Source organism: Bos javanicus, chromosome 4 (assembly GCF_032452875.1).
Source record: "Bos javanicus breed banteng chromosome 4, ARS-OSU_banteng_1.0, whole genome shotgun sequence".
NCBI classification, from domain to species: domain Eukaryota; kingdom Metazoa; phylum Chordata; class Mammalia; order Artiodactyla; family Bovidae; genus Bos; species Bos javanicus.
Window position 1 is genome coordinate 114,533,301 of NC_083871.1, and position 104,246 is coordinate 114,637,546.

Sequence of the window (104,246 nt, forward strand, 5' to 3'; positions counted from 1 at the left end):
AAGGTGATAGTACTTGATGCCACAGATCCTTACACTTAAAAAAGTTAAGATGGTAAATTTTCTTTTCTTTTTTTTTACCACAAGTAAAAGAAAAATTAATGCTGCTAGGCAGCAAGAAAGACGTGTTTCCTTGCCCTCCCCACATTCCCAGCTCTGGATCAGGTGTTTGTTCTTTCCAGCCCTCCTGTAGGACAGACATTAGTATTTGTGTTTATAGAAGATAAAGCACGAAGCTCCGGGAGGTCAAAGGATGTGTCCGAGGCCATGTAGCTCCTACGTGGCAGAGCTGGGATTCAAATCCACCTCCGGCTTCTTCCCACGCCCTGCAGGAAGCCCTGGGGAAGGGAGTAGCGGGGTACATTCACAGACGAGGGGGTGTTGGTGCTGAGTTTTGAGAAGCTGAGCACTGCCGGCCCCCCATTTGTGCCGGAGCAGGTGAAGATCCGTGTCCAGGGCAGGGTGTCTGCGGTGCTTGCTCAGGAGTTTGGGCTTTGTCAGGACAGGGAAAGTACAAAGCTTCCAGAAATTTCTCTGAGATTTGATCGGATTTTTTTCTGATTTAGTGTTGTTCTTTTCTTAAAGACTTCTCCCTCAATTGTATAAACTTCAGGCCCCAGGAAACCTGGCTGAGCCCATATAGCAAACTGTGAATGTTCCTCTTTTCCTGGGTACCTTTTATTTTCTCTAGAGTTCATACTTAGCTTAAGCCTGCTTTATTTTTTTAGAGCTTTTTTTTTTTTTTTTAAATTTTGGTCACACCACGTGGCTTGCGGGATCAAACCCCAGGCCTTCAGTAGTTAGAGCGAAAAGTCCTAATCACTGGACTGCCAAGGAATACCCTAGGGCAATTTTAGATTCTCAGCAAAATAGAGCAGAAAGTACGGGCAGTTTCCGTATACTCCCTCCCCCGCCCCACCTGACACACAGCCTCCCTTGTAACCAGCATCTCCCACCAGAGCGGTTAAACCTGTTACTACTGATGAACACACACACACTGACACGTCTCAATCACCCAAAGCCCATGGGTGACCACAGGGGTCACTCTGGCTGGTGCACTTTCTCTGGGTTTGGATAAATGTATAACAACAGCATGTGTCCAGCATCACAGTATCATCCAGGATAGTTTCACTGCCTAAGAATCCTCTGTGCTCCATCCCTTCATCTTTCCCTCTCCTAACCTAACCTCTGGCAACCACTGATCTACCGTTTCCCTCAGTTCAGTTCAGTCGCTCAGTCGTGTCTGACTCTCTGCCACCCCATGGTCTGCAGCCCGCCAGGCCTCCCTGCTCCAACTCCTGGAGCTTGCCCAAACTCATGTCCATCGAGTCGGTGATGCCATCCAACCAGCTCATCCTCTGTCGTCCCCTTCTCCTCCTGCCTTCAATCTTTCCGAGCATCAGGGTCCTTTCCAAGGAGTCAGTTCTTCGTATCAGGTGGCGTCAGTCCTTCCACTGAATATTCAAGACTGATTTCCTTTAGGATTAACTGGTTGGATCTCCTTGCAGTCCTAGGGACTCTCAAGAGTCTTCTCCAACACCACAGTTCAAAAGCATCAATTCTTCATTGCTCAGCCTTCTTTATGGTCTAACTCTCACATCTATACATGACTACTGGAAAAACCATAGCTTTGACTAAACAAACCTTTGTTGGCAAAGTAATGTCTCTGCTTTTTAATACACTGTCTAGGTTGGTCATAGCTTTTCTTCCAAGCAGCAGCTGTCTTTTAATATCTTGTCTTCAGTCACCATCTGCAGTGATTTTGGAGCCCAAAACAATAAAGTCTGTCACTGTTTCCATTGTTTCCCCCATCTATTTGCCATGAAGTGATGGGACCATGATCTTAGTTTTTTTAATGTGGAGTTTTAAGCCAGCTTTTTCACTCTCCTCTTTCACTTTCATCAAGAGGCTCTTTAGTTCTTCTTCACTTTCTGCCATAAGGGTGGTGTCATCTACATATCTGAGGTTATTGATATTTCTCCCTGCAGTCTTGATTCCAGCTTGTGCTTCATCCAGCCCAGCATTTTGCATGATTAAATAAATGGGGTGACAATGTACAGCCTTGACATACTCCTTTCCCAATCTGGAACCAGTCTGTTGTTCCATGTCCAGTTCTAACTGTTGCTTCTTGACCTGCATACAGGTTTCTCTGGAGGCAGGTAAGGTGATCTGGTACTCCCATCTCTTTAAGAATTTCCCACAGTTTATTGTGATCCACACACTCAAAGGCTTTGGCATAGTCAATAAAGCAGAAGTAGATGTTTTTCTGGAACTCTCTTGCTTTTTCAATGATCCAGCAGATGTTGGCAATTTGATCTCTGGTTCCTCTGCCTTTTCTAAATCCAGCTTGAACATCTGGAAGTTCATGGTTCACGTACTGTTGAAGCCTGGCTTGGAGAATTTTGAGATTACTTTGTTAGTGTGTGAGATGAGTGCAATTGTGCAATAGTTTGAACATTGTTTGGCATTGCCTTTCTTTGAGATTGGAATGAAAACTGACCTTTTCTAGTCCTGTGGCCACTGCTGAGTTTTCCAAATTTGCTGGCATATTGAGTGCAACACTTTCACAGCATCATCTTTTAAGATTTGAATAGCTCAACTGGAATTCCATCACCTCTACTAGCTTTGTTCATAGTGATGCTTCCTAAGGCCCACTTAACTTTGCACTCCAGGATGTCTGGCTCTAGGTGAGTGATCACACCATCATGGTTATCTTGGTCATTAGGATCTTTCCATAGCTTTGTCTTTTTCAGAGTGTCATACAGTTAGATTCATGCTAATTAGCATCATACTAATAGAATGTCATATAGTTAGAATGTAACCTTTTCAGATTGGATGCTTTCACTTAGTCATATGCATTTAAGCCTTCTCTTTTTATGTCTTCTTATGGCTTATAAGCTCATTTCTTTTTAGAATAATACTCCATTGTGTGGACGTACCACAATAATAATTACCTTTTCTAAAAAAATGCTTGTTTGCTTAGTTTTCTACATGCTGCTGCTAAGTCACTTCAGTCATGTCCGACTGTGTGCGACCCCAGAGACGGCAGCCCACCAGGCTCCCCCGTCCCTGGGATTCTCCAGGCAAGAACACTGGAGTGGGTTGCCATTTCCTTCTCCAATGCAGGAAAGTGAAAAGTGAAAGTGAAGTTGCTCAGTCGTGTCCGACTCTTCACGACACCATGGACTGCAGCCCACTAGGCTCCTCCGTCCATGGGATTTTCCAGGCAAGAGTACTGGAGTAGGGTGCCATTGCCTTCTCCAAGTTTTCTACATACTTATCATCAAATCAGGAAGATCCCCTGGAGAAAGGAGTGGCTGCCCACTCCAGTACTCTTGCCTGGAGAATTCCATGGACAGAGAAGCCCACTGGGCTACAGTCCATGGGGCCACAAAGAGTTGGACACAACTGAACAACACACATCATCATCACCAAATCAACCCCAACGCTCTGCAGACTATCTAAAATTCTCAGGGCATTCAGACTCTGCAGGCTCTTCTGGGGCTTTCTGACTGGTTCTACATGGACTGGCTGCCCACAGCTGGACTCTCCCTTCACCTTAATCTTGGCAATTCTCTACATCTCTGTATTGTTTTTTCATTCATTCAACAAATAGATAACGAGAGCTCACTGCATGCCTGGCATTGTTTGGGGGACTAGGATACAGCAGTGAATAAAATGAACCAAAAAGTTTCTTTCCATTTGGAACTAGCCTTCAGATAAGATAGACAACAGGTAAGAAAAATATGTGAGATGCTTATTCCAGGCATGCAAATTTGCTTCTATCCAGAAGAATCCATCAATGCAACCTACCACATTAACAGGCTAAAGAAAAATCACATGCATGTCAGTCAATGCAGAGAAAGCATTTGATAAAATTCAACACCCATTCATGATTAAAAAGAAAAACTCTCAGAAAACTTAGAGTAGAGGGGCCTTCCCCAGCTTGATAAAGAGCGTTACAGCACACCTTGAGCTAACAGCACCCTTAATGATGAAAGACGGCTTGCTTTTTCCCTAAGATCCAGGACAAGGCAAAAATGTCCACTCTTGTTACTTTTATTCAGCATGCTGCTAGAAGTTCTAGCCAGAACAAGAAGGCAAAAAAAAAAAAGAAAAGACATAGAGATTATAAAGAAGACATAAAAGTATCCCTATTTTAAGATGACATGATTGTCTGTACAGAGAATCCCATAAATATTTAAAAAAAAATCCACAAGCAAACCAACCTCCTGGAACTAATAAGTGAGTTTTGCAAGACCACAGATTATAAGATGACTTAAAAAACTCAATAGCATTTCTGCGTACTGGCAATGACCATGTGGACATTGAAATTAAAAATACAATACCATTTATGATTACTCAAAGGTGAAAATATTTAGTGTAAATATAACAAAACATGTGCAGGATGTATATGCTGAAAACTATCCAACGAAGAAGAAAGAAGTCAGAGAAAACAAATCAGTGGACAGACAGCATGTGGATGGTTTGGAAGATTCAGCATAGCCAAGGCATCAGTTCTTTCAAAAATAACTGATATTTAGGTTAACTCAATTCCTATCAAAATCCCAGCAGGAGTTTTGGTTGACAGAGAGAAGATTATTTTAAAATTTATGTAGCAGGGCAAAGGAACTAGAATACCTAACACACTTTTGGAAAAGAAAAATAAGGTGGAGAATCACTCTCCCCCATGCTGAGCTATAGTAATCAAGACTGCATGATACCAACAGAGGGATACGTAGGTAGATCAATAAAACAGAACAGAGGACCCGGAAATAAACTCACACTAATAGGCTCCAGTGAGTTTTTAAATTTTATGTATTTATTTTTGGCTGTGCTGGGTCTTTGCTGCTGCGTGCAGGCTCTCTCTGGTTTCGGGTGCAGGGGCTTCTCTTGCTGCGAAGCGCAGGCTATAGGGCTCGGGCTTCAGTAGCTGCAGCTCCCGAGCTCCAGAGCATGGGCCCCGTAGCTGTGTCCCGTGAGCTTAGTTGCCCCACGGCATGTGGAATCTTCCCGGACCAGGTATTGAACCCGTGTTTCCTGCAGTGGCAGGTGGATTCTTATCTACGAGCCACCAGGGGAGCCCTGCTCAACTGATTTATAACAGAAGTGTGAAAGCTATTCAGTGGATAAAAAATAACCTTTCACCAAATGGCGTTGGAACAACTGGACATTCAAAGGCAAAAAAAAAAAAAGAATTCCATTTAACTCTCACACCTTAAACAACATTAACTCAAAATGGATTACAGATTTAAATGTAAAAGATAAAACTATAAAACTCTGGACTTCTCTGGTGGTCCAGTGGCTAAGACTCCATTCTCCCAATGCAGGGGGCCTGCGGTTCAATCCCTAGTTAGGGAACTAGATCCCACATGCCTCAACTAAGACTTGGAGTGGCTAAATAAAAGAAGTGCAAGCAAGCAAACACCAGATTCAAAAATTAAAAAAAAAAAAAAAACAAACTATAAAACTCTCAGAAAAAATATCAGAGGAAATCTTTGGGGTCTAGAGCTAGGTGAAGAGCTCTTTGACTTGACACCAGAGGCACCACCCATAAAAGGAAAAATTGATAAATATTTTAAATTTTTGCTTTTGAAGGACTCTGCTAAGAGGATAATAATAAAAGCTAAAGGGTAGGAGAAAATATGTGTAAATCACTTATCAGACAAATCCCTAGTATTCAGACTACAAAGAGTACTTCAAACTGAGAGGTTTAAAAAGAAAACACCCTAACAATCCAATCAGAAAATGTGCAAAAGACATGAACAGACACTTCACCAAACAGGAAGTAAGGGTGGCAGATGAGCCTATGGAAGGCTGTTCACTGACTCTACCCGTTAAAATATACACGTATCAGAATGGCTAAAACAGAAACTAGTGACAACATCTAATGCCAGTGAAGACGTAGGGAAACTGAACGACTTGCCCATACATTACCAGTGGGAATGCAGACTAGTCCTCTGGAAAGCAGTTTGACTGTTTCTTATACATCTGAACATGCACTTAACACAGTCATTGCGCTCTTGGGCATTTATCCCAGAGAAATGAAAACTTATGTTCACCCCCAAATCTGCCTGTGAATATTCATAGCAGCTTTATTCATAATAGCCCTAATCTGAAAACCACCACAATGGCTTGGGTGGGTGAATGATGGGTTAAACAAATAGGCACAACCATACCATGAGCTCCCCCTAAGCCATGGAAAGGAATAAGCTATTGATACTCACAAAGGTCCGTCGAGTCAAAGCTATGGTTTTTCCAGTGGTCATGTGTGGATGTGAGAGTTGGACTATAAAGAAAGCTGAGCACCAAAGAATTGATGCTTTTGAACTGTGGTGTTGGAGAAGACTCTCGAGAGTCCCTTGGACTGCAAGGAGATCCAACCAGTCAATCCTAAAGGAAATCAGTTCTGAATATTCATTGGAAGGACTGAGGCTGAAACTGAAGCTCCAATACTTTGGCCACCTGATGCGAAGAACCGACTCACTGGAAACGACCCTGATGCTGGGAAAAATTGAAGGTGGGAGAAGGGGATGACACAGGATGAGATGGTTGGAGGGCATCACCGACTTGATGGACATGAGTTTGAGTGAGGACAGAGAAGCCTGGCGTGCTGCAGTCCATGGGGTTGCAGAGTTGGACACGACTGAGCAACTGAACTGAACTGAACTGATTGATACCTACAGCTGTACAGGTGACACTAAGAATAATTATGCTGAGTGAAAAAAGTCAGTTTCAAAATGTTACCGTGTAATTCCATTTATATAACATTCTTGAAATGACAAAATTACAGAGAAGGAGAAGAGATTAGTGGTTGCCAGGTGTTCAGGAGAGGGTGGGGATGAGAGGGACATAGATGTGGGCACAGAGGGCAGCTCGAGAGATTCTGAGGTGAGGGGGAGATGTCGCATTTTGACTGCTGTGCTCAGCCGGGTAACAGCTCCCAGGAACTGCAAACGCTGCCTTCTTCGGAAAAAAGGTCTTTGCAGATTTAATTAAATTAAGGATCCTGAGATCAGGAGATTATCCTGGATTATCTGTGTGGGCTTCAAATGTCATTACAAGTGTCCTTATAAGAGAAAGGCAGAAGGAGATTACACATGCGTGGGCATGTGTGGGCACACCCACGCACGCGCGCGCGCGTGCGCACACACACACACACACACACACACACACAGGAGAAGGTGATGTGAAGGCAGAGGAGAGGAGGACGCAGTGGACCAGCCGCCAGAGCTGGAAGGGTAAGGAGTAGGTTCTCCTTAGAGTCCGGGAGGGGGCAAGGCCCGGCCTACAGCCTGGCTTATAGGGCATGACTGAGCGACTGAACACAAAAAGTTTAATTAAAAAATAACAAAACAGGGAATGGAGATGAAAAGTTTGAGGCCTAAGCAGTGGGCACAGTGGGCACAGGTTGTAACCATGACGAAGCCACTGGTGAATTTGATAGTAACAGCCTTGGTGGGTCCGTGGGGCAAAGGGAAGAAGAGGAATTACGGACATAAGCACAGACAATCTGTTAGAGAAGTTTTGCAGGGAAGCAGTAGCTGGAGGGAGAATTGGGGTTGAAAAGCCTTCCTGAAATTGGGAGAATTGGGACTTTGCTGGCAGTCCAGCAATTGAGGCTCTGTGCTTCCAGTGCAAGGGACGCAGGTTCAATCCCTGGTCACGGGACCAGCATGTCTCGAGGTGCAGCCAAAGAAAAAAAAATAAATTGGGAGAGTTAGCACGTTTGTAGTGGATGAGAAAAGAGCCAGTGGAGGGAAAAGTGAATGATGCTGGGAAGGAGGGAACGATCTCTGGGACAACGTCCTCGAGTGGGCGAGGGGGAAGAGCTTGGGTCACTCATCTGCAGCAGGACTCCAACCTTCGGTGGGGGTTAGCATTGTCTGGGAGCATTTAAAGACCCCAGATCCAGGCCACACCCATAACGCATTAACTTGGGGTCTCCGGGATGACTTGGCAGAGGACGGGGATTGGGAAGGGAGAGTTTGGGAGCACGGGGGCAGGTGGATGGGCCAAGCAAGGGTGGGAGATCTCTTCTGACCACTGCTGCCTTCTCGGTGAAATGGGAGCAAACTCGTAACTGAGAGGAGAATGGAGGAAGAGAGGACCTGGCATGGGAAGACGGTGGGCATGCTGATGACCAGGTCTGGGGAAGATGGTGGAAGCCAGAGACTGAGGCAGGGTGGAGGACGGGATCAGAGCGGGAGAGGAGTTGAGAAACTGAGCTCAGGGTCCTGGAAGTAGCCTCTATATGTGGATATTCCAAGTATCAGGAATTAATGGTGGCGCAATGGTGGATAGCGTGAAGGTGAGCTGGAAGGATGCTCTCTGGACCCCAGTGCGAGTGGAACTAGGGAAGCTCTACCATTGCCTTCATGCTTCAGCAAAACTGAGCTAGCTACCTAAAGATCTCAAGTACTGTGTCAGCATTCCTGTTTCTTGTATCCCATATCATCCTCGTTTAATTCCATCTTTGGGTGGTGGTTTAATTCGTCAGTCTTTATTATTATTATTATTATTATTGCTGAGACTATTGCAGCAGTCTCCTTACTGGTGCTCCTGCTTCTAACCTTGCTTTATTCCACTTGTTCATGGACACCCCCACTTCTTCTCCACGATTCCTCCAGAATAACTTTGTGAACCACCAGATCTGACCTGGTCCCTTCCTTGCTTAAGACTAGGCCCTGACTCACCATCCCTAGCGATGCTGATGGCTTGCCGTGCTGGAGCTGCTACATTTTTCTCATGCCTTCTTTAATCTACTCCGCGCAGTCACCCCAGAGGGGTATGCTGTCAATATCCTTATTTTTATAGGGGATGAAACTGAGGCAGAGAGGTTGGAGAGCTCGTCCGGGGCGTGTAAAGCTGACCTCATCACACTGCTTGGAGCCTCTCAGGATTGATCAGCGTCCCTATGCAGCTTCATTTCTTATCCATTTCCTCCCACCTTAAACTTTATGCTTCAGTAAAATTGAATTACTTAAAGGTCCAGGATCACTCCCAGCAGGAAGGATGACACCAAGAGAAGGGTTAATTGAATAAGGTTAATGAAGAGCCTCTTTCTGAGATGTGGGCAGGGCTAAGGGAGCCAGGAATGATGATAAAGCATCCAGCCGCTAGCTCCAAGGGGGACCAAAGGGGCAAGGAGAGGCGGTGATGCTGTCAAGGCCACACAGGGTCAAGGCCAAGGAAGAGGCTTGGCCAAGAGGGGGCTGTCAGGACACGCAGCTGCTGTCAAAGTTGTGATACATCTCCTGATCTACCTGTCCTCTGGACCTCGGAGTCCACTGACCACATCCAACTAGAAGCTGGAAGGTGAGGGAGCTCGGATGATATGGTCCGTCAAGGTCAGCCTCCTGGGACACAGTGCAGGCCGGAAGACAGAGGATGGATCAGGAGGGCCAGAGAGGGTTCTTGTCCTTTGCTTCAAGGAATAAATCCCAGGGTCTGTCCCCAGCAGACACACCAAGTTCCCTCACCCATTCATCACAGCAAAGCGCTGTCAGTCAGTCATACCTCCAACAAGAACAGGGTTAGAGACCCACACTGCCCTGCACAGAAAGTAACAGGAAACAAGGAAGACCAAGAAAATCCACTTGATGCTGGTCACAGGACCTAAGCCGATGCGCTTAGCTTCCTCTCTCCACCGCCCTGTCCGTATTTCCCTTGCCTTCCGGCAGGGGTGGTCCCATCCTTCCTTCCCACATGATTCAGGTTCTCCTGGGCCTGCCTTTCTTTTTACTCTTTCTTTAAAAAGTTTATTTATTCTCGGTTGCGCTGGGTCTTTGTGGCGGCGAGGGTGTTTCTCTGGTTGCGGTGAGCAGGGGCCACTCTCTAGCTGTGCTCCTCATTGCAGTGGCTTCTCTTGCTGCGGAACAGGGGCTCTAGGTGAACAGACATCAGTAGTTGCAGCTCGTGGGCTCAGTAGCTGTGGTGCATGGGCCTAGTTGCTCTGCAGGGTGTGGGAGCTTCCCAGACCAGGGATTGAGCCGTGTCTCCTGCACTTTACCACTGAGCCACCAGGGAAGCTCAATTCCATCTTGCTTGAGTCACCAGCTCCTGCCTGGCCATCACCTGTGGACAGAGGAGATTGCGGGCACTCCAGCACACTCTCTAGTTCAGACACCATCCCCCGTGCCCTGTTCTGTCCCAGTGGGCCAATTCCCCCTGGTAACTGTGACCAGTCAGCACGACCAGAATGGTGGACTCGTTCTATGCGTGCTGGTTCACTGGAGACCTATCCCGCCTCTCTGGGGATGCCCTGTGAGAGATCAGCTTCCGAGTATTCTGGCCACGGGGGAAATAGAACCATATGAAGGTGGTGTCCCCCCGAGGAGACACTGCACCCTCGAGACAGGCACCCGGCAGGCTGCCGTCCTGCAGCGGGTGCCAAAACTGAGCCTTCGGGAGTCCATTCCCCGGTTCATCCAAACAGCTGCTGCTGAGGGTTACCGTCACGGCGCACGGCCCCGTGAATTCCTTGGGCATGAACTCAGTGCCACACGTCTTTCACTCTATAATGAGTTCCTTGCTTGGAGAGGATGTTGTGTGGGTTACCATGACAATGAATGGGGCATTCTCAAAATCTGGGGCTGGCAGAAGCTCTGCGAGCGGGGAAAACAAGGCTGTTTCTGGAACAGGACTCCATTCCTAAGGGAACAGACCACTGTGCCCTCCCATGAAGGAGCAAGACAGGCTGCTCTGCCACACTGGGGACTCAGTGCTGGTCTTTGTTAGTATTTATCAGCTGGGGCCTCAGTGGAGATGATATTCATATCGGCCGTAATGAAGAGTAGCTACTCAAAAAGCACTGGGGTGAGAGGGCAGGGAGACCGGCATTCACAGGAAAGCCTGATGAATGAATGAATGAATGAATGATGAATTCACAGATCGCTTCATCAGCCTGATTACTGAGAGCCTCCTCTGCCCCGATGGGAACTTGCATGATACCTTCGTGTCTTCACCTGGTGCTCGTTCTGGCACTTCTATCCATGTAGCTCTTTCCTGTATTTCCTGGTTGTAACCATTCAAGGCTCCCGACTAGCCAGCTAAGCTACTGCCCATCACTCATCAGTCAGTGTAGACCCACAGACCCAAGCCACCTCTCCTCCAAAGCAAAGCCAACAATCAGATTGACTGGCCAAAATGGGAATACTGGGAGGCTGTCCCTTCACCACTGTCTTTCAGGACCACCCAGGAGTGGGACTGACTGCAGTGGTTCAGGCACTTCCATTTGATGGTGGCTAACAGACTGGTTCCAAGTTGGGAAAGGAGTCCGTCAAGGCTTCTTGTCACCCTTCTTATTTAACTTAATTGCAGAGCACATCGTGCAAAATGCTGGGCTGGATGAAGCACAAGCTGGAATCAAGATTGCCAGGAGAAATATCAACAACCTCAGATATGCAGATGACACCACCCTTATGGCAGAAGGTGAAGAAGAACTAAAGAGGGACTAATGAGGATGAAAGAAGAGAGTGAAAAGCTGGCTTAAAACTCAACATTCAAAAAACCAAGATCATGGCATCTGGTCCCATCACTTCATGGCAAATAGATGGGGGGAAAAGTGGAAACAATGACAGATCTTTTCTTGGGCTCCAAAATCATTGCAGATGGTGACTGCAGCCACGAAATTAAAAGACACTTGCTCCTTGGAAGGAAAACTGTCAAACCTTGACAGTGTATTAAAAAGCAGAGCCATCACCTTGCTGATAAAGGTCTGTATAGTCAAAGATATAGTTCTTCCAGTAGTCATGTATGGATGTGAGAGTTGGACCATAAAGAAGGCTGAACACTGAAGAATTGATGCTTTTGAACTGCAGTGCTAGAGAAGACTCTTGAGAGTCCCTTGGACAGCAAGGAGATCAAACCAGTCAATCCTAAAGAAAATCAGTCCTGAATATTCAGTGGAAAGACTGATGCTGAAGCTGGAGCTCCAATACTTTGGCCACCTGATGCAAAGAGCCAATTTATTGGAAAAGACCCTGATTCTGGTAAAGGTTGAAAGCAGGAGGAGAAGGGGATGACAGAGGATGAGATGGTTGGATAGAGTCACCAACTCAGTAGACGAGAGTTTGAGCAAACTCCGGGAGACAGTGAAGGACAGGGAAGCCTGGCATGCTGCCGTCCATGGGGCTGCAAAGAGTTGCACACGACTGAATGACTGAACAACTGCACAAAGACCCCTGTGAACAATAGTGTGTTTCCCTCCTCCACTGCGTAGGCATTGAGAGCTTCTCACGAAGCTGCAGAGAGAACACTTCTCTGTTGTGAGCCACCGAGTTTACGGTGATGTTTTCAGCAGCTAGGAAACAAAATTACCTTCCTCAGCCTTGGTTTCTTCATCCACAAAATGCCTGGAGGGCCCCTATGGGTGGGAGAAGAGAAACCCCTGGGAGGCTGGGCGGAGCTCCCAGGGCCCAGGTCATCCCCTCGCCCACCCCCTCTCTCCATCCACACAGATGCAGGTCCACCCTGTGGCCTCCAGTCCCATGTGACCCAACTGGCCAGAGCTGGTCCCAGGCAGCAGACCCAAGTACTTCTGATTGACCCAGTGTCTCCCCAGGTGGCTGAGCTGCAACAAGCTTCCTGGGGCTCCCAAGGCCTCTGTTTCCCATCACATGGGCCAGAGGCTCAGGGAAGCCTGGAAGGAGAGAGCAGCTGAGACCAAGGGGAGACAGGGGCTGAGAGCAGAGGACGGGGTGCTGGGCAGGTGTCATGTTGGGTTGAACGGCCCTGAGCAGGTCAGGTGAGTCTGCCTTGGGGACAGTCCACCAGCTCGTCTCACCTGAGCAAACCCTGTTCACCCCAAAGCTGGCACCCACGTCCCCAGAGCCCCCTGACCTGCCCTCCTGTGACCTGCCCGGCCCTTAATGGTCTGGGTCTTCTTGTGAACCCCTGTTTGGCCAGGGCAGACGTGGCTCTGTCTCCTTCAAAGCAGCTCCCTGGTACCCAGCACTTAGTAGGGGCTTGTTGAGAGGACGAATGAGAGAGGCTGATTGAACGGGAACATCACCAAGGGACACAATGAGCTCAGCACTGAGGACGGTCTCCCTGGAGCTTCAGGGCGATTTGTGATACCACTGCCCCCCAGCATGGATGAAGATTTGCACCCAGGAAAGGGCAGGTCGCCTGCCCAGGGTCAGCCGGCTGGTCAGGCAGAGCTGGGCCTTGACCCTCCAGTCCGGCTTTGGAGCCCCAGGCAGTGTGACAGTGGAGATGGGGGACAAATATGACTCTTGCCACCTGTCCGTTTCCTTGGAGGGATTGGCCCTGAAACGGGGGAGACAAGGGAGGGTGGAGCACGAGGAAGGGGTAGAGCTGGCCTGTCCTCCACTGCGCTCAGAGTTGGGGAAGCGGCTCTGGGAGGGAGCCAGTAGGGGTGAAGCTTGGAGGTGACATGGTCAGTTCCTTGGGCACACGAGCAGAGAAACGGGCCCCAGATTTAAGCCTATGTTGTCGTTCAGTTGCTCAGTCGTGTCCAACTCTTTGCCACCCCATGGACTGCAGCACGCCAGGCCTCCCTGTCCATCACCAAGTCCTGGAGTTTATTCAAACTCATGTCTATCGAATCGGTGATGCCATCCAACCATCTCATCCTCTGTCGTCCCCTTTCTCCTCCCGCCTTCAATCTTTCCCAGCATCAGGGTCTTTTCCAATGAGTCGGCTCTTCGCATCAGGTGGCCGAAGTGTTGGAGCTTCAGCTTCAGCATCAGTCCTTCCAGTGAATGTTCAGGACTGATTTCCTTTAGCATGGACTGGTCAGGTCTCCTTGTTGTCCCAGGGACTCTCTAAGCCTTATGAATCGTGCTGAATTTATGGGAGCAGACAGGAGAGCCCCGGAAGGTACTCGTCGTCCGCCCTGCTCCCGCCCTATCCAGCTGACCCAGCTCTGCAGGCGTCCACACGGGGACTGGGGGGCCCTGTCCCTCCGCTTGCCCACTGCCTCATGCCCTGTGTGGAGTGCCCACTCTTTCCTCACCCAGGAGGTCCCTGCCCCCAGCCCCAAGCCTCAGATTCCTGATTCAGGACCTACGTTCGTTCAACGTTTATAGTAAGGACGTTGTGACTACGACTTTTTTTTAAAAGTGTTCTCATTTTATGGAGAGAAATTTACAGATGACATGATTGGATGTCTGGGAGTTGCCTTGAAAAATAAACTGGGTAGGGAGGCAGGGGTGGATGGGTAGGAGAAACTAGATGAGCCTTCGCTGTACGATTCCTTCTCCTTCGGGATACATTTGAAATTTTCCACTGGAACAATTTTCCCCTGAGGATGCGGAGGCTAGACTGAAGGTGTGCACTCCTGAGACCCACCTGCAACCCCCCAGCGGGGTTGGAGCTGGGCGTCCAGGGAGGTCGTGGAGGGGATGCGCGGGCTCTGGCGCCACCTGGCGGCTGTCGCGGGGTGGACACCCTGCAGCCCTTCCTGGGCCTCCAGGAGCATCCTGGCAAATTGTTGTTCAGTCTCTAAGTCCTGTCTTTGTGACCCCATGGACTGCTGCACGCCAAGCCTCCCTGTCCATCACCAACTCCCGGAGCTTGCTCAAACTCATGTCCATTGTGTCGGTGATGCCATCCAACCATCTCATCCTCTGTCATCCCCTTCTCCTCCTGCCTTCAATCTTTCCCAGCATCAGGGTCTTTTCAAATGAGTCAGCTCTTCCCATCAGGTGGTTAAAGTATTGGAACTTTAGCTTTAGCATCAGTGTTCCAATAAATATTCAGGGTTGATTTCCTTTAGAATTGACTGGTTGGATCTCCTTGTAGTGCAAGGGACTCTCAAGAGTCTTCTCCAATACCACAGTTTAAAAGCATCAATTCTTCGGCACTCAGCCTTCTTTATGGTCTAACTCTCATATCCATGCATGACTACTGGAAAAACCGCAGCTTTGACTAGACAGATGTTTGTAGGCAAACTGGTGTCTCTGCTTTTTAATATGCTGTCTAGGTTTGTCATGGATTTTAATTTTTTTCCTTTCTGCCACCTTCATTTGCTCTGGATTTATGAATTGTCTTGCTTTAGCTTTTGCTTCATGCTCCATAGGTTTATCACCATTTTATTACTAAATTCTAATCAATTTATAAGTTCTAAAAAATTCAGATACTCTATTAATTTCAGTATGTTGAAGAGTTTTTTTCTGGTTCCTTCTGCCCTGCTCTGATATAAATGAACTGGGATCATGGCCTGGTGCCCACCTAGTGTCCTGGATTTGCCCTCTTCTTGCTTGGGTGGAGGCCCATTTCCTGGATCCTCTTTCTTTCTTTTTTGTTTTAAAGAAAATATTTACTTATTTATTCTGCACTGCTGGGTCGTAACTGCTGCCTGAGGGATCTTCGACTTTTAGTTGTGATGTGTGGGACCTTTAATTGCAGCATGAGAATTTTTAATTCAGGCATGCGGGATCTGGGATGGAAGCTGGGCCCCCTGCTTAGGGAGCATAGACTTTTAGCCTCTGGATCACAGTGGAAGTTCTCAGTATCCTCTTTCTTCTCTTTATTGCTTTAACTTCCCATTTTGACTGAGCACATCCTTCAGTAGCTTTCTGAGAAAGAGCGTGTGAGAGGTAAAGTCCTGAGACCACGCACTACTCAACGTGTCTATTTCCTCCTAACCGACAGAGGATCGGATGGTTAGACAGCATCATCAACTCAATAGACATGAGTTTGAGCAAACTCTGGGAGATGATGAAGGACAGGGAAGCCTGGCGTGCTGCAGTCCACGGAGTCGAAAAGAGTTGGACATGACTCAGCGACTGAATAACAGCGATCCTTGGTGGTTGAGCTGGGTATATAAATGCTGTTTGGGAATCACTTTCCTTTAGAGTTTTGAAGGCATTGCTACTGCCGGGTGTGGATGAGAAATCCGAGGCTATTCTGATCCATGACCTCTCCTGTGAAATCTATTCTTTTTCTTCCTGGAATCTTTCAGAGTTTTCTCTTTATCCATAGCATCCTGAAAATTCATGATGATGTGCTTTTGAGGGGGTCTGATTTTACATCATATGGGGCATTTAGGGTACTCTTGCATTATGTATTTCGTGACCTTCAAGTCTGGGAATTTAGGAGAGAAAATAAAATTAGAAGATAAATCCAGAATCTCAAAATTGCAGTTTTAGAAATAGGGAACAAAAAATATAATAGGAGAGAGGTTAATTTGTAAAAGTACATGAACATTTTCCAGAACTGAGTATCGTACATCTATAGATGAAAAGTCCTTGGAAGAACTCAATCTGATGAATGAAAAAGGCCTCACAAGGCATGCTCTGGAGACATTTCTTGGCTTGTATATTAGAAGCTGCATTTAAATATTGCCTAGAAATGATCTAGACCTCCGTCTGCAGTTTAGGCACTAAGTGTTATGGCTGAGATGGGGGAGAATTGATGTTGTTGGTCTGCAGGTAGATGTATCCAGGAAGGCTTCACGGAGGAGATGAAACTTGAGCTGGGTTGTAAGGGGTGGGTGGACAGAGAGGAGCACTAGATGCTCCACATCAGGGAAGCACTGAGCTCGTACCAACCCAGCACGCTGTGCATGCATGCAGAGGTGACTATGTCCTGGGGTCAGGAGGCGGGCTGGCTGGGGTATCAAGGGAAGGGGTGGTGGGTTGCTATCACGGAGGCCAGTCTGATCTGGCTGTAGTAGAGCCCTGTCCTTATCTGAGATTTTTTTCATGGAGAGAACAAAGGCCTCGCTGTGTTCCACCCAAGTCCGGTCACACCAGAGAGGCGCCGGGCAGCAGAGGCTGATAAGCAGGTAGAGGTTCCTCCTAGAACGGAAGGGCAGTGGGTTCTGCTCATGTAAGTGACCTTGGGAGGGCTCTCCAGATCCTTCCTTCTCTCTGTGACCCTTCTCTCCCCCACGGAGTCAGAGTCTCAGCACCGGGAGGGATCTTAGAGCCCCCTACAGACACTGAGCAGAGGCCAGGAGGGCACAGGGTCTGCCCAAGGTCAGTAGAGACAGAGCTGAGCTGAGCTGAGAAGTCTCTGGACTCCCCACTCAGGGCTCTCTCCTCCCCACCTGCTCCCAGGTGCTCACAACGGGAGAGGCAACCTCTCACCTGAAGGTCACCTGCACTCAGCTGCTCAGCCTTGAGGATGTCGTGGGATGTCCCTCTGGAGAAAGAGGGGCCAGTGGGCCAGCGCGGAGGGGTTGCTGTTGGCAAAACTTGACACCAGAATCTGCATTTTAAGCTCACGTTGAGGATAGAAGTGCTAAAGGCAGTTGTGTCCACTCTGCATGTGTCCCAATATAGCATCCCGCTGCTCTGCATGTTCACTTCATATTCCCCAGGTCAGGGGGTCCTCAGGATGCTCCCCCAGCAGAGGGCCTGGAGCAGCCAGCTCCCAGGGGGACCTGGAACCAAATGAAACATTCGCTCAGTTCAGAAATGACTCAGGTGCTCAGTGTTGCATCAGAGTTGCTGTTAAGCAAGGTACGGCGGTACTTACCCTGCGAGGTTGGGGTCAGCTCCTTAGAGGCTGGGGTCTGAGGACACCGTCTTGGAATATGGGGTTTGGGGGGGGTGTCCCCTGTCCTTCCTGGTTTGTGATGTGATCTCTGACCACTTTCTTTCTCCGGGAAGGATGAGTGGTTCTTGGGCTCCCCAAGTCCCTGCTAATTTAATGTCATTTGCATCTGCAGCCTTTTAGGTTATTTCACTTGTAAATTTCCCTCAATAATTCCAGCTACTTTCAGAGTCCTGATTGCGGCATTTAAATTTTTTAGTATTCTGTGCACCTCCCTCGGAGACGTGGGGGCCCAGCCGTCATCAGGGCAGCCAGGGAGGCCTCGGGGCTCTACCAGGGTGGCTGGAACAGAGGCTCGGAGACAAACGAGCTGCAGGAAGTGGTGCTCACTGCATTGCTCACCACATCCAGGGACTGTGCCACGCCCCACCCGCTGGTGAAAACCCTCCTGGGGAAGGGCTCCCACTCCACAGCTCGTCACTTGTGAGAGGTTTTACACATCCACACTTCTCAAGTCCCAGCCCTGCAGGCTGGTTCTCCGCCCCCACACCCCAAGATTCATTCTCCACCCTTCCTGTGTGGCTGGGTCTCAGGGCTACACCCCAGGGGCTCAGAGTGTCTGGAGCCTCAGGATGTCTGCTCCTCTGGGCGTCCCCTCGCCCACTTCCAGCCCTCACTGGGCTCCACTAACACGACGGCCCAACGTCAGGCCGGGGGGTCACCGTCCCATTAGGGCACCTCTTGGGGCAGCTGGTTGCCTTCACCCTGCCCACAGCTCTGGACAAGCACTTCTAACCGGTTGTTGTAAACCCACCTCCTCAAAACTTGGTGTCATAAGAGACCTTTAGAAAAAAATAGATAGATAGATAGATTGACTGGGCTTCCCTTATAGCTCAGTTGGTAAAGCATCAGGAGACTGGGGTTCGATTCCTGGATTGGGAAGATCCCCTGGACAAGGAAATGGCAACCCACTCCAGTATTTTTGGATTCCATTCTTGCCTGGAGGTAGAGCAGCCTGGCAGTCCATGGGGTCGCAAGAGTCAGACATGACTTAGCGACTAAACCACCACCAAAGATTGATTTATTCGGCTGCACCAGGCCTTAATTACAGCACGTGGGGATCTTCACTCTTCTTTGGGGTCTAGTTCCCTGACCAGGGAGGGAACCGGAGCCCTGCATTGGGAGCCCGGAGCCTTAGCCACTGGACTAAGGGAAGGCCAATAATTGACTGTTTTGTGTGTTTTTTTTTTTAAACGCCTCTGGGTTCTGCGGGTTGGGAACCCAGACGAGGCAAAGAGAGGACCGTAGTCCCTGCTCCACCGTGTCTGGGACCTCAGTTGGCAAGCCTGGGGGACTGGGGGGACTCGAGGTCTGGGGCTGGAATCACGCGGAGGCCGCCTGGCTCCCTGCAGGTCTGAGGGCTGAGACCTGTGGTCAGCCAGAACTCCGGCACAAGCCTCCGGGTGTGGGCACCCTGCACAGCCAGCTCGAGCTTCCTCATGACATGGCGGCTGGGCTCCGGGACGGAGCATCCTACTGGAGCGCTCGGTGAAGTCCTGGGCCTTTTGTAATCTCACCTCTTCAGTAGCAAAGTGTTACCCTCCCCTTGCCCCGCCACGCCCCACCACGCCCCCGCCACACCCCCCCACGCCCTCTATCCATCCAGGCCCCGCCCCTCCCCGCCACGCCACGCCACGCCCCTCAAGGCCACGCCCTCCCCCCCTCTCCACGCCCCGCCCCCCTCTCCGCTCCGCCCCGCCCCTACCCACCCGCTTCCCCCGCACACAGACTTGAGTGAATTTGTATAGATCCTGCCTAGTTCAGGCTCTAGCTTCCCGTCTGAGACCTGGAAGGGAGGTTGCTGATCGGTGGAAACTGTTCCACGTGTTTGTCAGGAAGCTGCTGGGGAGGCTAAAAGGACGCCCAGAATTTCTGTTTCTGGAGGGCAGGGGGTGGTGATTGTCGCCTAATAAGAGGGTTTCCTTAACTACATGAATGCGTGTGTGTGCTCTATGCTCTGTTGTGTCCAACTCTTGCGACCCCATAGATTGTAGCCGGGGCTCCTCTTTCCATGGGATTCTCCAGGCAAGAATACTATAGTGCGTGGCCGTTTCCTCCTCCAGGGGATCTTCCCGACCCAGGGATCAGATCCACACATAGTTCCGTTCAGTTCAGTCGCTCAGTCGTGTCCGACTCTTTGCGACCCCATGAATCACAGCATGCCAGGCCTCCCTGTCCATCACCAACTCCCGGAGTTCACTCAAACTCACGTCCATTGAGTCGGTGATGCCATCCAGCCACCTCATCCTCTGTCGTCCCCTTCTCCTCCTGCCCCCAATCCCTCCCAGCATCAGCGTCTTTTCCAATGAATCAACTCTTCGCATGAGGTGGCCAAAGTACTGGAGTTTCAGCTTTAGCATCAGTCCTTCCAAAGAACACCCAGGGTTGATTTCCTTTAGAATGGACTGGTTGGATCTCCTTGCAGTCCAAGGGACTCTCAAGAGTCTTCTCCAGCACCACAGTTCAAAAGCATCAATTCTTCGGCGCTCAGCTTTCTTCAGAGTCCAACTCTCACATCCATATATGACCACTGGAAAAACCATAGCCTTGACTAGACAGACCTTTGTTGGCAAAGTAACGTCTCTGCTTTTTAGTATGCTACCTAGGTTGGTCATAACTTTCCTTCCAAGGAGTAAACGTCTTTTAATTTCATGGCTGCAATCACCATCTGCAGTGATTTTGGAGCCCCAAAAATAGAGTCTGACACTGTTTCCACTGTTTCCCCATCTATTTCCCATGAAGTGATGGGACCAGATGCCATAATCTTAGTTTTCTGAATGTTGTGCTTTAAGCCAACTTTTTCACTCTCCTCTTTCACTTTCTTTTTTATTATTATTATTATATTTTATTTATCTTTTTTTAAACACACAGAGCCATCTAGGCTGGGAATGCAATTAGCAAGCTTACAAACCTTCAATGAGCAGTCTCGCTTTTGTGTCTGTAGGAGCTACAGAAACGAGACACTTTAGAAATAAAGGAGAAAATGGAAGGAAGCTTCCTGATCTACTACAAACGGAACCATCAGCTATCGCATCTGTAAAGCACCCTGTACTTCCTTCAAGGGTTTTTTCTGCATTTGAGATACATCAGATTTGAAGACACAGCATAGAATGGTTCCACGCTTGCAAGGGGTAGGGGAGGAGGGATATTACCTGCCCTGACTTAGACTAGCATTCTAGTTATTTTCTCCTCAACACCACATGTTAGTTCAGATAAGCAGTTACCAGGGCTCAGGAGTGTCTGGTCTTGGACTCATGGTCTAAACAAGAAAACATGTTGTGGCATAGTTAATGTTTCCAAAAACAGTATGTGTGTGTACATATATATAAATCAACAAGACCACACAGTGATTCCAGGCGGATCATATATATATATATATGCCTGAGTTAACTCAGGCAGGTTGATAAGAAGTCCAAGCCTAAGGCCCCTTTAAGGAGGATGTAAACATTAGACAAGTAGGCCTCATGGGCAGCAGTATCTCTTGTTCAAGGACATGACTTTTTTTGAGCTTTGGATGTATGCTATGGGAGAAGTGAAGTGAAGTGAAGTCACTCAGTCGTGTCCGACTCTTTGCAATCCCATGGACTGTAGCCTACCAGGCTTCTCAGTCCATGGGATTTTCCAGGCAAGAGTACTGGAGTGGGTTGCCATTTCCTTCTCCATCCTCTTTCACTTTCATCAAGAGGCTTTTTAGTTCCTCTTCACTTTCTGCCATAAGGGTGGTGTCATCTGCATATCTGAGGTTATTGATATTTCTCCCAGCAATCTTGATTCCAGCTTGTGCTTCTTCCAGCCCAGCGTTTCTCATGATGTACTCTGCATAGAAATTAAATAAGCAGGGTGACAATATACAGCCTTGATGTACTCCTTTTCCTATTTGGAATCAGTCTGTTGATCCACACGTAGAGATACATTAAAACAGATGAAGGACTTCAGATGCTAGGGAATCACTAAATCCAGGGGAGGGAGGATTTGGTGATGCTCCCAGAGAAAACTCAAGTCCTGACCTGTCTGAAGCAGGTGTTGTTGGGACACGTCTTCAGCAGAGTTTAATTAAGCACAGTGCACCTTTTCCCCCTCTTTTGATGGCAATGGGCATGTTTGATAAAACTGGGATACCATCTTTTAACTGCAACTTCAAAAAACTCTTTTGGACCATTTTAATAAAATGAATAATAAATTATAGACTCTAGATTGTGGTTATAGGATAATTTTATTTTTTAACCATACTCCATGGCATGTGGGATCTTAGTTACCCTACACCACCTGCAGTGGAAGTGTAAAGATTTAACCACTGGACCACTAGGGAAGTCCCTAGGATACTTCCTTTTGGCATCTTTAAATTCAACTTAAAATTAGTGAACTCTAACAAAAGCAATGGAGTATTCTTACCTGGAAAATTCAGTGGACAGAGGAGCCTGGTACGCTGTAGTCCATGGGGTCACAAAGAGTCAGACATGCCTGAGCAACTGAACACAACAGAAGCAATAAAGATGAAAAAGAAATTAAATATAAATTATTCTGACACTGAGAAGCAAATTGTAGCAGTAAGCTTTCAGATTACATGAAAAGCAGTAATTGATTTAGGGGAAATAAAAATTTTGAATAGAAAATAATGAATAGATTTTTGGATTGTTTGATAATCTGATTAATTAACTGTATGAACACATTGGAAAAGAATGTGACTTTCTTGTCAATTTGACGTGAAATGTTGACCTTGATAAAGACAAAATAAAACTCGTAGATTACTACTTCAGGGTGGCCATCCATGACTTCAAAGGGTTTTGAAGATTAGCCACTGAGCAAAATAATTCAAAATGCCCTGAGTTCTTACAGCTCATATGTAAAACTTGATAGTGTGCGGGCAAAGTCGCTCCAGTTGTGTCAAACTCTTTGCAACACCATGGACTGTAGCTGGCCAGGCTCCTCTGTCCAAGGAATTGTCTAGGCAAGAAAACTGGAATGGGTTGCCATTTCCTCCTCCAGGGGATCTTCCCGAACCAGGGATCAAACCATAGTCTCTTATGTCTCCTGCATTTGCAGGTGGGTTATTTACCACTAGCACCACCTGGTAAGGCCAAAACTTGATAAAGATTTCCTTAAATGCAAAACTAATCCTTAAAATTTACACTGATTGTTACCAACAGTGGGTGGTAAAGATGTATTAGTCAGGGTCCAATCAGGAGGCAGAAACCTCATCACAACTTAAACAAGAAAGTTTAACATAAAGAATTACTTTACTAACACCATATACAAAGATCAACTCAAAATGGATTAAAGACCTAAAAGTAAGACCAGAAACCATAAAACTCCTAGAAGAAAACACAGGCAGAACACTCTTCGACATAAAACATAACAATATTTTTTTGATTTATCTCCTAAAGCAAATGAAATAAAAACAAACAAAAACAAAAAAACCCTACCTAATTAAACTTAAAAAGCTTTTGCACAGCAAAGAAAACCATCAACAAGATGAAAAGACAACCTACTGAATGGGAGGAAATATTTGCAAATAGTATGACTGATACGGGGTTAATATCCAAAGTATAGAAGCAACTTATACAACTCAACATCACAAAGAAAAAAAAAAGCAGCATGATTAAAAAGTGGGCAGAAGACCTGAATAGACATTCCTGCAAAGAAAACATACAAATGGCAAAAAGACATATGAGAAGATGCTCAACGTCGCTAATTGTCAGGGAAATGTAACCCACGATGAGATATGACCTCACCCCTGTCAGAATGGAAATCTGGGGCTGGAATACCAGAGGAACCATCCACTAGGAGATGTCAAGTTTTAGAACCTGCCCCAAAGCCACAGGAGAAAATGCCTGCAGGAAGCTGTTCCAGGTTCTGCTGTTCGAAGCAGAACCTGCCCGAGGACAGTGCCTCGGTACCAAGGGAGCTCCTGACTGCTGGGTATCAGGGGACCTGAGTGCTGCAGAAGCCACACGTACTGCTAGAAAAGTCAGACTCTGCAGAAGTCGTGTGTCTTGCAGGAGCCAGATGCTAGGGGAGCCCCTATGTTACAGGAGCCGCCACCAGGAATGCTCCTAAACCAGGAAGGGAAACCTCTTTCTCATCCAGTGTCCCTCCAGCGCCCTCTCCTGGCAAAGCTTCACGCATAGCTGCTGGCAAGCAAACATTTCCAGTTCAGTTCAGTTCAGTCGCTCAGTTGTGTCTGACTCTTTGCCACCCCATGGACTGCAGCATGCCAGGCTTCCCTGTCCATCACCGACTCCTGGAGCATACTCAAATTCATGTCCATCGAGTCAGTGATGCCATCCAACCATCTCATCCTCTGTCGTCTCCTTTTCCTCCTGCCTTCAATCTTTCCCAGCATTAGGGTCTTTTCAAATGAGTCAGTTCTTTACATCAGGTGGCCAAAGTATTGGAGTTTCAGCTTCAGCATCAGTCCTTCCAATGGATATTCAGGACTTATTTCCTTTAGGATTGACTGATTGGATCTCCTTGCAGTCCAAGGGACTCTCAAGAGTCTTCTCCAACATCACAGTTCAAAAGCATCAATTCTCCAGCACTCAGCTTTCTTTCCAGCTCTCACATCCATACACGACTATTGGAAAAACCATAGCTTTGACTAGAGGGACCTTTTTTGGCAAAGTAACGTTTTTGCTTTTTAATATGCTGGCTAGGTTGGTGATAGCTTTTCTTTCAAGGAGCAAGTGTCTTTTAATTTCATGGCTGCAGTCACCATCTGCAGGGATTTTGGAGCCCAAAAAAGTAAAGTCAGCCACTGTTTCCATTGTTTCCCTATCTATTTGCCATGAAGTGATGGGACCAGATCCCATGATCTTCGTTTTCTGAATGTTGAGTTTTAAGCCAGGTTTCTCACTCTCCTCTCTCACTTTCATCAAGAGAGAGGCTTTTTGGCTCCTCTTCACTTTTGCCATAGGGGTAGTGTCATCTGCATATCTGAGGTTATTGATATTTCTCCTGGAAATCTTGATTCTATCCTGTGCTTCATCCAGCTCGGCATTTCACATGATGTACTTTGCATACAAGTTAAATAAACAGGATGACAAATATACAGCCTTGATGTACCCCTTTCCCATTTTGGAACCAGTCCGTCATTCCATGTTCAGTTCTAACTGTTGCTTCTTGACCTGCATACAGATTTCTCAGGAGGCAGGTAAGGTGATCTGGTATTCCCACCACCCATTCTTTTAAAAGAATTCTCTTTTAAAATTTTCTTTAAGAATTTTCCATAGTTTGTTGTGATCCGCACAGTCAAAGGCTTTGGTGTAGTCAATAAAGCAGAAGTAGACGTTTTTCTGGAACTCTCTTGTTTTTTGGATGATCCAGCAGATGTTGGCAATTTAGTCTCTGGTTCCTCTGCCTTTTCTAAATCCAGCTTGAACATCTGAGAGTTCTCAGTTCACATGCCTTTGAAGCCTGGCTTGGAGAATTTTGAGCATTACTTTGCTAGTGTGTGAGATGAGTGCAATTGTGTGGCAGTTTGAACATTGTTTGGCATTTCCTTTCTTTGGGATTGGAATGAAAACTGACCTTTTCCAGTCCTGTGGCCACTGCTGAGTTTTCCAAATTTGCTGGCATATTGAGTGCAGCACTTTCACAGCATCATCTTTTAGGATGTGAAATAGCTCAACTGGAATTCTATCACCTCCACTAGCTTTGTTCATAGTGATGCTTCCTAAGGCCCACTTGACTTCACATTCTAGGATATCTGGCTTTAGTTGAGTGATCACATCATTGTGGTTACCTGGGTGATGAAGATCTTTTTTGTATATGGAACTACAGACAGAGGTTTGTGACACTGTACAGGAGGCAGTGATCAAGACCATCCCTAAGAAAAATGCAAAAAGACAAAGTGGTTGTCTGACAAGGACTTACAAATAGCTGAAAAAAGAAGAGAAGCTAAAGGCAAGTATTTCCCGGGTCCAGCTCAATAGTTTCTTCAGTAGTCATGTAGGGATGTGAGAATTGGACCATAAAGAATGCTGAGTACAGAAGGATTGATGTTTTCAAACTGTAGTGCTAGAGAAGACCCTTGAGAGTCCCTTGGACTGCAAGGGGATCAAACCAGCCCATCCTAAAGGAAATAAACCCTGAATATTCATTGGAAGGACTGATATTGAAGCTCCAACATTTTGGCCACCTGATGCGAAGAGCTGACTCATTGGAAAAGACCTTGATGCTGGGAAAGATTGAGGGCAAGAGGCAAAGTGGGCAACAGAGGGTGAGGTCGTTGGATGGCATCACCGACTCAATGGATGTGAGTTTGAGCAAGCTCCGGGAGACGGTGGAGGACCAGGAAGCCTGGTGGTCTGCAGCCCTTGGGGTTGCAAAGAATCAGACATGACTTAGCAACTGAACAACAAGCTTAATTAATTATAGGAGAACAGTGAAGGGCTACTGGGAGGTGAGACGCAATAAACTGATAACTAGCCCCAAAACTGAGGAAACTTCAACCACCATGATGGAGGCTAGGCCATCTTTCGAATTTCCCTGATAAGACTATTGTCATTTAAAGAGTTTGCCAAAGAACTTGTAGCCAACAACTAAGGAAAAAAATGTTACAAAGATGTAGCTGATAATTAATAAAGATATTTTATTTTTCTGGGTTTTATTATGTTTGCGGTCAGATCAGATCAGATCAGTCGCTCAGTCGTGTCCGACTCTTTGCGACCCCATAAATCGCAGCACACCAGGCCTCCCTGTCCAACACCAACTCCCGGAGTTCACTCAAACTCACATCCATCGAGTCGGTGATGCCATCCAGCCATCTCATCCTCTGTCATCCCCTTCTCTTCCTGCCCCCAATCCCTCCCAGCATCAGAGTCTTTCCCAATGAGTCAACTCTTCGCGTGAGGTGGCCAAAGTACTGGAGTTTCAGCTTTAGCATCATTCCTTCCAAAGAAATCCCAGGGCTGATCTCCTTCAGAATGGACTGGTTGGATCTCCTTGCAGTCCAAGGGACTCTCAAGAGTCTTCTCCAACACCACAGTTCAAAACCATCAATTCTTCCACGCTCAGCCTTCTTCACAGTCCAACTCTCACATCCATACATGACCACTGGAAAAACCATAGCCTTGACTAGACAGACCTTTGTTGGCAAAGTAATGTCTCTGCTTTTGAATATGCTATCTAGGTTGGTCATAACTTTCCTTCCAAGGAGTAAGCGTCTTTTAATTTCATGGCTGTAGTCACCTTCTGCAGTGATTTTGGAGCCCAGAAAAATTAAGTCTGACACTGTTTCCACTGTTTCCCCATCTATTTCCCATGAAGTGATGGGATCGGATGCCATGATCTTCATTCTCTGAATGTTGAGCTTTAAGCCAACTTTTTCACTCTCCACTTTCACTTTCATCAAGAGGCTTTTTAGTTCCTCTTCACTTTCTGCCATCAGGGTGGTGTCATCTGCATATCTGAGGTTATTGATATTTCTCCTGGCAATCTTGATTCCAGCTTGTGTTTCTTCCAGTCCACCGTTTCTCATGATGTACTCTGCATATAAGTTAAATAAGCAGGGTGACAATATACAGCCTTGACATACTCCTTTTCCTATTTGGAACCAGTCTGTTGTTCCATGTCCAGTTCTAACTGTTGCTTCCTGACCTGCATACAAATTTCTCAAGAGGCAGGTCAGGTGGTCTGGTATTCCCATCTCTTTCAGAATTTCCCACAGTTTATTTTTTCAACTTTAAAAAAGTTTAAAAAATATTTTTCTCATTCTGAATATTTACTTTCATTCCTAATGTTTTATTTGTAGTTGTATTATTTATCTTTATGAAAAATAATTTTAGAAAATTATATCTATTTTACAGTTCCCTGGTGGCCTAATGGTTAGGATTCCAGGCTTTCACTGCAGGGGCCTGGGTTCAATTCCTGGTTGGGGAATTGAGATCCCACAAGCCATGTGGGGCAGCCAAAAAGTTTTAAAAATTAATTAAAAATTATATATATATTTAAAATTTTATTGCCTTGCAGCGTTCAGTGTCCCCACGCATTAAGGTATATTGCCTGCCTCTTCTGTGTGTGCATGTTAAATCACGTCCGACTCTTTGCGACCCTGCAGACTGTAGCCCACCAGGCTCCTCTGTCCATGGGATTCCCCAGGCAAGAATACTGGAGTGGGTTACCATGCCCTTCTCCAGGGGATCTTCCCGACCCAGGGATCAAATCCACGTGTCTTACGGCCGCATTGGCAGGTGGATTCTTTGCCACTAGTGCCTCCTCTCCTACGTTATAAATTCCTTGAGGGCAGAAGTAGGGTTAAAGCTGGGGAACTTGGAAGGGCATTCAGTCTACCCCCCTGTGGACAGGAGGACAACTGAGGCATACGGAACCAGTCTCCTGGGTGTCAAGTTCAAGCCCTTCTCCCCAGTGTGTGGGGATGGGGTGGGGAAGGAGGCCAGGGATAGAGGTCAGGGCAGCCTGAGCCCCTGCATCTGGGTGGCAGAGTCAGCACCCCATCCCCTCTCCATTCTCCACACTAAAAAGTGTTGGGAGCAGAGCCCTAAGAGGCTGGTCTTCAAAAGTGGGCGTGGCTGGGTTTCTATGAAGGGCCAGTGGTTAGGACTCCATGCTTCCAATGCAGGGGGTGCAGGTTCAATCCCTGGTCAGGGAACAAAGATCCCACATGCCATGTGGCAGGGCCCCCCAAAATGGGGGGGGCATGGTTGGGGATGTGTAATCAAAGTCTTAGCAAAGTCCTGACAATCCCAGAAGCAGGCTGGGGCCAGGGTCATGAGGATAGTCTTAAAAGCGAAATCAACAAGTCAAAAGATATGAACTTAATTAAAAAACCTTAATAGTTTTCATTTTCCCTCAAGTTTTTGTGCCAATTTCTATTTTCACCAGCAAAGTACAAAGAAGTGCATTTCCCAGGTTGCAAAAAAGTTACTTTTAGGCAGACCTGATTGTTGTCATAGCAACACAGAATTAAAGCAGCCTCCTACGGGAGTTGGGCTTCCCTTGTGGCTCAGCTGGTAAAGAATCTGCCTGCAATGCGGCAGACCTGGGTTCCATCCCTGGGTTGGGAAGATCCCCTGGAGAAGGAAAGGCTACCCACTCCAGTATTCTGGCCTGGAGAATTCCATGGACTGTATGGTCGCAAAGAATCAGACATGACTGAGCGACTTTCACTTTCACTTTCCTATGGGGTTAAAGCGGGGGAAAGAAATGCAGGGAAAAAAACCAGTTCCCTGCCACTTGTCTCCTCCTGTGGTCTTGGGGACCTCTGGCCTCCCTAGCGAGACCTGCCTAGCCGTTAACCATTTCACATGTGTGCTCAGTCCTGTCTGACTCTGTGACGCTACAGACTGCAGCCCGCAAGGCTCCTCTGTTTACAAGATTTGCCAGGTAAGAATACTAGAGTGGATTGTTATGTCCTCCTCCAGGGGATCTTTCCAACTGCAGGGTCGATCTGCACCTCCTGCATTGGTAGGTTCTTTACCACTGAGCCACCTGGAAAGCCCAGAGAGGTTGAATGTCTTTTTAAATGTTTGGGACCATTTTAATCTTTTTTTGGGGGGGGGTGAAAACCTGTGGTTGTTAGTTACTGCTGGATTCCTCTTTTATTTGAGAACTTCTTTAAGCTTTTTAAAAGAGAAGAGGGTAGATTCTACTAGCAGATGGCGACCTGCCCTAGATCACCACGCATCATGCCTGTACATAGTAGGTACTGAATTAACATGTGGCAAATGAATGAATGATCATCAAACAGCCTGCTTGGTGAGGTGTGTAGGGTGCTTTTCTCGCTTCTATTTGATTCTGAGCTTGGGTAGAGGGGTGAAATCTTTTCCTGCTTTTGAGAGGAAGGGAGCCAAGGTGACGATGGGACATGATGGTCCGTTACCAACAGGTGAACTGAACCCCTACTGGGTTCACGATCTATACACACCGATGCCAGGAAATGAACCCAGGACGGTGTGGCTTGCCAAAAATGGCATTTTCAGAGCACGTGTCTGTCCTCGACAGACACAAATTCTGAATCTCACCACAAGAAGGATCCCTGAACTCAGGATGATTACTAAGTTTGGCAAGGTGGTCTCTTCAAAGGCACCCCTCACAGTTTTCAATTTCCCACATAGCTTATGCTTCCCTGGTGGCTCAGTGGGTACAGAATCTGCCTGCAATGTGGGAGACCTGGGTTCAATCCCTGGGTTGGGAAGATCCCCTGGAGAAGGGAAAGGCTACCCACTCCATTACTCTGGCCCAGAGAATTCCATGGACTGTATAGTCCATGGAGTCACAAAGAGTCAGACACGACTGACTGACTGTCACGCCACTTAAAAGACTCTACAGAATGCAACTCCAAATTTAGTGGAGATACTAACATATTTTAAAATGAAACTATTATGCCACTCTTGGCTTATGTATGCAATGATATCTAAATACCATAACAATTTGAGAGCAAAGTGAGTGAAAGTTACTCAGTCATGTCCGACTCTTTGTGACCCTGTGGCCTATACAGTCCATGGAATTCTCCAGGCCAGAATACTGGAGTGGGTAGCCATTCCCTTCTCTGGGGGATCTTCCCAACCCAGGAATCAAACCCAGGTCTCTCACATTGCAGGCGGATTCTTTACCAGCTGAGCCACCAGGGAAGCCCTGAAGCGACTTGAAGAGCCATGACTGAATCGACTTGGCACGCAAGCATGCACAAACATATGAAAGTGAAAGTATCAGTCACTCAGTCGTGTCCAACTCTTTGCGACCCCGTGGACTGTAGCCCGCCAGGCTCCTCTGTCCATGGGATTCTCCAGACAAGAATACTGGAGTGGGTACCCATTCCCTTCTCCAGGGAATCTTTGAGACCCAGGGATCAAACCCAGGTTTCTGGCATTGCAGGCAGATCCCTTCCTGTCTAAGCCACCAGGGAAGTCCATATATAAACACATACCTAGAAACTAAAAACACTGGCACAAGAGCCATCAAGGTCAAGATGCTATTTAAAGCCATGGGACTGGATAAAAGCCTCTGAACAATGTCATCGGAGTCCATGAATTCAGTTACATTGCCTACATGTGAAATTACATGAGGAAAAAAAAATTTAAGATCGTAGAACTTGACTTGCTCCTTTATTTTCTTTCATCTGAGTAGTCATCAAATACTGTATGTTTCCCCACCCAGAGCATTTGCATCCAGCAGTAGTCCATGAACTACTGCTATAAGCCACATCTATATCTCTTCCTACCTGAATCATTGCAATGCCCTCCAGACCCCTCTCTCTAGTCCTTCCTGCAAGTGGTCATCAGATTGACCTTATTTATGCCCCTTCTATCCTGCCACTCTTTTGCAAATGAAATAAGAAAAGCTTTCATATCTTCTAGACTATGAAGTCTAGATTTCTTTTTTAAATTTATTTTTCATTGAAGGACAGTTGAATTCACTCATTTCATTGAAGTGCAGTAAACAATTTTGTGTTATTGCTGTACAGCAAAGTGACTCAGTTATACATATATAGACATATTCTTTTCCATTATGGTTTACCATAGGATATCGAATATAGTTCCCTATGCTATACAGGAAGACTTTGTCGTTTATTCATTCTATATATACCAGTTTGCATCTGTTAATCCCAAACTCCCAGTCTGAGCCTCTCCCACCCCGTTCCCTCTTGGCAACCACAAGTCTACTCTCAGTGTCTCTGCTTCTGTTTCATACATAGGTTCATTTGTGTACTATATTAGATTCCACGAGTCAGCAATGTCATTCAGTCACTAAGTCATGTCCGACTCTTTGCAACCCTGTAGATTGCAGCATGCCAGGCTTCCCAGTCCTCCACAATCTCCCAGAGTTTGCTCGAACTCATGTCCATTAAGTCAATGATACCATCTAACCATCTCACACTCTGTCACCTGCTTCTCCTCCTGACATCAATCTTTCCCCAGCATCAGGGTCTTTCCAGTGAGTTGGCTTTTTGCATCAGGTGGCCAAAATATTGGAACTTCAGCTTCAGCATCAGTCCTTCCAGTGAATATTCAGGGTTGATGGTTTGATCTTCTTGCTGTCCAAGGGACTCTCAAGAGTCTTCTCCAGCACCACAGTCTCATAAGAATGACTAGGAGACATTTTTTTTTCTTCTAATCAGTCAAAAGTGAGAGGAAGCTAAGGGTTGGGGCTTCTGGATAAGCTATGGTTTTCCAGACAAAAATGGACAGAGTTAGTTGACATACTTTTCATTCTTAGCCTTTCCCTTTTCTTTTCATCTGGACCACTAACAATGCCTGGAGGTGCTGCTGCCATCTTTTATCATTGGCATAAAAAGTGTTAAAAAGGTAAGTTTCAGAAAAAAGTAAAATCATGACTGAATTCACATATAAAAATGAACATATGTTGAAGATTTTATTGAACTCATGAGTGAACTAAGCAGATGTTATATGGTTCCAAGAAGCACAGATTCATATGGAGGAAAGGAAAGGAATGCTGAAATGAATGGAAAATGGAGGTAAATCTGGTTTTCCACAGGGTGGGAGGCAAGACATTTGAACCTCTACCTTAAAGGGCAGAATCTGCTTAGTTATAGATTAAGAACTCTGCGTGGCTATTAGTTACCTACAGTTAGAGCTGTGAAATAGCTGTGTGCATCTGATGACGTGGAAGGTTGTGAGAGGGTAACAGGTAGGAAGGCTAGGGGTCTCCAAGCAGAGGAAATAAACTGCAAGTGGCAGACATTTTTTTTTTTAATTTCTTAATACAAAATTAAAAGGAGGCTTCTTTTAAATTCTGTGTTGTCATGACAACACCTGCTTCCGCCTGAACTTAATTTTTCTCAAACCTTGAGCTAACCAAAGCATTTTCCCTCATAGAAATGTTCTCTTAAGCTATGTTAATAAAACTATGCATTTGCTTGGAAATTTGCCTTTCTTTAAGATTCATGTCAATTGTTTTATGGCTGGGGATGACTCACCTTCTGCCAATGCTATCTCAAAGTGAATGATCCAACTCTTTCAATTTTGAGGTGATTCTTTATCATTGCAGGTGATTCTCCTGCCATGCAGGAGACCTCGGTTCGATTCCTGGGTCGGGAAGATCCCCTGGAGAAGGGATAGTCTACCCACTCCAGTATTCTTGGGCTTCCCTTGTGGCTCAGCTGGTAAAGAATCTGCCTGCAATGCGGGAGATCTGGGTTTGATCCCTGAGTTGGGAAGATCCCCTGGGGAAGGGAGAGGCTACCCACTCCAGTATTCTGGCTTGGAGAATTCCATTGACTGTGTAACTCAGAGGGTTGAAAAGAGTCAGACACAACTGAGCGACTTTCACTTTCACTTTATCTGATTAGAAACTTGCTAACAGATATATAACTCCTTGCTAAAAACTAGCAAAGGGGGCACTCTTTCTGTCCCCTTCTGATATCTATGTCAGAAGCTTCCTCTTATCCCTTTTATACTTTAATAAAACTTTATTACACAAAAACTTTGAGTAGTCAAGCCTCAACTCTGGCCCCAGACTGAAATCCTCTTCTCCGGAGGTCACAAATCCTGGCATAGCTCACAGATCGCAGCCACAACCTTTCATATTGGGGGCTCATCTGGGATCTTTAAGACAGGTAAGGATGCTTGGAGCTCTAGTTCTTTGTTCTCCTATTACACACATTTTCTGCTGTACTTTACTAACTCTACGGTGTGCCCGTCTGTGAAAGTAGCATCAAAGAGACATGGAATTGACCACAAAGCGAGCATTGAGCCCTGCTTTGCAGTTCTGTGATGCCTCGTAATGACTGAAGGCAGCCCCAAAAGGGGAGCCTTGTGGGGGTTTATACCAACCTGCCGATGCCAAGAGGCATCCAACATCCCCGCGAGGGGAGTGGCCAGAAATGGGCAAAGCATGTGGACTGAATTTTCCTTTCTCAGTCAACATTTCCTGGTCTCTTTGACCATTTCATAACTGCCTTGGAAACTGAAACTACTAACCTCATCTGTCCAATCATAAACTTTCAAGGGACTTGTGATCTATGCTGTTACTATGCACTTTGACTTAGAGCCCAAGCTTAGATTGGTAGTCAGGAAGCACCTGCTGTTGCTGCTGCCGCTGCTGCTGCTGCTGCTAAGTCGCTTCAGTCATGTCCAACTCTGTGCGACCCCATAGACGGCACCCCACCAGGCTCCCCGTCCCTGGGATCCTCCAGGCAAGAACATTGGAGTGGGTTGCCATTTCCTTCTCCAGTGCATGAGAGTGAAAAGTGAAAGTGAAGTCGCTCAGTCGTGTCTGACTCTTAGCAACCCCATGGACTGCAGCCTACCAGGCTCCTCCCTCCATGGGATTTTCCAGGCAAGAGTTCTGGAGTGGGTTGCCACTGCCTTCTCCACAGGAAGCGCCTAGCCTAGTTGAGATTTACAACAGGAGCACGTTTGGAAGGCAGGTGGAGCTCTAGCTCCAAAAGCATCTTCCAGGCTAAAAGTTACTCAGATTGGAAGTACAGCAGGCTTCTTCCTTTGGTAACCCTAGCTCTTAGGGGGCCAGAGAAGGCTCTCCAGTGGCTTTTGTCTCAACTCCTTAGATATTCTTTCTGTTGAATCTGTGGGGATGAACTGGAAGGACTGGCCCTAATAACTTGAAGACAAAAATCACCTTTTCCTCACTGGCCGGGCCTTCACCATCTCTTTTGCTGTCATTTATACAGGTATGGTGGTGCTCGGAAGGGACATCTTGGTTTTACGTTGGTCCCCTTATGATTTACCAGTCTTATTGTGGTCAGGAATAGACTCGGGACCGTGCACAGGAATCCAGGAGATGAATGTTTCTCCTGGCAGTCTTAGCTTGGGAAGCATTCTGGAAGCTTACTCTGACTGCACCTTGGGTGACTTAAGAGGCGGGCAAAGGTTTTACTGGTGAGGAATTGGACATCAGTCTGGGATACCATCAGGTCTATCCCTGATGTATCTCCACCCCACCTCGGTGGTAGAATGGGGAGGGATGGTGATGGGACAGCCGTGCTGGTAAGGGACAGGTTAACTCTGGCCAGGGAAGGACGCTGAGGTGGAAGACCTGTCTCCAGCCCCGTCTGGAGCAGGGAGGGACACTTCTGGTGGAAAAGGGCAAAGGCACTGGATGCCGCTTTTTTACCTCTTACAGACGGGAGTTAACAATTTCAGCATCACTCCTTTGAACTGTATCCTGAAAAACTGGGATAGAGTCTATCCCCAGAGCTTAAAGAAGACATGCTGATCTTCCTATGTGATACTGCATGACCATGGTATTCACTGGAGGATGGCGAACAGTGGCTGGTTGGAGGGTCTTTTAACTATAATACTGTTTTACACTTTCTAATAGGACCTGAGATCCGTCTTCCCAGCCCATGTTTCCTGAGCATCGGGGTAACTCTTTTATCGGATCTCTCCATACCTTTTTACAGCTTCTATCATTTTTAAGGATGAAGGAAATTATGTGTTCCCAATCAGATGGGAACAAAGCTCCCTGTCCACCTGCTTGTTTTCTCTGCTCCTTCCACTTTCTTTTCATCCAGCCAAGATGCTGAATAAAAAGACCACATCTCCAAATAGCAGTGAAACTGAAAACCTGCAAGACCAAAGTGTGAATCATCACTCAAATTCCCCCCAAATTCTAGTTTATAACCACTCGGAAATTTCCATTTATAAATAGAAAAAGTCAAGAATGACTTTTTTTCTTTTAAAATCCATCTTCCCAGCTATAAAAAAATTAGTTAAGTACATAATTTATCCCAATGCATGTATATTGTTCTGATCCAAACAACTATAAATAAAGCTGAACTGCCAAAACTTCCTGTTTCTTTTTGGTTTTTCTAGGAAGAACTGATAGATTTAACATTTAGTGTTAAATCTCATGGTCATGCAAAGAATGTTTAAGGATTTTCTGGTTTTATTGCATCAGAAATAAGACCAGTTATGCAGAAGTCCCCTGATTCTTTATCACCACAAAACATATAGCAACCAAAATGCAAACACAATTTAAGAAGAATTCGTCATCTCAAGAAATTGCAGTTGAAGTCACTAAATGTCAGTATGAGGAATAACAGAAAGGAGGCAGATTAGTAAAGAATAGTCAGAACAAGAAAAGTTGAATTATTGGGTCAAAGAGAATGTGGATTTTAGTTTTAATAGATATGCTGTGTGTGTGTGCTCTATGCTCAGTCCCGTCCAACTCTTGTGACCCCGTGGACTGTAGCCCGCCAGGCTCCCCTGTCCATGGGATTTTCCAGGCAAGAATACTGGAGTGGGTTGCCATTTCCTCCTCCAGGGGATCTGCCTGATACAGGAATCAAATTTGTGTCTTTTGCCTTGGTAGACAGATTCTTTACCATCTGAGCCACCAGTCTCAGCTAATGGCCCTCTTAAGAGTTGTACCAACATAACCTTCCACAAGGAAGGTATGAAGATTGCTATTTCTACATAGCCTTGTCCTCATAGCATGTTATCCATCTTTTTCTGTCTGAGAGGTAAAAAGTGAAATTTTGGTATGGTTTCTAAAAGTGTATTTATTTAAAAATTTTTTGGCTATACTGGTTCTTTGTTGCTGCATGTGGGCTTAGTTCCTCCGTGTCATGTGGGATCTTAGTTCCCTGATCAGTGATCAACCCACATTCCCTGCACTGAAGGGCAAGTTCTTAACCACTGGACCACAAGGGAAGTCCCTGGGTGTAGTTTTAATTTATATTTACTGTCTCATCATGAACGAGATGAGTAATTTTTTGCATATTTACAACGCATTTCTATTTCCTTTTCAGTGAATCATATTTTAGTAGCTTTTGCCCAGTTTTCTGCTTTGGTCTTTTTTTTTTTTTATCAAATTGTGAGAGTTCTTCAAGTATCATTTTGAAATGGAAGGCAACATTTCCCCCCATTTGGCTGTTTGTCTTTTGCCTTAACTAAGAAGTTGATTTGGCCCAAGGAGAAGAACTTTAATTTCAAAGATTTCTAAGTGTTCGTGTACTCAAAGGAGGCTGCAGAGCCACAAGACTCTTATTCAGAAAGACACAGAAATCAGCCAGCTTCCTAATAAGCACTGCTGCGCCAGAAGTTGCTCTGTGGTGTGGCCAGAGTCCTCCGTGTGGAGGCCAGGAAAACGGGCACACAGGGCCTCTTTGGGAACATGCTGTTGTTCAGTCACTCACTTATGTCCGACTCTTTGTGACCCCATGGACTGCAGCACACCAGGCTTCCCTGTCTATCATCAACTCCTGGAGTTTGCTCAAACTCACGTCCATTGAGTGGGTGATGCCACCCAACCATGTTATCCTCTGTTGCCCCTTTCTCCTCCTGCCGGAAATCTTTCTCAGCATCAGGGTCTTTTCCAATGAGTTGGTTCTTCCCATCAGGTGGCCAAAGTATTGGAACTTCAGCTTTAGCATCAGTCCTTCCAATGAATATTCAGGGTTGATTTCCTCTAGGATTGACTGGTTTGATCTCCTTGCACACATTTCTCTCCCCTAAAATGGATTTAGGCACACATCCCAACCCAAGGCTTCTTCCCCCGGGGGGCAGAAGGGCACCAGGAGGAGGGGTCGTGCTTCCCTCTCCTTGTGGAGGGTGTCAGAGAGTTTGCAAAGCGTTTTTCAGACAGTCTGCAGCTCCTGGAGTGATTCTAGACCCAACACTGTTTCAGGAAATGTCTGCGCTGGGGCAAAGGGGAGAGTGGGGCACTGATACTATCTTCCCGGGTGAGGTGGAGGCTGGGCAGCTTGCCTAGGTCCCCAGGGCTGAAGCCAATTGCCACGTGCAGGGCCCAGGACAGTGCTAGAGCAGGTCCCAGGATGGGCCTTGGATTTGGTTAACGTTCTGCCCAAGCGAGCTCGGGCCTTGGGTTTGGAATGGAAGGACCAACAGTCTCATCCGAGCGAGAAGTTTCTGGGGTCTGCCGTGGGCTCTATCTTGTTTTCCCATTCTTCGGTCCGGTCTTACCAAACATGGATCTAAGCATCTCTGGAAGCTATGCTATGACCTGTGCTCAACCAGCGGGCTCTGCGCTCCATTAGTTCTAGACACCCCTGTCTTATGTCCTCACCTAGACACCGGACCCAGGCGTCAGGCCAGAGGGTTAGATGACTGAGTACAGGGGTGGGCAGAGCGCTTTGGGAGCAGGCGGATTGCCACAGGTCCTGTCAGCAATAGCATGTGGAGACAGGGTCAGTAGGGCCAGCAAAACCAGCAGAGTACGAGGGCAAGGGGCCGGGAAGTTCACCAAAGCAGAGGCCAGGGCCGGGTGATGCACGGAGGGATGAAAAGCTGGACTTTTAGAGGGGTCATCACGTTAGGCCCAGTCCGGGGGTGGGATGGGAGTGGGAGGGCGGGGGCGGACCCAGCTGCACTTAAGTCCAGACTTTCCCGCCGTGGGGGAGAAGGGGCTTGTTGCAAGGTGCTCTGGCCTCTTTCGAGGATTCTGGAGGAATGAAGTCAAGCTCAATTTCCTCAGAAGTCAGGTAAACTGGGCCGGCCAGCGGTCCCGCCCAACACCGGCTTGGTCCTCAGGGGCACGGACCCCGGTCCCCAGGGGTGCGGGCTGAGTCTTCCCGCCAGCCCCGCCTCCAACCCCCGGCAAGTGCCCCGGGCGGTCAGCGCCCAGGGTCCTTCTCGGCCTCCCCTCCGCCCCGCCCACATCGGATCCCCCCTGCTCCCCGGCTCTAGCCCCGCCCCTCACCCCAGCCCCGCCCCATCCTTGCCCCGCCCTTCCGCCTCGCCCCCCTCGCCCCGCCCCTCGCCCCAGCTGCGCCCCATCCGTGTCCCGCTCTCCTGCCTTAGCCCCGCCCACAGCCTACCCACAACTCCGCTCGGCCCCCTCTTAGCCCCGCCCACACCCCTGCTTCTCGGCCGCGCGGGGGCGGGGCGGGGCGGCCCGGCGGCAGCGGCGGCGGCCTCGGCGGCGGGGGCGTGGCCGGCCTCACCCGGAATGAAAATAAACGGCGGCCGCAGCCGCATCCGGGCACTCGGCGGGTCGCGGCTGGCGCGGCTGTGGCGCAGGTGAGGAGTTGGCGGCCGAGCGTCTGGTCTTTGACCCGGGTGTCAGTGGAGCTGCCCGGCGCCCCAGATCCCCCTGGGCGTGACCCCGACGCCGACCCCGCCCGGGCAGCGGCGGGAGGTGGGCGTCCTGCGCGGAGGCTCGGCCGGGACCGGGGGCGGCGGGTCGGGGCTTCTGGACGCGCCGGGCCCTTCGCCCGGCCCTGGGTTTGCTCTGGACTGACGTGGGTGGTGTGTATTTAAAACCAAAGATGGAAATGTTTTTGGAGGGAGGCAGAGAAACATGTGTATATGTTAAAATTACTCACTAGCCATACAAAAAGCTTGAGTCGTAACATTGTTTTTCCAAATATGCCATTTGGGATTTATGTGCTGTCAAAGACAGATTTTCTTTGCTGTTTAATGAGAAAACGCGGTTTATTTTCTCCAGCCGTGACGATCTGATTCTGTATGTTTCTCAACGTCTTCCCACACTCTTTATTTTTTAATAGAGGATTCTTGTAATAGTCTAAGAGAAAAAGTAGTGTATTTTGAATAAGTATGTGTGTGTTTGTATATGTTTGAAAACCTCTGGATAAAGGCAGCGTAGATCGATTTATTTTAAAAATGAAAGTGAAATGTTACAGGAATGATTTATGCCCTTTCACTTTCGGTTTAGAGCAAGGGTATTAATGAATTTCTGCTTTTTGACGGGGGCTGTGACACCGAACATTGTGTGGCACGCCTGAAACTTTCAGTTTTCCAGTTAACATTGAAAACTGATTTATTAAACCGTTTCCCCTTTTGATTTGAGTTAAAATACATATCTTCGTTTTTTTCTGTTGCCCATGAGTGAAGTTTTGTAAGTTTCAAGACAATGGTTTAATCTTTTTTTCAAACATTAAGTGGTGGACTAGAGACCCTTCTTGTTGTGTATTTGCTGGTGGGTGGAGTGTGAACCACACACTAGGTTTAGGAAATTCTTTGAGACTTCTGCTTGGTAGTTACTTGGATTACAGAGGGCTGTGCATTCAGCCTTCTAAAATAGCTTGGCTTCCCTGAATGGCCCTTGAAATGGTTACCACCCGCTCACAAGTGATACTTAATTGCGAATTTCTGAACATTTGTGAGCAGGACTTCCCCTGCGGTTCTGTGGTAAAGAATCTGCCTGCTGGTGCAGGAGGCGCAGGAGATGTGGGTTTGATCCCTGGGTCAGAAAGATCCCCTGGAGAAGGAAATGGCAACCCACTCCAGTATTCCTGCCTGGAAAATTACATGGACAGAGGGGCCTGGCAGACTACAGTCCAATTTTATGTGTGAGAAGCGGTTTATTAGTGCTTGAAAATCTGGGATTCTTTCTTAGGTTACCTGGATGCACACATCCCCCTCTTTGATGTGTTTTCTCCTTTTTCCCTTCTCCCCCCTATCCTGATTACCCTCTTTCTTGCCCCCAAATTGATATAAAGTGGATTTGAACTTTCTTTTTAAAGTACTTACTTACAGAATACACTTAAGTTGTCAAACTTGATTTAGAAATCAGGTGAATTGAGTTTTGAGGAGTATGGCATACAGGCCCTGAATAGGAAAAAGAAAGTTGCTCATGTAGGTTATGTTAAATCTTACCTACTTTTCCACTCTCTGGAACACGTCTCTGTCCTTCAGGGGCTAACAACCTTTGACTTTGCTCACTGCTCATGTGACTTGGCTGCACGGCCCCATCGGCTGTTGCGCTGTCTGGCAGCCTCGCCCACCTTTGAGGTGCTAGTGCTAGTGAAGGAGGCGGGAAAGACTCCGCTGCTGTGTGAGCCCAGGACAGAGAAACAGCAGGGACTTTGTGAGAGACGGTAGAATGCAGTGATCCAGTGTTGTGGGCACAGGTCCCAGGACTAGTTATGGTGCTGCCTAATCTTTCATCCTTGAGCGAGTCATTTTACAAACTTGGGCTGTGGTTTTTCATGTGTAAAATGATGACCAGCCAGTATTGATTTGAATAGGACGTGTAGATCTGCTTTTATGCTTCTATCAGAAAATATCATGCAAAACTTTTCTAGCACTGTAAACACTAAATTTTTAACTTAATTCTATTATTTTTAAATATATTTGTTTATTTTGGTGGGCCCAGGCCTTAGTTGTGGCATTCAGATACATTGTGGGGCATGTGGGCTCTGGTTCCCTGACCAGGGATGGAACCCAGCCCCCCTGCATTGGAAGCACAGAGTCATAACTCTGGACCACCAGAAAAATCCCTACATTTTCAATTGTAAAATTTCAGATATAGAAAATGTATATTATTGATAGTTCATGGTTCAAGCTACCTTTTCTTCATATTTACCTGCCAGGGTGATTGCTCTTTTGTGTTAAAATAGCCAACATACAGAGCCACTGTATGTTGGTAAATTCTTTCCCACAGAGCCACTGTGTTGAGTTGTTTAAGTTTGCTACTGTAAGGATTTATCTTTCTTATTTTATCTTTCCCCTTAGAGAGTGATAGCAGGTTAAGAAATAGAAGGGGCTTCCCTGGTGGCTAAGTGATAAAGAATCTGCCTGCCAATGCAGGAGATGTGGGTTCAATCCCTGGGTTGAGAAGATTCCCCTGGAGAAGGAAATGGCAACCCACTCCAGTGTTCTAGCCTGGTGGGCTCCTCTGTCCATGGAGTTGCAAAGGATTTGGAGATGACTTAGCCACTCCAGTACTCTTGCCTGGAAAAATCCCATGGACGGATGAGCCTGGTGGGCTGCGGTCTATGAGGTCGATAAGAGTCGGACACGACTGAGCGACTTCACTTTCACTTTTCACTTTCATGCCTTGGAGAAGGAAATGGCAACCCACTCCAGTGTTCTTGCCTGGAGAATCCCAGGGACGGGGAGCCTGGTGGACTGCCGTCTATGGGGTTGCACAGAGTCGGACACGACTGAAACGACTTAGCAGTCAGTAGCAGTAGCTATCTAAAACACACAACACACCCAAGAAATAGAAAAATTACTTAGTTACTACATATTAGCAACTTTGAAACATGTATTCTTATGTAACATATATAATTGGATATATGATACATATTTCAGTTTGCATGTAATATACATATCTTTTAGAGAAGTTTGGAGCTAGTTAAAACCTAGTCTAAAGTACTTTAAACTGGACAGGGAGGAATGGAGGAGACCTCTTGCTTACCCAACAGTGTGTTGGGTAACTTATGCGACACTTTGAAATGTAGTGCGGAGTATCATTGATATACTGTTTTGCTTTCAAGGATGGCACAAAAGAAATATCTCCAATCAAAATTGACCCAATTTTTAAGGGAAGACAAAATCCAACTTTGGAAACCTCCATATACAGATGAAAATAAAGAAGTTGGCTTGGCATTGAAGGTATTTCTCTTTTAAGATGTTGTTAATTAGCAGTGTTGTAAGTCTCCTTGGTAAGTAAGATTCTGAAGTCACCACAAATTGCCAGGCACAAACAGGTAGGCTTTCGGCATAACCAGAAACAATGGTGATAAACAGGTTTCCATATTTTACTAGCAGTTGGCAAGCTTATTTTTGTTTAAGAAGATTTTATTTATATGAGAATGTTTATCTGATGATTTTGGCATGTGCCATTTCTAATGCTTCACAGTGAAGCATTAGATAATACTGTAATACAATGTAATACAATGTAATACATGTAATAGAACTATTAATCTGGGTGTTCCTGCTGGGGGGTCAGTGCCAGAGGCAGAAGGTTCGTGTGTGGCGTGTTCCGGGCTGGTGTTCGGACCGTTCTCTGCCCTCCTGGTTAGCGTGCTCAGCTGCAGAACACTGTTTCCCTCCCTAGCTTTGTTTACACTATTGACTATCTGTTCATTTTTCCAAATTACATTTTCCTAATAATTGTACCTCAGTTTTTTATGGTCTCATCAAAAACGGCCTCACTTTCCCTAAGTGAAATTTCTAGAAATTGAGGTTGGCTTGCCTTTCTAAGCTGAGAACATTATAATAATTTCTGAGCGAAATCTCACTGTGTTGGAATGTCCTAGAACATACTCCTCTTGTTTTCTCAGTCTGAGTGTATTGTGGTAAACAGTGTAACCTCTGTCAGGGAGTAAGGGTTGTCAGGAGGGCATCGCGTCATCCTGTGCCGTGACACAGTGATGCGCTTGGGAGGTGACTGCTGTGTCAGGGTCTTGGAGTTCTCTCTCTCCTGTTCCTTACAGGACTCCCGTTTTTTGGTTTTTGTTTTTTGTTTTTCAGTTTTTGCAAACCTCTTTGCAGACCTTTTCTTCTGAATTTGCTTGTTACATACAATCTCTTGGCTTGGGAACTAGGTGGGGCTGTGACCTCTGTCCCCAGCTCCTGGCACAGAGCTCCTAACACCCTTGGAATTCCCGAGTGGTGAGGCTGATAAAAGGGGCAAGAGAAGAAGGGAAACCCATCAGCTGCTGCTGCAGTATGCTAATTTAGAAACAGCAGTGGTTTGGTACCAGGAGAGTCACCGTGGACGTAGCGAGAAGTGATTGGACTCTGGATATGTTTCCAAGGAGAGCCAGCAGGTTTTGCAGGCAGATTGGATGTGGAGAATGAGAGAGGGAAGAGGGTTGACTCACCCAGGTTGGGCCTGAGCTCCTGGTGGAGTACAATTGCCATAAACTGAAGTAGGACAGCCCAAAGGAGGTGGGGAGGAAGACCAAGCACTCATTTCAAGTCAGTCGCTCAGTTGTGTCCGACTCTTTGCAACCACATGGACTGCAGCACACCAGGCTTCCCTGTCCATCACCAACGCCCAGAGCTTGCTCAAACTCCTGTCCATCGAGTCGGTGATGCCATCTGACCATCTCATCCTCTATCGTCCCCTTCTCCTCCCACCTTCGATCTTTCCCAGCATCAGGGTCTTTTCCAATGAGTCAGCTCTTCGAATCAGGCGGCCAGAGTATTGGAGTTTCAGCTTCAGCATCAGTCCTTCCAATGAATATTCAGGACTGATTTCCTTTAGAATTGACTGACTGGATCTCCTTGCAGTCCAAGGGACTCTCAAGAGTCTTCTCCAACACCACAGTTCAAAACCATCAATTCTTCAGCACTCAGCTTTCTTTCCAGCTCCCACATCCATACACGACTACTGGAAAAACCATAGCTTTGACTAGACGGACCTTTGTTGGCAAAGTAACGTCTTTGCTTTTTAATATGCTTTCTAGGTTGGTCATAAGTTTTCTTCCAAGGAGCAAGCGTCTTTTAATTTCATAGCTGCAATCACCATCTGCAATGATTTTGGAGCCCAAAACAGTAAAGTCTGTCACTGTTTCCACTGTTTCTCCATCTATTTGCTGTGAAGTGATGGGACCAGATGTCATGATCTTAGTTTTCTGAATGTTGAGTTTTAAGCCAGGTTTTTCACTCTCCTCTTTCACTTTCATCAAGAGGCTCTTTAGTTCTTCTTCACTTTCTGCCATAAGGGTGGTGTCATCTGCATATCTGAGGTAATTGCTATTTCTCCCAGCAGTCTTGATTCCAGCTTGTGCTTCATCCAGCCTGGCATTTTGCATGATATAGTTTGCATACGAGTTAAATAAACAGGGTGACAATATACAGCCTTGATGTACTCCTTTCCCAATTTGGAACCAATCTGTTGTTCCATGTCCAGTTCTAACTGTTGCTTCTTGACCTGCATACAGATTTCTCAGGAGTCAGGTAAGGTGGTCTGATATTCCCATCTCTTTAAGAATTTTCCACAGTTTGTTATGATCTGCGGGTCAAAGGCTTTGGCATAGTCAATAAAGCAAAAGTAGATGTTTTTCTGGAACTCTATTGCTTTTTTGATGGTACAGTAGGTGTTAGCATGTTGATCTCTGGTTCCTCTGGCTTTTCTAAATCCAGCTTGAACATCTGAGAGTTCTCGGTTCACATATTGCTAAAGCCTGGCTTAGAGAATTTTGAGCATTACGTTGCTAGTGTGTGAGATGAGTGCAATTGTGCGGTAGTTTGAACATTGTTTGGCATTGCCTTTCTTTGGAATTAGAATGAAAACTGACCTTTTCCAGTCCTGTGGCCACTGCTGAGTTTTCCAAATTTGCTGGCATATTGAATGCAGCACTTTCACAGCATCATCTTTCAGGATTTGGAATAGCTCAACTGGAATTCCATCCCCTCCACTAGCTTTGTTCGTAGTGATGCTTCCTAAGGCCCACTTGACTTCACATTCCAGGATGTCTGGCTCTAGGTCAGTGATCACACTATTGTGGTTATCCAGGTCATGAAGATAATTTTTGTATAGCTCTTCTGTGTATTCTTGCCATCTCTTCTTAATACCTTCTGCTTCTGTTAGATCCATACCATTTCTGTCTTTTATTGTGCCCATCTTTGCATGAAATGTTCTCTTGGTATCTCTTAAGTTTCTTGGAAGTGAAAGTGAAGTCGCTCAGTGGAGTCCGACTCTTTGCAAGCCCATGGACTATAGCTGCCATGCTCCTCTGTCCATGGGATTTTCCAGGCAAGAGTACTGGAGTGGGTTGCCATTTCCTTCTCCAGAGGATGTTCCCGACCCAGGGGTTAAACCTGGGTCCCCCATGTTGTAGGCAGACGCTTTACTGTCTGAGCCACCAGGGAATTAATTTTTTTTGATGAGATCTCTATCCCATATTATTGTTTTCCGCTATTTCTTTGCATTGATCACTGAGCAAGGCTTTCTTATCTCTCCTGGCTAGTCTTTAGAACTCTGCATTCAAATGGGTATATCTTTCCTTTTCTCCTTTGCCTTTCACTTCTCTTCTTTTCACAGCTATTTGTAAGGCCTCCTCAGACAACCATTTTGCCTTTTTGCATTTGTTTTTCTTGGGGATGGTCTTGATCACTGCCTCCTGTCAGGCCCTCTGTGTATCAGATCTGATCCCTTGAATCTGTGTGTCACTTCCACTGTATAACTGTAAGGGATTTGATTTAGATCATACCTGAATAGTCTGGTGTATTTCCCTACTTTCTTCAATTTCAGTCTGAATTTGGCAATAAGGAGTTCATGATCTGAGCCACAGTCAGCTCCCGGTCTTGTTTTTGCTAACTGTATAGAGCTTCTCCATCTTTGGCTGCAAAGAATATAATCAGTCTGATTTCGGTGTTGACCATCTGGTGATGTCCATGTGTAGAGTCTTCTCTTGTGTTGTTGGAAGAGAGTGTTTGCTATGACCAGTGTATTCTCTTGGCAAAACTCTGTTAGCCTTTGCCGTGCTTCATTCCGTATTCCAAAGCCAAATTTGCCTGTTACTCCAGGTATCTCTTGACTTCTACTTTTGCATTCCAGTCCCAAAAATGAAAAGGACATCTTTTTTGGGTGTTAGTTCTAAAAGGTCTTGTAGGTCTTCATAGAACCGTTCAACTAAAGCTTCTTCAGCGTTACTGGTTGGGGCATAGACTTGGATTACTGTGATATTGAATGGTTTGCGTTGAAAATGAACAGAGATCATTCTTTTGTTTTTGAGATGGCATCCAAGTACTGCATTTCGGACTCTTTTGTTGACTATGACGGCTACTCCATTTCTTCTAAGGGATTCTTGCCCACAGTAGTAGATATAGTGGTCATCTGAGTTAAATTCACCCATTCCCGTCCATCTTAGTTCACTGATTCCTAAAATGTCGACGTTCACTCTTGCCATCTCCTGTTTGACCACTTCCAATTTACCCTGATTGGTGGACCTAACATTCCAGGTTCCTATGCAGTATTGCTTTTTACAGCATCGGACTTTACTTCCATCACCAGCCCAAGTGCTTAGTTTTGGGCAAAACAAGTCTGAGAGTTCAAGGTCGAGGTATCAGCCAGAGGTATCCTGGAGCGAGTTGGTGGTGTATAGGTGTGGCTTGAAGCAGTGAGCCTGGCTGACATTACTAAGCAAACAAGTAGAGGAAGGAAAGTTGTGTGAAGGCTGAGTCCTGGGTCACTTCAGTGTTTAGAGTTTGGAGAGATGACAGGAGCCAGGTGGAAGGGGCAGCGAAGGAGCAGTCGAGGTGGAAGGAAGGAGGAGAGGGTGTAGAAACCAAATGAGGAGGCTGGAGAGTCCGCTGTGTCCACGGCTGCTGACAGGTCAAGTTCAGGTAATTGAGGAAGGGGCTTGGTGAGGTGGGGACACTGAACGATTTTGATAGGAACTTCAGAATGTCCGTGTGGAAGCCGACCGGCAGAGAGTAGAGATTTAGAGGGGTTGGAGATGTCAAATGTTGATTGCTCCTGTTCAGTTTTTTTTTATTTTCTAATTTAGAAAAGGATTCACTGAAGGATTCCTTTAAATTTGCCTTTCCTCTCATATAAATATCTTTAACAGACCCTGACCACTTAAAGGCTGAGGGGTAAGGAAATGCTGACATGTGGGAGCCAGTGCACTTGAAGATAGCTCATAATTGAAAGCGAAATCTGTTTTATTAGGGCTATAATTAGCATCCTCGAGAAGGCCCTCTGTCCCACGGGAAAATTACCCCCGTTGAGTCAGGCAAGCACAGGTACCCTGGTGACCCGGCCTGTGCTCTCCTGCCCAGAGGGAACTCCCTGGTTGCTTAGCTGGGCTCCGATCAGAGGAGGGAGCCTGGGCTCTGAGGTCAAGGTGTGCAGGCGCAGCTCTGCTGCTGCCTGTGGGCCTCAGCGAGCTGCGGGAGATCTCTGGTCCCACTCTCATCACTTATGAAACGGGGGCCGTGGTACCTCCATGATTAGGTTGCTGTGAGTGTCTGAGAGAATATGTGTCCAGTACCTGGCTGATGTTTATTAGATGTAAGTACTGATGTTAATGGGCTTCTGTGGTATCTCAGCGGGCATAAAATCTGCCTGTAGTGCAGGAGACCATGGTTCCATCCCTGGGTTTGGGAAGAAGATCCCCTGGAGGTGGGTACCACTCGAGTGTTCTTGCCTGGAGAATCCCTATGGACAGAGGAGCCTGGCGGGCTACAGTCATGAGGTCACAAGGAGTCTGAGCTCACGTGACTGAACGACTAAGCACAGCACAAAGGTGCTGGGGGCTTTCAGGATGGGCTCCTTGCCTTCAGGACCAAACTGTTATCAGAAGCATGGAACTTTCAGCCCCACCCTGCTCCAGCCTCTGGGGAGGCCAGAGGGCACAGGAGATCCCACTGGTCAGCAGTGGTCAGTGATTCAGTCAGTCATGTCCGTATAATGGAGCCTCTGAAAACCCTGAAGTGACAGATTGTGGGCTTCCAGATGGGCAGATGCGTCCGTTGGCCAGAGAGGAGCACAGCACAGGCAGCAGAGTCCTCCGGTCCTGTCGGGACCCTTCCGGGCTCTGCCATGCGTGCACCTCCATCTGGGTGTCCATTCCTTCTCTTTATAATGAATTATAAAAATAAGGGGAGAATTTTCCTGAGTTCTGTGGTGTTTGTTCTAGCAAATTGCCAAACCTAAAGGGGCGGGGCTTGTAGGAGCCCTCAGCTGTGAGCCCAGTCAGACAGAAGTGTGGGCAACCTGGGGACCTGCTTACCTGCTGCCTGAAACGAGGGCAGGCCTGTGGGATTGAGCCCTTAGCCTGTGGCGTCTGCCTCTGATTCAGTAACTCCATCATTCGTGACAGAGTTGAATTGTAGGATATCCAGTTGGTGTCAGAATTGATTGGTGTCAGAAGGGGTAAAAAAAAAACCTTCACAAGGTAATTATGTTTATGTTTTCTAGAGAATTATAGAAAGTTTTTTTGAAGTATTTTTATTGAAAAGGCTTCTGTGTTTTCCAGAGATTAAAAATAATGTATCCTCTTGAAAAAAGCTGTATGTATATAATTAACTACAAAAATGATAGTGTGTTTTCAAAAATACATTATACATATCACCAATATTGGTGTTTTCTTCCAGTCATTTCCTATGTGATTGTTTATTTAAAGTGTGTATTATAAATAGGTTTATATGAATTTTTAAAAAAGATATTCTGATCTGCTTTGTAACTTTTATATATCAAGAACATCTCCCTTATTAGAAATACATACTTAGACCATCATCTAAGCTGAGTTGTTCTCACAAATTAGAAAAGATAGAAGCTTTTCTGTTTTTGTCTTTTGCCCGCACTGTGCAGTGGTGAATGGTTCAGTGCTCCTTAAGGCACTCTCGTACTGATGTTTGCCCGTACTCTGCGCTGGTGAACGGTAAGATGTTTGCCCGCACTCCGCGGTGGTGAACGGCTCAGTGCTCCTTAAGGCACTCTCGTACTGACGTGTACTGCAGTCACATGAGTTGCCACCTGCCTTTCTTTTCCCCCAGCGTAATCCCAACTATTTTCACTTTCTCTAGGGAGCCTGTTTTCCTACCCTTCATTTTAATTTTTTCCTGGATCCTCTAAACTCTGTGCCTCTCAAGATGTCAAGCCACTGTCTGGATCTCACTGTAACAGGGCCGAACGCTGCTCGTCGGTGCGCTCACCTTAGGTTCTTGTGTGCACCGCTGTGTGTTTCGCTGTTCTTTGAGTTAGTACTGCATTGATCTGTGGGTTTTTTTTTTTCCTTCAATTTTTCTTCATAGGACCTTGCTAAGAAGTACTCTGACAAGCTAGAATGTTGTGAAAATGAAGTAGAAGAGATAATGGAAGAAATACGTTGCAAAGCAGTCGAGCGTGGCACAGGAAACGAGCACTACAAAACGACGGGGATTGCCACAATCGAAGTCTTTCTACCTGCACGGTTAAAAAAAGTGAGTAGGTTCCCCAGATTTACAAAGTTATTCATGCTCAGTTACCTTAGTGATGTGATTAAAGAAATAATGAGTTCTTTTTGAAGTTACAATCCAAAGATAAAATTCTTTTAAGTTGCTTTACATATTGAACATTAATAAACCTAAAAGTTAATTTTATGGATTCTTAAAACTGGAGCATCTACAAGGTAGTCTGGGCTCCAGGCATCACAGAGCTATGCATCACAGTCTTGCCTTTTCTAGAGTTTGAACAATTGTTTAGCAAAAATGGGGAATAAAAGATTACTTCAGGTTTTCTGAAACTGTAGGCAGTAGGACACATCACACAGGAATTCATCTTTCTTTTTCTTTGCTGGTGGAGCCAGAGCACGGTCAGCTGAGTGCCCAGGCGGGGCTGCCGTGCATGGAGCCACCTTGTGTCCCGGGCACGTCCTCAGGAGTTGAAGTCCAGAAGTGTCACGGAGGCAGGGCACCCAGAGGGGGCTGCCCCGTAGGACTGAGAAGGGTTCATTATTCTCAGAAGAAATGAAAATAAGTGTGTATCAGGATTACCCTGTGACCCAGCTGTTTTACTTCAAGAGAAGTGAAAACTGTACAAAAACTCTGTTCACAGTGGCCTACGGTGGAAACAGCCCTAATGCCTGCTGGTGGACAAATGGGGTGCCCCCATAAAGTGAGTTACTCAGCCATGAAAGGAGCAAAGTACTGATATGCTGCGACACTCAGAAACGTTTAGAAAGAAGCCAGACACAAAAGACCACATACTGTGTAGTTCCATTTATATGAAATATCTAGAATAGGCAAATCCATAGAGAAAGAACATAGTTTATGGTTGTCTGGGGTGGGAAGCGGGAGGGAGTAGGAGGATAGGGCATGTTTGGTGAGGAGGTAGCGAAAATGCTCTCTGTAAACACACCAGAAACCATCGACTCTTATACTTTAAACAGGAAACTTTAAGATATGCAAGTTACATCCCTATAAAGCTGTTAAAAATTTCTAGGAAGAATAAAGAACTTGATGAGAAAAAGGACCTTATATATGTATCTACCTCAGAATGCCAGTTCATGAGTTTAAAAGGCAGTGTGTATATACAGACTCCTCTCTGTGGGGTCACACAGAGTCGGACACGACTGAAGTGACCTAGCAGCAGCTGCCAGTACCAAGTGCCCAGGACAGCAGACTACCGATCAGAAAGCTGATTGGTGAGTGTGGGATCCGAGCAGGTGATTTGCACGGTCTCGTCCTTGGTGGCCCCAGTGAGTCCATGTTTCCTTCTGAAGCCCAGCCGTCGGGGAAGGAGAGGTGCCAAAAGCTGTCCTGCCGCTCCCTTCTCGGTGGCTGCGGTGGGTGCGCGCCGAGGTGGTCCTGGCGCCGAGGTTGTGGGTGGGTCCTCGTGGAGCAGAGGCAGCGCCCTGGAGCAGAACAGGACCTGCCCCTCTCCCAGCAGACCTGCCCCCAGAGGCGGAAGCCCGGCCTGTGGGCCACACTGCTGCCCCCGCGAGGACTGCTGGGTCACGGGCAGGTTTTGTTCAGTAGCTTCCTGCCAGGCACGTGTTCTTTTAGTCCTTACCCAGAGAGACCTGCGTGTTTTTACATCGTCTGATATCAACTTGTCTGGTTTTATAGGCAGGGTAACAGTTCCCAAAAGTGTCAAGGTCAAGTGCGTTTTGTCTTTATTTTTATACAGGATAGGAAAAACTTGTTGGAGACCCACCTGCACATCACTGGCAGAGAACTGAGGTCTAAGTAAGTATCCGTGTGTCTGTGGCCCAGGGGCGCTCAGCTCCCTTACACCTGCTCGTTTGGTCCTTCCCGTGAGGCAGATGTGAGCCTCGTCTCACAGTGGAGGGGAAACTGAGGCTTTGAGGCTGAAGGGCTTGTTCAGGCTCACTGGCATTTTAGGGCAAAGCCAGGACTTGGACCAGTCTCCTTTACTCACGTGTGACTTGAGAGCAGGTGGGAACCCTGGATGTGTGTGCTTGGTCCATGTTTGAATCAGTAAGTGATAGAGATAGGAGGCAGCCTGATACTGGCCAGATCATTAGTTTTGAATTTTATGCCTTAATGCACCAGTGGCTTGCTGTGATGTTCAGTGAAGTAGTTTGGCCAGTTTCAGGCTGTTGGCCCATCTGTAAAAAGAAAAAAAATACTGGCCTGTCACATTCCAGTGAAAATCTGACTTTTGAGACCTGGTCAGTTGTTTGATATCCTTGAACATTTCTCAGTGGTAAGTGTTTTGATTGCCTCCAGGGCTAGGTAGTCTGTGTTTCCCCAGCTGATTTTCCACATTTTCTTCTTTGGTCTGTATCAGGGCTGTTAGAGCTGGGTTCAGGAAACCTCGTCCACTCAGCACATAGTGAGTGGAAGATTGTATGAACAACTGCCCCGTTAGGGGCTCCTGCAGGGAGACCACAGGAGGTGTCGGGGATGGGTATTCTCTCCTGCAGCTAGGGCCCTCCTGTTCAAACGGATACACAGCACCCATGGTCTGTGCTTCACGAGGAACCAAGCAGTAAAACAGATAGTTTACAAAAGGATATGGTCTCTGACACAGTTTGAAATAGCCATCTAGTAAGCTCGCTCTATCTGAAGTAATGTTTGTGCATCAGAAATTTGTAATACAGGGTGTTTCTGAGAAGAATGTCTAAAATAGCTGTCACGGTAAAAATCTGTTTAGTGGATAATACATAACAAATTGGGTTATCTATAGTTCTCTGGTTTATTTTACAGAATAGCGGAAACCTTTGGATTTCAAGAAAATTACATCAAAATTGTCATAAATAAGAAACAACTTCAACTAGGTATGTTACAGCACAGTATGCAGAATTTTTAAAATCAAATTACTAGAGAAATACTGACTTTGTATCTTTTTCCTCTTCACTCTTCCTCTATTCAAAACTTTGGGGTGGCTTTATCATATGTATAATGTAAAGCCAGTTATTTTAGAGTTTGATGCTCAGTGGAGGTCTGATGGGATGCTGCAGGACGGGAGTCAGGGTGTGCTGCAAGGGAGATGGCACTTCTCTCCGTCTGAGTGAGCACGGCAGGGGCTGCGGCGGGGAGCACTCCCGCAGAGAGCCTCAGGCAGAGCTCTGTCGTGTGAGGGATTGGAGAGGTCTGGCGAATCTGAGTGTGGACGGTGAGGAGAAACTAGTGCTTCTTAAGGATGGAGAGCAGGCAGAGGCCACGTGGTAAAGCCAGTAGTGGTGGTGCTTAACCCAGGGTGATTTTGCCACGCAGGGGACATTGGCAATGTCTGGAGACAGCTGGTGCTAGTGGTAAAGAGTCTGCCCGCCAGTGCCAGTGCAGGAGATGTCAGAGACACAGGTTTGATCCCTGGGTCAGGAAGATCCATGGAGAAGGAAATGGCAGCCCACTCCAGTACTCTTGCCTGGAGAATTCCATGGACAGAGGAACCTGGTGGGCTACAGTCCATAGAGTCACAAAGAGTCAGACAGGACTGAGCAACTTAGCACACACGCATAGAGACATTTTTGGTTGTCATGACTTGGTAGCAGGGGGCCAGAGGAGGCTGTGCTCCTAACAGTTAATGGGAGGAGACTAGGGATGGTGCTGAACATCAAGGCGCAGAAGAGCTCTTACACAGGGCTTCCCTAGTGCTCCAGTGGCTGGGACTGCGCTTCCCATGCGGGGCCCTGAGTTCAGTCCCTGATCAGGGAACTAGACCCCACATGCCACAGCTGAGAGTTTATATGCCACAGCTAAGACCCGGCACAGCTAATAAATAAATGAAAATAAGTATTAAAAGACTTATCCAGCTCACAATGCCATAGTACAGCTGAGAAAGCCTGGGTTCGAATCTCATTCGTATTTGCGTTTCTCTCTAGGTAGGGGGAAAGCCATTGATGCTGGGGAGTGACCCACAATTATATTTGTGTTTCAGAGGTCACTTTGGCTGCAGTAGGGCAGTGGATATGAAGGGGACGTGAATGGACTGGGGAGCCCAGTTAGCTTCTGGAGCAGTTCAGGCAGGTGCTGTGTCTGTTTGGTTTCCAGTAGGTTCCCGTGGCCTCCAGAGAGAGGTCCACATCCCAGCCTGGTTGGAATGCGGCCTCCCCAGCCCAGCCCCGGTCTTTCTTGCCAGCACTCCTGCCGGCCGTGCCTGTGGCCTGCTTTAGGGGGCATTTCGTGGCGTCTCGCCTCTGTGTTGGCTCTGTGTGTGGCATCCTTCGTTGTGCAGAAATCTTCGATTCTGACGTTAGCAAATCCAGCAGTTTTTCGCCTTGTTGTTGGCGTTTTAAGGAGTTCTTTCTCCAACCGCAGGACCACATGGATAGTCTACAGTTTCTTATATGAAGTCTTTATCTATTCAGAGTCCCTCTCTATATGTAAAAGCTGGATTCCAGCTTTAGTTTTCTCCCGATAGTGAAAGTGAAGTTGCTCAGTCGTGTCTGACTCTTAGCAACCCCATGGACGTAGTCTACCAGGTTCTACCGTCCATGGGATTTTCCAGGCAGGAATACTGGAGTGGGTTGCCCCTACTAAACGTGTCTTCAGTAAACACGCTCACTTTTGGTGTCCCCTTATTAGGGCCGTGTTTCTGTACTTTCTGCTCTTTTCATTTACCTGTAGCTTTGTTCCTGAGCCAGAACCATAGAGTTGTTGGTGTGTTTTTAATTATTGTGGCTTTAGTTTTAAAATCTAGTAGGATGAGTACCACTCATGGCTCTTCTTTATCAAGGTAGCTTGGCTGCTGATGGATCTTTATTTTTCAGCATAAATGTTAGAATGGTTGTTGAGTTTCTAAATACATATATGTATGTTTGTATGCATGTGTATATGTATGTCTATGAAGGTATGTTCAATTAGAGTTTTCCAGAAATGTTCAAATTTATGTTTGTAGTTCATAATATTACTTCGTTATTTTATAATGTTTCTGATCTGTATTTACACTTTTTCATTTTATTTGCATTTTGACTTTGTTTTTATTAGGTTTGTATGTTTGATTAACTTTTTTCATAGAGCCAGCTTTTGATTTTGTTAGTATTCTCCTTCATTCTGTTTCATTGACTTTCCACCTCTGTCTTTACTCCTATCTTGTGTCTGAGAACATGGACAATAAGTGGTTTATTCAGGGCCACAGGGTTAAGAAGGGATGGAACCCAAGGTATTTGTTTTTACCACTTCAGTAAATCCCCTCTCCCAGTGTGCTCCTGCACTCTGGCTCCTGGCCCATGGCTGAGAACTGGATTATGCCTCTAGCTGGAGGTAGGAGAATTCACCTGTGGGACTTCCTCATTTTCCTCTTGTGTTGCCTAGCAGAGTGCTCTCTCTAGAGTAGATTCTCAGACAGTGATTGCTTTGACTTGATTTTAGGATGAGAATAAAGAATATTGAAAAGGATTAATATAGTCAGCTCATTTCACTGACTGATTTTAACCCATGCTTAACAGTTAATGCAATTAAACAACCAGATTTAAACACACTCTTAGCAGTCGTGGCATGGTGGTTTGCAAGGGCTAATGCAGGCTGGAGAATTCCATGTGACAGAGAAGATGCCCTGTTACCCAGGGCACTTCCTGACTCTTTATAACATGCGTTTCTGATTGTGACAGGGGAAACGCTTAAGGAGCAGGGAGTGACCCACAATGTGAAAGCTATGGTTCTGGAACTAAAACAGTCTGAAGAAGACGTGAGAAAAAACGTCCAGGTTGAAGAAGAAAAGCGAAATGAAGCCAAGCTAGAAGAAAAAAGAATTCAGAGGACTAAAAGAGGACTGGAGATCCTTGCGGAGAGAGGTGCACAGAGCTTCAGACTTTTCTGCTCAAGTCCTCGAAGGGGGGCGGCGAGAATGGGCTGGGCTCGGGGGTGGAGAGTTGGGGGTATCACAGTTCTCATTGGCCTTTCTTTCCCAACAGTCTCACATTTTTTATGCCCCCATCACTGCTTTTTAACCTTGAACTAATGGAGTCCCTCTTGGCTTTTTGCAGCTGAGATGGTGGTGGATCCAGAAGCCACACCATACTTAGACATAGCTAACCAGACAGGCAGATCAATCAGAATCCCTCCATCAGAAAGAAAGGTAAGTTCTGTAAGAAACGTGTGGCTTGCTCTTTGATTTGCTGTCAGAACAGAAGTGGATTCTACCTATTTTGTCTTGGAATGTTACATAAAGGACTAGGAACAGCTTTCTGTCTCCAGTTGATAAACAAGAGAATGTCACCTACGATCCTGCTGGCCCACCCGGTGAGTTCAGTGCGGAATGGCAGGACCTCCCTGTCCTGGAGCAGTGGCTTCCGGTGGCAGTGCTTGTCCTGGTGCAGTCCATCTTCCTCGAGGCCACATGCCCTAGGGGGTGGATCAGAATGGCAGCGGGGGCTGCGTAGTTGGGAAAAGCCTGACAGGTGGTTCTTCCGCCTCTTCCCTCTGGCCCTGCAGCCCCGCTCTCTAATTGGAGTAAGGGGACGCGGCTTTACCTTGGAGCGTTTCCAAGGGGGTCTTTCTAGCCACTTCTGCAACTTGGCCCGTGAGATCAGTCTCTGAGCTGGAATCCAGTAGCTTCTTACATGAAAAGCTTTAGTGGCTGTGGGTCATGTTGATTTTAATTTTTTGGTCTTTAAAGGACATTTTTGAGTAGGTTTCACTGTATGGGTTACATTGTTTAAAGTTAAATTTTAATAAGAGAACTTTGTAACTCTCAGTTGATTTTTTATGGTAATTATTTTCCCACTGTAAGTATTGTATTCTCATATTAATAATATTTAGATCTTTGTGGAAAACATTAACAATATTTATATAAGAATTCAAATCTAAAAATATTAATGAATTTTAAGGAAATTTGGATCGTCTTACAAAAATTGTTTCAGAAATGCTACAGTTGACAGATTCTTCAGAGAAAAACCCAATTAGGAATAGAAAGTGAAATGAATGAATGAATGTTTCTAAAAAGGGTACAGTCGTCACTGGCTTCTTTAAAATACGTTTAGTTTTATGGATACTAGAAATAGACCCAGATCAGCAGATACTAAAATAAACTGATGCAAACAAAGGGACGGGCACATTAAGTGTCCCTCAAAGGGACAGACTCACTAAATGGAGTTCTTGTTTCAGTGTTTAAATGAGATGAAGCTTTAATTCTGTTTTCCTTAATTTTGACTTTTAGATTTCGTTGTGGTCTTGGGTTGGTTTGTTTGTTTTCACGTTCTTTTATTTCTTTAGACTTAATATGCTTTTAATATAATTTGTTTTCTTATAATTTAAAGTGATGTTTTTTTAAATCCTTATTTTTCCCTAGGCCCTTATGTTAGCTATGGGATATCATGAGAAGGGCAGAGCTTTCCTGAAAAGAAAAGAATATGGAATAGCCTTGCCATGTCTGTTGGACGCTGACAAATATTTCTGGTAGGCACTTTTGTCCTTGGTGGAGTCCAGTTTGGAGGAGGGCGGCAGTCACACACAGCACCTTCCCCAACCCTGTGCGCCCCAGACTTCAGGCTTCCCCCGAGATGGTTCATGTCAAAGGATAGTTATGATGTAGACTGACCGGTGAACTCTTTCTCCCCATTGTATTTCTAATTGATCGCTAAAGAGTTTTATAAACTTATTGCGCTAATTTTTTTTTTACAACAAGCACGTAGGATTTCATGTCTGTTTCTTATGATGCGTTGCCCACCTGAACTACAACTGACTCTGCAGTCCCCATCAGCTTTTCGCCTGATGGTTTTGGTATACACGTTGGTGATCATTCTCCAAATCCATTGTTTCATAGGGGCTCAGAATAATGATAGCTCGTTATTCCTTCTGTGTTTATTGCTGGAATTCATTTGAAAAAGACTTTCCCTCATCAGTCGCTTGGTTCTCCTGAGGTACAGTTTGTACAGAAAGACAGAACAAAATGCTTGGTTCTTTCTCCTTATTTTCTTGTTTTCAGAATAAATGAGTGGCTTCCCTAGCATCTTCTAAAGATGACATCACTGGTGAGGCTTCCTTGCCTTTTTTTTTTTTTTTTTTTTTAAGTGTCAATATGAGCTCATGGCTCAGTGCTTGTGGTGGTCATCTTCAGTGGGCAGGTGGTCCTGCAGCCCTTTGCCCTGATGCGGTGGCCTTTGTACTCTCTCTTGTCCAAAGCTGGTCCAGACTCACCCTGGCTGTTTCCTGCCCCAGCACTTTCTCTGGTGCCTCTTAATGGGAAATGATACTGAGACGCTATGATCCAGGCAGATGAAACATTTGAGAGATAGACTTGATGTGTGCAGTGGTCAAAAGGTAATGGCTTTAGTGGTATTTTCTTTTCCATTTTGAGAAATTCCCAATATATACAGTGTACTTCAACAAGATAAATGGTGTTTTTAGTTTGCCAGCTGTACAAGTAGCACCTTGTGTTTTAAGTGAACCAGCTTAAACATAGGCAGAAAGGGGGATTTATTTTCTAAAATATTTGGGAGGCAGGGAAGTAACCAGAACGGGGCCTTGGTGCCTCTGCCGTTTTCTTCTCCTGCCTCCAGGCAGTGCAGGCTGTAAGTTAGTCATTAAATTCAGATACGTTTTTTATTTCCTTCCACAGTTGTTTCTAACTTTTTGTTATGGAAAATCTCAAACATACATAATAATAGCGACTAATATAATGAGTCCCATAGACTTTGCATTCATCTTCAGCAGTTATCAAGACACGGTCGATCTTAATGTGTCTGTATGGGCCTTTCTGTTTTGTTTTTAACCCTGGAAAAACCCTTGAAATCATTTTCAGGTCTCAGGGAACCCTTGAAAAACAATAACAACTCTCTTTTCAGTTCACAGTACATTCACATGTTCAGTGAGAAGTAGATATAGTAACCCAATAATAATTATCGGTGGCCTTTTAAGTAGAAAATGTTGTTTTTCTGGGGAATCTGTTTATTCAGGCCAGCTTACTAGCATACTTCCTGTGCGAGTTCCCTCTCTTCGTCAAAGGGATCCACTCTTAACCAAGGCAGCGTGGAGACGGAAGAGACGTCCTGTCTGCTTTCCCCTGTGACGTCTTCCTGCCTTCTCCAAGTAGCTCGAGTTCTCTCCCAGCTCTCTGTTGCACATCTCGGGGTGTGGTGCGTAGTGGGCCTGAGAGCAGCTTCTCTCCCATTTTCAACTAGAAAGGGGAGTTCTGCTCTTGGCCAGGGTGGAGTGACTGGGACTGGGTTTCCTCTCCCCTGCCTCAACTGAGACACGGGGCAAACTGTATACAAACAGTGGTTTTCTGGCGATGCAGGACAGTGGTCCCTGAGGTGGGGAAACAAACACGGGGGAGCCTGTGGATGGTTTCAGCTCACTGCCTGGCATTCCTAGCCCTCAGCGTGGGAAGGAGAAACCTACTAAGGGCCTCCCGGTCTCCCCCGAGTGCACGAGCTGGAGCTCAGGGAGGAGGGAGCTGCCTGAGGGACAGCATGGTGAGTGCAGAGGGCACCCCAGGGCTCTGCCATCCCCCCATAGAGAATTCAGTGGGGCGTGGCAGCAGCAGGAGGACTTGTTTCACCCTCCAGACTGCTCTGGTCCCACCTAACAAGGCATCACACCACCACCTTAGATGACGTTTTAACTGCATCCTGAGCAACGATTCACTGTACTTACTAGCTCAGACAGTAGAGCATCTGCCTGCAATGCAGGAGACCTGGGTTCAATCCCTGGGTCGGGAAGATCCCCTGGAGAAGGAAATGGCAACCCACTCCAGTATTTTTGCCTGGAGAATTCCATGGAGAGATGAGCCTAGTGGGCTATAGTCCATGGGGTCGCAAAGGTCAGACATGACTGAGCGACTAACACACACACACTGAACCCAAGCACAAGAAATACAAAAAAAAACTGCACACAATCCAGTTCCTTGCTGCCAGTAACAAAACTATAAATGACTTTTTAGCCAACTTTCCTTTTTTTAAAAAAAGCAGATACTAAGCTACCCTGGTGGCTCATATGGTAAAGAATCCACCTGCAATTCGGAAGACCCAGGTGCAATCCCTGGGTCAGGAAGATCCCCTGGAGAAGGGCGTGGCTACCCACTCCAGTATTCTTGCCTGGGGAGCATTCTAGCCTGGGGAATCCCATGGACAGAGGAGCCTGGTGGCCTGCGGTCCGTGGGGTCACAAAGAGACAGACGCGACTGAGCGACTAACATTGTCACTTTCAAGCTTTAGCTCACCTTTCTTGAAATTAATATCTCATGTAAAAATGTGAAACTTTTAAGGGAAATACAGTAGATTTCTATTAAATAACTGACTTAAGCCCAAATGTGATTTAATTTTTCTAAAGTGAGGCTCAGTATATTTTATTTAAATCAATGTTATACATTGACTTTAATGTTTTTAACATGAAAATTTGTTGGCTATCCACTTAAGGCTACTAAAGCAAAATCAATAAAACATACTCTAAGACCTAATTTTATATCAAGGCATTACATTTCTGAGTGACATGATCAAGTTCAAATGTAGTCCTAACAATTCCAAAATTATTATATAAGGTGATATCATCTCTTATCATAAGGCTGCCATGTGAATAAAATGCGTTATTTTTTTAAAACTGAAAGAATGAAGTGACCTTCTTTACATGAGTCCTGTGCCTGTGTTTTGGTTTTGGTTTTGGCTGCATACACACTCTGTCCTGGGTAGACTTGTATTGGCGATTTTATTTTTAACTGAAAGGAGGGAGGCACTTTCTGTCCTTGCTCTCGGTGTGTTACACGCGTGAGCCTCTTCACACAGGTGGGACTTGGAGAGCCGTGCTGAATGCCAGCTGCTTTCCTGAGGACGGCGGGGTAGGCTCTCCCAGAAATGCAAGGTGTCTACAGGTAGATCAGTCAGTCTCACCTGGAGTGGAAAGTTACACCACTCAGGGCCCATGAACTTCTTCCTCTCCCCTCAATGTCAAGTTCTCAGGCGAAGCAGAGACTTGGAGAAGGTGCCCCTCACCTGGTCAAACAGCTGTGTGTGTGCGCGTGTGTGTAAAAGATGGTGTGTATGTTACAGAACATTCACAAAGATGAAATGATCCAGCAAAGCAACCACAAGTAAATAGGAAAATCCTGCCCTGAGCAGTTATTCTTATGCCCTAATGGATTCTCCAGTGTGTACCCTGGCATGTAAGCATTCCGCTTAGGAGACTAATGCTTTTTTTTTAAAGTGTAAATGACAGAGCGCTTTTGTTTTTTTTCCCAAGCAGATTTTGATGGGCAAGATGTGAAACAGTCTGATTTTTAGTAGGAGACCAGCAGAAACAGACGAGATCTCGTTTGTGGATGTGTCGTGCATGGTTCCATGTTTTACTTTCCTGCCGAAGGGGGTTCAAGCTTGAGATCTAGATTGCACTATGAATTTCTAACATAATCACAGCTGGAAGTCAGGTGGTCTCAAAGTCCATCTGTGTGAGCCCTCCGTCGCCTCGCCTGCCTGCTGCTTGTATCTGGTTCAGCACTGGGCCCCAAGATCAGCTAGGCATTCAGAGCCTGGCGTTTTTCTGGATTGCTTTCCTCCCACCTTAATGTCACCGGACATGAATGTCTTTGCCAATCTTCATCAGTTGAGGCATTCACATAAAGGGAGAATTTTTTTTTGGTGTCCTTTTTAAAGCCTTGATTCTCACTTTGGCTGTGTATTAGAGTCACTTAGGGGGATTTGGGCTTCCCTGGTGGCTCAGTGGTAAAGAACCCACTTGCCAACGCAGGAGACAGGAGGTGCAAGTTCAGTCTGTGGCTCGGGAAGATCCCCTGGAGAAAGGGAATGGCAACCCACTCCAGCATTCTTGCCTGGGAAATCCCACGGACAGGGGAGCCTGGTGGGCTACAGTCCAGGGGCTCACACAGAGTGGACACAACTGAGCAACCAAACAACAACAGGAGGAGGATTTTAGAAACACAGCATCCAGGCCCCACCTCCAGAGCTTCTGTTACAATTGCTCTGGTGGGGTCCCAGCATCCGTTTGTTGTTTTTTTTTAAGACAAAAACAAACGGAAAAGGAAACAAAACCTCCTCACATCCTGGTCATTCTAATTTGCAGTCAGAGTTGGAAACCACTGCTTTAAAGCATGGTCTCCCCATGTTTGCTGAGGAGTACCGACCCAATGGCCCCAATTTCCGCTTCCCGCCAGGCCTCTTTCCCCACATAGCAAGGGTGTGTGTGTCCGTCTGTCCTCTCCCCCTCCCGAGGCAGATGATGTTGAGCTTCTGTTTCTGAACCCTCACTGCTTTCTTTCCTCATTGGAAGAATTCAGATTATACGTAGGGTTCCCTTCAAAAACATTGGGATCTCTGTCTTAGTCTTTGGAAATACACCAACAACCAGAGGGAAAAAATTCCAGTAATTCACAAAAAAGGCTTTGTCAAGCTACTCACCAGTGACGCCACGTCCTGTCTCTTGGCAGCGAGTGCTGCACAGAGCTGCTGGACACGGTGGACAACTACGCGGTGCTCCAGCTGGACATAGTGTGGTGCTACTTCCGCCTGGGCCAGCTGGAGTGCCTGGACGACGCCGAGAAGAAGCTGAAGCTGGCCCAGGAGTGCTTCAGAAAGTGTTACGGGGAAAATCACCAGAGGCTGCTGCACATAAAAGTACGTTGCTGTCGCCCGTTGTAGGTATTGCTGAGCCCTTTTCTAGAACCTGAGTTTATTCCTGCTGAAGTGTTTAGACTGCTGCCAAAGGAGGTTCAGTGATAGTACTTTGCAGCGAGCTCTTTTATTTTATTTTTGTATCGTTTGGCCATGCCACGGGGGCATATGGGATCTTAATTCCCCAACCAGGGATCCATCCCATGCCCCTTGCATTGGCAGCACAGTGTCCTAACCAGTAGGAGTCCAGGGAAGTCCCCTTAAGCTATATTTTAAGGGGATTGATAAACATTTTAAAAGTTAGCCTATGCCTTTGATGTGTGCAGCATTTAGCCCAGAAGTGACAGTTTTCTAGGCACACAACCCCATGGATCACCCTGACCAAGAGAGCTGGTGGCTGTATTAAGTAGAATTTTATGAAAGATTTAAATGCAGAAGACCAACACTTTGAGCAGGATCAGCTCATGTGAGTGAGTCACGGCTCCAGAGCTGGGCTTTACAATAAGGACTTTTCTCAGGTGATTTCCACGGGTCATCAGAATTCTGCTTGGGAATCACAGGGCAACACAAGATGTTCCTAGTTTGGGATTTTGCATACTTCATCCTGCCCAGTGGGGTCCCGGCCTGGGTGCCTGGAGATAGGGGTTCTGTTTGGGACAATTAGTGCCGTTGTCCCCTGCGAGCTTTACTTTTGCATCATCAGCAGGGAAGATAGAAACAGTTTAGTCACGCCATTTGCCCCTGTAGAGAGGAAGGGAATTATAAATGTATTACAGACCTATAATGAGAAATTAGATTTATAATTTTTTTCTCCCAATAATTTTAGGGAAATTGTGGAAAAGAGAAAGTCCTGTTTTTAAGACTTTACTTGCTTCAAGGCATCCGAAATTATCACAGTGGAAATGGTGAGGAGGCTTATGAATATCTCAACAAGGTAAGAGAAGAGGCTCCGAAGTCGGAGCCGCCTTCCCCTGCGCTGTGTTTTGTGGTGTGTGCTTCCCTCTCCTGCACGTCCGCCGTGAACATATTTGTATCTGTGAGTGCAGGCAGGATGCTATAATAAGGAAAGCTTACGGAGGCAGTGGCTTTTACTGGCTCCAAGTTACCAGCCCTCATCTGGCTGAGCGGGTTGGGTGGCTCCTGTCAGAGCCTCTTCCGGCCAGCAGAGGGCGCAGGAGAGTCCAGGGCGAGCCAAGGCCGTTGGCTGCCCCCAGCTCCACTTCAGGGGACTTCATTACCAGAAAAAGAGGAGGAAATGGATCCCAGCCCCTCCCACGGTCCTTGGCCTATTTTCTCCTGTTACCCTGCATGGAAGTCCCGTGAGCAGAGAGGGTGTTGTCTGTTTGCACTCTTAGTGGTTGACATTGGTCACGTTTAGAGTTTTTATCTAAACCGTAATTCACATTGGGTACAGCCCAGTTTCCTTTAAGTGTTAGCTTTGTGTTCAGCTTTAATGTTGCTCATGGTTACACGATCCTTGTATTTTTCTCTGTCCGTAGGCACGTCAACTCTTCAAAGAGCTATATACTGATCCATCCAAAGTTCACAATCTGATGCAGTTGGGATTTAGTGCCCAGGAAGCTCGGCTTGGCCTGAGGGCGTGTGACGGGAACGTGGACCACGCGGCTGTCCACATTGCCAACCGCAGAGAGGTACGTAATGCAGTCTTGGCAGCGCTTGGTGAGGCCTGTGCCTTTGAGTGGGTGCGACCCCTCAGTGCCTTAGCTCTTGGGTATGACAGAATAGAGACAGACAGCTCCATAGCAGGCATTATTAGCAAGGGAGTCCTTATCTCTGCAGACTGGGAAGTCAGGAGAAAAATTTGTCTTTTTTCTTGCATCAGTTTTCAGACAGTACAGTTTCCTTCATTTTACTCTTGCTGTGGTGGCAGATCGCTCATAACTATAGTCTTAATGACTATAGTCAAGCAATCTTCTCTCTCTCTCTCTTTTTCTCATAGTGTATTTCTGGAAACCATTTTAAAGGGGGCTGTGTTTTCCATGGGGTCATTGTTACAGTTCAGGATGTCATTCTTGCCTAGAAAAATGAGTCAAATCATACGAGCAATTAACAATATGTTATAAAAGCAAAGATTCAAAATTATAATTTAAAACAGAAATAAGTACAGTTTTAAAAAAGAAATTTTAGGATTTGGGAAGTTGGAAGGATTTTTACTATGTCTAATATGCTGGTTTTACAAATGAGGAAAACAGGCTCAGGGGTGGACTTTTCTGGGGTCATGGGTCACGTCATTAGCAAAACCTAAACTGAGGCTTTGTTTTTCTCCTGTACTTTCTAATTCCCATATGAGAACAGCATTTGAGTTTTTACAGAAGGTTCTGAAAAGCCAAGAGATAAAAGGTGGTAAAAGTTACCACTTCATTTCCTAACTTTTTATAAGAAGCAAAAACAAGTTGTTTTTTTTTTTAAATAGTGGTGTCCTATCGGATGTGCATTTAATGAATTAAACTATAAGCCCTTGGAGAAGATAAAAACAATGGTATAAATATGTAACAGTTGACCTTGCTCGCTCTTCCACCCATTGACTGTGTAGTTAGAATGCTTTTGGGTTCAGGCAACAAATTTAGACTGGCTTAAACACCCAGTGAAGAGGGTGCAGGAGAAGCGTACTGGCCTGCTTAAATGTGAAAGCCAGAGGCGGGCTGGGTTTCAGGTTAGTTTTAGGGGTGCTTCACCCTGTCCTGAGTTCTGGTTTCTGTCTCTCCACCTCCTCCGTGTTAGCAGGGTCATTCCGTCACAGCAAGAGCAGCTCCCAGGGCCCTCAGAGACCTGAGCTGCTCACTGATTGGCCGCCCTGGAGCCAGTTGCCGTGGCCAGGGGTATGCCAAGGCCTGAGTGGTTTGCACCTGTCTCCCTCACTTAGGTGCGTCAGGGCCTCCCTGGGGAGCTGGTCAGCCTCCCACACCCTTGGGCGCGCTAGGGTAGCTGGTGGGAAGAGTAGCTCTGAGGCCCATGGAATGTGAGCTCCAGTGAACCTGCCATCTCTCGGCTCCTGAAGCTCTGAGTTTGAGCACCTCACTGAGTTGAGGGTGATATACGATGCCTAGAAGTTTGCTTTCTTGCGCTTCGTGGCCCTGAGCTCAGGCCAGCTTCTCATCTGGCAGAAGCAACAGACTAATGAAACCGAGGTCACTTACAGCACTGACGTGTTAAAGGCTTGTGAGAGGCAGTGTGGCAGCCTTCCTAAGAGATGTGCACTCTTTTGCCTGGACGTAGCCGTGACTGGAGAAGGGAATGGCAAACCACTTCAGTATTCTTGCCTTGAGAACCCCATGAACAGTATGAAAAGGCAAAATGATAGGATGCTGAAAGAAGAACTCCCAGGGTCAGTAGGTGCCCAATATGCTACTGGAGATCAGTGGAGAAGTAACTCCAGAAAGAATGAAGAGATGGAGCCAAAGCAAAAACAATACCCAGTTGTGGGTGTGACTGATGATAGAAGCAAGGTCCGATGCTGTAAAGAGCAATATTGCATAGGAACCTGGAATGTCGGGTCCATGAATCAAGGCAAATTGGAAGTGGTCAAACAGGAGATGGCAAGAGTGAACATCGACATTCGAGGAATCAGCAAACTAAGATGGACTGGAATGGGTGAATTTAACTCAGATGACCATTATATCTACTACTGTAGGCAGGAATCCCTTAGAAGAAATGGAGTAGCCCTCATAGTCAACAAAAGAGTCCGAAATGCAGTACTTGGATGCAATCTCAAAAATGACAACGATCTCTGTTCATTTCCAAGGCAAACCATTCAGTATCATGGTAATCCAAGCCTATGCCCCAACCAGTAACGCTGAAGAAGCTGAAGTTGAATGGTTCTACAAAGACCTACAAAACCTTTTAGAACTAACACCCAAAAAAGATGTCCTTTTCATTATAGGGGACTGGAATTCAAAAGTAGGAAGCCAAGAAACACCTGGAATAACAGGCAAATTTGGCCTTGGAATACGAAATGAAGCAGGGCAAAGAGTTTTGCCAAGAGAATGCACTGGTCATAGCAAACACCCTCTTCCAACAACACAAGATTCTACACATGGACATCAGCAGATGGTCAACACTGAAATCAGATTGATTATATTCTTTGCAGCCAAAGATGGAGAAGCTCTATACAGTCAGCAAAAACAAGACTGGGAGCTGACTGTGGCTCAGATCATGAACTGCTTATTGCCAAATTCAGACTGAAATTGAAGAAAGTAGGGAAAACCACTAGACTATTCAGGTATGACCTAAATCAAATCCCTTATGATTATACAGTGGAAGTGAGAAATAGATTTAAGGGCCTAGATCTAATAGATAGAGTGCTTGATGAACTATGGATGGAGGTTTGTGACACTGTACAGGAGACAGGGATCAAGACCATCCCCATGGAAAAGAAATGCAAAAAAGCAAAATGGCTGTCTGGGGAGGCTTTACAAATAGCTGTGAAAAGAAGAGAAGCAAAAAGCAAAGGAGAAAAGGAAAGATAGAAGTATCTGAATGCAGAGTTCCAAAGAATAGCAAGGAGAGATAAGAAAGCCTTCCTTAGCAATCAAAGCAAAGAAATAGAGGAAAACAACAGAATGGGAAACACTAGAGATCTCTTCAAGAAAATTAGAGATACCAAGGGAACATTTCATGCAAAGATGGGCTCGATAAAGGACAGAAATGGTATGGCCCTAACAGAAGCAGAAGATATTAGGAAGAGGTGGCAAGAATACACAGAAGAACTGTACAAAAAAGATCTTCACTACCTAGATAATCACGATGGTGTGATCACTGACCTAGAGCCAGACATCCTGGAATGTGGAGTCAAGTGGGCCTTAGAAAACATCACTATGAACAAAGCTAGTGGAGGTGATGGAATTCCAGTTGAGCTATTTCAAATCCTGAAAGATGATGCTGTGAAAGTGCTGCACTTTACCGTGTCTCCAGAATATTGCACTGCAATACTCATTGTCATTTCCTTGGTTTATTTTCCTAATCCTAGTGTAAGGAGGAATAGCGTGTATCTCACTATGAACAAAGCTAATGGAGGTGATGGAATTCCAGTTGAGCTATTCCAAATCCTGAAAGATGATGCTGTGAAAGTGCTGCATTCAATATGCCAGCAAATTTGGAAAACTCAGCAGTGGCCACAGGACTGGAAAAGGTCAGTTTTCATTCCAGTCCCAAAGAAAGGCAATGCCAAAGAATGCTCAAACTACCGCACAATTGCACTCATCTCACACACTAGTAAAGTAATGCTCAAAATTCTCCAAGCCAGGCTTCAGCAATACATGAACCGTGAACTTCCTGATGTTCAAGCTGGTTTTAGAAAAGGCAGAGGAACCAGAGATCAAATTGCCAACATCCGTTGGATCATGGAAAAAGCAAGAGAGTTCCAGAAAAACATCTCTTTCTGCTTTATTGACTATGCCAAAGCCTTTGACTGTGTGGATCACAATAAACTGTGGAAAACTCTGAAAGAGATGGGAATACCAGACCACCTGATCTGCCTCTTGAGAAATTTGTATGCAGGTCAGGAAGCAACAGTTAGAACTGGACATGGAACAACAGACTGGTTCCAAATAGGAAAAGGAGTTTGTCAAGGCTGTATATTGTCACCCTGTTTATTTAACTTATATGCAGAGTACATCATGAGAAATGCTGGACTGGAAGAAGCACAAGCTGGAATCAAGATTGCTGGGAGAAATATCAATAACCTCAGATATGCAGATGACACCACCCTGATGGCAGAAAGTGAAGAGGAACTAAAAAGCCTCTTGATGAAAGTGAAAGTGGAGAGTGAAAAAGTTGGCTTAAAGCTCAACATTCAGAAAATGAAGATCATGGCATCCGGTCCCATCACTTCATGGGAAATAGATGGGGAAACAGTGGAAACAGTGTCAGACTTTATTTTTCTGGGCTCCAAAATCACTACAGATGGTGACTGCAGCCATGAAATTAAAAGACGCTTACTCCTTGGAAGGAAAGTTATGACCAACCTAGATAGCATATTCAAAAGCAGAGACATTACTTTGCCAACAAAGGTCCGTCTAGTCAAGGCTATGGTTTTTCCTGTGGTCATGTATGGATGTGAGAGTTGGACTGTGAAGAAGGCTGAGCGTGGAAGAATTGATGGTTTTGAACTGTGGTGTTGGAGAAGACTCTTGAGAGTCCCTTGGACTGCAAGGAGATCCAACCAGTCCATTCTGAAGGAGATCAGCCCTGGGATTTCTTTGGAAGGAATGATGCTAAAGCTGAAACTCCAGTACTTTGGCCACCTCACGCGAAGAGTTGACTCATTGGAAAAGACTCTGATGCTGGGAGGGATTGGGGGCAGGAGGAGAAGGGGACGACAGAGGATGAGATGGCTGGATGGCATCACTGACTCGATGGACGTGAGTCTGAGTGAACTCCGGGAGCTGGTGATGGACAGGGAGGCCTGGCGTGCTATGATTCATGGGGTCGCAAAGAGTTGGACACGACTGAGCGACTGATCTGATCTGTGTGATTAAAAGAGAACTGACATAGACATTTGTGACTAAGGGAAAAGTCTCCTTTGAGGCCCCAGCTTTGTGTCAGCTCTGAGAGAACGGAGGCCTGAGGCCCGTGTCTGCTGGCTGGCTGGCAGCATCTTCCTCTGCTTAAAGATTCCTCATGCTTCTTAGCCTTCGAAATATAAATGGAAGAAGCTGGAATTGAAAGCAGAGGATGAAACAGGGTAAAGGCATTTAACACGGTGTGTGTGTGTGAATGCAAGTTGAAATGTAAGCAATAAGAATACTTCTGCTGGCCTGGGTGGGATTTGTGGGGAAGCAGGAGAGGTCAGCTTGGAGGTGGAGCTGGGGTCTGGGAGCCGGGCTGCCTCTTTGGGTTCAAGGGGGGGCCACTGCAGGTTCTGAGTAGGTGCGGGAGCTGACGGGCCTGTGCAGAAGGCCTTGGAGTGGGGAGATGGCCTGGGAGGCATTAGAGGATGTGGTAGGGGTGCGGACACCGTCCGGGTGCATTGGGGCGCTGGGCTGCAGAGCTGTGGGGCTGTCTTGGCCCGGTTGTTCACAGGCAGGTTCTCTGGTGCCGTAAACAGGAGCATACAGGCGGGGGTGGTCTTCATCTCTGGAAACGTTTGGGGCAGTCACTCCATCCTCCTGGTCCTGCTGCCAGCTGGGAATGCTTGGTTTGGGGCGAGGATTCCCTTCTTTTCCTGAGCGGTGAAGCTGTGCTCCTGCTCTGAGAATGTAGAAGGGACCCTTGTGCTTGGGCTGAGCCGTGGAGGTAGGAACAGATACATCAGAGGAGAAAAGGCTGTTTTTTCTGCTGGCCTCCCCACGTTGGGCCAAGGACTGACCACGTCTAGAATGTACAAGAGGCCGTCTCCCAGCTCTGTGGTCAGTGATGACCTTGACTGGGTCACCCAGCTGTCTTGAGAGATTTCTGTCTTCTCATTGGCAAAATGATGAGGCTGGATTCAATTAGTGGTTTTCGAACTCATTTTATTTTTTTTAAGCAGCAGAAATCCTTTTCAAATGACACTTGTGGGAATTCCCTGGCAGTCCACTGGTTAGAACTCTGCACTTCCACTGCCAATGCTGGGTTCAGTCCCTGGTCGAGGAGCTAAGATCCCACAAGCCCCACAGTTTGGCCAAAAAAATAAATACATGGGAAAAAAAAATTTTTTTTTTAAAATACATACATAAAAATAAAGTGACACTTGTTTTCAAAACAAGCTCAGAATTCTCCTAATTAGGACTGAGGTGGGAAGAGGAGACGACACTGATCTACAAAATTGCAATCCTTAACTCAGTGACTTTGCTGTTTTCCTAAAGGAACTGGACCAAATAAAGAAGGAGGAAAGAGAGAAGAAAAAACGCCGCCTGGAGAACATTAACCATTTGAAAGGAATGGGCTACTCCATGCGAGCAGCCAGGCAGGCACTCCATCAGGCCGCCGGGAACCTGGAGGAGGCCCTGAAGGTAACGCTCCCTGGCCTCTGGCCTCTCAGAGCAGCCTGGCTCCCGGCCCAGGTGCCCTCTCCTCTACTTTCTCATCTGAGCGGCTCTCTGGTCCTTCATGGCACCAGGAGCCCCACTGCTGTGGTCTGGCTCCTCCTCATTCCTGCTTTGGATCCAAGGGTCAGAGGTCTCGCTCTTGCACCCAGTGGCCGAGCCAGAACGGTGCCCCCCACCCAGCTGGGGGCATGTCCCTGATGCGGCAGGCTTCCCAGGGCGAGGACTCGGGGGAGGCTTCTGGTTGCAACAGGAGGAGCTTCACAGTAACATGGAAGGAGAGAAAGGTGGTTGACGTTTCAGTGTAGTTTTTTTGACTTAAAATGTTTTATTTGAATATCTAATTTTATTATGTAGTCAGTAGTACATGGTGGCAATGGGGCCTTTTAAAGAAATCCTCAGCAATGACTCAGAAGCTTGGGGTCCAGATGAGTGGTATAACTCTGCCTGGGTCCATATCCTTCCTGATGTGTGTTCACGGAGCAGACGAGTACTTAATGAGGGCAGGCACTGTGCTGATTCTCAACAGGCAAAGTGGGGTGAAGCCCTCGCCTGCCCTCGGGGAGCCCACAGATAGGTGGAGAGCACAGTGGGATCAGAGCAATCGTGTGGGACCCCAAGCATCTTGGGGGAGCAGGACTGCAGGCTGGGTGGTGGGGATCACGGGAGGGGGCCCAGCAGATGAAGGAGAAGTGGGGGCAGCTTGAAGTGCTGAAGCACTTTCATTTCTCTGACTTCTCAGAGAAATAAAAAATATAGTCAGTTCAGTCCACTTGCTCAGTCGCGTCTGACTCTTGCGACCCCGTGGACTGCAGCACGCCAGGCCTCCCTGTCCATCACCAACTCCCAGAGCTTACTCATGTCCATCGAGTCGGTGATGCCATCCGACCGTCTCATCCTCTCTCGTCCCCTTCTCCTCCTGCCTTCAATCTTTCCCAGGATCAGGGTCTTTTCCTTTAATTACACAAATAGGGCAAAATACATTTGATGAATGTAGAACTATTTAGGTTAAAAGGGAAATTCCCCAAAAGAGCTTTACGAGGTTGAGAGTAAGTATCATGTGACAGAAATCCAGGTCTGAAGACTTCTGCTCTTGTCTGTGACATTTTAAACCTACAGCATGTCACCTTCTAGAGAGAAATGACCTCAGCAGGCTACCCTGGGCTGCTTTGGTAGCTTTCTGTTTGTAGCTTTTTACGGCCTTGTCATCCCTAAGGCTAGTAAGCTCTAACAAAATGTCTCTTTCTGTTTGGGATCCTCCTGCCCTCTCTCTCAAACCCTTTCCTGCTTCCTCAGATGAGACCTTTTTGCCTGAATAATCTTGTCCATCCTTCAGACCTCGACTCAGACGGGCCCCTTGGCAGGAGCCTTCTCTGAACAGCAGCCTCCTCCCCAGCCCCTGCCTGGTCGCAGGTCCCTTTGCTCTCCCACAGCACCCTTGGCCTCGTTCACCACACTTTCCTGCACCTGTCTGTGCGTGCTACAGCTGTGTCTGCTCAGCACGTGACGGGCGCGCGGTCTGCGCCCGAGGGACTGAGCAGACATTAGTGATGAGCAAAGGGTATTCCTGTGTGTTTTTAGATTCTTCTCCATAATCCTCAGCTGTGGTGGTTAAATGATTCAGCTCCGGAAAGCAACAACCGTCAACAAAGTCCGTCTCAGGAAAAGATTGACCAAGTAAGTGAAGGTGTACTGTGCCCCCTCCGCAGGTGCCACCTCGCGTGGGCCTGGCTGGGGTGACAAGGTTGGTGGCCCGGCAGGGCCGAGTCCTTGGCTCCTGCGGCTCCAGGTGTGACCAGGCCCACCCCAAGGAAGCAGAGCACGGCATTCCCTTCAGAGTAGGACACCCAGGAAGCAACACGAAGGCGTTCTTCAGCTTTCTCCTCTGCTATACACACACCTCTTTGTGCGTTGACCCGTCTCTGACCGCCCATCTCCCTGCCTGTGACCTGCAAGGGTGTCACTGTGGTGACTGTCTGGTTTGGCCTGCCGGCAACACTTAACCAGCGAGCTGGTCACTAGGCAGACGGACAGCACATCCTCTGGCTTGAGCTGGCTGCGTTTCCGAGGTGACTGCCCCGACACAGTTGGCCCAGCTCCCCCTCCTTCCTTCCCAAGCTTCCCCATGTACCCATTAGCACAGGAAGCCAGTGGTCCAGGCGTGCAGTGGGTTTTAAACTTCTCCCCCCATACCCTCTCCACCAGGATCAGACTCCCCTGGCCCCGCATGGGGGGCGCATCCGCTCTGTGCGGCGGGCCCTCTGCAGAGCCGCCTCCTCCCTGTTCCCCCAGCTGGTATACATGGGCTTCGATGCAGTCGCGGCCAAGGCGGCCCTGAGGGTGTTCAGGGATAACGTTCAGCTGGCGGCACAGACCCTGGTCCACAATGGAGGGAGACTTCCTCCCGACCTGCAGCTCTCGGCAGAAGACTCTTCGTCCACGCCGTCCACATCCCCGTCCGACTCTGCAGGTGGGTCCGGGGTCTCGGGGCACCAAGTGGGAGCCGGCGGGTGGAGGGGGTGCCTCGTCGGGGCCTGAGCAGGGCGTCCCCAGACGCCCGCCCCGTGTGCCGCTCGGCACTGTGGCCAGTGAAGGCGAAGCTGAGGGTCAGCTCAGTCTCTCCACGGACGCTCCTTTCTCTTCTCCCTGAGCCCACACTTCTTTACTGCAGGCACCTCTAGTGCCTCAACAGATGAAGACATGGAGACAGAGGCTGTCAATGAGATCCTGGAAGACATCCCAGAACATGAAGAAGACTACCTTGACTCAACTCTGGAAGACGAGGAGATTATTATTGCAGAGTACTTATCCTATGTAGAGAACATAAAGTCGGCAGCAAAGAAGAACTAAGCGATGAACAGAAATAACTTAAGTTTCTGCTTATAAATATTCTATCGTTTTGAAGGTGTAATGCAGATCTTCTTCTTCCTTTTTACTGATTTTGCTGCAGAGTGCTGCTTTCTCGGGTGTAGGAGGGGCAGGTAGGGAACAGGGATGTAGAGAGTGAGAGACGGGGTGGGACAGGGTGCCGGTCCCCAGGGGTGGCCTTGGGAACTGAGCCGCCTCTGGCCTGACCTTGCTGTCGCCCGCTGCCTTCAGGTTCTGCGGCCTGAGCGCCACCCTCCCTGCTCGTGTGGCTCCCGGGGAGGGCTGCAGGAAGAGCGGCTGGGGAGGGGGAGGTGGACGTGTCTCCCGCTCTTCCCCTCGCCCTGCGCTTCTGCCCTCTGGAACCCACTGCTTGGTCGTCTCCTCCGTCCCACAACACAGCCCTGCCTCCTGCTTCACCCTCTGCCGCTTCCTGAACGTGTCCCTTAGATCCTCAACTGTTTCAAGCGCTTTGGGGGCCTTTTAGAGACAAGGCGTCAGCTATAGCAGCCACACCAGACCGTGACAGAGGCCTTCAGCCTGAAACAGCAGTGGTTTTTGTGCTTAGCCTAGTTAAGTAGAAGTTCCCCAGTGGCTCAGACGGTAAAGAGTCTGCCTGCAATATGGGAGACCTAGGTTCAATCCCTGGGTTGGGAAAATCCCCTGGAGAAGGGCATGGCAACCCACTCCACTAGTCTTGCCCAGAGAATTCCATGAACAGAGGAGCCTGGCAGGCTACATACAGTCCGTGGGGTCACAAAGAGTTGGACACGACGAGCAACTAACACTTAGCAAAGTAGGCACTTGAAATTCTGGGTGGAAATTCAGAATGTATATATATTCAGAATTCTTCTTTACAGATATAAAATCTTTTTATTAAACAGGAAAGTCTTAAATGCCAACCAAAGCAACTTACTTTTAATTAGCATTCTCAGATGCAGCACTGTCATAGTAAATCCATTGCTGGCTGAGATGCCTATGAGAGATTTAAAATCTATTTTCTCCATGTCTTTGTGGGGGGGCTGGGTATAATACAGAAGACTCTTTCTAAAGGTATGTAGTTACTAGCCTCTTAACTGCTCAAGTAACCGTTCTGAGTTGACCATGCCTTCCTCTGTAAACGTGTTATTAAATGAAGACCCTCTGCAGCACCAGGACACAGCCGGGAGAAGCCTGTGTGGAAAGAAATGCACGCCAGGTGTGTTCCCAAGACTTCCTGGCTGGTTGGAAGCTCCGCGACTGAGGGCAGATGGGTCACACAGTTGCCGTTGAGGGGCTGGCTGAAGTGCTTCTGCCGTGTCAGAAATCGTAAAGCTTGGACAGCAGGCTAGTGTGAACGGGTGGAAATCCTTTCTTGTCATTCTTTCAAAAATGGATGGTACAGGTGAAAATAAAAGACGGAAGATACATTCCAAAATTGTCAGCCTAACTTTGCGGTAAGTTACTCAAATTCCCAAACTGAGTAATGACAATACCCGGGTGATCTAGAGCTCCATTTAGGTTTGAGATGTCCGCTTGCATTGACTTCCCATGAGGATCATTAGTGACTGTTACTAAAAGGTCAAGTGTGCAGAGGCTCTGGGGCGAGGGGAGGGAGTGGGGGTGGTGGGGGGTGCTTCCTCGCCTGATGGCCGAGGCCGTGAGGGGGTCCCAGCCTCATGTAGGACCAAGTCAGGCTCACAAGGTACTGCCCTGGGTGTGGTCGGTTGTGGCTTCTCGTTTCCCCAGCTGCTGATCATGGCAAAGGCTAGGGGAGCCAAGCCACACTGGCGGGCCTCGCGCTCCACCTGGGCGTGAGGAGACACAGAGAAGCCCGTTCTGGAGCTCAGGACGGCGGGGTGTGCGCTGCCCACCTGCATGCGCTGACAGGCCTTAGCCCTGGCTGTGCCGCCAGCTGGTCATGTGACACCTGACAGGCAGTGATCGAGCACCGCTCCCTGCTCTAGGATGCAAGGGAAAGAGCAAAGGACATTTGTGATGAAAAAGCTGTTAAATAGGAGGAAGGGTGCTGAGCCTGAAATCACAGAGGAGACGGGCTTTGGGGGATGGTTCTCCTTGGAGAGTCAGAGGGAAAGGACACTGCGGATGTGGGACAAATGAGATTCCAGTTGGGGTGGAACAGGCTGAGTGTGCCGTGTTCATGAAGTCACAGGGGCTGTCCTAGGCCCACCGGAGGGTGTGAGACTGAGGTTGGAAAGATTGCTGAGTCCAACTACAGAGCGCCCTGACAGGCAGGCAGGGGTCCAGACGTTAGTGGGGCCATGGAGGGCTCCAAGCAGGGGGTGGGATGGCCAGGCCTGTGGGCCAAGGGGTCAGCCAGAGGCTGCGGGCACTGTGGCCAGAGCGTGCTGCCCGCGGTCAGATCCGATCCCATCACCTACATGAAGTTCTGCCTGCTCTTGGCTCTGGTGACACCACCAGTCCTGTCCCTGTTTTCCCGCCCATAAATCCTGTAAGTACTTCCTGTCCTTCCCCTGCCCAACTAAAGGGATTTATCAGAGGCAAGGATATTTTACCAAAGGCAAAGAAACAACCTGTGGTTATCTGGTCTTTATAGCTTCCTCAACATCTAGCAAAGCCTTCTTAGGCTGCTGAAATGAAAATTACTCAATAAAATTGATAAACCTTTAGCCAGATTCATCAAGAAAAAAGGGGAGAGGGCCCAAATCAGTAAAAACTAGAAATGAAAAAGGAAAAGTTACAGAAGTTCAAAGGACCGTAAGAGACTACTCCAACTGCACAGCAATAAAACGGACAACCCAGAAGAACTGCACAAGCTTCTCAGGTACAGTTTCCCAAGACTGAGCCAGGAAGAAACAGAAAATACGAACAGACTGGTTACAAGCACTAAAATTGGATCTGTGATTTTAAAAACAACCAACCAAATGTTTTTGGCATCATGACTCTACGGACACGAGTTTGAGCAAGCTCTGGGAGATGGTGAAGGCCAGGGAAGCCTGGTGTGCTGCAGTCCATGGGGTCGCAAAGAGTCGGACACAACTGAGCAACTGAACTCACTGAACAAAGTCCATGAGGAGATGGCTTCACAGGCGAATTGTACCAAACATTTAGAGACGAGCTAAGCCCATCCTTCAGAAACTATTCCAAACTGTTCCTGCAGAGGAAGGAACACCTCCAGACTAACTCATTCTATGAGGCCACTATCACCCTGATGCCCAAACCAAGGAGATCGTGCGCGCACACACACACAAATTACTGAAATACAATTTACCCAAATATGCTGTACACATGCAAGATAGTTTTCCATTTCTAACTCTTGGAGAGGGAGGCTGGAGGAAAACGAATGCCGCAGCCCACTGTAGGATTTGCGCCCAGGGGCTGTTTCTCAGGGTGGAGCGAGGGAAGATGCATGTGGTTGGATAAGACGCCATGTGCGCGCTGTCCAGGCAGGAAAGCAGCAGCAACCGTGAGCACCAAGGATCGAGCGTCTGGTCACTCACGCTGCCTCTGCCAGCAACGCAGTCCGAGAAGGTAACTATAAACATCAGCACAGGTACTCAAGGGGGTTCTCTCTGCCCGCTCTCCCTGGAACGAACTTCAGCTTCCCGGAAAGCCCCTCAGGACTGGGAGGGCCTGTCTTTGGCGGCTGCAGCCTCAGGCCCTGGAGAACCGCTAGGAAGTGAGAGCTCCCAGACCCGGCGGGAAGCGCCCAGGGACCCCTCACCTCTCCTGGGTGCCGCGTCCCACCTGAAGAAGGCGGGGTGATGCTGCTTCTGCGGGTCCTTCTCACCAGCCAGCCTGTTCTGGCAAGGCCCCTGGCTTCCCAGAGTTTGGGGGTGTGGCGCAGAGCACAGTCACAGAGGTAGCACCATGCTTTCTACTGCCCCTGGAGTCAGTACTGTTATCTGTTCATGTGGCCAGGGGGTCAGCATCCTTACCCACCGGGCATGGACCTGGGCACCCCAGGGTGCATCTGGCATCAAGACACCTCTCTGCATCAGGGGCTGCCTCTGCCTGGGGAGGCTCACCTTTAGCAACGTGCTCAGCTCTCAAGGGGATTCCCTCGTGGCTCAGAGGGTCAAGAGTCTGCCTGCGATGTGGACGACCTGAGTTCGATCCCAGGGGTGGGGAAGATCCCCTGGAGAAGAAAATGGCAACCCACTTAAGATTTCTTGCCTGCCTGGAAAATCCCACAGACGGAGGAGCCTGGCGGGCTACAAGAAATAACATCACAGAGAGTCTGACAGGACTGAGCAACTTCACTTTCACTTTTCAGCTCGCAAGGGCGGACACTGTCTTCTGCAGCATTTCCTCTTCCTGCAACAGCGGCCAGCCGGGGCCGGCCCGGAGGGCACCGTGGATGTGGACTGTGGGCACCAGCGGAGGGGCTGGAAGAGGGCCCTTGCCATATGTGAGGGGGCCGCTCAGGCGGCTCCTCTCAGGGTCTCTCAGCGTGTGAGCCCCACTTCTCCCTTCACCCCCTCTTGGCAGGGGCTTCCCCTGCACACCCCCAGGGCCTGCCTTGTCCACACCTGAGAGAAGGGGCCGCCTCTGTGCTGGCGGGAGGAGCAGCGGGTCCCTGCCGTCACCCAGGCAGACCGAGGGGCTGACTCCTTGCCCCCTGGCCTCCCTCCTGCCGCCCCCCGACTCAGGGACACTGCAGTGACACTGGAGGGGCAGAGGACTTCACTCCTGGGGGTGGGCCAGGCCCCAGCTTCGCGGGCACTCTCCTGCCCTCTGAGAGGGAGTGGGACTCTGTGCAGAACAAAAGGTGGTGCACCACAAGGCACTTTCAAGGACCTGTATTTCATCCTTCACAAGCGGACAATCTGCCAAAATAACGACAGTCCGTGGGGTTCTGTCTTGGGCGCAGCTTGTGGGATTTTAGCTCCCCGACCGGGGATCGAACCCAGGGTCCCGACCGTGAAGGCGCCCAGTCAGAACCACTGGACCGCCAGGGGAAAACCCCAATCCGTGCCTTTTTTGAAGCGTCCGTCTGGCTCAGCAGGAAAAGACTTGGCTTCCGGGGACCTCGGGCACCCGGAGCCTGAGCGGCTGGAGACCCTGAGAGTCGCGGGAGGGTCCCTCGGGAGGGTCCCGGGAGGGACGGATGGAGGGGCGGGCGGCCCGGCGAGGGCTTCGGAAGGCCGCCGGCGTGGGGGCGAAGCACCACCCGCCGCGCCAGTCTGCCCTCGGGGTCCGGGGGACGGGCGGCGTTCCCCCTCCTCGCGGTTCGGAGTCGGCGGGGCGCCGTCGGGGCGTCTCAGGCCGGCTGCAGGGGCGCGGCGGCGGCGGCGCAGCCCACCTTGTTGCTGAAGAGTCGCGAGAGGCTGCGCTTGGGGGCGGCGGCGCGCGGCGGCGGGAGGCCGCGAACGTCCCAGAGGCGCAGCGCGCCGTCGTGCGAGGCGGTGTAGAGCACCTGGCCGTGCACCTGCGGGCGCGGGGCGTGGGCGGCCGGCAGCGGGGGGCGCCCCGCCGCCCCCACCCGGCTCCTCCCGCGGCTCCGGGCTCGCCTATACGCGGCCCGCCCCGGCCGGCGGAAGCGGAAGGCTTAGCCCGGGCCGAGGCCCGGGGAGGCTCTGGCCGCGGGGGCGCGCGGCTGCCGGGAGGGTGGGGTGGGGGCCCTCAGCCCTTCCCTTCCGCGAGCGCTCCACCAACCATTGCCAACCAGCCGCGGGCCCGGGGGAGGGCGGAGCGCCTACCTGGATGCAGTTGATGACGAAGGCGTGGCCGCGGAACACCCTCCGCAGCGCTCCGGACTGGGCGTCGAAGGCGCGCGCGCGGGCGTCCCCGCTGCCGGTGAACACTGTGAACACACGGGGCCGCTGGCCTCGAGCCCTCGTCCCCTCCGGGCTCTGCGGGGCGGGGCGCGGGGGGCGCGGACGGGCAGGGGGACGGAGAGTGACGGAGACCCTCTCCCAGCCCCGTCTGCTCGCCTCCCAGGGATGTCGTAATTGCAAACAGCCCAAGCCCCTTGAAAGGAAGGAGGTGGCACCTTCACTATCTTTAGTACGGCTCCCTCAAGGTCAGCGTGGGGAGCCGGGGTCCCGGGCGCCCCATGTGGACCGCAGAAGGCTCTGCAGGGCTGAGGCGGCCCACCGCCCTTGGGCTTCGGGTCAGCCTGCCCTGTCCTGTTGAGACAGAAATGGCTGTCCCACCTGAGTTTCTGATTTAAGGAGGTCTGCGGTGGGGCCTGAGAACCCTCCAGGCTAGCCAGCTTCAGGTGATGCTGGTGGTGGTTAGGGACCCCACTGAGAGCACTAGCCAGAGGACAAGCACTCCCTTGTCCACTTACTACCTTAGCCTGGGCTCTCCCGGCAGCTGACCTTGACACTAGGATTTGAATGCAAATAGTTCATCTGGCAGGGCATTCCAAGATGTGGGGAGAGAAACAGGAAGGACTCCCCGTGCAGGTGTGTTAGTGAGCAGGTAGGTGACTGCTGGGGTGCCTGAAAGAAGGGGTGGCCCGTGTCTGAGATGTCCCACCTGGGGACAAGGGCGCTGGGCTCCTTTTCCATCAACTCCTAGTCGTCCTCGGCCAGAGGACCTCAGGCTGCATCAGGAAGTGCCACTGAGTGTGGTACCCAGACCACCTGCTCCAGCCACCCAGCAGCCTGAGTGAGCCGCAGGAAGCACCCTCGGGGGCTCCGTGTTCTTGGACTGTCTATTCCTTATCCCGCGTCCTGGGTCACCTGCCATTCCGTTTTTCTGCTAAAGCTACCAGTGAATGTGGGCTTGAAAGGGAAGTTTTGTTTGCCGGCCTTTTCAGTTCCTTTCCCGCCGCCCCTTCCACCAATGCAGGTAGTTACTGGGCATCTTGAGTGTGGGAAGAGGGCCTGGAATTTGGTCTGATTATCCTGCAGCCTGATGGCAAAGACCAACGGCCAAGTTACTTAACAGCCGGCAGCGAGCAAGTAGGGTCTGTGACATCTGCTGCAGCGGCAGGTTTCATTCCAGCTGCTGCCACAGGGAGGCGCTCTGGGCAACGTTCTTTTCTGTAAATTAGAGACTGGCAGGAGCAGAGCCATAATCACACTTAAAGCCCTGGACACAGAAACAGGGGGGCGGGAAAAATCATCTTTGTGCATCAGACACCTAAGTCCTGAGGGCATCTTGGGCACTATTTTTGGAAATCCGTTCTATCTTCATCTAACACCTGTGCTGTGAAGTCCACTTGAATTTTCCACTGTGACTCCTCCTCCAGCCCAGTCTGCTCCCTCATCCCTGCGCTGGAAGGACGGTTCTCAGGCTCAGCTCCCCGTGGGGCTGGCTTCTGGCTGCTGCTGCTGCTGCTGTGTGTGTGTGTGTGTGTGAGAGAGAGAGAGAGAGAGAGAGAGAATAACTGGGAAAAGGAGGGTGCTGATGGGAAAATATAACATTGGGGATCGTTTTAGGAAAGAAATATCCAGGAGCGTGGGGCCCTGCTCCCATCTAGGAGTGGTCAGGTTGTGCGTTTTGCTTTCCCAGCATGATGCCTGTCTTCTGGGTGTAAACATGGCAAGCCTCTTGGAGAGAGCCAGGAAAGCCCAGATGTGAGAGTTTGAGATCTGCGGGACAGAGTGCTTGCTGACTACCCAGTAAGCCACTCTACGCTTCTTTTCTTCCAAAATAACCCTGATTAGTCCTGGCAGCAGTATCCCCAGGAAGAGGTTTTATTATTCCATCTCTTTTATAGGCAGTGGTCAGAGAGATGTATGCAGAAGTCTTTGGGTGGAATTTCCAGAAAAGATCTTTAAAGGGGTCTACTCATCTAGAAGATATATCCTTTTGCCCTTTCCTCCTCTTCTTCCCACTTGCCTAAAACATGATGGCTGGCACACCAGCAGCTCTGTTGAACCACGAAGTCCCCCCTTAAAGATAGATGATACGTACTAAGGATGATGAAGCAAAGTGAAGAAAGGAAACTGGGTGTCTAACAACTTTGTGAAGCCATCCATTTCAGCCTAGATCACCAGTCTCTAAAATTCTTCTACATGAGGGAAGAATAAACCACTATCTCATTTAAATTCCCTGTTATCTGGATTTTCTCTTATCTGTAGTCAAACCTAATGTCAAGTGAAGCTAAACCCATGTGCCCCTCAAGTCTGGCAGGAGTTAAGCAGTGTCACTGTCTCCCTCAGGAATTTGAATGTGCCCTTAAGATCCGCTCTTAACCTGAGGTTCTCTGAACACGCAGGTCGCTGTACATCCTGGTGGGCAAAGGTGGGGAGAGGCCCCCACACGCTTATTTGGAACTTCTTTGGCTGGAGGAACAAACATGCGCAAAAGAGGCACGGCTGCCGCTCCTGGCCGCCACCCAAACTGAGCTACAGCCGAGGCTCGAGGAGGGTAGAGTGGAGTCAGCGGAAGCGGAGAGGCCTGGATGAGAGCGGACGTGCCGGGGGGTGAGGCGTGACGGGACAGGCAGGCCGGGGCTCTGGGGAGCATGGGGTCACTTACAGGTGCCCGCGTGGTACTTGAGGGCGCTCACGCTGTGTCTGTGGGCCGTGAACGTGCGCACACGCTCGCCGGTGTCTGCCAGCCAGCACTTGACCGTCCTGTCGGCGCTGCCCGAGTACACGTGCCGGTTTACCAGCTGCGGGCAGGGGGAGGGGGGAGGTTGGCACCGGACACAGCAGGCCAGCTCAGAAGCCCCTCCAAACCTCTGTGTGTAAGCGGGGAGGGGCACGTGCAGGTCTTAGTGGAGAAACTGGACGAGCCAGAAATGCCCCTGCCCGGGGGTCCCACCCACTCGCCCACTCTGGTGCCCGAGGTCATGCTGCCCACCCCCACCTCCTCTGCAGGGCAGTGGGGGTCAGGCGGGCTTGCAGGCATCAGACAGACCCAGCTGCAGAGCCTCTCTGGCCCTTGGCGCTTTGCCAAGTCACTGACTCTGCTCTTAGCCGCTTCACCCACAGTGAGGACCAAGCCAGCCCCTTCCTCATGGGGCTCAGACCCAACCACACAGCACTCAGCACCCTAACTGCAGGGGCCAGGAAATGTCGGCTGCCGCTGCCGGCATTACCACCAGGCGTTTCTGGTTAGCAGTTTCCTACTGAAGAACAGCCTGGCCCCCGGAAAGGTCACGGGAATCCACCTGTAGCTACTGTAGGTCCCAGGATTGTCCCAGCTGAGAAAACGGCTCCCAGGGCAGGGCGTTCACGCTAGACTTCCGCTCCAGGGAGGGCACGCGGGAGAGAGAAAGGTCTAGAAATAACCTGACTGGCTGTGGCATGTGTGAGGTAGCCCTCTGCTGGGACCAGAGCTGGACACCCAGGGGCCATCACGGGGTCCTGGCCCCCGCCTTTGGAGACAGGCTTCCCCAGTTCCCGTGTGTCCCCCGCCCCCTCCGCTAGGGTGGCATTCACACCCCTGGTGGGTGCTGCAGGAGGTGAGGAATGGGCTGGGGAGACAAGGGCAGGGGGGCATGAGGAGGCGCCGGCGGGTGGGTCCCCAGCTGCCATTAGCTGGCTATGGCACCAGGTCTCCTCCACTTGGCAGAGCCCAGGAGGATGGGGGCCAGGCGACAAGCCCTGGAGAGAGCCAGGGATTGCACTGCTGGGGCCTGGAACCCCTGGAAGCTTAGGGAAGAGGAGACCCTTCTCCAGGGGCAATGGGTGGTGGGCGGAGCACACGCTCCTGACTTTGCCACAACCCACTCCTGACTCAGTGGCCCCTTATTATCTCCTAGTTTAAATCCCAAAGGATAGGACTCTGGCCCACCTCCTCTTCCCACCCCAGCCATCGCACAGGTCAGACTTGGCCTTGGGCAAGTCGCTAAGACAGAGGCTTTGGGGGTTTCCTGTGGACCAAGTGGGCGACCAGCCTGGCCTGTGCCTCCCAGGCCCTGCCCTGCAGTCCTACTGGGGTTATGACCAGCCCAGCCAACGGAGCCTGGCTTCTGGCTTCTCTTACTGGCGTCCACTCAACCAGGACAGGGCCAAGGTGACATCCGCCTGCCTGAGCGCTCTAGCAGGATCCAGAACCTCACCCGAGTCCTCCCTCCGTCTGTGCCACCACTGATGGCGGCAGGGCTCCTGCTTGGTGCCCCCACCTGCTCCTGGCCTTTCGGGGGCCCCCCCGAGCCCTGTACACAGAGTCTGGGATGTGGCCGGCTTCCCCAGGCCCCTGTGTCCTCACTGTCCCTAGAGGACCCTGGACATACACCGTCTTCCCCTTTACAAGTCCTCTCTGCACGGGAGGTGCCCCCAAGCGGACCCCCCTCATTCTTTATGGGAGATCCGCCCTCCAGGGCCCCTCCTCACGCTGCCCAGCACCATCTGCCTCCTGCCCCCCAAGCCTATTGCCACTGGCCCCCGTGTTTCCTGACTGTACGCCCCCACCCCCGCTGTGTCCCTCCCAGAGGCAGCCCCAGACCTCCAGTGATCACACTCTCCAGACTGCCCACTGGGATTCCCAGACCTCTCAAGGGGAGCGTGTGAGGCGGAGACCCCAGTGGTGCATCTGAGCCCCGTGGCCTCCACACCGCTGCCCTCTCCAGTCCACAAAGGAGGCACGGAGGGTCCACAGCGGCTGCGGCAAAGGGAGGACGCCTCCTGCTCAAAGCAGGGGTCCTGATGATGCAGGGCCTGGCGCATGTGCCCCAGAACCAGCAAGCAGGGACTTCCCTGGTGTTGCAGTGCATGGGCATCCGCCTGCCAATGCAGGGCACACGGATTTGATCCCTGGTCCGGGAAGGTTCCACTTGCCATGGAGCAACTAAGCCCATCAGTTCAGTTCAGTCGCTCAGTCGTGTCCAACTCTTTGTGACCCATGGACTGCAGCAAGCCAGGCCTCCCTGTCCATCACCAACTCCCGGAGCTTGCTCAAACTCATGTCCATCAAGTCGGTGATGCCATCCAACCATCTCATCTCTGTCGTCCCCTTCTCCTCTAACTAAGCCCATAAGCAACAACTCCTGAGCCCTCTTGCCCTAGAGCCTGTGCCCCGCAACAAGAGAAGCCACTGCAATGAGGCCCGTGCACTGCAACGGAAGAGTAGCCCCTGCTCACCGCAGTGAGAGAAAGCCGGAGCATCAAAGACCCAACTGAAAATAAACACATGATTAATTAAAGAAAAAAAAAAGAAAGAAAGCACCAAGCAGCACACTTTCAAAGCACAAACCCCAAGCCCAGAGGCTGACAAGCTGGCGGACGCCTCACGGCTCGCCTGGGCTGGTTTCCTGAAAGGACCCCCGGGGGGCAGCAGGGGAGACCAGGGAGGCTCCAGGCAGACGGAGACAGCAGGAGGGACCTGACAGGGCGAGTCTCAAGGGCCGGTCTCGCAAGACTCCCGGTGGCCAAGGCAGCTCCAAGGGACAGGACCTGGGGCCATCTCCCTGCGGGGTGATCGCCCAAATGGAGGGCAGCTCGAGGCCCGCAGGCCTGGGGGTCCGCACCCATGGCCCTGGGTGGGGGAGCAGGCCTCACCCTCGCCTCGGCTCATGACAGGCCTTGTACCGGAGCAGCGGGAGAGAATCCCCTGGGCCAGGCGGTGCACAGGGCCAGGTGCAGAGCATCGTGTGACCCTGACACGCCCTGAAAAGCTGCTCATTAAAAGCCCAGGTTACACGTTCAGTCCTGGGTTTAAATCCTGCCTCTACCCCTACCGGCTGGGAGACCCTGGGCAAGTTGCTTAACCCGCGCTGAGCTTCCGTCTCCTCGTGTACCAAATGAGAAAAATTAATCTCCATCGTGAGTATCAATTCAATCATGTCGGCAGCCTGGTCGAACCTAGTGGCTGGAAAGTACACCTAAAAGGCAACAGCAACCTCTGCCCCCAAACACCCCCCTACCCAGGGGCTTTTGCAGAAAAAGAACGGAGCGCCCCCAACGACGCCACGGATGGTCAGGCAGGCACCCCACCGCCCTTGGACTGCCCCACACTCGACCGCACCTTTCCTGTCCCTGTCTGGCTGTCTTTGAAATATTTCTTTAAAAAGACATGAAGTATTGTGATCCATTTTGTACACTTTTGTGTGTATTACATTTTAAAAAGTTAAATACAAAAAAAACAAAGTATTTCAAAAAGGTATCAACTAAGCATGACAGAGTGTTAATACCTCATTTCAAGAGGCGGCTACATAGAGTCTGTCCTAGTGTCTGCTACGCTTCATGGTTCAAATGTTTCACAACAAAAAATTTAAAAAGCATAACATATGAAGGGACAGGAAAGATTCTCCACTTTCTCTTTCTTCACAAGGACCACCTGCCCGAGCCCAGACCCTGGGAGCTTCTGGGAAGAGTGGGGGTAAGGGAGCAGGGCCCCTTGGTGGTCAGCGGGCTTGACCTTGAATTTGCTACCTGGAGGTGAGCCCTGGCCTCTGCTCTGGCCCACCTTCTCCACAGGAGGCCCGTGCACACCTGGCTCCACCCTGACCTGGCTTCTGGAACCCTCTGGGGCTGGCTTGCTTGACCCTGGATACACGTCCCCTAGTGAAGGGGAAAGGCAGAGGCCCCGCGGGACTTGGCCGATTTCTCGGGCCCCCCTTCTGCTCCCAGAAAGTTCCGAGTGGGCTGCAGGTGGAGGATGCTATGGTGGGTACCATATCCATGCAGGCCCATGGCTCAGAGGCAGGTTCATCTGTTCTCCTAGCCTCTGAAAAGGCGGCCCACAAGTTTATCTCCACACACAGAAGGACCTGACCAGGCACAGTGTACACAGGGCAGCCCCCCAGGGGGCTAGACTCCAATAAAAAAAAATTTTTTTTTAATTAAAAAAAGATACCAGGTAGCCAACTCTCAGCTCAGCACCCACGCCCCCATCACCAGTCTCCCTCAAGCAAGATCTGAGTTAGAAAGACACCATTTGTGTTAACACAACCAAAGACACATGGCCACTCTGGGGTTCACCAGGGTCAGAGGTCATTCTGTCCAAGCACAGTGGAGACCTTCTCTACTCCACTGGTCCTGGGGTCCCAGGGCTGCCCTTCACCCCCAGAACCCAAAATCGGGCCTCCTGGCCCAGCTCTCCAGGGGACGGCCGCATGCCGCTTCCTGACACCTTGAGCACACCCCATCGCTGCCCTGGTGGCTCCTAGAGCCTCCGTGTCACCAAGCCCTGGACCCCAACCTGCTCATCTCGGGTGTGGGAACCAGCCTGGAGAAGGGAAGAGGCCGTGGCCACAACCAGGACCAGGAACACCCAGACCCTGATATTTCGACAGAGGGAGGGACCACATCCAGCAGATGTGCTCACTGAGTGTGGCCAGCGCATCCCCAGAGGCTCCAGAGCAAGTATCACGGGCTGACGGGTGTCAAGAACAGGCTCCAAGGCAGGCACCGTGTCTGCGTCAACTCAGGAAATCCTCACGACTGCTGAGGAGAGGCACAGCTCCGGGTCCGGGATCCCTGATCCAGATCACAGGGCCCGAGGTGTTTCGGGAGCTTTTGGACTCGCGGAACACACGCATGCTTCCACAGCAAAGTATCTTCGTGCATTCCCAGGAAGTGGGATGAGCTGACCCACCACCAGTCTCCTGTCTGTTCAGGCCAGGCTTTGCCGCCAAGCGAGTTTTGATGCCCAGGCTAAGGAAAAAACTTCATTTCTTTTGGGAACTTCTGGATTTAGGAATTATGGACCACAGTTGGGCTTCCCAGGTGGCTCAGCGGGTAAAGAATACACCTGCAATGCAGGAGACGCGGGCAGACGCAAGTTCAAGCCCCAGGCCAGGAAGATCCCCTGGAGGAGGGCATGGCAACCCCCTCCAGTGTTCTTGCCTGGAGAATCCCATGGATAGGGGAGCCTGATGGGCTACAGTCCATGGGGTCTCAAAGAGCTGGACATGACTGAAGTGACTGAGCATGCGTGGAGAGACCACAGTTTGTGGGTAGACCTGATCCTCATCTCACAAGGAAGGAAACAAAGATTCACGTGTGAACAACAGCCCTCACCCTGTTCCTGTGAATGTGATGTATTTGGAAACAGGTCCCTAAAGAGGCAATTAGGACCTGCTGGTGGTCCAGTGGTTGGGGCTCCACGCTTCCATGGCAGGGGACGCAAGTTTGATCTCTGATTGGGGGACTAGAATCCCACACATCACGGGGCATGGCCAAGATAGATGTAAGAATAAAAAAAGTGCCCTGAACATTTATTGGAAGGACTGATGCTGAAACTCCAATACTTTGGCCACCTGATGCGAAGAGCCATCTCACTGGAAAAGACCCCAATGCTGGGAAAGACTGAAGGCAGGAGAAGGGGACGATAGAGGGTGAGATGGTTGGATGGCATCACAGACTCAATGGACATGAGTTTCAGCCAGCTCTGGGAGATGGTGAGGGACAGGGAAGCATGGTGTGCTGCAGTCCATGGGGTTGCAAAGAGTCAGACACGACTGAGCAACTGGACAACAACTTTAAAAGAGGTAATTAAGCTAAAATGAGGGCACTAGGGTGGAACCTCATCCAGTGTGATGAGTGTCCTTACAAGAGGAAATGCGGATGCAGAGGGAAGACCACATGAGGATACAGAAGGGCCATCTACAAGCGGAGGAGAGAGGCCTCGGAAGAAACCGACCCTGCCCACACCCTGCTCTTGGACTTCCAGCCTCCAGAGCGGTGAGCCAACCAGTCTCTGTTGTTCCAGCTGCCCCATCTGCGGTTACTTTGTTACACAGCCTAAGCTGACTGGTACACAGGGTGGGCAGCCACTCTGAGCCTGACCCAGGGAAGGTGCCGGGGGGCCCCCAGCAGTCAGGCAGGTCTCACCTCCAGACAGATGACGGAGCCCTGGTGCTCCCGGAACACGCGCAGCTGCTGGCCGCTCAGGATGTCCCAGGCACGGACGGTGGCATCCGTGCTGCCTGTGAAGGCCGTGCGGCCCGGCGCATCCAGCACCAGGCAGAGCACAGCGCCCGTGTGGCCCCGCAGTGTCTGATGGCAGCAGCCACTGGCCACCTGCCACACCTTGGCCGTGGCATCCGTGCTGCCTGTCACCAGGAGGCCCCCGGCCACCGCCTCTTCCACGCAGGGGGCCCCAGCGTAGGCCAGGGTCAGCACACAGTTGCGGTGACCCCGGAACTCCCGGGCCACCTGCCCCCTGTCCACGCTCCAGGCGCGGGCCGTCCGGTCATAGGAGCTGCTGAAGAGCTGGTTGTCGGCGACTAGGATCCTGGTGGTGAGACAGGAAGGGTCAGGGGTCAGGCAGCAAAGGGCTGCCCGGCAGGCCGGCACGGGGTCCCCTGTGACTGGTGACTGACGTGTTCAATGAGCCCAGGAGATGGATGAGAAACTGGAAATGCTCCCAGCGATTGGCAGACACGAATTGGAGAAAAACCTCAAGGCCAAGGAATCTCGAACCCCCTTTTCAAGGGACAGTGAGGCGGCTGGGGGAGGCCATGGGGGAGCAGAGCCTCCCAAGCAGTAAATATTCCCGATTCTTACTCCCGTTCTGATGTACGCTAAGCATTTCTCCACAGAAAATACACTACAACTCTGTGTGTAACTTCACAGGGCATGAGAGCGGACCCTAATTTACACACTCACCCCCAGAGGCAGCTGCCTGAAGCTGGAATGGGGTGTGTCATCTATGTGGGGACAGAGGGGTCAGGACCCCCCACCACAGAGTCAGAGGAACCTTGTGATCCCTCTTTTTTTTCAAGTTTATTTATGTATTGGCTGCGGTCAACACGGGACTGCCAGGGAAGTCCCCAGGCGAGACCTTTTGAAAGAGAGGGCATGAGATGATTAGCCTGCATACCTGATAGACAGGAGGCCCCCACCTGCTGCAACTAGAGAAAAGCCTGCAGCAACGGAAGACTCGGCACAGCCAATACATAAATAAACTTTAAAAAAAAGAGGGAGCACGGTTCCATCCCCGGTCAGGGAACTGAGATCCCGCGTGCTGTGCCGTGCTGCCAAAAAATGTAAACATTAAAACCATAAAAAGGTCTCGCCTGTGAGCCGAGCACAGGCAGGGGGAGAGACGGATATGGAGTGGAGCGGACCCTCCGCCCGCCTCTCACCCAGGATCGTCCTCCCGCCCACGAGTCGTTAAGGAAGCAGCCCGCACACTCTCAATAGGCGCCAGCTTCTTCCCTAACGCCAGGAGGTGCGGTTTTCACCGCATGGGTGCTTCTAAAGGCAAGTGATGACCTGGCACCCTGGGTGACGTCCCGGGGGCCCGAGTCCCGCCTGTGTGGCCTGTGATGGCAGGGACGCTGGGCCAGGCCGGTGTCCCCAGAAGCTCACACACCTGGCCCTGCTCTGAAACCATGAGAAGCGAAGTCCACGTCCTCACCCAGGGACACGGAACGTTTGTGAGCACAGCTATGTAACAATGCAAATACGCACCCGGAGATGTTCAGAACAGCCAACTGCTCAAAAGGAGTCTCTGGGTGTGTGTCTGTGCTTGAGTGCATATGTGTGTTTGCCTGTGAACATGTGTGCTCAGCAGAGCATAATTTCTGTGCAGATTTACTTCTCAGGAGTCACCTGCAAATGTAGGAGACCCTGGTTCGATTCCTCGGTCAGGAAGATCTGCTGGAGAAGGGATAGGCTCCCCACTCCCGTCTTCTTGGGCTTCCCTGGTGGCTCAGCTGGTAAAGAATCTGCCTGTGGGAGACCTGGGTTCCATCCCTGGGTTGGGAAGATCCCCTGGAGAAGGGAAAGGCTGCCTCCTCCAGTATTCTGGTCTGGAGAATTCCAGGGACTGAACAGTCCATGGGGTTGCAAAGAGTCAGACGCTGAGCAACGTCCACTTTCACTTCTGAGGAGCGGTTGGGTACAGTCAGGGCTGGCTGGCCACCTGAGACGGGACCCTCTCCACCTGCCCCTTCCTCTGTCGGCCCTTCCAGCAGCACCCAGCCTCACAAGAGGAGTTGCCCCCAGGCCCACAGTCTTCCTCAGTCACAGACTTCTTTCTCGAGGTAGACCACTGCTGGGAACTAATTTCCTGGCGGCCCAGTGGTCAAGACTCTGAACACTCACTGCTGAGAGCCCGGGTTTGATCCCTGGTTGGGGAACGAGGATTCCTCAAGGTTCAAAACCAAAAAAAAAAAAATATATATATTTAAATAAATAAGTGGGACAGCAGGCTGGGCAGAGGCCAGCAGTAGCTGAGACCCAAGTCCTCATCCCAGCCCTCCTCCACCCCTGCCTGGCCGGGCCTGGCCTCCCAGGTCCCTGGTCCCCACCTGCTCTGGCTAAGGGGGGTGGCGGCTTGGGGGAGGGGAATCAGAGCTCAGCTGCAGGAGGCAGGGGCTGGAGCTCTCCTGGGGTCCCCACTGGGGTCCTTCTCCTCTCAGCACCATCCTGAGTCAGTGTGACACTTTGGCCTTTCTCCTGCCCTGTGTGAGCATCCATCCGTCGGGGGCCATCAATGACCAAACTGGCCCACCATTTCCACTCGCTGTGTGCCGGACCAGCCGGCCAGACAGGTCCCACCCGGCCCCAGGCTCTGCAAAGCCCACACTGGCTGAAAACAGCCTTTGCTCCCTGTCCTCTGCAACCACGGCCCCCATAGCGCCTGGTTGCACGTTCTTCGCCTAGTTAACTCCCTGGAGAGGCGCCCTTCCCGGTCCCTGAGGTCAGGAGGGCCCAAGGGCAGGTGCCCAGACTCCAGATACTACCAGGGGGCGGGGGGGGCGGGGTTTGAGACGGCCCCAAGTTACAGAAATACTGTCCAGCGGATCTGATCAGCAAGGAATTTCCATGGCTCAGCTCAGACCCAAACTCGATACGTTTTTGGAAAAACTCAAACCTCTGTGAGAAGGAGCGGCTGGGATATTTTCAACAGCAACAGGGAAAGAAGAGGTTGAAAAACATCCTCGACTCCCTCTGCAGAACAAGCCCCATTCTGCTCCTCCTCCAAGCGCCCAGTCCAGCATCAGGCACCAATTAAGCCGTTTCCTCCGGAATCTGCTCCCATCGGTAGGAGCTGTAGCCTCCAAGGCCTTTCCCTGCACCCAGCTGGGGGCAGTTGTGCTGTAGGGCCAGCGAGGATGTCCAGGCACCAGTCTTAGGGTTGGTGATGCCTCCCTGTCCGCATCTCCACCTCCCAACCTGGCCCCCACTGACCCCCAACACACACACACCTGCAGCCCTGGGCAGTTGGCACTTGTCACACCCGGGGACACTTCTGTCCTGGGGCTTCCACTGCCCTGTGCTCCTGGCCACCTCCCCACACGTCCACAGGTGCTCCTCACAGAAGCTAAGTTCCTCCAGGGCAGGGGCCCCACAGCCTACATCTCGGTCCCCAGTCCTCACCCCCCGGCCCCACTGACCTGTTCACGATGGACGTGTGTCCCCGGAACACCTGCAGACACTGCCCGGTCAGCACATCCCACTTCCTGATGGTGCAGTCAGCGCTGCAGGTGAAGGCGGCCTCGTCCTCCAGCTGGCAGAAGGTCACGTAGCTCTCGTGTCCTGCAGACGAGGGGAGGACATGTGAGCGCTGCGGGGCAGGCCTGCTCCCTGAGCGTGTTTGAGACGCGGAGGAAGGGAAGAAAGCAGCTTGCGGGCAGTTTGGGCTGAGTCCAGAAGGGACCGGCACTTCAAAACAGTGCTGTAACTCTGGGAGACTCTCAGGAATCGTGGGGAGCCAGGAGCAATTCAGGGAGCACTCAGCCTGCCCCGGAATCCTTCCTCACTTCTCTGCTTCCCTCCTCCTTCTTAACCATCTTCTTTTAGTCTTTTTAAAAGAAAATATTTATTTACTTATTTACTTGGCCGTGCCGGGTTTTGGTTGCAGCACGTGGGATCTTGTTCCTGGGCCTCCTGCACTGGGAGTGCAGAGTCCTAGCCACTGGACCACCAGGGAAGCCCCTCCTTTTCTTCAAACTTTTCAGCTCCTTGTATTTACTCAGTCATTCAACGAGCCCCATGTTATAGAGGCAGGAAGAACAGAGGCCAGGGGCATGGTCTTTGGAACCAGATTGCCCAGGAGAGCAGCCTGGTGCTGCTACTGGCTGCCTGGGGGCAAGTTATTTCCCTCTCTGTGCCTCGATTTCCTCACCTGAAATGGGGAGACTGCCGCTGCCTGAGTCACGGGGCCACTGCACAGGGTGCGTAAATGCTAGCTGTGAGCTGTCCTTACGTTTGGGGAGAGACCCTGGTGGGCAGAACACGGGCCCCAAACAGAGCTGGTTCCTAATTGCTGGAACCTAGAAATGTTGCCTTTCTTGGAAAAAGACACATTTACAGGTGCAACTCATTAAGGAGGACCCTGAGATGGGGAGATGATCCTGGATATCAGGATGGGCTCTACATGCCTTCACAAGCATCCTCATAAGAAGGCAGAGGGAGGGCTCAGGACATGGAGAAGGCATGCTGAAGAAGGAGCAGAGACGTGCGGCTGCTGGCCCTGAAGACCGGAGCGATGAGGCCACAAGCCAAGGGATGCAGCAGCTGCCAGAAGCTGGAAAGGTGACTACGGTCTCCCTGCAGGTTTTAGAGGAAACCTGGATTTCGTCCCAGTGACACTGATTTTGGGCCTCCAGATTTGTGCCATAATAAACTTGTTTCAAGGAAACCCAGTGTGATCATCAGTCACAGCACCCACAGGAAACACTTACAGATCCAGGGATAAGTAAGACACGTCCCCTGCAAAGACTTTGCCAACAAAGGTCCATATAGTTAAAGCTGTGGTTTTCCCAGTAGTCTGTATGGACGTGAGAACTGGACCATAAAGAGAGCAGAGCACTGAAGAATTGATGCTTTTGAACTGTGGTGTTGGAGAAGACTCTTCAGAGTCCCTTGGACTGCAAGGACATCCAACCAGTCAATCCTAAAGGAAATCAGTCCTGAATATTCATTAGAAGGACTGATGCTGAAGCTGAAGCTCCAATACTTTGGCCACCTGATGCAAAGAACTGACTCATTGGAGAAGATCCTGATGCTGGGAAAGATTGAAGGCGGGAGGAGAAGGGGACAGAGGATGAGATGGTTGGATGGCATCACCGACTCGATGGACATGAGTTTGAGCAAGCTCCGGGAGATAGTGGAGGATGGGGAGGCCTGGCGTGCTGCAGTCCATGGGGTCGCAAAGAGTTGGACACGACTGAACAACAACTTGCCTTCCAGGAGAACAGCCAGGCCAGAAGGAGGGACAGTTGGCCAAGAGTGACGGGTGCAGGGACAGTGCATGACAAGGGTCAGCAGAACAGATGCCGGGTGTGGTGGGTGAGGAAGGGTCTCTGTGGTGTCTGTCCAGAGAAGAGGAAGTGTCTGAGCAAGGAGATGGCACACACCAAGCAGGGGGGCCCCTGGGGCCAGGACTCAGGCACTCAGCAGAGAAGGTGGATGAAGCAGACAGGGCGAGGGCAGAGGTCTGGGACGGAACGAGGGCCATGCAGCCCGGGGTCTCGCCAAGCGCACTTGGCCATCGCTCTTACGGGGCAGTTGTCTGATCTTCCGGCTCTCACCCTGGCTGTGGGGTTGATCTTTACACCTCGAGCCTTATTATGCAGCCCTGGGGACCCTTGATCCCTGGACACAGAAGAGCCTGTTTTCCAGGTAAGCGTTTGCTTGTATGTACATGGCTGAATCCCTCTGAGGTTCACCTGAAACCTTCACAACATAGTTTGTTCATCAGCTATGCGGGAGCTAACTTGCTGCAGTCTTGTCCGACTCTTTGCCACCCCATAGCTCACCAGGCTCCTCTGTCCATGGAATGCTCCAGGCCAGAATACCGGAGTGGGTAGTCCTTCCCTTCTCCAGGGGATCTTCCTGACCAGGGGATGGAGCCCAGGTCTCCTGTATTGCAGGCGGATTCTTTACCACCTGAGTCACCAGGGAAGCCCCTTAATGGCTATACCCCAATAGAAAATAAAAGTTAAAAGAAAAAAAAAAAGAAGAAGTGTTTTCATCTCGAATATAACCACATCCAACAGTAAACTGAAGCTGACTCTACTGGAGGAGAATTCAGAGACCAGAAAAATCAGTGGAATCAGAGGAATGTGAGACCTCAGAGCTATGTCACAGACAGGGCGAGTGATGAACACAAAACAAGAACGATGTGAGTGATGTATTTATGACATTAAAGATTTTGATCCGATTTTAAAAATTTCCTCTCAATGTCTGGTATCAATTAGACAAGGATTTAGAACCTCCTGAGCAGTTTCGAACTGATTCTCACTTTTTTTTTTTTGGCCTGGGGTTCAAGCTTAATTACTCTTGAAAGAACCCAACTTCGTGGGTTCTAAGAAACAGAATTTTTTTTAAAAAGTAAGAAATAAATATTTTCTTGGATAGCATATGCCAGGCCTCTAGGAAAACAACGTTTGTGAATTAAGTAAACATGAGATTGTTTCCATCAAAGTGCATGTCAGTTTAAAAGTCGAGGGCAAAATGTGTTTGGCAAAACGCGGCCCAGCTTTCTGCCAACCCCAAAATGTTTATATAATATTTGAGGGTTGTCAATGCGCTCTCCTCGAGACTGGATCTGCCGTCAGGAGGGGTTGGGAGCACTCAGCACCGAGACAGGGGTCCCCCAAAGCCCACCAAGACTAGGAAAGTGTCCCCCAGGGCACCACCCCAAGTCCAGACTAAGACTAAGGCGCTTAGTCCAAAATCTAAGCTCCTTCCGTGCCGTCTCAGCAGCATCGGACAGCAGGAAGGCAGAGCGCAAGTGCACCCACCAACCAGACCAAGGGAAGCGCTGAAATCCCAAGGCTGGCACCTCGGCTCGATGGAACTGTAGTCATTGGCCAAGACTGTGAGTGGGGCCGCTCCTCTGATTTGTAGAAGTTGAAACAACGATGGACACATGACTGCAAACCAACAGAAGTATAAACAAAGGCTTGAAGAAAAGAGGTAACAACGAAAAGAAGTTCTTCAGTGTGGAAAAGCTCATCTCTGAAGCTGGGCTGGACTGATCCTCCACCCTCTGGGGGGCCTGGCCGGGCTGGCGGGGGTCCCTGCACCAGTCAAGGCTCTTTCGTGCACACACCCCTTCTCCGGCACCAGACATCCATCTCACACCAAAGGGAGCCCTCCGGGCTTGGAGTCCTTGCCACACCGGGGTCCTGGGGGCTGTGAGCAAGCCCCTGGCTGTAACCCACAGACTAGAAGCCACCAAGCAACAACAGGGCCCCATCACCCCGGCAGGGTCACCGAGGATGCAGGCGGGAGGAGCCCTTGCGTCCCTGGGGACACAGAGCCTCGGCCACGAGCTGTTGGAATTGTGCAGAATAAGCAAGAAAGCCAAACGAAAAATAAATATTTTTGAAGGGCTGCAGAATGCAGATAAAATGCGGTTATTTTGTTCAAGAGAATATGCTGAGGCTCAGGGTTTCCTGCCAAGGTAGTTGGCCCTCCCGGCCTCCCGGCTCGCATGCCCTTGGACATGCTGGGGGGTTCAGAGTTGAAGTAACCCCTCCATGGGCAGGAGCGGCTCACCCCACCAGAGACCAGGGTCTGCAGGGGCAGAGGGGCCCAGGGCGGACATGGCCCTGCTGAACTCGCCTTCAGCTCAGCATGACGAGCTCTGCTGCCCCTGGAGTCTTCCGTTTGCGCAGTGGGGCCCCCTGCCCTTGTCCAAGCTGCTCTCTGCAGCCCCCCCCAGGCTCCCTGTCCCCACTCTGGGCTCCCTATCCCCCCCATGGGCTCCCTGTCCCCCCTGTGGGCTCCCTGTCCCCCACTGTGAGTTCCCTGTCCCCCCTGGGGGCTCCCTATCCTCCCTGTGGGCTCCCTGTCCTCCCTGTGGGCTCCCTGTCCCCACTGTGGGCTCCCTGTCCCCACTGTGGGCTCCCTGTCCCCCTTGTGGGCTCCCTGTCCCCACTGTGAGTTCCCTGTCCCCACTGTGAGCTCCCTATACCCGCTGTGGGCTCCCTGTCCCCCCCAGGGGCTCCCTATCCCCACTGTGGGCTTCCTGTCCCCCCCAGGGGCTCCCTATCCCCACTGTGGGTTCCCTGTCCCCCCCAGGGGCTCCCTATACCCCCCTGGGGCTCCCTGTCCCCCCCAGGGGCTCCCTATCCCCACTGTGGGCTTCCTGTCCCCCCCCAGGGGCTCCCTATACCCCCCTGGGGCTCCCTGTCCCCCCCAGGGGCTCCCTATCCCCACTGTGGGCTTCCTGTCCCCCCCAGGGGCTCCCTATCCCCACTGTGGGCTCCCTGTCCCCCCTGGGGGCTCCCTGTCCCCTCTCTCTGGGGGTTTCCTGTCCCCCCACCCCCCACTGCCATCAGGGCTCAGACAGTCGGGAGCTCCAGGAGGGGCCTCCAGTTCAGGATGTGTCCCCCGAGGCCCACAAACCAGGGTCCTGCCTCCCTGGACGAAGCCCCCTCCGCACCACGGCCGCCTGGGGAGGGTCAGCCCTGCTGAGACCCAGGTTCTGCGGTTTCCCACCCTCTGCCCACATTTGCCAAAGTCCCTTCATGAAACTCCGTGAGTGACCATTTGGGAGAGGCCGCTGGTTTCCTGCTGCTGCCCGAACACGGAAGCTCTGGCCGGAATGGACAGGGTCTGACAAAGCCACGGGGAACCCCGGCATGGGCCACACGCCCCCCAGGCTCCCACCCCCGCGCTGGTCTCTGTTGCCACCTCAGTGCCCGTCCTCAGCCCCAGCCTCTCTGGTCCTGCAACCTCAACCAAACTGCCGTCTGCTCCCATCCCATTCTCCTTGATCCGCTCCCATGGGGGAGCTCTCCTCCCAGGACGGTGGTCTCCACAGAGCTGGAGAATGAGTCACCAGTGTGGGCTTCTTTCCCTTCTGTGCTGAAAATCCAGGGCTGCTTTTTTACGGAACGCTTCTTTGACCGGGACAAAGCTAAGAACAATTTTGTTTCTGTCTGAATGTCTCCCCTGGGCACCTACGTGCCCTTTTAAAAGCACATATGAGATGACTCAGCAATCCCACTTGTGGGTACACACCCAGAAGGGAAAGCAGGGCCTAGGAGAGAGATTTGCACACCTGGGTTCACAGCAGCATCACTCACAAAGTCAGTGGAAGCAGAGCAAGTGTTCAAGGGTGGGTGATGGATAAAGATGAATTAGATCCACACAAGCGAAGAGGGTTCTGCTTTCAAAAGGAGGACATTCTGCCCCGTGTCACAGCCTTGGGGACACTGAGCGGACGGAAACACGCCATCACAAAAAGACAAAGTAATATGTATAAAATAAAAATATAAAAAGACAAATTCCACTTACACAAGGAACCCATGGGAGTCAAGTTCCCAGAGGAAGAAGCAGAATGGTGGGAGCCAGGGGCTGGGGAGGGAGAAGGGGGGTTATTGTTCGGTGGGGACGATGAAAAAGTCCTGGAGGTGGTGAGGTGATGGTTGCATGACATTTTTGAAGTTCAGTATCTCTGAGCTGGACATTAAAGATGGTTAAGATGGTAAACTTTATGTTACTTTTTTTTATATATAACAATTAAAAATTGTCTCCATTCCAGGCCCGCCTGGGACAAGAAGTGAACCCTGACTAGCCCAGCTCACCGAGTTCCTGCTCATCTGAAGTTCAAGCACACAGCCCCTCAGTTAAGCAATCCAATCTGCAAACTCCCCGGGCTGGGCCAAGTCTCTGGCACCTCTGAATCCGACATAGGCACCCAGTGCGGTCAAGCCAACTGGCAGGTGAGGGGACTCACAGGGAGGAGCGCAGAGGGCGAGCTAGCCTCAGTTTCCTCATCTACAAAATGGGATTGATACAGGGTTGTGAGAAGCAAACGCGGAAGAGCTTTGGAGCCGGCACAGTTCAGGGCCCAGGGGATGCTGTTTCTAATTTGTGCGTGAAGGGTAAGTCAGCAAATGCAAGGAACTAGGAGCTCTATATTCACTGGCTTGGTGCCCACCATGACCCTCTGAGGTTAGGTAACTATTCTTATCATCCCCAATTCACAGATAAAGCAAGTGAGGCTCGAGAAGTTATGTAACCAGATTCAGGCCCAAGCTGCCTGGCTCCAGAGCTCAGGCTCTGGACCATCAATGGTCCTTTCTGCTACCTGGTAGCCAAGTAGGGGTCATCTAGACGGGCAGGCGCCCACCAGGCTTCCAGTAGATAGGAGTGTGCTGTTTGTCTACACGGAACGGAAAACGATCACCACCCCCATCACGTGAGAAGGTGCTGTTAGAAGGAAGCTTGCAGGGGAACAGCCATCGTGGGCTGGAACCTCAGGCTGGGTCCCTGACTTAAGTGAGAACAGACCAGGACAGGAACCGCCACTGGGGGAAACGCTGTTGGCCCCACTGATCCCATGATGTGCCCCAAAGAAACAGGCACCCAAAGGCTAAAGGAGAAAAAGAGGCGAAGGGGAAGAATTACAGTGAAAACAATTCTTCCCTTTACAGAAGGCAATTAAGCCGTCTCTCTCACTATGAGCTCACCAATTACATTTGAAAGCCAGTTCAGGGGTTCACAGTTTCTCAGGGGCAGAGCTGCTGCGGGAGGGAAGCTCAGGGGATTGGTTTTGCAGCCTAGTCTCCAGGGGTCCCCATGGGTGACAGTGTGCCCGCTGAGCCTCTGTGCCACCAGGTACTGCCTGGCTCTTCCCACCCCCTGGCACAGGCTCCCTAAACCCTGCAAGATTCACAGAACAGCCTCTGGCCCCCAATTGCTTCTGATGCCGTGAGCTTGTCTGCAGAAGGAAACACAAGGCAGGAGCTGCCAACCCAGTCTGCTCTGCCCAACAAACCCAGGAGGGTGCCCCAGCGGGCTGCCCCTTCGCTGCCTTCGGTGGGCCCAGGGCTCTGCGGGGCGCCGGTCCCCACCTCGATGAGGCACCTTCCACAATGGGAGTGGAAAGAGCCTGGATCTGGAGTCAGGAGACCTCTAGGGATCAGGCTACCGCTGACCAGCCGCGTGGCCCCGGGAGGGCACGGCTGTCCTACAGCTCTGTCCTGGCAAGAGTAGGGCCAAGGGCGAGAAGGCTTCCCACCCAGCTGTGTGACCCTGGACAAGCACTGCAACCACTCTGTGCGTCAAGGATGTTGACAAGAGTACCTGCCTCACGAGGTGAGTATGCAGAAAACACTTAGAATGTGCAGCATGTTGGTAAATATCTGCACCTCCTGTATGTCTCATCAATAAACTGGTGTCATCATGGAGTGCTGTTCACAACAGCCAAGACAAGGGCACAAGCTAAGTGTCCATTGACAGATGAATGGGTAAATGTGTGGTACATACATATAATGGAATCTTACTCAGCCATAAAAAGAATGAAATATAGGACTTCCCTGGAGGTCCAGTGGTTAAGACTCTGCATTTCCACTGCAGAGGGGGTGGATTCGATCCTGATAGGGGGGCTACCCTGGGCTTCCCTGGTGGCTCGGCTGATAAAGAATCCGTCTGCAATGCGGGAGACCTGGGTTTGATCCCTGGGTTGGGAAGATCCCCTGGAGAAGGGAACAGCTACCCACTCCAGTATTCTGGCCTGGAATATTCTAAGTCCACGGGGTAGCAAAGAGCCAGACACGACTGAGCAACTTTTTCACTTTCTTTCAGGAGAGCTAAGATCCCACATGCCACGGGGCATGGCCAAGAAATTTTTTTTTAAAAAAAGAATGAAATAATGTCATTTGCAGCAGCATAAATGGACCTAGAGATTATCAGACTAAGCAAGTACAATATGCAACCGCTTATATGTGGGATCTAAAATACAACACAAATAAATCAACGTATCTATGAAACCAAAAACAGACTCGCAGACACAGGGAACAAACTTGTGTTTGCCAAAGGGGAGAGGAGATAGAGGAGCGTAGGAATGGAAGTTTGGGATCGGGGAGGCAAACTATCACATACAGGACGGCTCAACAAGGCCACGCTGTGTAGCACAGGCGCTGCAGTCAACATTCCGTGACAAGCTATAATGGAAAAGAAAATGAGAAGGGATATATTTAAGTCTATATATGTACAACTGAGTCACTTTACAGTACAGAAGAAATTAACACAACATCGTAAACCAACTATGGTTCATTAGGTCTAAAAAATTAATAAACAGGGAATTCCCTAGAGGTCCAGTGGAGAAGGCAATGGCACCCCACTCCAGTACTCTTGCCTGGAAAATCCCATGGATGGAGGAGCCTGGTAGGCTGCAGTCCATGGGGTCGAGAAGAGTCCGACGCGACTGAGCGACTTCACTTTCACTTTCCATTTTCATGCATTGGAGAAGGAAATGGCAACCCACTCCAGTGTTCTTGCCTGGAGAATCCCAGAGACGGGGGAGCCTGGTGGGCTGCCGGGGTCGCACAGAGTCGGACACGACTGAAGCGACTTAGCAGCAGCAGTAGCAGCTAGTGGTTGAGATGCCGAGCATCTGCTGCCCAGGGCGTGGGTTCAGTACCAGGTCAGGGAAGTAGGGTCCCATAACCCTCGCCTCAAAGCCCATAAATAAAATAAACTGGTGTCAAGTCTAACCACCTCATAATTGTAAGGGTTAGTAACAGAAGAAAATATGTACTTAGAAGAGTGTTGGTAAAATATAGGAAACTAAAATTTCAGGGCATCTTATTAGTACTTCACTGATTCAAAAAAAATCCTACAGTGGGGGGTGGAGCTGGCAAGTCCTTGCTTTCCATGGGACGGGGGTGCGCACAAGGATCATCATAAACTCAAAATGAGTCTATCTGTCCCTGACAATTCCTTACGTGCGAACCTTTATAACAGAAGACTCCATGGTGATGGAAAGGATCTTGGCAGCAGTCATCTCATTTGACAGCATTTTCCTGTCTCGGGGGACGGCCCCCAACCAGCCCCTGGTCAGAGAGTCCAGGTGACCACTAAAAGCAGTGCTGCTGTCCTGTGGGGATGAGCCACTGGAAGGGCCACTAAAGAGGGTGTGCGGGGGACTTACCAGGACAGAGCTGAATGAGGATGGCAGGGCAGGGCTGGGGCAAGGACGGGGGGCCCTGGGCAAAGCCAGGTGCCCATCAGGCCAGAATCACTCCTGAAAGGACCGGAGCTTGCTGGAGCAGAAACTGGCCTATAAACTGAGCTCCTACAAGGGCTTTCAGGCCCAGGGCTCCCCAGGCCAGCCGACCATTAGAGCCACATTGCAGTGTGTCAGACATGCCAGTTCCGGGCCTTCCCTGGGGGCCCCGGTGGTGAGGAATCCACCGGTCAATGCAGGGACCACGGGTTTGATCCCTGGTCCGGGAGGATCCCACATGTCACAGGGCCACCGCTGAAGCCCCCGAACTCTAGAGACCCTGCTCCCCAACAAGAGAAGCCACAGCAGCAAGAAGCCTGAGCACCACAGCTGGAGAGTAGCCCCCGATCGCTGCAACCTGAGAAAAGCCCGCAGGGAGCAAGGAAGACCCGGCTTGAGTGTGTGCTAAGTCGCTGCAGTTGTGTCTGACTCTCTTCGACCCCACTGACTGTAGCCCGCCAGGCTCCTCTGTCCATGGGATTTCCCAGGCAAGAATAGTGGAGTGGGGTGCCATTTCCTCCTCCAGGGGATCTTCCCGACCCAAGGATGGAATCTGTGTCTTCTGCCTTGGCAGGTGGGTTCTTTACCACTAGAGCCACCTGGGAAGGCCAACACCACCAAAAATAAAGAAAGAAATGCCAATTCTAGAGTCCCACCCCAAGGGCTCAGTGAAACCCAGACGTGGGAATCTGCATTTCTGAAAGCCCTCCAGATAAAAGTGTCACGCTTGGGAAACAATACCAACTGGATTTAAATTTTCTAACAGATCTACGTCTGGCCAAGTGTGTGACTGTCTCCGAGTGGTGGCTGACTCCCCACTATCCACACTGCCTCCCAAAGAGCAGGCAGCCCCAAACGGCACCCCTCCACTGCTCTTGTTTAAAACCAGCAGGGGCAGGAGCAGCCGTCCTGAAGCTAATTTCCTCCCCGTGCCTACAGGAGGTAGGGGGGTGGGGGAGGGGGCGGGCAGGCCACCCAGGATTTGCTGATTGTGGTGGAAAAATTCGTGGTGACAAACAACTGCGCGCACGGCAGGCAGCCTGGTGCCTCTGCCAGGGGCTACAGGGGCCACTCAGAGAGCGGAGGGGCCTGGCAGTCCGCTGCTGCAGGCATGTGACAGGCCCCCCGTGGGGGTGGGGGAATCCACCTCCCCACCAGTAAGTGCACAAATATAAATCGGCACGGGTGTATCCTCAGGGCTCTTTTATGAAGCAATACTTAAGCCGAAGTGTATCTCCTGCTGTTTCATGGCGTTTCCAAATAGTAGATGAAACCAAGCAGCGAGAGAGAGCAGGGCTGGGTGGTCGCATGAGGGAGGGGGTTTTCGACTCTGCCCCTCCCCGCGGGGTGGGGCTGCGTAAATGGCCGGCAAGCTACTTAATTAACTCCGTGCCTCAGTCTCCCCGCCTGCACAAACGGGCCAAGAGCACTACACCGTGCAGGCAGCACCCCCGCCGCCGCAGTGCCCAGGCCGCCGACCCAGCCCCCGCTGTGTCCAAAGGCTCGGGGACAGGAAACGTGAGGCCATAGGTCACAAGGCCAGCGAGAGAGAAGGCAGGGCGACACTCAGCTCAAGGGGCAGAGGTGCGGTTTTCTTTCAGTTTGTCACCACTGCGGTGACGGAAGTGGTTTCACCCAGGTGTTGACCGGACACTGCGCCCTCGCCGCCGCGCCCCTCGCCTCGCTGGCTGGGATCGCGGCCTCTCTGCACGCCCACCCTCACCCCGCCCCAGGGGGCTTTTCCACGAGGGTCCAAGGTGGGTGCGCGCTGGACTTGGGGGAAGGGGTCTGCGGACAGGTCAGAGGCTGGCGAGCGGCGGACAGGAGGGCAGGGCGAGCGGTCGGAGGACGCGGCCGGAAGGGTCTACCTTGCAGGAGGGCGCAGCACGTGCCGTCCTCCGTGCTCCAGAGCCGGGCCGTGCCGTCCTCGCTGCCCGTCAGCAGGCGCTGTCCGTCCGGGCTCAGGCTGAGCCAGTTGATGCCCCCGCGGTGGTCGGCGCAGACCCTCAGGGCAGACCCTCCGCCCCCCATCCCGCGGGTGGGGAGGGCCCTCGGAGGAGTCTGCGCGCCGCTAGGGAGGGGCCCCTCGGTGTCTTCGCGGCGGTTCCCTGCGGCTGCGTCCCGAGGCCATCGCGGGGCCTTCGGCTCCGGGCTCCTGCGGAGGCACCCGGCGCGGGTGAGGCGGGGGACCCTCGCTACCGTGCGCCCACCCGGCCTCCCGGCCCGCTGACTCGCCGGGGGCTGCGTCCCAGAGGGCGAAGCAGCCGCAGTTCCACCGGCGCGGAAAGCCTCCCGCCCCGCGCCCCCCGGGGGAGACCGCACCCACCTGCTCACGGTTGTCTCGGGGCGCGCTGGAGAGCGCGGGGCGCTGGGGACCGGTGAACCTGGGGAGTGAAGCGCCCCGCGCGCCCTCCTCGGCCAGAGCCGCGCGCTCCGGGCGGCCGAGTGGCGAACAATACAGTCCAGCCAGGCTCCTCCTCAGAGACCACCCCTCAACCTGTCCCCTCCCACTTCTCGGGCCTGCCCTCCCGCAGCACCCACCCCGACCGCCGCTCCCGATCTCTCAGGACCGACCTTAGCCCGCGGTCCCCGCGCCTGCTCCCGGGGACGCTGCGGACCGCTCCGCGTGCGATCGTCCGGGCTGCCCGGCCCGCGCCTCAGGGCTCCAGCCCTCGCCACCCTTGCCTGGACCAAAGGCCGGGACAACGAGGAGGAGAAGAGGGTGGACTGCAGGGTCGGGGTTGGGGAGAGGCGCACGCGGGGAGCTCACTCAGGCCCGCGAAAAGTTGGTTCCCTCCAGGCTCCTCGAGGACCCTAAGGACCCTGCAGAGGCACTCTTGGGGGACCTGGGGTCCGTCCTCCTTGGAGAGCGCCCTTAGTTCGCCTTAACTGGGGAATCGCGTGCAAATTCCGAATTCTAAGGAAGTCCCGCAAGGGGACGGGGAGTGCCCAGCGCCCCCAGGATCGATCGGCAGCCTCTGACGGTCCCCCGAGGTCTCGGCCGGGATCCCAAGTCCCCGCGGCAACCCCGGCCGGCCGCAGCCCCCTGCAGCGTCGATCTGCCAGTTCCCCTTTGGCAGTTCCGGCGCCGGCTCCGCGGGGGGCGGGGAGGGTCACCCCCCCACACACACACACTCGGATCCTCCAGGTCCTAGAGGCAGCAGGATTTCCCGAATTCTCCGGGTCCCTTTAGAGAATCTAGCCCGGAAAATTTCAGATCGGATTTGTGTTTGTGTGATTTGAGGGACGCGGGGCGGGGAGTGAGGTGGCTTTGGAAACCCAACCCTCATCACGACCTCCAGACCTTCTCCCAATGATTCACCGTGTCCAGACTCCGAAAGAAAACCCCAGAATGGGATCCCATGGAGCACTGGGCCATTTATTCTCCACTGGTCAAAACCAGAGGAAACCCATTCTTTCTTTCCCCAAATTTCTGAATCACCGTGCAGCTAGGCTTAAGGAGAGGGAATTTACTTCCTAAGAGATGGGTCTGGGAGGGGGCTTTGGAATGAGATTTGAAGTTGTTGGAAAAGACTGGTGGGGTGGGTTGAAAGGAGGAGAAAGGAGGCTGCTGGGCACCATCAGGAGAGAGGAAGGTGGAAAGGGCAGGGATGTTCCCAAGGTGGACTCTTCAGAAAGGAGATGCCCACTGGGAGGAAGGAAGGACTCTGGGGGTCCCCACTGTACAGAGAGATGGGGTAGACGGTGGCCGGTGACACAGGTTCAGAGATGCTTCTACCGGCTGCTCACGAGTGCACTTTGGGACCCACGTCCTTACAGGGGCCATTACAACATGCAGATGTGAAGACTAAAGGTATCTGGCTGTACAGGTATGGCCTACTGGTTGGGCTGGGGACAGAGTGCGGGAGTCACGGGCATGCCTGGGAGCTGCAGCCTTTGGGGAAGATGAGGTGAAGAATGAGGAGACAGAGACTTCCCTGGAGGTCCAGTGGTTGAGACTCCACACTCCCAATGCCGGGCGCCCCGGTACTGGAAGGACAGATGCTGAAGCTGAAGCTCCAGTACTCTGGCCACCCAATGCAAAGAGCTGACTCATTGGAAAAGACACTGATGCT

At 49.9% G+C, this 104,246-nt stretch overlaps 2 protein-coding genes and 1 long non-coding RNA gene across 6 annotated transcripts; 2 read left to right on the forward strand and 1 right to left on the reverse strand.

Moving 5' to 3' along the window:
* The first annotated feature begins 38,309 nt into the window (after positions 1-38,309).
* NUB1 (negative regulator of ubiquitin like proteins 1) lies at positions 38,310-73,849 on the forward strand. Of its 2 annotated transcripts, none has more exons than XM_061415221.1 (15): positions 38,310-38,447; positions 41,672-41,789; positions 48,891-49,058; positions 50,746-50,804; positions 51,789-51,859; positions 54,635-54,817; positions 55,010-55,101; positions 56,314-56,420; positions 61,399-61,585; positions 62,409-62,516; positions 63,082-63,234; positions 69,388-69,534; positions 71,149-71,244; positions 71,860-72,037; positions 72,239-73,849. In XM_061415221.1, exons 1-15 carry the CDS (start codon positions 38,377-38,379, stop codon positions 72,415-72,417), a joined length of 1,917 nt encoding a protein of 638 aa, XP_061271205.1. In that variant the 5' UTR covers positions 38,310-38,376; the 3' UTR covers positions 72,418-73,849. The 2 variants fall into 2 exon arrangements, with proteins under 2 accessions (XP_061271205.1, XP_061271206.1); XM_061415222.1 differs by lacking the exon at positions 38,310-38,447 and adding an exon at positions 38,476-38,565.
* WDR86 (WD repeat domain 86) lies at positions 63,234-103,253 on the reverse strand. Of its 3 annotated transcripts, none has more exons than XM_061415224.1 (7): positions 102,497-103,252; positions 102,039-102,325; positions 90,593-90,734; positions 87,078-87,480; positions 80,833-80,968; positions 78,096-78,199; positions 63,234-63,619 (listed from the first exon to the last, which is right to left on the reverse strand). In XM_061415224.1, exons 2-7 carry the CDS (start codon positions 102,199-102,201, stop codon positions 63,602-63,604), a joined length of 966 nt encoding a protein of 321 aa, XP_061271208.1. In that variant the 5' UTR covers positions 102,202-102,325; positions 102,497-103,252; the 3' UTR covers positions 63,234-63,601. The 3 variants fall into 3 exon arrangements, with proteins under 3 accessions (XP_061271208.1, XP_061271207.1, XP_061271209.1); XM_061415223.1 differs by lacking the exon at positions 63,234-63,619 and adding an exon at positions 77,572-77,824 and having other exon boundaries at positions 102,497-103,253; XM_061415225.1 differs by lacking the exons at positions 63,234-63,619; positions 78,096-78,199 and adding an exon at positions 78,207-79,685.
* On the forward strand, positions 79,683-80,399 carry LOC133246665 (uncharacterized). Its single transcript, XR_009736103.1, has 2 exons — positions 79,683-79,970; positions 80,069-80,399. It is a non-coding gene; the product is annotated as an uncharacterized LOC133246665 (long non-coding RNA).
* Positions 103,254-104,246: the final 993 nt, after the last annotated feature.

Excerpts from the sequence above, each read along its gene's own strand:
- NUB1 (XM_061415221.1), top strand. The coding sequence starts at position 38,377 with ATGAAAATAAACGGCGGCCGCAGCCGCATCCGGGCACTCGGCGGGTCG. Across the intron at positions 56,421-61,398 it reads GACGCTGACAAATATTTCTG|CGAGTGCTGCACAGAGCTGC; the intron begins GTAGGCACTTTT and ends GTCTCTTGGCAG. Across the intron at positions 69,535-71,148 it reads ACCTGGAGGAGGCCCTGAAG|ATTCTTCTCCATAATCCTCA; the intron begins GTAACGCTCCCT and ends GTGTGTTTTTAG.
- WDR86 (XM_061415223.1), bottom strand. The coding sequence starts at position 102,201 with ATGGGGGGCGGAGGGTCTGCCCTGAGGGTCTGCGCCGACCACCGCGGG. Across the intron at positions 90,735-102,038 it reads GTGCTGCGCCCTCCTGCAAG|GACACGAGAGCTACGTGACC; the intron begins GTAGACCCTTCC and ends CCTCGTCTGCAG. Across the intron at positions 77,825-78,095 it reads TCGTCATCAACTGCATCCAG|GTGCACGGCCAGGTGCTCTA; the intron begins GTAGGCGCTCCG and ends CCGCGCCCGCAG.